Genomic DNA, 117,293 nt, shown 5'->3' with positions numbered 1-117,293 from the left:
CTGTGCCTCAGTTTCCCCATCTGTAAAAGGGGGCGAAGTTACCTCTTGATACTGCTAGGAGGAGTGAAAGTGCTAGTACCTAGACGGCTCAGTGCCTGGCTCGCCGTACGTCTGTGTAAGTGCTCCCTGCTATTATTGTTACTGTTACTGCCTCTAAGGAGGACCCGACAGCCCCTGCTTGGGAAGACAGGGCCTCACCTGGGCTTGAGGGGCGGCAGGAACCAGGGATAGAGTCCGCCAGTTCTGTCTGTCTTCTCTGGGTGGATTGACCGTCTTCCCCATGATGTGAGACGAGGCCCCGGCAGCTCCAGACTCCATCCTGCACACCAGTCCCCTGCCTGCCGCCCCTCTGGCACCCTGGGGAAGGCACCCATTTCTGGGGTCATCAACTGAGGCCAAGGGAAGGCTGAAGAAGGAACTGTCAGCTCTGCCATGAGCGGGGGCAATGAGGGGAGCGGGGGGGGGCTGGTGCGCCAGAAGGGGCCCCAGGAAAACGCACACATTGGGGGCGGGCAGACAGTCTCCTAGATGTCCACACCAGAGACCTCATCCTACAAAGGAGGACAGCAAACCTCAGAAGGTCTTGTGACTTGTCCAAGGTCATACACAGCCAGGCAGTGAAAGGTGGGCAATGAATCCTTAGGAGGAACTCCTTCTGCTCCTAGCCCTTGCTCTACGTTGTAACATTAGTCCTCACGGCAACCTTAGCCCAGGATCCGGCTCCTTCTGGGTACTTACTGTGTTGCAGGCAACTCTGTAAGCCTCCTACAGACACAAGCAACTCATCTGAACTATCCCAAGCCCACGAGGAAGACACTATCAACCCATTTTACAGATTAGGGAAACTGAGGTGCCGAGAAATAAAGTCACTTAGCAAGTGTCACACGGCTAGTAAATGGGAGGGTGAAGACGTAGACCTAAATAATCAGATTCTCGTCTTTGGGAAGTAGGGATTTTTTTTTTTTTCTTTTTCCTTATCAACGAGAACAAGCCTGTAATTTGTGTAGTTGTATGAACACGTACAGGTACTGAGATTTGAATAAAACATTTGACTCGATTAGGACATTCTCCCACCTATAGTCATTCAGCACAGAGAGAGATTACACATTTACTGTCATTCTCCTCGGAAGTACAAATGATAGGACGCATTTCTGGAAAAGACTATACCAAAGAAAGAACGCATTTGTTCTCCCCTCATTAATTGTCAAAGTCAGATGATACTTTATACTGAGGTTGTCTACCTGTTTTTCTTACTTAAAAATCATTTTAAACACTTTTTATTTGCGATAATGATACATTTAAGGGACACGCGGAGAGACGAGCTGTCCCGGGAGGCCCGCCTTGCCCGCAGTGACAGCTTGCACAATGCACACAGCAGCGCCACCAGGAAGCTGGCACGGGAGGTCGGCATCGCTGCGGAGTTTTGCCCAAGGCCTCACGGCTTGGAACAGGCCTGTCAGGAGCCCAGCCTCCCATTTTCCTTCTTCCAGAACTTAGAGGAGACCGGCCCCTCTTCTCCGAATCCACCGTCTGGAGTTTTCTCTCTTCCCATATGGAGGAGTCATCAGGGGCCACAGCCACCTCAGTGGCTGCCTGGGGACCGGTCCACCGCCACGGGGTCAGGGGTAGCCCCGGGCTCTGAGAGGGCTGAGTCCCTCCTGACAGTGAACGGTCCCTTGGAGCAGGAGCTCAAGGCGGGGCTGGGGGTGTGTGGCTGGGAAAGAGTGGGCAAGCCCAGGGGCTGCCTGAGCCCTGCCTGCCAGTAAGGTCCCTGAAACGTGGCTGGACCCTGGGGGCACTTGGCTGAATGCTGGGGCTGCCTAGAGGCCTCACCCACTGACAAGGTTCTTCCGCAAGAGCAAACTTCGTGAAACACTCCCCTTGTTCCTTGGGATGACCGACTTAGCTAGTTTTTCCTGGGGCCATTTTCCACCTAAGCTGCCAAGGATTAACTAACTCTCCCACCCCCAGTCTTTTCTAGAACATTCACACAGAGCTCAGTGAGGTGGTCTAAAAAAGAAGGCAGGTGGGGCCTTCGGGTGAAGACAGTGTAGGACAAATCCTCTTAGAATCCCTGGAAAGGCGTCCTCCTGCTTCTCACCTGGGAAGAGGTGATCGGCCCCTAGATGAGAAGGCGAGAGTTACTGTGGCCAAAACAGATTTCCTGCAATCACCTGTGGGCTGCTGCCTCAAATTCCAGCATTATCATGTGATCTCTGCTCTGTCTTCACATGGCCTGCCCTCAGTGTCTTTGTCCCTCTGTGTCAAGTTCCTCTCTCCTTTCTTCTACAAGGACACCTTTCATTGGATTTGGGGCCCACTCTAAATCCAGGATGATCTCATCTCAGCACCCTTAATTTAAGTATATCTGTCCTATTTCCAAATAAGGCTGCATACACGTTCCAGGGTTCTGGGGGCTAGGAGGGGAATACCTCTTTTTTGGGGGGAGGCACAATGTAACCAACTGTAGGGAGTAAGTTAGCTAACTTAAATCGGGGAAGTAGAGGAAAGGCACCCCAGGCAGATGGAACAGTATGTGCAAAGGCACAGACCAGAGAAGTTCCAGGAACTGCAAGCAGTTGGGCATGGTTCGGAAAGGGGGGCCTCAGGGAGTGGGAGCACAGGGGCCAGCCTGTCCACAGCTAGTTTAACTTCACCATGAAACAATGGGAGCCACAGATGGGTTTGCCCGGGTTATTATCTACCTCGTTCGAGTCTCCCCCGTATCTCTGAGGGGCCAGGATGCTATCTGCACTTACATCTGAAAACACTGAGGCTCAAAGAGAAGTCATTTGTCCAACAACAGACCATCAGGAAAATGTCAGAAATCAGATTCGAAATCGAGCCTCATCTAACGCCTTAAGCGGGAAGACAAACGCAGCAGAGCTCTGCGTGTCCACGTAAGGCTGTTTCGGGAAGGAGGAAGGGGACAGAGGTGGGAGCTCGCGTGGACGAAGCACCAAGCCCACGACCCTCTCTGAGAACGGTTTTCTGACGCTGGGCCTGGGGGACGCCATGTTGGTACGCTGAGACCCCGCCCTGCCCACAGCTGATTGGCCCAGCCTTATGTCACCTGACCTAAGGTAGACCAATCAGACTCCCCCATCCCATCGTGCTCCTGAGTCTTTTCGACGCCGGAAGGTGCCCATGCGCCTGGCTCAGGAGTGGGAAGATGCGCCTCCCGGCTCCGCCTCTGTTCTGGGCTTTGTGTCCTCACGGAACTTCCCGACGCTCTCCTCACTTTGGTGTCCTTGTCTGAAAGTCAGAGAACCGAGAGCAGCGCGTTCTCCCAGGCTGCTGCGGGACGCCGTGGGATCCTGGCGGTGGAGCTTGTGCCCGAGGCCGGGCCCGCAGGAAACCCGGGCAGGCGGCGGCCGCCCAGCTGGTTGTGTGAACCGCGGGAGGGCACTGGGGCTGGGCAGAGGCCGCCTGCCCTGCCGCCCTGGGAGGAGGAGGAGGAAGACGGAGAAAGCGCAGAGAGCGGCCGCAGTTCTTGACCGCGTTCCAGAACTGGAGTCCAACTGATAAGAGCCTTGGCCGCCCTCCCTGTCCTGAGGTCCCAGGAAAGACTCGCGGTGCCCCTGCCCCCACCGGGGCCCGCCGCCCCTGACTCTGGCCGAGGCTGGCATAAGCGGGTTTCTCTTATGTATGATCAAAGCCAGACCCAAACAGAGCAACACGAAACAGCAACCAGAACAAGAAACGCCTCGGCTGCGACATTTTGGCAAGCTGGAGCCCCCCCGGAATGCACCGGAACGCCTCAGAACTGGCTGCCAGGGAATTCCTGCCCCAGCCTTGGTTACCACCCACAGAAACCAGGCCAGGTGTCCCGTGGGGCAGCCACCGAGGCTCCCGAGAGGCCTCGCCTCCCAAGGAACATGCATGTGATCCGCCGCCCCACATTCCACACCCACACCTCCTGCTCCAGAGGGGCAGGCTTCTGGCAAGTTCCATATTCAACCCAGGAACTTGTTGAACAGTTGCCTTGGGATGGGAGAGTGCCAGGCCCATTAAGCACTACCCAAGCCAGGCCCAGGCTGGAGAACGTGCGAGAGGGGAGTAAGTTGGGGGCAGTCGTCATTTCCCGAGTACCTGCCGGGATGAGTGCCTAACGTGCATCCCCTCCTCAGCCACCAAGTTGGAAGGATGCGGTCGTCTGCGTTGACAGCTGAAAGAATTGAAGCTTGGATACTGCTGGCTTCTCGCTCATGTTATCCGGTTACTACACGTGGGAGCCAGAGCTGTTTTTTTTTCTTTTCTTTTCTTTTTTTACATGAAATCAGCAAGATTTATCGTTAACACCTTCACATAGAAACAAGGTGCAGAAAACTGGTGTAAAGAACCTCTTGGGACTTAACAGCTAGCTACCATTGTTTCATCTAACCCTCAATATTTTTGAAAGGGCAGAGACTAGAGTATTTTAAAGTAAATCCTGGATATCCTACATATCACCTATGAAGGCTCCAGAATGCATCTGTAACAGGTGAGGACTTTTTTTTTAAACGTACCCATATGCTCATTGTCACAAGACCACTGGTTGGGAAAGTTCGTGTTGGAACCACCCCCCTCCATGTGTCCTGGGAGGAGAACCCAGCCCAGTCCTGTTCTCCCAAGGTGGGCAAGTTCACTAGAGCCGCAGTTCCCAAAGCAGGGTTCCCCAGGCCAGCAGCATCACCAGGGAACGCATTAGAAATGCAGATTCTCAGGCCCAGCCCCTGCACTACTGACTCTGAGGTTGGGTAAGCAATCCCAACCTGTGTGTTTGAACACCCCCTCCCTGGGACTCTGAGGCCAGCTCCAGCTCTGGAACTTCTGCTCTGGAGAAGGACGGACAGCCCATGGAAGTGATTCCATACTTGGATTTTGTCCGTTTATTATTTTTGCAGGTTCTAACTCCTGCTCCCAGAGGATGCGGAGGGGCTGGCCCTAAGTGGTTTTGTTTTCCGGTTAGAGTCGGCCACGCTGGAGCCGGATGGTTAGTGGGTGGGATCTGGCTCCTCCCCTCACTTCCTGGGGAACCCTGAGCCAAAGTGTCCTCATCCTCACAATGTGCAGCTGGAGGCACGTGCCTCTCGGGCTGGCTGTGAGAAGGGCAAAAGGTAAAGTGTAGAAAGCACCTAGAATTTTCCCTGGTGCACAGCAAGTGTTCTTACCAGACACGGACGGCAAGGCCAAGGTAAGAGGAAGAGGAGCCTGATTCTCAAGGGCAGGGCTGGGGATGGCCTCTGGGGAGGTGTGGAGATTGGGGGGCTGCTGGGAAAAGCAGGGAACCCCCCTGAGGCGAGGAGGCTGCAAGGCAGTGACGTGGGAAGAGATGGAGGGGAAGGAGCTCACGGTTGCCCTGGGTGATAGGCTCCCTAAAGTCCCAGAGAGAGGACAGGAGGGGCCTGCCCTGCTCTATGAGTTGTGATGCCTCTGGGAGCCCCGGGAAGGTTCCCTGGGCCTCTGGGGCCGAGCAGGGAAACAGGGACAAACAACCAAGGAGCGAGGGGGGCGCTCTGGACTCCAGGAAGATTGAGGGCCAGGCAGCAGGGGCTGGGCTCAGAGCCAAAAAAGAGGACAGTCGCCCCGGGTGTGGTTTTCCCTCAGGCTTGGAAACATGAGTTACATACCGTTAATTTCAAGGGGACAGACTCCTGGACCCTTCGTTTAACTGAGGACTTGAGCAGAGTGATGGAAACCTAGTCTCCTTGTCCACTCACGTGAGAGAAGAGTCACAGGACTTAGCCTATGAGAAGCAGGAGGTGCCGATCCAAGTGGCACAATCAGGCCGAGCTCTGGAGCAAGACAACCGACCCACGTGTGGGTGTGGTGGAAGTTCACGGTGTGAGCTCCCGGGATCTCAGTACCTCCCCGACACCCGTCCTGCTGACCCTCCACTCCCCTGCCCTCTGGAGGCCACCAGTTTGTTCTTTATACTTAGGGCTCCGTTTCTATTTTTGTTGTTGTTGTTGTTTTTAATTCTACATATGTACGGAATCATATGGGATTTGTCCTTCTGTGACTGCCTTCACTCAGCACAGTGTCCTCCAGGTCCATCCACGTTGTCGCCAATGGCGGAACGACGTCCTTCTTCCATTCGCGTAAGATCCCACGGTCCATGTGTCTACCGAGGCACAGAAGTCGCTGCCACACCCAGACTATGGCAAATAGTGTTCTAATAAACAGGGGTGCGCAGATCTCTTCAAATTCCTGTTTCTGTTTTCTCTGGGTAAATACCTAGAAGTGGAATGACTAGACCCTCTCATCCTTCTCTTTTTAATTTTTTGGGGAACCCTGTACTGTTTCCACAGCGGCTGCTCCATTTTGCGCTCCCTCCAGCAGGCTTCCCTGCCTCCACATCCTCGCCAACCCTTGTTTCATGTCTTTTTGATTCCAGCCTTTCAGACAGGCGTGAGGTGGGATCTCGTCAGACTTTTGTATTTTCCTGATGATGGGCGATGTTAAGCATCTTCTCGTTGGCCATCTGTGTGTCTTCTTTGGAGAAATGTCTGTTCAAGTTCTCTGCCCATTTAAAAAATCAGATTATTTGGTTCTTGCAGTGTTACAGGAGTCCTTTATGTATTTGGGTGTTAACCCCTTATGCGATACCCAAATATTTTCTGCCATTCACTAGGCTGCCTTTTGTTTGGTTGATGGTTTCCTTCACGGTGTAAAAACTGTTTAGTTTGATGTAGTCCCACTTGTTTATTTTTGCTCAGGAATTTCATTTAAAAAGTACATTTAGGGGCGCCTGGGTGGCTCAGTGAGTTAAATCCTCTGCCTTCAGCTCAGGTCATGATCTCAGGGTCCTGGGATCGAGCCCCGCATCAGGCTCTCTGCTCAGCAAGCAGCCTGCTTCCTCCTCTCTCTCTCTGCCTCCCTCCCTGCCTACTTGTGATCTCTCTCTGTCGAATAAATAAATAAAACCTTTTAAAAAAATAAAAAGTACATTTAGGGGTGGCTGATGGCTTAGTGAAGGATCTGCCTTCGGCTCAGGTCATGATCCCGGGGTCCTCGGGTCGAGTCCCACGTTGGGCTCCCTGCTCAGCTGGGAGCCTGCTTCTCCCTCTCCCTCTGTCCTGCCTGCTGCTCGATCTCACTCTCTCTCAAATAAATAAATAAAATCATTAAAAAAATTTATGTTTGCTATGAAAATCTATGAATCTACCCATTAAAGTCTATGTTTAAATTCCTGAGCTCACCAAATGATTTTAAAAATTTAGTGGCTCTTCTTTAGAGGATACTGAAGCATCAACGTGTTGTCTTGAAAACTGGTCAAGGGCAGGCATCAAGCAGCAGATCTGCCTTTCCCATTCCAGTGGGCAGCTCGCCTGGAGACGAGGGAAAGCATCTCTTTTGGAAAGTACTCCATGTGATACTTCGAAGCAAATGTTGGGGTTAGAATATCACAGTTTTCCTCAGTGAATTCGTGAATCTAGACATTCAGAGCCAGTGAGTCCCAGCATCACAAAAAGAGAGACAACCTGGCATCTGGAGAGGGGGATGGCGCCTGAGCCCGATCCAGAATTGGATCATGATCACCTTGCCAGTTTGCAGCAAGGTCGAGGACAGAACGTCCAGAGCTGCACTTGGAGTGTGCGATCTGCCAAATCCAGATGGTGGGGGATGCTAGCGGCCACACGGCCTGGGTTCCCTGATAGGTAACTTGTAAAGGGGGGGGGGAGTTAGATGGAGTGGCAGGTTGCAAAATGGCCCCGAAAGCTGTCCATGTGACCCAAGACCTCACGTAGCAGACAGGACTCTGCAGGTGTGCGCAAGTTAAGGATCTTGAGAGATAGTCCAGATGGGCCAAGGGCAATCAGGAGGCCTCGTAAAATGGAAGCAGGAGGGTCAAAGGGAAGGTGAAGCAGCTTGAGCAGCAAGGCTTGACCAGCCATTTCTGGATTTGAAGATGGTTAGAGGCCTTGGGAGTGGAGGAATGCAACGGCTTCCAGAAGCTGGAAGAGATAAGAGCCTGTATTGTCCCCTGAGCCTCTGGGAAGAATGCAGCCCTACCAACCCCCAGATTTCAGTCCAGCGGGACTGTTTCAGACATTTGACCTCTGGGAAGTGGAGTCAATTTGTATCATTTTAGGCCACCAAGCTCGTGATGGTCTTTTACTGTGGTGACTAGAAATGAATGCAGATAGGAAACCTGAGGGTTCGAGGAATTCAAAGGACACACCAAGACCAAAGCAGAGTGGCGGGTAAGGAAGCCACGAACATGTGAACGTGAAAAGTCAGGAGAATGGGCACCTCTGAGGGGTGGGGGCTATTGTTCTCGGCAGAGGGTCCTGGGCAGCGTGACCATGTCCCACTCTTCTGTCCCCGCTGGCTGGTGGCTTCCAGGGCTTCCCCTGATTAGCATTCTTCAAGCCACACCTTGGTTTTGTGTGGTTCTTTAAGACTGTGGTATTTTACACTTAACAAGGTAACCGTGATAGCATTTGCGAGATGGCTTCGCAGATGGCTTCGCAGTGTGGAGTCGGCCCTCAGCGGCAGCCGTGGCTGATGGGCGTTTTCTCCTGACCTTGCCGAGCTTTCTTCTGCCAGCAGCCCAGGAAGTGGAACCGAGCGAAAGGAGAAACAGGTCAGCGGAGCTCGTGGCTCCCATTGTGCCCAGGAACGGGGTAGAGTGGACTTGTCAGCGAATGGAACACGGTGGGGAGGGGAGGATGGTCTGCGCGTGTCCCTGTGACCTTCAGTGCCTCTGCCCCAGCTGCCACTCTCCATGGTGGGGACAACAGTCTTGTGCTGTCGCCGCAGGTTTCCTGGCAAGACGGTGCCCCAGGTGCCCAGCAGGCGACGGGCTCCATGAGGCCCCATTCTTGGTTCCTTCCCCTCCTCCCTGCTTCATTTCTCTGCTCCCTCCGCCAAGGTTTCATCTCCCGGATGAAGCACTTGCTCTCAAACAGAGGTTTGCTTCTGGGGAAGCCCAAGGCAAGACACGCAGAGAAGGTTTTACCAGATGGGAGGAGGTTAGTGGACAACACCCGGATGTAGACAAGGCCTGTGGCTGTTTACCCGGCTTCTGCCCGGGGCTGGCACCATCCCGTGCCCGGCTCCGCCACCAGGTCCTGCTGTGTGGAGCTATTTGGCGGGCAGACAGGTGGGGTCTGCAGGGGCGCCCGTCCGCGCCCCAAGCATCTGCATCTGTAATGGTGTGGCTGGCGCCCCCAGCCTCTAGCCGGCCCGCCCAAGCCCACCGAGCAGCCCTGCTGGGGTCTGTCCCGAGTATACCCAGGGCCGGGCAATTCTCCCCTAACCCGGTCGTTCTTCGTGACCACCTGCAAGGTGTGTGTAATTTTCTTCCTTTTAGAGATAAGAGAGGCCAAGGCTCAGAGGGTGAGATATGAGGCCCAAGGTCCCGAAGAAGTGGAGAAGCCATCGGACTGGGGCCTGGGTGCTTGGGTCCCACGATGGGCTTCCCCTGGGGTGGTGCGACGCACGGCCCGACCTGTGAAGGGCGGAGGGCCACCTCTGCGGGTTTCCCCCCGGGCTGGGCCAAGAGCATGACTGCTGTGATTACGTGTCAGCCCGGAGCCCCGGACACTGTGCAAGTGCCCCTCTCCTGGACTGTGCGTCCCCCCACTTCTCCCCGCCCGGACTCCTCTGCACCACCTCCACGGGAGTGTTCCCTGAGCTTCTGGCTAGACTGTCACGTGCCCCTTTGGGCCCCCGCGGGGTCCTGCACGCTGTGACATTGTGGCGTGTGCCATGTGGTTTGCTCCTTCTCCCCCAGACCCAGAGCTCTTGGAGGACAAGGACTCTGTGTCACCCCCCTCCCTGGTGCAGACACGTAGTAGGTCCTCAGTGTCAGATTTTTGAATGGGTAAGTGATCAAGCGAATGAATCAGTCTCTGCATGGAGGCTTGTAGTGTGACTGTTCTGTGGGCGGGTGCTCGCATCCAACTCCCAGGACACCCATTCCGTCTTTCCCTCTTCTCCTGGCTGTGTGGCTGTGGTCAGATGATCAGCCGCGCTGGGCCCTGCAACTGGCAAAGATCCGCAGGTTCCGAATGTTAGAGGGGAAGCCCCTGACGCTGAGGGAGGGGAGCCCCGGAATGGGGAACATGGATTCCACAGGGTCTGGGTGGGGAACAAAGCAGGGAAGTCAGTGAACAGAAACAACAGGAGAGAAAAAACCAGGACAGGGGATGCCGGGTGATGAAGGTGGGGCCCCGTTTCTTTTAGTTTTTGAACTTTTTATTCTGAAATGATCTCAGATTTGCAGGACGCTGCAGGAACTGTGCAGAGAGACCCCGTGTCCCTCTGACTCGGGATCCCCAGCGGCTGCGTCTCACATGGCTCCATGCTAGGTAGCTAGTGGCTTCCGCCCCACATCTGTCAGGGCCGGGAAATGCAGCTGCAGCTCGGCTGGGAGGTTTCCAGCATCTGATCCCACGCCTGGATGCCCGCAGACATCACCGCAGTCAACACACGGGCCCGCTTCTCCCTGCAGAGACCCCTTCTCCTACCCGCAAACACACCCACCCTCCTCCCCACCAGCCCCGGAAACCACTCGGCTGCTCTCCATCTCCATGGCCCTGTGCCAGCAAGAATGTTCTAGAAGCTGAATCATATCACTTGTGACTTTTTCAGATTTGCATACATTCGTCCCTAGATTCTCCAGGTCTGCCTGTGCGCTCCTCCCCACCCCCCCCACCGCCACCTCTCTCTGCCTCCCTCCCTCCTTCACCCCTGAAAGCCTCAGGGCTCCCTTCCAAAAAGGAATGTTCTCTGACATAGCGAGAGTACAAAACCAGGAAATTCACACCATAAAACACCATTATCTGCACACCTGTTTCAAGTCCACGGATCGTTCCCCTAATGTCCTTTAGAGCAAAAGATAAAGACTTTTTTTTCCCCCTGAGGCCCAGGATTCGATCCAGAATCCCAGTGACGTTTGATTGTTAATACTCCTCAGTGTCCTTGGATCTGGAGCCTTCCATGGCCTTTCCTGGTCTCCCCCGAAGCTGACATTCTTGAGGAGTCCAAGTCAGTGGTTTCTTCGGGTCCCCGTCACTCTGGGGGTGATGTTTCCTCACGCTAGGATTCACAGTAAGTGTTTCGGTGGGGATACCCAGCAGCAAAGTGCCCTTTCATGGGCGGGTGTCACATCCAGGGTCACGCTGTGTCATCTGTCCCATCGCTGGTCCCTCAGTTCCGGTGAGGTCCGCCAGCTTCCTTCCCTCTGTAACGAATAAGGAATTTGCAGGGACATGCTGTCAGACTGTGCCACTATCTTGTTTCTCGTTAAGCTTTCGTCTGCTTTTGTTTAAATTTTAACAGAATTTTTTTCTGGAAGCAAAATGTACACCAAAGTACACAAAGTGCTCAGTGAAGAACATTTTAATGAGGTGCGGGGGTGGGGGTGCTTCCTGGGGAGGGGCTCAAGCCTGGGCCTGAATGGAGGAAATAGGAGTCCTTGTCTGGGTCTGGGGCGGGACCCCGAGACCCAGGAGGCAGACGGGGTGCGGCTGGCAGCTGCTGGCAGGAGCCAGCGTGAGAAGTCTCGTGTTCTTGTGAGGGCTCCCAAGGTTTCTGGAGGGGACCCCGTGGGAAACACAAGTAGGGGAGTGGGAAGAAGAGGCAGGGAAAGCTGACAAAGGGTGTGTGCTCGGTACAGGCACCCCTGTGAGCAGCGGGAACCCGATCCTTTGGGAGGGTCCTGGGAAGCTGCCAGAATGGTCCTCACGGCTCTCTTAGGTGGGGGGCCTTAAGCCCGAGTTCTGGCTCAGCCAGAATAAAACCCTTCATGCCTAGAGCCACAGTGAGCAAGCTTCCCTTAGAGGTGGATGCCTGCAGCGTCCCCTCTGCTAAGCCCAGGCTGGGGGGCCTTGAGGATGGGAGGGGCACACTCGGATGTTTGTTTATTTTTGCAAAGTCACCGAGAATGTGGCACAAAGAACTGAGTTCGGGGCAGCCAGATGGGAATCAGAAGACCATCACCTCTCTGTTCCTTGGCTACGAGCAAGTCCGAGACCCTGCTGGAGTTCTCACCCTCAGGAAATGAGCCCAGGTGAGGCCGCACCACTCCAGGAAAGGAAGGTTCTCCCCCATTCTAACAGCTACTTCACTGAGAACTCCCCTGCGTCCCGGACACCACCTACCTTCAGGCACAACCTCGCTTGGGAACCCCAGGGCCCTAGGAGTTTTCAAAGGGAGTCACCGGGAACTTTGATCTCTTTTTATTATATGAAAAAGCCCGTAGAAATCGTTCATTTAGCTTTTGGTCAGGTTTCCCAGTTTAACCTACATATAAACTCATTCATTTTCCATTCAGTAAACATGTACACAGTGTCTTTTCATATACCTCGTTATTGAGATAAAATGCATGTAACATCAAATTCACCATTTCTGCCGTTAACGTGCACACCTCAGCAGGTTTTAATCTATTCACAAAGTCCGGTGACCATCCCCTCTACTTTATTCCAGAAAATTATCATCACCCCAAAAAGAAACGCCATCATCTCCAAATTTCCCTTTCTTCCCAGACCTTGGCAACCATTAGTGTGCTGTCTGTCTGTCTGGATTTGCCCGTTCTGGCTGTTTCATAGGCATGGAGTCTACGGTTGGAGTCTACGGTGTGTGGCCTTTTGGGTCCTCCTCCTTTCACTTGGCACGTTCTCCTGGTTCGTCCAGGTGGAAGCATGAGCCGCACTTCTTGCCTTTTTTATGGCCGAATACTATTCCGTTGGATGGGTCTGCCACATCCTGTCCATCCCCTCACCGCAGGTGGGGGTCTGGGCTGTTGTAGTAACGGGCCGTGAGTGTGTGGGATCCGCAGGGAGGGTGGGGATGCCCCAGACTCCGCATCTCACCTGGTCCAGGGATCCGGAGGGGCCTCTCGGGAGAAGCCACAGTCGGATAAAACGTGAACCTGTGTTAGCGGGATGAGGGTTTGGAGTGAGGGGGCTGCTCTGGGGGGTTCTTGGTGGAGGCTGGTGGGGGGATGCTTGTACCTGGAGCCCGGGAGAGGGGCCTTCTTGAGGAGGTGGGGAGAGAGCCAGGGGCCAGGGCTTGGTGGCCTTACCATAGTAAGAGCCGGGACTTTGAGGAAAGGTGGGGGAGCAAGGGGGTGACTGAAGCAGGTGTGAGCCTCAGAACAATATGGGGGCCGGGGGAGGGGAGCTAACCGTGCTGGGATTGAGGGCTTTTCTGGGATGCCTGGGCTGTCAGTGTTAGAGCTGGGAGCACCCCAGCCAAACGTGCGTGCTCACCTCTGAGTGGCCACAGAGAGTGGAACCTGATGAGTGGACATATGGAAGCCCTTGGGCTTTTTTTGCCTTGGACTGAAATTCTCTGACTCTGGGTGATGGGTCTGGGTGCTTTTGAATTTTTTTAAATATTTATTTATTTTAGAGAGAGCGGGGGGAAGGGTGGAGGGAGAGGGAGAGAGAATCTCAAGCAGACTCACGCTGAGCGTGGAGCCCGATGCCTAGCTCAGTGCCATGACCGTGAGATTGTGCCCTGACCCACTTAACCAGCTGAGCCGCCCAGCCGTCCTGCTCTTCAATTTTTTAAAGGAGAGTAGATTTTGAAGAAAAGTCAAATTTCCAACTATAAGTCAGTCTGAAAAAGCAAAACTATAGGGATGATGAAAGGATCAGTGGTTGACAGCAGTTTGGGGTGAGGGGAGGTGGAACACAGGGGAGTTTTTAGGGCAATGAAACCATTCGTATGATACCATGATGGTGCGTTTGTGACGTTCCACATTTGTCAAAATCCACAGAATATACAACACCAAGAGCGAACCCTAGTGCACATGATGGACTTGAGGCACAGGAATCTTCTCTTTCAGCCGTAACATGTGTATGGAACCTTCTAGAAGATTCCATGACTCCCACTGCCCAAGATCATTTCTTCCTCTTCTAAAACTCTTTTGGCAAATAGCTTTGTTCCTGTGCCAGGTCTGAACAATTGTAGGTAAGAAAAGCGATAAGGGCAAGAGTTCCCAGGCCCGTCCCAGCCAGCAGAGAGGTGTCACCCCGTGCATGAGCGGCAGTGTCCGCCACGGGCGTGTGGGAGGAGGAGCGAGAGCAGCTGTGCCGTGTATTTACCTGTTGGGATTAAGCAAGTCCCAAGGCACACTCATTTAGCACCTGGTGTCCTGTTCCACGGGGCTGTCCCCGCTCCCTCCTGCTGAAATGAAGTCCCTCGGAAGCCCAGAAATGCTCACAGCTGTGGGAAGTGCTCAGCCAACGTCCCCCTCCTTTCGGCAAATGACTATGGAAGAAGTAACAAGGAGAGTGTGATATGAGTGGTGCCCAGAAGTTGGCCGTGTGTGTGTGTGTGTAGACTATAGTTGTGGTCCAAAGGTGTGACTTGTCTCACACAAGCGGGTCTCACTGCGGTAACACAAGCCCAGCACATTTTCACCCCGGGCCTTGGCTCTGTGCCTTCTGTCTCTTCGCAGAGACGGTCCCAGTATCGCGTCTGTCCTTATCCTGCCCAAGTGTCTCTCTCCTACTACGCCGACAACCAGCCGGCTCACTCTCCAGTCCCTGCCCCACCCACCACAAAGGACCACACACCGGAGGTGGGAGGGGGGAAGGCACTTCAAGCAACAGAAACTGTGTCTTTCCTCCTCTGTCTCTCTCTCTTTTTAAAGATTTTTAAGAAGTTATTTTTAAGTAATCTCTATACCCAAAGTGGGGCTCAAACTCATGACCCCGAGACCAAGAGTTGTACTCTCCACCGACAGAGCCAGCCAGGATCCGCCTCTTCTCTTGAATCTTATAAGAAAGGACACCAATCGTTGGGCTTAGAGGACACCCAGTTCATCTGGAGATCCTTGACTTAATGACGTCTTCAATGATTGTCTTTCCAAATAAGGCTACACACACAGTTTCTGTGGGTTAGAATGTGACAATGCCTTCGGGGTGGGTATTACTCAACCACAACGTTCATTGTCTGACTCTGTGTTACACATTGATGTATGTGCAGCCTATCACGCCTACTAGGAGAGAGAATGTGGGAAGAGTCTTTTGTGTTCAGGGGTCCACGGCCACGTAACAGGTGCTTAAAACTATTTGCTGAATGTAAATGAAAGTAGCTTTCCCTTCCTAAATTCCAATGTCTTCATCTAAAAGATGATCATGTCGTTGCCCATGTGCATGGCCATTAAAGAAACAAACAGAATTGAGGGTTTGCGTACGGGGCCATAACTTCCAACTCATTCTTAAAATTAAATGCTCACGCACACGCCACCTGATACCCTTTGTATGGTGTATCCTCTCGGAAAAGGGTGTCTTCAAAATGCCAACCTCATAATTTCTGAGTGAGGTTTATTACCAAGTAAGTTTCAGGTGCCTTGGGATTGCATCACGTCTTTCCAGTGGAATGTATTGTTGGGAGATAATTTATGGACATGAAATGACACCACTTTCATATAGTGAACGAGAGTTGAAGGGCGGGACCACATTGTTGAAGGTGCCCAGAGCAGATATTTCAGGAAAGGCAGGATGCTTTGGGCTGAGTCCCGCCCTCAACTGTCAGTACCAGCCAAAGCCTGGGCATCGCTGCCAGAGCTACAGACTCAGAAAGTTTCCCAGCAAACCATCTTGCGGGACTTGATTCCTTCAGAGTGCCCTCTAGAATTTGGCCAGCTGAAGGCAGACAGACTATTCTTGAAGGAAGCCTTCAAATTCTTGAAGTCAGTGGTGATCATCGTGGAATCCAAACAGAAGGACAGAGCTAAGTAAGCACAGACATTCGAAAACAAATAGAGGATATAGAGAGCAGGGATGATTCTGGGGCAAAGTGGGGAACACACGACAACAAGAAGACAAAAAAATTGAGGTTTTTGTAATCAGTTAAATTACTACAGTTATGAAAAAAAGCAAAGGTTAGAAAAAGAAAAATGAAAAATAAAAAAACTCCTTTACATTGTAAAAAGAAATCAAAACAGATGATATAAATATTTGTCTCTATTTCTTTTTTAAAAATTTTATTTATTTATTTGACAGAGAGATCACAAGCAGGCAGAGAGGCAGGCAGAGAGAGAGGAGGAAGCAGACTCCCTGCTGAGCAGAGAGCCCAATGCAGGGCTCGATCCCAGGACCCTGGGATCATGACCTGAGCCGTAGGCAGAGGCTTAACCCACTGAGCCACCCAGGCGCCCAGTCTCTGTTTCTGAACTGCTTTCAGATTCCTGATAGGATTTTTGGTGGGATTTTATTCTGAAATCCAAGTAAAAGATGACAGCAAATAGCAGAGTGCTTGCCTCAAAATGGTATGGAAATAAAATGTGAATGAGGATGATGGAAGTCAGTCTAATGGTAATAACTATAACAATATAGACACAATGCATTTCCCCATAAATGCAAATAATCTCAGGTTAAGAATAAATTGCAAGGGGCGCCTGGGTGGCTCTGTCAGTTGGGCGGCTGCCTTTGGCTTGGGTTATGACCCAGGGTCCTGGGATGGAGTCCCACATCAGGCTCCCTGCTCAGTGAAGAGCCTGCTTCTCGCTCTCCCTCTGCCTGCCATTCTGCCTGCTGTGCTCTCTCTCTATCAAATAAATAGATAAAATCTTAAAAAAAAAAAAAGAATAAATTTCAAGAACTACAGTTTATGAGAGAGACACACACACCAAATAAATATCTGGGGGGCATTTAACATGTTGCAGGAACATTATCTACCATGGTAGACGCCGATAGTCCCCTGCTCCCACAGAGCTTACAATTTAGGGGGAAATGAAACAAAATAGCTAAAAATAAGATGCCACGTTTAGATCATGCAGACTTAAACAGTGGAGAAGAAACAGTGGCAATGGTAATTATACAAAGTGGAATTTAAGGGGTATGTTTTAATGAGATACAGGAAGTATTAAACAATTACAAGAGTCATCATGAACAGGTAAATGATATGCACTAACCAACTGGGAAGCATAATACAAAAAGCAGGAATTCAGACATACGAGGAAACGAATAGACGGGAACGCAATTAGGGAAATTTACACTCTTCATTTTCTTCCCATGTCAGATCAAGTAGTTGAAAGTAAGGACGTGAACAATGTCCCTAGAAAGTTAGAATGAATAGATACAAAACTGATTTGCAAAGAAGAGTGCAGCTTACCAATACCCTTACAAAGAACATACCAGCTTTTCTAGTGCTGTTGACATATTGACAAAAACTGCGTAAAAAACAGGCACAAAGTCTCAACACATTAAGAGAATTAGCTGGCAGGTATGCGGACTGATCACAGTGTAACGAAAACAAAAATTGAACTTAAGCCTCAAGGTATCCATTCAGCGGCTTCCATCATGTAACTCTAACTGCTTTCTCTGTGGTCCGCTCCATTTTTGTTTTTCATGCCAATATGTCCAGGTCTTCCACAATATCCTCTACCCAGAATTTCCTTCCTGAATGCTCTGGGTGTTTTTAAACCTGATCCACGAGTTCTAGCCTTGACATCTCCGAGCTGGAGCAGAGGCCCCTGTGATGGGAGGCAAGAGGGCTTAGAGGGAAAGGCACCTGGCCAACACATCACTCCCTGCTCTTGGAAGCTGCACCGCCTGGAGAAACCACGCCTGATTGACACCCTTGGGAGAACATGAAGTTCTATGCCAACAAGACATTCTTCCTCCCTGGATCCAATTCTGTCTCAAAATCTCGGCATGCCAGTTGGAAAGGACCCAAGAAAGAAGTGAGCTGAGTTCCCATGTATCTTTTATATTAGTAATAAAATTTCCTGAGGATCTACTGTATCAGGGACTAGATAGTACTATTAGGATCTCTACCTATGGAAACATTACAGGACCGTACAGCTGGCTCCCTGTATCTCCCCTGTGCTCCCCAGACCTCCTCTCCATCCTCCTGCCTTCTCTTTCGGATTCTCAGCCCAAGAGTCTGCATCTGTGGCTTCCATTCTGTTTCCCTTTACCGAAGTTCTCAGCTCCATACAGCTACCTTGTCTGGGTAACTGCTCCCTCCTCTTGCCTTCCAAGCCTTGGATGGCAGCAGTTTCTCACCGCTGCTAATCTTGGGCAGCTGAGCAAGCCCTTCGTGTTTCTCTGCACCCTGCCCACACCTTTGTAAGCCGCATGGTTATCAAACCCTCCCCCAACCACTCAGTGTGAAGGTGCCACCTGTTTCCTGCTGGGACCCTGTTTCCTGCTGGGACACTGTTTCCTGCTGGGACCCTGTTCAGGGGTTGGTAGTGCCATCCCCATTTTGTGGTTGAGTAAACTGAGGTGGAGAGAGGTGAGAAAAGTTGCCCAAGGCCATGCATTTGGAAGGAACAAGCCTGAGATTCAAATCTGGACTGACCCATGCCAGCATATTGCTTTTTCTATTATTTCTAGCTTTTGTTGCAGTTGGTGGAGTCAGGCAGTGAGATGCTGGGAGCCTGTTTTGTTTTGGTCAAGGGACAAGAGGCAGGAGAAACAAGAAGGGCCACCAGGACAGCCTGTCGGATGAAATGGAGCCGAGGCAGACACGTGGTGGGGAGCAGTTGAGGTAGGTGGCCTATATTCGCTTAAAAAAAGACACCCATGTCATGCTCTATAGTTCCTATCGTCAAGAAGCTCACTCTATAACTAAGGAAACTGAGGCACAGAGGAGAGGCACGACCTTCCCTGAAGCCACCCCCCACTGAGCGGTGGGGCTGGTTAGGGATTCCAGTACCACGTGGAGCCAAAGCCCCTTAGAGTTTCAAGACATCCATCTAGGGGCACCTTCCCCGTCTGCTCTGGGAGCCAGCTGAGTCCAGAAACTTCCCTGTCATGTTGGTGATAGCACCAACAAACCTCAGTTTCACTATGGCGGAGTGCTGTCACGGCGGGCATTTAAAGCTCGGAACTGTAGACGCCTGCCCCAGGCCCCATGATCAGCAAGTTCAGGAGCCCATTCTGCAAACGAGAACGAAGGGCTCAGAGATTGTCCAAGACCCACGGATCCCAAAGGCAGCGGGGTGCTCCGGCCCTCCTCCCCACCCTGGCGTGCACTCCCAGGGCCCTCCCTGGGGGTGCGATCTTAGCCTTCTCCTTGAATTACAGACAAGCAACCACGGCTCACAGGGGCCACGTGGCTCGCTCGCAGCCGCGCAGCTTTGGTAGGCGTGTGACTCAGCTCGGGTCCGCGGTGCTCCCAGCGCCTTAGGATGGACCGCACTCGGCTGCCCCCCAAGAACAACGGGCGCTCATTACAGTCCTGCTCCCTGGCCAGCTCCAGACCCGGGGACGCGGGGTAAGGTGAGGTCCGGGAATCCGCATTCTCCACCAGCGTTCGCACGCCCACCTCCACCCCGTCCCTCGCTCCAGGTGATCCTTAGGATCTGGCCAGATCGGGAAGCAGCCACAGCTGGTCGACCCCGCGGCTAAGTCCACTGCCGGCTCCCGGGGCGGGGCCAGGTGCGCCAGGTGCGGCCGGGCGCGCAGCTCCGCCCCAGGGGCGGGGCCCCACCTGCGGCGGGCTGGTAGGCGGCTACCTGGTAACCTGGGCCCGGCCCTGGAGGTTTGGGCGCGCGCAGCCAGTCCCGGCCACGCCGGGGACCGAGGGACGCGGGCAGGGGCGGCCGCCGGCGGACTGGAGGCTGAGCGAGGGGCCTCCGCCTGGTCACCATGGTCGAAAGACGCTTCTCTCAGTTCCTGCAGAAACTCCCCTTCTCGGGCGCGGGCCACCTGTACGAGCCCCTGGAGAGGAGCGAGTTAGAAATCTTGGTGAGTCCGGGCGACCCGGCGCGGGCCGTGCGACTTGACCCTCCGCCCCACCGCACCCCGCCGCACCCCACCCTCCGCCGGGACCCCTCCCGCAGCTCGCCCTCCTGCCCCAGGCTCTAGAAAGATCTCTGCAGGAACGCCAGCTCCTGTTTCTGCTCTGAGCCGGGCTCGCGCCATTTAAGCCTCTTAGGACAGACAGCCCATTTTGTGGATTTGATACTGAGGCAGAGAGAGGTTACATGTGCCCCTTAAGACGCACCCAGTTAGCGAACGACCCAGCCGGGAACTTCACCTCGGTTTCTCTGGCTCCGGAGAATGTAAATTCCTAGGTCTCTGCACTCAGGCTGCTGCATGGATTTTTTGTTGCGGGGGGGGGGGGGGGGGGGAAGTGATGTAAAAAAAACAAAAACACCTGGGGAAAATGTTTTAGCCACGGTAGTAATAATAATGGTGGAATTAGGGTAAAGAGCAGCCAGACCTCCCAGCTTTGCTTCCCATGTCTGCAGCGCAGTTTTGAAAAGCACTCAGGTTTGTATGTTGACTTAGCAACCTCCAGGGGACCCTCTAGGATAAATCAACAGAGGGGAGGGGAGGGGAGGGGAGGGGTTTCCCAGTGGCTGAACTGACACAGCTGTCCAAAAAAGCCCTTCCACTTGGGGAAGCCCGGGTCAGTGGATGACCCGGTGACTTTCTCCATAAATTTGTAGGAGTCTAAGCTTCGCACCTCGCAGGCTACAAGAGAGGAGAGCGCTGAGTTCCTGCAAAAGCCTCTCGGGGGCATTGCACTTTTTTTTCTTTTCAGCCTAATCAGTCATTCAAAAATAAAATTCCTGAAATAGTGCCTTGGGCATGCTCAGGGGAACACGGCCATCTGACCTCCCAGTTAAATTTACTTTTTAATGGAAAAGAGCAGATGGAAAAACTCAATTTAAATTATTGAATTTTCCTCCCAAAGAATGACAACAGTCAAAATGGTTTTGTGGTATGATTCCTAAATATTTGTGCATTAAATAAATAGTATTTTCTATGTGAAGGTTAGCACGAGAAGTCCGGTGCCGGGGCTGTAGGGCCGCAGGGCTGTGTAACTAGCACTTCTCCCGTCGTCTCTGTGTTTCTGAAGGGACATGTGGGTTCAACATGGCTTGTAGAGTTTGATTCTTTTGCTGAGATTGATTTCTCTACCCACATGTCGTGCCCTGGGTTCTGCTGAAGGAGTGTGAAGTCCGTTTGCCAATATTGTTGCCTTTTCCGCGTGACTCTCTCTTCTGGTTTTTGCATCATGCTGGGTATTTTTCAAACACTCCTGATGTGTGGTTATGATTAGATTTAATAGGATGTCCAGGTGTGCTGGGTATGGGGGTCATGTAACATGACTAGAGATGCTGGGGTGAGTTTGACATTGGCACCAAAGTGCACTTCTTTCCTCCAGATCTCTTCCGAGGGGTACTCAAGGGTATGACGGGTCCTCAACCTATCCGTAGGTGTGTGTGTGGGGGGGTTCACCTACCTGGTCGAGGACCTGGATGTTCTCGGTGGCACCCTGAAGGGTGGGTGATGGGTGACGTCACGGTGGGGAGTGGAGGGGAGACTGGCGACTCAGGTCCCCAGCAGCAAAGGCTCGATGAGAAACAAAATGTCCTATCTCTTAAAAAAAAAAATGTCCTATCTCTGAAGGGTCCTGGTACAAACCAAAGAGATTGCACTGAAAGGAGCTGGGGGGGGGGGGCGATGGGGTGGGGATAAGGGGAACCTGTTTCCCACCAGCTCAGCTTAGAGCCTGAACCTCCTTCGCTCTCACACTTCCTTCCCCCATTTGAACCCTCTTTTGCCGAGATAAATGGAAAACAGTCAAGTGTGCTCACAGCGATCATTTCTACGAGAGTTGTAACTCTCTCTTATGAGCACATGTTGTACGCGGTGTTCTGGGCAGCCTCTGGGCAGCCTCTGAAACCCCTGCCGCTTTGCCCAGCCACCTCACTTATAACACTGTTTATTACTGAGAACTTGCTGTGTCTTCTTTCTGCTCTGTCTTCTGTCTCTCTGTGCCGAGGTCAATTTTATTATTATCATATCATCGATAAGGACAGGGAGGCTCACAGGTGGGGCCAGGCGCTGAGGATAGAGCTGGGTACAAAGTGAAGTTTGCGGGGGAGGCCCACAGATGACAGAGAAACCAAGAGATGTTTAATCGGAGATCTGGGCGGGGGAGGGGTCTGGGGTATGATGGGGACCAAGAAAGCAGAGTGGCCAGGCAGGGGACACGGGGGCCAGGGAGGACTGGGGCAGGGGACACGTGGGCCAGCATCGGAGGCTGGATCTGAGCACAGAGCTTATGGCTCTGAAAATGGCTCGTTCTCGCCGTGTTTCCAGTATCACCACAAGGAAGGGGTTTGAGAGATCCTCTTAATTCAACTACTGGGAAAAAAACCCCTTCTCTGTTTTAACCCGAATGGTGGGTGAGGAGAACGTTGGACCAGAAATTCCTGCTTCCCGAGGACTTGATGCCAACTCCAGGGAAGTTATCTTTGACCGGGGCTCCCCGTCTCTTAACCGCCTGGCGCTCCACCCTGTGCTGCCTTCCTGGTCGGTGAACTGATTCATCCTCCTCGGGCTTTCTGGGGTGAAGACGGGGTTCCAGCAGACTCACATAGTGGTCACCCATGCGTTCAGCCCAGGTTCACGGTAGAAGATGGACACACTCCCTGCTCTCCTGCTGGGCAGAGATGGGGACCAAATTCAGAGCATAGCCCTCACGAAGCCTCTGAGCTTTATCCCTGGAGCAACAGGGAGCTATTGGAAGGTGTAAATCAGGTCATGACGGTCATACACTCATTCACAGATGAGCCAAACATTAGGAATGAAACAAAACAGACACAATCAGATTTGCATTTTGAAGAGATCACACCTGGCACAGGAGGGACTTCTGAGACACACCCACACACAAATCCTTAGTGTTTCTCCAAATGTAGCGAGATAGGACTTCTTGAAGCTGTGTATTGCAACCTTCCAGTGTTGCCAAATTATTTGTATCAAAAGGTAACTTAAAGAAGTGTAGACATAAAACTTGCAATAAATGTGGCTGTGCGTGTATAATGCAACTCAAAAGAGCCACTAACTTTCTATTAAAATCATAAAGGACAAATGTAGCAACTAAATTTTGACATGACCAGTGACATTTTTTTTTAAACGTTTCCTTTTTTTTTTTTTTAAGATTTTATTTATTTAATTGACAGAGAGCGTAAGTAAGCAGAGTGGCAGGCAGAGGGAGAGAGAGAAGTAGGCTCTCTGCTGAGCAGAGAGCCCAGTGTGGGGCTCGATCCCAGGAGCCTGAGATCATGACCTGAGCCACTGGCAGAGGCTTTAACCCACGGAGCCACCCAGGCGCCCGGCTTCTAGGCTTTTACGCATGCTTTCTCAATCTCTCTCGGATCATTCACTCTTGGGGAAACCACCTGCTGAGCCATGAGGCAGCTCTGTAAACAGGCCCACAAAGTAAGGGGCCTGCATACAACCACTAAGAAGGAGTTTGGAAGTGAATCCTTCCCCCTTCCACACTGTAAGCCTTCAGATGAGACCACAGCCCCAGGCAACAGCTGAACAACAACCTTATGAGAGATCAGATCCCGGAGCCCCCAGCTGAGATGCACAGATTTCTGACCAGCAGAAACTGTGTGATGATCGTTTGTTGTTTTAAGCCACTGCATTTTGCAGTAATTTGTTACACGGCAATAGATAATACAACCATTCAACATCAGTGGTTGAGGTCCTGGGATGGAGGCCCGCATCGGGCTCTTTGCTCGGCAGGGAGCCTGCTTCCCCCTCTCTCTCTGCCTGATCTCTCTCTGCCAAATAAAAAAATAAAATCTTAAAAAAAAAAAAAAAGCCTAGAAGCCACAGGCTTTTTATAACCCAATGCTGGAAGTGCGGTCTTATCTCTTCTGCCATGTTCTGTTCGTCATAAGTGAGTCTAGGGGCTCGTGATTGGCTCAGTCGGTAGAACATGCAACTCTTGATCTTGGGGTCATGAGTTTGAGCGCCACGTTGGGTGTAGACATTACTGAAATAAATAAAACTTAAAAGAAAAAAAAGAAGTGAGTCTAGATCTAGCCCATGCTTGGGGCTGGGGTGGAGGTTTGGATCACACAAGTGCATGAAAATCAAGAGGCAGGGATGCTTGGGGGTAGAGGCTGCCAGTGGTGGAAAGGAATAGTTTCTCCCATGAGCTCAGTCACATAAAAAGCAGAACCACACCTGGTGCGTCGTCTGCCCAATAGTTATCTTTTTCCTACTGTTTTCATTACTCTTGAACTCTAGTCTTTATTTAGGCTCCTCTTGAATTTTGATTTTGATAATGCTTATGCTGAGAATGTCTCTTTACAGGTATGTGTACAAAAGGGCATTTAAATATGTCAAGAGTTGGTTTGCTAGTGTAGGATAATCAGCCTCTTAAGCAAAAGGGACAGGAAGCGACCTGTGAATGTCAGTGTTCAAGGCTGTCATTGGGTAATGGTAGAATTGGCTTGTGAACTTGAAGGCAAAGTGAGCATTGGGCATTGTGGGGAAAATATTCTTTCCTTGGTATTGGCTACTACGCCTGGCGCTTATCAGCCACGGCAAGTACTTCTGTTTGCAGACTGGAATCATGTCGGGCCCCCCCTTGCGACGTGACTACACTGAGTGGACTTGGGATACTGTGTGCCGTGTGATGCTTCCATTCTCCTGCCCAGTTTTCCTCCCTGAGCCGCTGAGAACCTTTCATCCCTGCAGGGGGTCACGTGACGGTTGTCACAAATACACAGGTTGGCCCTAGTATCACGTAACAGTGCTTTGTTAAAAATTGGCCCCCAGAAGATCTATGTTAACTAAGGAAATTGTTGAGGCGCATAGTTCCAGTTCAGAAGTTCTTAGAAAACTGGGGGCTCTGGAGAACGTGTCCAAAGATGCCATCTTAGAAATCCTGTCCTAAATCCCAGTGTCATGAGCCTTGTTTTTAACAGCAGCAGATCCCAACACCCCAGAGCTCCTCAGGGGAAGGAACTAGAAGGCTCGTAGATAGCTGTCCTCTCATTCTGTCTTCACATGGTCTTTTCTCCATGTGGATGTGTCCAAATGTCCTCTTCTTAGTAGGATACCAGTCATCCTGGCTTGAGGCCCGTCCTAATGATTTCATCTTTACTTAGTCACCTCTTTGAAGGGCTAACCTCCAAACGCAGTCACAGTCTGAGGTGCTGAGGGTTAGCACTTCAACATAGGAATTTTGGAGAGTTACGGGTCAGCCCATAGCACTATTTTCCTTAGAGAATCTTGAAGGGTATTGGTGGGGAGGGGCTGTGGGCCATGATGGGAGAAAATATAATCTTCTGTAGGGGTTACAGACACTCTTGGAGTTGTGTTATTAGCCTCGCCGTCTGCCCTAAGTCCCTAGGTAGGGTATGGATGGACTGTGTTCTCACAACTCCGCCATCTTCCCACCCATCTTCCCATTGGTTGGGAACAGAGCCCAGCAAAACACGCGTTGGCCCAACTTGAAACTCAAGTACACAAAGGGGAAGAAGTGCTTCAAGATTCCGGAGTCCCTGAGCAAAGGAAGACTTGAGTGATCTGGAGCAAAGGCAGGCACTACCTGTAATCATTCTTTATATTTCAAACCACTGAAACCAAACCACCACGCTAATCAGATCTGGTTATTTCACAGCTGACCCCAGGATTATGCCATGTACTCCTCAAGTACCTCTTGTCTTTGCCTCTCCAGCAAGACTGAACTTGGGGGTCCTTGTGGGTAGGGGAAAGAATACAGACCTGGGAGACCCTTCCCAACCAGGAGGCATTGGTTAGGGCTCAGAATGGGACCAGAAACCCAGAGTTCCAGCCTGGGGCCAATTATTCATGGCAACGCAAATTAAGCATATTTCAAATGTCCTTGCCAGAAAGTGGAGACCTTTATGGTAAGAGTCAGTGAAAGTGTTGGATTCCCTTTCTGACTTCCAGAAAGTGACAGCATTTTTTATTAAGAATCGGTCACTGTCTTAGGTCACGTGGGTGGCTCAGTTGGTTGAGCGACTGCCTTGGGCTTTGATTCCAGGGTCTTGGGATCGAGCCCCCCATGGGGCTCCTTGCTCATTGGGAGGTCTGCTTCTCCCCCTCCCCCTGCTCATGCTCTCTTTCTCTTAAAAAAAAAAAAAAAGAATCTGACTTGGGTCGAGGCTGCGGCCCTGTGCCCAGAGAAGAGCTCAGTGGTGGGGGCAGGACCTGCTCCATCATGTGTGGGGTCCAGTGCAAAAGGAAAATGTGGGGGAAATGACCAAGAATTTCCAGAAAGACAGCAGACATCACGTGCAGCCTGCCCCCTTCTGAGCACGGCCATAGGGCTGCCCCCCTGGGGGTCCCTGGACATAAGTCAGACATGCCAACAAGTGCTTAGTTTGGTCTCCCCTTTTCATCCCCCACACAGACCCCTCATCTGGCTGTCCCCTACTTTTGTCCATTCATTCTGTAGATCAGCTGTTCTCCAGATGCAGTCTGGTACCAGCAATCTGAGTCTTAAGCCCTTGGTGGGGTCTCATGCTCACTTGAGTTTGAGAACCACCCTCTGCACAGTTAGCTTCTCCATTCCTTGGACAGGCATCCTCCTGTTCGCCAGACCCTTTTGGAGGCACTGAAGACAAAATAGCAAAACACTGACCTCCCAAATGGAGCTTACAGTCTGGTGGAACAGACACACGGTTCTCAAATAATTTTAGTAGTATGTGTAGAATGACAAATTGAGATAAGCCCCGTGAAGGAAAGCACGTGTAGGATGGGGGCTGGACCTAGCCTGTGTATGGGGGAACGTGGGGACTTTACTGCTGCAGTCTGGGTGTAATTCAGGGAGACTTCCTGGAGGAGGTGGCAGGGCTTTGGAGCGCTGAGGCTTGCACTCACGCTGTCACAGATTTTCCCAAGGGAAGGTGGCCTCCCTCCTCTCATCTGGGAGGTACCTGATGCCCAGGGGGTTTCTGCAGAGTTCTCATTCTCCAGTTTCAGGAATCCCCTCCCTTGCAGTCATCCCCCTCTCTGTTTCTTCCTCCCCCACATTCCAGCACTGAAATGTGAGTGATAGTTTTGCCCTCTTTGGTCATTGAAACACGCCAGTATTCGTTGTTGTTCTTTGACTATCGTTTATGACCCAGGAGCTGTACACATTTTCCTTTCCTTCCCTCCCTCCTTTTCCTTTTTAAGCTGCCCCCCCTCCCCCGGAAGCCACAGTAAAAATACATACAATAGGAGATGCGTCCTCCACTGGCCACTTGTTTGCTCCCAGTTTCCTCCTCAGTGGGGGGGTGGGGGTGAGGGGTGGAGGAAGGTTTGTATCTAATCAGTTTGCAGTAAACTGACGACTGTCTGAGGTTTGCTCGGAGTCCTGGCCCCTCTGCTATGCAGTTCCTGAGAGGCTGGGTGAGGAGCCCTGACACCTGACCGCTGACACCGCAGCCCAGGCTCCCTGCAAGCAGATTCTGTTCCACCACTTGCCAGCGGTGAGCCCCCAAGCAAATTCCTTAGTTTTCTGCGCAACAGGGCATTCACTCACTGCAGCGATCTGCTGTGGAATGGAACGATTGAGTTTGTGTAAAGCATTTAGGGCAGCCCCCATCTCTGTAATTATTCCTTATATACCATTATGTAGTGTCTCTTTAAAAAAAAAACAGACATAAAATTGTACTGTGCACGCCAGCTGCAACCCCTCCAGCCTCTCCGTGCCCCTGCCGCCTACGCAGATGGAGAACATTCTTAAGTGGGTACCAACCAGTTTCTACGGAACCCACCCACTCCTGCTGGGCATTTAGATGGCTTCCTTCTCTTTTCCTTTTTTTTTTTTCTCCAGTTTTTAGCAGAATGTTCCAGGGAATATCTATGGGTGCACCATATTATTTTGAATCCTTACAAAACCCCCTGCAGAAATCTGAGGTTTGCCCGGGGCCAGGCCGATGTCCCAGGAGCTGGGACCGCAGTCAGCCCGCGTGTGCTGGATGCTGGCGTTCTGCCGGCTCCTGCCTGTCTGCTTTCTCCTCCGTAAAGTGACTGACCTCCCGTCGTAGCTATAGTAAGTATTTCATGGACAGTCATGTGCAGGCTGCGTTAACACCCCATTTCTCGTATCTTTTCACTAGGCTTCCAGCATCTGGGCGTGGTCCGTGCCCCAGTTGATTACTTCCTCATCTTCTCTTTGTGTCACTCTCTCCTTTCTTCCTTGCTGTTCTGGGGGGAGGGAGGGCTGCCCTCTGCGAGCTTGCTTATTCATTCATTTGTTCATTCATTCATTCATCTTATTATGAACTTGCGTGTTCCTGCCATATATATATATATATATATATATATATATATATATATGCACCGATTCCGTCCCATCCCGTGAGTACCACCATCTTGGTGCCGCCTCCTTCTAGACCCTTCTCTCCCTCCGCCAGTGAGAGTGGTGGTGTGTTTACTTATTGCACAATCGAGTTGCCCATACCCAGCCTCTCCTCTTCCTCCTGGTGGCTCCCGGTCACGTTGGCCACCACCTCACTCAGGCAGCTCCTCCTTGGGGTCCCCGACCACACTGGCCATCCCTGCAAAAGGAGTGTGCCCCGCGTGTCTCGTTCTGTCCTGTGGGTAGTGTCTGGTGGGGTGGGGTCACACCACCGTCCCGCACACGCGGATCGCCAGCGCTGCTGAGATAGAACTGCAGGCGCCGGGGAAGACCCCTGGAACCCGGGTCGCCCTGAGGCTGGAACTTCAGAGCCCTGTCCCCGCAGTCCAGGGTGTGGGGATATGATGATTCCCGTCTTCCGGAGAAGGCAGCCTCAGAGAAGTCAAGGGCCTGGCGGACCGTAGCACAGCCAGCAGCTGGGGGAAGCAGACAAGAGCCCGATCAGTGGGTCGGCGGCCAGGCAGCACGCCCTCTGCCCAGCTGACTCAGGGTTGTTCCCCCTTAACGTGAAAGGGTCCTGGGCGGTCCGTGGGGTTACCTGCCTCCCTCCTTCCCCATGTCCGCCTGCCTCTGCTCCGAGCATCCCAGGGGGCTTGTCCTCCTCACTTGCCTGAGCATCTGCGTCGTCTTGGACTCTCCAGCACTTCTTCCGCCTCGAAGCCCCCTCCCCTCCTTCACAGGCTCTGCTCCCCGACCCCCAGTCTTGGTCCGCACCACCTTCCCCTTTGAATCAGCAGTTCAAACTGGCAACTCAAGATGTGAGAAGATGGAAAAGGGAGTATGTTAGGAGTCCCTGGCCACCTCTGTCTTCTTGCCACCCTCTTCCCAGCCCAAAAGGCAATGAACCCTGGTTTCCTTTCCCTTTTTGCTCTCCGTAGGCTAACTTAGTACTCTTTGACCCTTTCTCTTGTTAACGGGACCGCCACTTGGGAAAACGGCCTGGCAGTGTCCAGCATCACTCCAGGCACGTGTGCGGATGGTCCAGCATCCCACCCGGGGGGAAGGAGGCTGTGCGCCTGCTTACAGACAGGCTTTGGGTGGAAGTGTTACGTGTAACAGGCCAAACCAGACACAACCGAAATGCCCACCCACATGCGGTAGTTAAGTGAGGTGTGGCATGTCAGATCCGGGGCATGCCTGCCATGCGGCAGAGCACCAAGAGAGGATGCGTTACGATTTCCCGTCCCTGTCGTTCGTGGAGCAACACAGGTGTGTCCCGCTGCGGTAACTGTGGGCAGCAGGAGACAGACCCAGAGGACATTTGTATGATTTGTGTTTGTTTCTGTGGTGGCCCAAAATAAATCCCCGTGGATAGAAACCCAAATGTGGCTCATCGTCCGAGGGGCCGAGGACAGAGAGTGGGCACGGGGCAGCCTTCCGAGTACCACAGAGGCTCTCCCCTGCATTGGCGTGGGAGGGACGTGTCACTCGGATGTCCACACGTAAGAGAAGGCATCCAGGTGTGTATTTGATATTTGTGCACACGACTGCATGGAGGTCACACTTTTTCCCGTACAGATAAATAAAAAGCTTTCGGCAGCTGGTTTTACCTGCAGGACAGTGTTTTGGGGACACGGGTTTCTGGTAGTTGGCTGTTGTCGCAGGACTGCCGTGGACGACTTTGAGCAGGCACTGCCCCGCAGTTGACAAGTCGGAAGAAGAGTAAAAGGAACTTGCTAGCACGGGGCGGTTTTAGACTCTGAGATGGCCAGCTCGCCTTCCGAAAGCTCTGTCCCCCTTCCCGGCCCCGCAGGCGCCACTTGCCCCTACCCCGAGAGACAGGGGGAGGCTGGCGCCCTCGGGCGTGGGTTTGATTCTCTTTTGACATGTCACGGTTACTGCCTCCTTTCTGGGAACTCTTGGTTCATATCCTTTGTCCATTCTGTGGAAAGAGGACCTGGTGGTCTTTTACTCCTTGGTGAATCAGAGCTGTTGGTTTGTGTGCAGAATTATTCCTCGTCAGGGTTAGGAACTGCAGGCACCTTCCCCAGCCCAGTGTTCGTCCTCGGAAGGCAACCCCATTGTTAGGCTGTGAATTTATCCATTTCTTTTTCTTTTCTTTTCTTTTTTTTTTTTTTTTTGCCTTCGTGGCATCTGCCTTTGTCTTGTGCTCAGAAAGTCCTTTTCATGCTGAGATTAAAACAGAACAAAACAAAACAAAAGGGAAAACAGGCCGTGATTTCTTCTCGTACTTTTATGGTTTCTCTTGTTCCTAATTGTCCTGATTATTTCGGGCAAGGACTGTGTCTGCTTTCCCGAGGTACCGGGCCTGGGTTCTTGCACACCATGAGCAGTTGGGGAGCAGATGAGGGGACCAATAAGGGCTCGTTCGAAGAGGGGAGACTCAGCAGAGGACTCAGGCCTCTGCCCGGGCCACAGGCCGGGGCCGTGCACTCACCACCAGCAAGGGGAAGCCCGGCGAGTTGGGAGCGCGCCATTCTGTAATGTGTGACTGCACCGTCCAGCTGCCGGCCCCTCGCCGTCCACACAGGCTCTTGTCCTTGGCAACCCCCCCTCCCGTCCTGGTCCTGGCAAGGCTCCCAGCACCTGGGGGTATGGAGACCTTCCAGGCAGCTCTCTTGTGCTGCTTCTTCCGTCCCCCGCCTCCCTCCCACAAACATTTTTGAGCTCGTTTTGTTTGCACCGCTGTGTGCCGGGCACTTGGGTGTACTCCGGATCTGAGCAGCCGCTCCCCCGTGAGGTGCTAGAGCTGGACAGGCGGATCCGCAGCGTCCTGAGCACAGGGAGGACAGGCAGTCTGGGAGCTCAGGTGCGGGTTCCCTGTGGGGCCCATGGTGGCTGGTGTGCCAGTGGCTTTGGGCTGCTGTGACAAATGACCACAAACAACACAAGTGGCTTAAAACAACACAAATTCAGGATCCCGCAGTCCTGGAGGTCAGAAGTCTGATGGGTCTCACCGGGTTGAAATCAAGGTGTTGGCCAGGCGATGTTCCTTCTGAGGGGTTCCAGGAGGAATCTGATTCCTGGCCTTTTTCCAGCTCCTGCAGGTGGCCCACGTCCCTTGCCTCGTGGCCCTTCCTCCACCTTCAGTGCTGGGAATCCTGTCGCCCCCCGCCCCGGCTTCTGTCCTCACATCTCTTCTCCAGCCCCTGCCTCCGTCTTACAAAGACACTGTGAGCCCACGGGGCCCACCCGGATCACCCAGGATGCCCTCCCCAGCTCAAGATCTCCGTAAGGACACCAGCACAGTCCCCTTTGCCATGCGAGGTCATGTGGTAACAGGTTCAGAGGATCAGATCAGGACAGAGACCTCTGCTGGGGGGCATCATTCGGGCTCAGCTTCCCTCCCTGCCCCCACCAACCTCTGCCCCTCCTCCCCTCGGGGGTTCCAGAAAGTTGAGTTTCTCTATGCGCTTTCTCCCTTCTGCCCTCGGCTCAGCACAATTCTTGCCGAGTTGTTTTCTTGTGTTTTGCGGAGCGGGGACACAGAGCTGGTCCAGGAGGCTGCCGGCCCAGCCTTCTCCTCATCAGAGGGATGGGGATGAAAAGTGCATCGGCCTCAAAGGGCTGGAGGGATGATTTAATGAGATTGTAGGTGTCAAATGCTGGATGAGATGTCTGATAAGAACTTGTTAGCTGTCCTCTCTGCTGCGGTACTGCTTTACGTGTTACTGCTGGGGCTGTGGTATTCTGTCCTCATTACGACCTGTTAGCTGTTCTCATCCACCTTTGCCTTGGGCAACTCCTCTTGTCTGCTCAGGTGCTAAAAGGACGTGGGTGCACCTGCTGCCTCAGGTCTCCTCCTCAGCCCTCCTCCAGGAAGCGGAAGGAGCCCTCTTGGACTGACTGAACAGCTCTTCCAACCCAGCACTCCCAGCCTGGTGCTTGGTCCATTGGCCATGGCCTTCTCTCTCCAAGATGGTGGCCGCTTAAGACCGGGACCCCGTCGGGTTGCTCTTTGAACGCATCTCCCTACTAGGCATCCTCAGCTCGGCTCTGGCTGCGTATTAGAATCACCTGGGCCCTTTCAGCCTCCTGTTGGCTGAGCCCACTGCTTACCTGGCCTGGGGATAAGCCCCAGCAATGGATTTTGACAAGATCCTAGTGGTTCTCCAACTTCGGAGTGCCTCGCAGTCCCCTGGAGGGCTTGTGGAAGCACAGACGATGGGATCCATGCCCAGAGCTTCTGATCCCTGAGACCCAGGGTAGGGCTGAGAATCTGCCTTTCTAACACGTTCCAGGTGATGCTGGCCCGAGGACCACTAGCTGAGAAGCAGCAGGATAAAGCGTAAGCGGGTAGTTCACAGATACACGCCTCAGGAGAGCCGGTCGCAGAAGTCTGGGAGAGAAGGAAGCATTTGCATGGAGTTGGGTCATTTGCCCTCATCCCAAATGTCACCTCCTTAATGACCCTGGCTGCCTGATTGTTCTTGGGTTACTGTGACCCTTACGTTGCTTCTATCCACATGCCTTGATCGCCATGACTGCACCCGCCCGTACTACGGAATTCTCGGAGTCGGGACTGCGTGGCTCCCTGGGCCCTTGGCTTCCTCTATGCCTCCATCCCTCCCTCTGAAACCCTTCAGAGCCTCGCCCTGGCACTATTTCAGGGCACTTGGGGTGCCCCAAATAGAACATTTGCTCTGCTTGGCATCTTCCCGCCTTTTCTCCCCAAGCCCAGCATGTCTGATAAAGCATGAGTAGGGTTTCCGTGTACGTGTGTCCTGGCACGGCTTGGCAAGCTCCCGTTCTTTCTGTTTACTTAAGCTTCCCCGGGGGGCCAGACACCATCCTCGGGGCTCCGTGTCTAGTTTTTTATTAGCCCCCGGAGCCTTCTGAGTCTCTGCTCTTAAACCCTCCCTTTCCAGAGTGGGAAACGGAGGCACGGGGAAGGTTTGGTTAAATATCTTAGAGACATAAATGTCTCAGCCCTTGAAACTGGGAAGCGGTCTTTGGGGTCTAACTCTGCAAGTGTTTGCGATGAACGGAATCCCCCAGCGGGGCGGGAAGGCGGAGGAAGCCTGGCTCCCGGCTCAGCGGGAGACCTGCTGGTCTTCAAGGTGCCACGCGAGCACCTGCCAGCAGTGAGCTCCCTGTTCCCTCGGCCAAGTCCTCTTTCAGCGACTGGCGTATTTGCCGTTGGTGGCTCCTCTGGAAGCCTCTGCTGGGATAAATGTCAGCTCCAAGCCACCTTTGCTTAGTCGAAACACCCTAAGAACACTCTAAGTCCTTAGGTTCCAGACCATTTCCTTAGGGCTTGGGGAGGACCTGGCAGGCCCACGTGGGTCTGTTTGTCGTGGGCAAATAATACTTTGGAGATCACTTGGGGCGGGGGATGGGCACGGAAGATCGCATTTTGTAGTTCTATTTGTATGAAATCCTCAGGATGGGTGATCCCTAGAGACAGAGAGCACATCGGAGGCAGCAGTGAGGGGCTGGGGGAGGCGGAGGGGTATGACCGATCATGCCCCCGGCTCTCCTTTTGGGGGAATAAAAATGTCTTGGAACTAGATGGACGTGGTGGCTTCATAACATTGGAAATATGCTAAATGCCATAGAATTGTTCTTTTAAGATGGCTTGTTTTATGTTACGTGAATTTCATTATAATTAAAAAAGAGAGAATAAAGGAGATGGGGGTCCCCCTCCCCATCAGGTTCGACGGTAAGGGACGGGGCTGCCCCAGAGCGAGCACCCGACATCGATCAGAATAAGCCACTCCAGCGGCAGCGGACATACGCTGGGATCCTTACCGGGCCCACCCTGTGTGAGCGTCCCGGGCAGAGGTCCCTCGCACACAGTTGGGGCTCGGGGGATGTGCTTAGCCCCGGATCCAAGGGCTCTGCTTTCTGAAACCCCGCAGTGAGATGGAGCGAGCTCTGCCTGATGATGTTCCGGTCCACACCACGCCCCAGCAGCCATGCAGCCAGGGAGAGGTCTGGCAGAAGTGGGTTGGGAAAGAGATGAGAGGCCAGAAAGTAGGGACTGCGAGTGTAGACAATACCTTCCTAAGCCCCACTGCAGTGAATGAGAGAAGTGAGCACACATGTCTGTGATGTGTAGCCTGGAAAGGAGGGGGTCTGGCTCCCTCAAGCCCCCCCCTTGTGCCCGTGCTTGCTTGATTCTACAAAAGCATGACGAGGAAGGCATCATCGTCCCCATTTTACAAATGAAGGAATTGTGACCAGAGAGGTTGTCTCTTGCCCAAGGAGATGGGCTGGCACATGATGCTGGGCTGTGACCTGGGCAAAGCTAGGTGAGGGTAAACGGAGGCTGTGGCTGAGGGCGTGCATGCACTCGTACATTCAGTGGCGCTGAGGGCATGCACCTTTTGACTGGCGTCCTCTGCTCTGGCTGAGAAGTGCTCGTGGAGCACGCCCCGAGTCCCAAGCCCTGCTCCCTACCCTGCAGAGTGGCCTCACTGTCTGTGCATAGAGGCACTTCGGTGATAATCTCTTGCTGGCAGTTGCAGAGGGACCATCAGGAAGGGGACACAGGACTCCTCCAACAGGCAGCACTGTGTCTCATGGGCCTAAGAATTAGCATTTTACCTGGGGGGGGTGGACATGACATGGGGTCTGCAGCAGCCATATGGGAAACTATGGGTTTTATTCTGACAGCGGCTAGAATCTATCCAGTGTTTCAAGCGGGGGACAGGATTTATGATTTTCAGGGCCATTCATGCTACATAAAAAATGAATTGGGTGTGGTCCTGGCCAGAAAGAAGCAGCAAGATCAGGAATGGCCAGGCCGGCAGGACTGAGTCCAGGTGTGATGTGGGCAAGAACGGAGTGCTTGCGTTGGGTTGATGGAACCAGAGCTTGTGAACAGAAAAAAAAAAGTTAGGTCTCATTTTGTGATGCACATTTCTCTTAAACGCTGACCTAAGAAGAGCTCATGAAGATTGGGGGTGCCTGTTGAATGTAATCATGGCCATGCTTCCTGGTCGTGGAACAAGCGAGAACAATCCCAGGAAGCGGATGTGGCTGGCAGAGCATTGCTGTGCAGCGAGGGGTTGGGGAGAGCCTGTTGGGAATGGGGGGCTGGCAAGAAGGAAAAGGGGGGTTTGCCATCTCCATTCTAGCTGAAGGAAGAGGTTGGCCACTGCCTCGCCCCCCTTCCTCCTTCCCAATGCCCAACACCCTGCTGGAAAAGGAAAAGATGATTATCCCGTCCCGGGGGATTGGAATACTAGGAATCGCTTTGCAAAAACACCTAGCATTTTCCCGATTGAGATCTCCCGGGTTATCACGTCTTCCCATGCCCTTCAGGTGTTTCTTGTGGCTGCTTCCCAGGCCCGCCAGATAGACAGAACTCGGCTGGGCTCCCCGCTTCCCTTGGGTTATTGCGGATGACACACCGAACGGGCTCCGTCATCATCCGGGGGCTTCCTCTACAGTGTAGCTCGTACCTGACCGGATCCTATACGCTCAGGAGTCAGGATTCTAAACGAGTTCATTATTGCTCTGCTCTGTCAGTTTGGTACGTTCCTATTCTGTTCAATAAGTTTGCTTCAAAATAGATGCGTCAGTAATAATCAACAACTGGAAACGACCCAGAGGTTCATCGAGAGAACAGATAGATTGTGATAGTCTCAGTCAGTGGAATACTTAACAGCCATGAAAATTAGCAACCATCCCTGCATGCAAGTCACACTTGAATCTCACTAATACCGCTGAGAGGAAAGAAGCAGACATGGGAAAGTAACTATTGAAGGTTACTTTTTATATATAAAGTTTGTATAAAATTCAAACCTGGCCAAACTCACCTGTGGTGACAGAGACCATGACAGCTGTCAGCCTGCCTCTTGGGGGAGGGGAACACAGGTTGCTTCTAGGGGCTGGTAATGTCTGTTTCTTGATTTGGAGGCTGGCTGTATGGGTCAGTTTGTGAGAACTTGAGCTGTATGAACTTGAGCTTAAGATAGGGGCATTTTCTCTGTGTATGTTAATACTTTGAGAACAGCATGTCAGTGCAAAATTACAATTCCCTTTTTTTTTTTTTTTTTTTTTAATTACAATTCCCTTAACAGGAGTCTTGGTTTCTTCACAGATTGGAGGACAGTGCGAATCGAAAGCCATCGAAAAAGAGAAAACGGTCGTAGCTCTATCACCCAAGGAAGCAAGCAAATGCCACAAAGAGGATTTGGCCAAAGCGTTTTATGTAAGAATTGGATTTGTCTTTGATGTCAGTATGGTACGGGTTTGAGCTTCAGGAGAAAGCAACACAAATGATCCATTTTTATCACCATCGCTAGAAAATGCTGCTCACGTCGAACTGTTCTGAGATCCCCCATGGACTGTCCTCATCATTGTTGTCAACGGAACCAACCCTCATGGGGCCCTTGCCAGAGGACAGGCACCTTCCCGAATCTCTGTAACCTTGTTTCTCTTACTTGGAGACCCAGAGAACATGGGAACTCACGTGGTTCCCAAGGAGCCAGTGAGACTTGAGTCCAGGTGGTCTGACGTGAAAGTTCAAACTTTTAATCGCCCCTGTTCACACACTTCCTCTTTCATAATGCAGGATTTTGGCAATTACTGAAACCAGATACTTACATGTTTCGCAAGTGAATTTGACTTCCTGGCCAGTGCAAGAAAACACAAACACACACACACCCCTTCTCTCCACGAAGCTCTTCTCGAAGGCTAAGGAATGTTGCTTGCCATCTGTTTTTAATTTACTTAGAAAACTGAGCAAACATGGCGATGTGTGTGTGTGTGTGTGTGTGTGTGTGTGTGTGTGTGTGTGTGTGATAACCCACCACATTTGGGAAAGCTGTCCCAAGACTGTTGGAAATCAGTGTTTCAGGCCAGCCTTTTTCCTTCCTTTCTTTCTTTCTTTTTTTCTTTCTAGAGAGAGAGAGTGTGTGAGTTAGAGGGGCACAGAGGGAGAGAGAGAGTCCCAAACAGGTTCCATGCCTAGCAGAGAGCCCAACGTGGGGCCTGATTCCACGACCCTGAGATCATGACCTGTGCTGAAACCAAGAGTCGGACTCTTAACCCACTGAGCCACCCAGGCGCCCCATCATGCCAGACTTTTCTTGAGAATAATTCAAGCATCTGTTTATAGTCAGGTCCCGCTTGTTAGTATTAAGAGAAGGAAATAGCTTTGCCTCACCTAGATGTCTTCCCTGTCCAGCCAACGAGCTTGGGTTTTTTCCTCTTTTGAAATGAATCTAAAAATCGGTTCAGTTTCTCCTGACGCCTCTCTGACCCGGTCCAGCCTTCTTGTCGCCGACTTTTTAAAAACAAGGACACTTGCTGCAACCAGAATAACAAAGTTGCCTTACGTAATCATCAATTTAATATTAGTGTAAAGAGCTTGAAATTGTATCTGGCACAGTGCATGAAAGATATCATCATTTTAGCTATTTTTTTGTTGTTTTCTTTTTATTTTTAATTGCGATAAAATGCACAACATAGCATTTGCCATCCTAGCCATCATTGAGTGTACAGTTTGGGAGTATTGAGCCCACGTTGTGCAACCAAACTCCAGAACTCTCTGCATCTTATAAAACTGAGGCTCTGTCCCCATGAAACCGTAACTCCCCGCTGCCCACCAGGCAGCCACTGGCCCTCACCTCCTCCTCTTCCCCTCTGGCAATCTGACTGTTCGAGCCACCTCGTATGGGTGGGATCGTACGGTCTGCCTTCTCCTCACTGGCCTACCCAGCCACCCAAGGGCACCTGGGCCGCTCCCTCCACTTGGCTTTTGAGAAAAGCACCGCTAGGGAAGCCTGGGCGGCTCAGTCGGTTAAGCCTCCAGCTTGACTCTTGGTTTCAGCTCAGGTCGGGGTCTCAGGGTCATGGGAGGCAGCCCCGCGTGGTCGGGGACCATGCTCAACGAGAATCTGCTTAGGATTCTTTTCCCCTCCTCTTCCTTCCTCCTTTGCCTCTTCCCTCCCCACTCACACACACTCTCTCTAAAATAAATAAATAGATAAAAATCTTTGGGGGGAAAAAAAGAGAGAGAATAGCGCTGCACACACCTCCCTTCGAGACCTACTTCTTTCGGTATCTATTCGCCCAGAAGGGTAATTGCTGCATCATGTGAAGATTCTATTTTTAATATTTTGCGGAATCCCCATCCTGTTGTGCACAGTTGCTGTACCATTTCAGGTTCCCAAGGCCCATTTTTATAAAAAGAAGAAAATATAAGCATTTCTACAGTTCTGGGATTTCCTGCTACAACCACACTCATTGAAATTTAGGCTTGAGGTTGTCTTTTCTGTGGTAATTATACGGCAAGAAAGAACTGGAATGTGGGTGTTCCTTCTCTCTCTATTGCTGTTTGCTCAGGGTGAACAAGTTCCTTCTCCTTGGTGGACAGTCCAATTTCCTGGTCGATTTTGGAAGTGGCCGGCTTCAGAGGTGGGAGTTCTGTGAGGTGGGCTCCCTGGTCCTTCAGGGCCCACTGGTGAGCCTGTGCTTACCCGTGTCTTTCCAGGTGGACTTACAAAATGGGCTGTCCGAGTTCTCGGTGTCACAGCGGAGAAAGGTCCATGGCTGGAATGAATTTGTCGCTGATAACACCGAACCCATGTGGAAGAAATATCTCGGTCAGGTAGGTGTCATTCCTTGCATTAAGTAGTGCAAGCCAGAGGGGTGGGATAGTCATTCCTTCTTTAAATATTGACTGGGGTGTCCTTGGACAAGATAAAGAGGCTCCCTGCTCATGCGGGCTGGTTTTAGCCGGCAGGAGGGATGGCCGTGAGTAGATCTCGAATCACCCAGGCAGCCGTGACCATGAGTGAGAGCTGTTGCATTCACAGAGGGCTTTTCACATGCTGGGTTCCGGGCCGAGTGAGTAAGTAAGTAAGTAAGCATTAACTCACTTCATTTTCATTTTGAGGTGAGGAGGGTGAGCAGAGGAGTTGAAATATTTCCCCCAGGCTGTGTAGGGTTGCTAGGGTTAGCGAGTAGAATGCCTTGTTCAACTTGAATTCCAAAGAAATACATTTTTTTGGTATAAATATGTCCCAAATGTTGCATGGGACATAATGATAACCCCCCACCAAATGTCCCTTGTTTATCAGCAATTCAAATTTAACTGGCTGTCCTGTAGTCTGCCTGGCCGCTGGAGCCTACGGGCCTGGTGCCCACGGCAGTAAGCGGCATGCTAGGGAGTAGAGCCAGGCCGCTGGCTCCAGAGCCCTTATCCTTCTTCGCCTCAGCCCTTGGAGCTGCCACGATGCCAGATGGATGGCACAGAACTCAGATGCCTACACGCCACTGGGGAAGGAAAGAAAAATTTGAAATACACATGGCTGCAAGTTCTAGAAGTGCTAGAAGTCAGCACCGCCACCACCTACCCGGTATCCGTTCAGAAACCGCAGTTCACAGGCTGATTACCCCAGATACCTGAGGCCATTCAGACTGCCTCGCTTTCCCCCGCGAGCCCCCCTGAACTCCCTCCCATCCCTGACACCTGCCGCTCCGCTCCGTGCTCCCGGGACTGCCGCAGGCTTCAGCAGCCTCCCTATTGGCTCAGCGTGTAAAGCTTCGTGATTGGTTGGCTGGGGACCAATCACAGCCCTCCTCGCAGCATCCTCGCGCTCTCCCCTCCTCGTGCCACTCATCGGCCAGGTCTCTGCGCACGGGGGATGTGACTCCTTGACGCACGGGGCACCAAATTCAGCTTCTGGGTGCGCGGGTGGCTCTGGCCAGCCCGAAAGCTTCCGGAATCCCCCGGCTGGAAGGAAGCCGCCGCGGCGCCTGGAAGCTGGAGTTCAAGGAAGCAAGCTGACGCCGGCGGTGGGGATGGACCGTGTCCCTTCTGGCCACTGGGCCTCGGTCAGTCCTGCTCTGGCTGCCCCTTCCTCCAGGACGCTGTCCTGTTTCCACAGCCAACCTCCTTCCTCCTTCCGCCCTGTTAACTCTCCCACAGACGCCAGCCAGGGCCTTTCCAGAGACGGCCCCGGCTTTCCCTTTCTAGAAAATGGTTCTAATACATACGCACCGTTCTGAGTTTGGCTCGAGAAGCGGACAGCTTAGCGCGTGTGAAGGACTTGATAACGGTTGTGCCCCGCTGCGATGTCTCCTGGTTGGCCCTGACGGAAGCGTAGCGGTGGAGAGCGCAGGTGTTGGAGCCGGCTAGCCTACATGAACCCGTGGGCAGTTGAGCTTCTTTGAGAGCCTCGGGTGCTCATTTTTCAAGCAGGGATACTGAACCGTACCTGTGTCAGTGGGTTCGGAAGAGCCTAAGAAATGGTACAGCTGTAGCATTGAGCAGGGCACACGGGATACGCTTAGTAAAATGTCGCTTGGCTTTCTTGTTCCTGTAGCAGACCCCTTTCTGCCTGTCTCCCTTGAATGTGTGGGCTCAGAAGGGCCCCGAGCCAGGAAGGGTCTGGCCATCCGTGGCCAGAGCAGCCCATGTGGCTTGTGGCAGGGCCTTCCCATTGGGTCTGGCACCTGTTTGCTGGATTTCACGGTGACTCGCTTGTGTTGGATGACACCGACTGGACAGGTGTTTGGGATGGTCCGAACATGGGGACGGAGCGGGTACTGGTGACGTGAGCATTGAAGAAATGTCCAGGTCCAGCTCAGGAGAGGGCTGAGCCTATGGGATTGGAATTGGGGTTCAAGGTGGCTCTTGGTCCAGGCCTGGCCAGAGACCAGCACTGGGTCCCAGCACTCAGAGGGGTCCCGGCCAGGACTGCGCACCCGTGAGCTAGCCTTGAACCCATGGCTGGAGGGGCCTGTTGTCCAGAAATAGACCTGGTGTTCCTGGAGTCCTGGGTGGGTGTAGCCTGAAGGGAGGGGAGGACAGGGAGCCAGGTGGCACTGTGGAAGTGACCTGGGCAGGAGGACTTGCACCTGAGGGAGGACCGACCTAGTGCTGATCCCTGCTCTGTGACCTGAGTAGGAGCTCTCACCCCACCAAGCCTTGAGTTTCCCCACCTAAAACTGGGTGCTCGCTGCTTTGTTCACTCATTCATTCTAAATAAATGCTTTTTATGTTCCTGGACTTGATCTAGGCACTGTGCAGAGATCAGCAGCCAGACCAACTTTTTGCTTATGGGAAGATAGACAGACAACTGCCTATATAATACATCACCCAGTCAGTGTGATGGGGAGAAACGAGTCAGGACAGGTGCTAGGAACAGGACAGCTGTTTTGGACTGTGTGCTTAGGGGAGCCATTTGGTGCTTAAAGGGCTGATCTTCGAGCAGAGACCTGAAAAAAGTGAAGAAGGGAGCCGTGGGAGGGTCTGGAGGAAGGATGTGCAGAAGCAGGGGTGTGCAAAGGCCCTGAGGCAGCAGAGGCCAGGGTGGCGTGAGGATAACTGAGCTTCAGAAGATGAACTGGAGAAGTCAGGTGCCTGGTGCATGCTGGGGGTTCAGCCCCTGTGTGTGCATCTCTAACCTGACTTTCGTCCAGCAGGATGGCGAGTCTGTGGTGGGCTCAGGGCCGAAATGAATTCTTCCTCTTAGCTCTGCTGGACAGAGGTGTTTTTCCTCCTGTGCTAGGTTGAATAGCGCCCCGCTCAAACTCATGTCTACCTGGAACTCCAAATAGCGCCTTATTTGGAAATAAGGTCTTGGGGTGCTTAGGAGGCTGAGTTGGTTAAGTGTCTACCTTCAGCTCTGGTCATGAACCCTGGGTCCTCGGATCGAGCACCACGTTGGGTTTCCTGCTCGGTGGGGAGCCTCCTTCTCCCTCTCCCTCTGCCCGCCACTCCTCCTACTTTTGCTCTCTCCATTTCTCTGTCAAATAAATGAAATCTTTAAAAAAAGAAAAAAGGAAATAAGGTCTTTGCAGGTGTGACTTAGTTCAGATGAGGTCCTATTGGATTAGGGTGGCCCTAAATCCTGTCCCTGATGTCCTTGATAAGAAGAGGGAGACACATGGAGACACCCACAAGCAGGAAAGGGCCATGTGAGCACAGTGACAGAGACCGAAGGGGTGTGTCTCCAAGCCAAGAACAGCATAGATGGCGGGCCAGCACCAGAGGCTGGGAGAGGCAGGAAGGGTCTCTCCCAGAACCCCCAGGGAGAGGTTGGCCCTACCGACACCTTCATTTGGAGTTCTGGCCTCTGGAACCGAGAGAATCTGCCTACATTGTTTTAAGTCCCCACGCTGTGGTCATTTATCACAGCTGCCCCGGATGGGATGCCCCCTCCGCTGGGCTTTCCTGAGCTTGCATAGCCCTCTGCTCTTGGACTTCATCCTTCCTGGACTTCCGATGATAGGGTGTGTCCGCCTCCACCCGTGAGTGCTTGTGGCTTTGGCCATGAGCTCTGCCAGGCAGCGCCAAGTGCAGCCCCTCCCCCTGCAGCTGCCCCAGACCCACCCATGACCTGCGCTGTCAGGTGCCGTCAGAACCAAAACTGGGGCTTCACTGGCCAAACCTTTTTTAAAAATCTTAGAATAATATAATGACCCCCACACGCCCATTATCTGTCTTCAATAATTACCTGCCCATTTCCCACTTTTGTCCCTCCCCTTTTTTTCTGCAGCATTTAAAACAAATTCTAGAGGCGTCTGGGTGGCTCAGTGGGTTAAAGCCTCTGCCTTCGGCTCGGGTCATGATCCCAGGGTCCTGGGATCGAGTCCTGCCTCGGGCTCCCTGCTTAGGAGGGAGCCTGCTTCCCCTTCTCTCTCTCCCTGCCTCTCTGCCTACTTGGGATCTCTTCTGTCAAATACATAAATAAAATCTTAAAAAAAAACAACAAATTCTAGATGCTGAATCTTTTTGCCATCTGTACTTCGCTGTGTATCTCTATCTTTAGAGAACTTTTTCCTTTTGCTTGTCCCCCCCCCCTTTTTTTTTAAACCTCAACAACAACACTCTTGTCCCGCTGGTACCATTATCCCTTCACTGGCCTGGGCCACTTCCAGTGCTGGGTCCACCGTCCGTTTTCCCCCACGTGCCTCAAAGACTCCTGTTTATAGTTGACTTGTTTGAAACAGAGTCAGAACAAACCCTGCCCTTTGCTTTTGGGTGATATGTCCCTGACACCGTTTGAGTCTAAGACTTTTTTCTCATCTGGGACTTCATGCCCATGGGACGCTTTACAGAGTCCACAAAATTATACATGGAGACCTTCACCCTTAGGGCGAAGCCTGTAGCCAGTGGAGTAAGGTCCATCTCTGAAACTTTGATGCACGTTTCAAGTTCTTGATGCGGTCAGAAAAACTGTAGCTCAGACGGTGGAATGTCTTCAAGTCGCTCAATCTCGAGGATTCAGAAAAGGTGGTGCGGTTAAGTCAGGGCTGCTGGTGAGCTGCCCGCAAAATGTCCTGTCCCTCGTTCAGAGGAGATAAAGCACAGCAAGGCTGGGGTGGGGAGTAAGGGGCCTTCAGTCCCTCCTTGCTCCACACTGACATGACCAGCGTCATGTCATGCTTTCTCTCGTGAGTGGCATGAATCACACATCTGATCACTTTCCTCTTTTCACTTTGGCTGCTGGGAAGCTCAAGGCCAAATGCACAGCCCATTTGAAACCATGAAAATAGGGCGCCTGGGTGGCTCAGTGGGTTAAGCCTCTGCCTTCAGCTCAGGTCATGATCTCAGGGTCCTGGGATCGAGCCCCGTATCGGGCTCTCTGCTTGGCAGGGAGCCTGCTTCCTCCCCTCTCTGGCTGCTGCTCTGCCTACTTGTAATCTCTCTCTCTCTCTCTCTCTCAATCTGTAAAAAAAAGAAAAAAAAATTAAAAAAAAAATGAAACCATGAAAATAGGGCTTGCGCACTGATATTTTAACTTTAATTTGATCCTGATCTTTGGTCCACTGTCTTCCTCTTTTTATGTGTTTATCGTTATGTTTCCTTTCAGTTGTCTGTAACATGAGCTACTGTGTAATAGATCTGTGACCTGAGGGAGTAGATACATAAAGAAATAAAGTAAAAAATCCTTTCGGGAGTTTCTGTGACACCAGTTCTCAGGAGGGACCTCACTAGAGCCCCCAGGGGCATGTGGATGTCATTGGGACACATGGCATTGGGGAGCTGGCATAGCAAAGGGGACCCCTTGGCCGTGCTGGACCAGAGCTGGCAGGCCACCAGAGGGGCTGGGTCCTGAACTGGTATGTCTCGGAGACCTGGTAGGGTGAGACCAAGAACTCCAAGGCAGGGCCAAGGCTGCTGTCTGGACAGGCACAGTGTAGGATGTCCCCCAGGAAGCCAGTGTCCGTGAAACTGCACGGGTGGGATTTCGGGTTGGGGAGAACCTCACTGTCGTGCTGGCTTGAAAGCCCAGCCCTGAGCCAAAAGCAGAGAACACCTCCCCCCACCGCTGCCCTGTGTTCTCTCTGCAGTTTAAGAACCCCTTGATCCTGCTGCTCCTGGCCTCCGCCCTGGTGAGCGTCCTCACGAAGGAGTACGAGGACGCCGTCAGTATCGCCGTGGTGAGTGCGGGGCGGGGTGGGCAGCGCTGGCTCCCGGACCCCACTGTCCAGGGGCTTACAGAGTCTTTGCGCATTTTATTAGGCAAGAAAAAAAGAGTGTGGCTCTAGAGAAAAAACAGGAAATACAGCAGAAAGAAAGGAAAGGAAATCCTCATCCTTCTCTGTCCCTCCGTGGAGATGTCCTGGGTCATTTTGCCATCACTGTGTCAGTGGATGCACGGGGGCTCCTAGTTCCTTGCTGTTGGGAACCGTGTTGCAGTGAACCCCTCTTCTGTGACCCCGCTGTGCGCGCACTACCCAGAGCCGTCCTTTGTAAGCTGTTCCCCAGACCCAACGGCTGAGCACCTTTTTAAAAATAAGGTTTTCTTAATTGAAGTGAAAGTCACATGATTAAAAAAATAACCATTTTGAAGTATACAATCCAGTGGCGTTTAGCACATTCCCTTCTAGCTAGAGCTAAAATACTCCACGGTCGGCAAAGGAAGCTGCCCCCCCCACCTGCCCTCCCCCTCTCCCCATCCCTCCCCACCCCTCCCAGTCCCGGGCCTCCGGGTCTGCTCTCTGTCTCTCTGTCCTCTGTGGCTATTTGATATAATGGAATCTTACATTATATGACCTTTTCTGTCTGGCTCTTCCTGAAGACCTTTTGATGACTGTCATTCTTGTTTCCGTCTGTCTGTCATGGGCTCTTTTAAAATACACAGCCAGGCTCCGTCCAAGCAATGGTGTTTGCTCCTCGGTTTAAAAGGCTGCAGCTACGCCCGTACCTTCCGAGGTGGAATGATGTTTACAATACGGCGTGTGAAAAGGCAGTTTGTAAAAGAATACGTCTATACCATAGGATCCTGTGTTATATGTCTACGCGGAAAAATCTAGAATTACCCTAAAATGTGAACCTTTGAATTCCAGAATTTGGGATGATTTTTCTGTTTTTTTTTTTTTTTCTGGGGGGGGGGTTCATCTGTTTTGTAGGTTTCTGTGGGCTTGATTTGCAAAGGAAATTCATTTGGAAAAGGTGGGGTGCTGCGCCCTACAGTCCTTGGGCTCATTCCCTCACCCAACAGCTGGGGGCTGACGCCACCCTCCCCGTTTGCTCCCTAGGCCGTGCTGATCGTGGTCACTGTCGCCTTCATCCAGGTGTGTAATTAGTTCCCGAGGTCTGGGTCGGGGTCACCCGGGTGTGGCGGTGTGGACGTCCCGCCCCTGACTGTGGTGTTCGCTGTGCCGCTGCCAGGAGCACAGGTCGGAGAAGTCCCTGGAGGAACTGACCAAGCTTGTCCCTCCCGAGTGTAACTGGTAAGTCGGAGACTCCCTGGAACTTTCTGGCTCATCGGAGCCGGTGCGCTGGTGAATTTGGCAAAAGTCTGGCCAAGTGTGTGTCCCTGGTAACATGACGGAGGAGGACCGTGTCTTTCCAGGGGTTGGGAGACCTGGCGTCTGCCCTGCCAGGCAATTGCTGTGTGTCCCTGGGCCTGTCATTCCACCTCTCTGGGCCTCGAGTCTCTCAGGGTCTAATCAGGGTGCCTGGGCCGGGGCCAGAGACAGCGGAAACGGCTTTGGGAAGAGGGCGGCCCACGAAACCCGTGGTATGGTATGCAGAGCCGTGCCCAGTTTTCCTGCGTTCGGAAGTTGCATAAGATTCTCCGAGAAGGGATGGGAGGGGCTGCCGATGCAGGGCGGCTGGGCTGCGGGGCCAGGTGGCGCAAGGGTGACCTCTGGGCACGTGCCCCACAGCCCTGCCAACCTCTTTCCTGCCTGGACGTTTCCACAGTGTCTCCTGTTATCCCACAGCCCTTACCACAGCTGTTTAAAAAGGAGAAAGGAAGGACCAAACCACAGTGCTGTGCACTCGACCTTTCTGGGACGTTCTGTAATCCCCACTGTCCAGTACGGCACCAGTACTCACCCAGGACCCCTGAGGACTTGGGTGTGGCTGGGGCGATGAGGCGGGGGGAGTGAGTTCTTCTCACTCAGCATCAGTAGCCCACGGGGGGGCTCGTGGCTGCCCTCGTGCACAGCCAGGGCGGAAGGGAAGCCGCCCACACCGAGAAGAAGGGGTCTGGGGCCCGACCTCTCACTCCGTGCAATTCCCAGTGTAATTCCCAGGGCATCCACATGCCGGCTCTCCTTAGAGGAATGGATGGATTTCAGAAAATGTCCCCTTCTGCCTTCCCGCCCCTGCCTGGCTCTGCTGAGGGGGGGGGCCACGGGTCTTTCTCACTTAGCCACGTGTTGCTCCAAAGGCAGTAACAACGTATCTCATGACCCCAGGGGCTTCTGAAGCGTTTAAGCTGATGGTAACTGTTTCCTGAAAGGCAATGTTTGGGGAAGAACATGTATTTGGATGAAAATGGCACTGCTGTGCCCCATGGCAGGGGATAGAAAGATCTAATGGGATGAGCCCCACCTCTTAAGGAGCCCACAAGCAAGGGGCACGTGTGTGTGTGTGTGTGTGTGTGTGTGTGTGTGTAATACGAGTTGAGTCAATTCTGGAAGGTTCGGCGGGGACGCTAAGCATGTCTGGGCTCAGTAAGTAGACGATCAGGACTGTCAGCAATCCAGACATGGGATGTGTGATGTCAGCGTACGGACAAACGGAAACGTAAATGATTTATGTGATTTGATGATCTGATCTGAAGTCTAGGTATCAAGTCTTGGCCTTTCAAGTGAGTAGTATGCATTATTGATGGCCCCGGGAGTCACTTCTCAAAGACGGCTTCAGGTTTAGGGGCAGTGGTGGCCGGCAGGCAGCGAGGGCACTGAAGGGAGCCGCGGCTGCCTTGGTGTCTGAGACCTCTCGGACGAGCCAGAAGGAACGCCTGCAGCGCGGGCCCCTCCTGGGTTCCCTCCATCGTCTGTGATCTCAGCGCGTCTTAGTGAGCACCTACTTATGCCAGAAAAAACAGTGTCAGGGTGAGGGCTTGGGCTTCGGGACGCTCACACTCCTCCCAGGGAGGCCAAGGATGAAGTGAAAGGAGCAGGATGACCTTGGACTGCGGCAGGAGCAAAATGGCCCCCCAAACCCGGAGCCACAGGAAAACCTCCAGAGAGGAAACAGCACGTGGTGGAAGGGGGGAGCGGCCCCCGAGAGCGGCTGGTCAGGCTGCGCTGATCGGAGATGTGGGAAGGAGCTGACATGTCAGTCAAGACCTGAGGAAGAGGAGGGACCAGCGGGTGAATCTCTGGTGGGTGCTCCCGCCACGGGGACAGCTCAGCCGCTCAGCCCGGAGAAACTGAGTTGTCTCCCAGCAAGGGATCTCAGGTCAGGGGGCCACATGTCTGGTTAGTTTGTGAAGGCTCTGAGGGCCGGGTCTCTGATTTTATCACTCTGCTACCCGCGGCTCGTTAGCTCTGGACCCTGGCTGCCTCCCTTCGTGCTCCCTGGACCCAGGCCGCAGCTCCGGGCATCAGAGGCAGACGTGTAAAGATCCAACAGAAGAGGTCTTGTGTGTGTGTGTGTGTGTGTGTGTGTGTGTGTGTGTGTACACGCTTGAGCCCCCAACAAATGTCCACTCATGTCCCAAAAACCAGTGCTACGGAACGTGCCTGGGCCCACGCCTGTCATAGGAGGGGATGGGATCGGCCCGATGGTCTCAGTCACTCGGGACCCCCTCCCTAGAACAGACGGCTCTGCATGGGTGAATTCTGTTAACAAAGGAGAGGGGAATGTCCTCTTCGCTGTCCGAGGTTGGCAGAGACCTTGAGACTGGAAAGCTGGTTGTGTTTGAAGGCTGGTGACCTGAGACAGGGAGCAGTCAGAACAGAGTGGGGAGGTCCCGGTCAAAGTGGCCTTAGCAGGGCTTTCGAGTTTGAGTCCAAGGTCATGGAAAGCAGGAGCAGGAGGGAGTTGTGACCTGGTTTTTTACATTTTAAGAGCTCTCCGGCCACTGGGTAGGGGACGGATTGAAGAGGGCCGGGGTGGGCAGGAGTCCAACTGGGGCAGCAGTGTCCCAGGAGGGGGGACTGCCATTGGGACCTGTGCACAGAAGCACATGCCAGGAGTAGGGGTCAGAGCCCAATGGGAAAGGAGGTCCCAGGCCTCTCGGGTACTTGGTGCTCCCCACTCCAACCCTCGCTCTGCTCTTCTGTGCCCCTCAGCATGGAAGATGGCTCTCCGTGGCCAGAGTGCTGTCTTCGCCAAGGACAGGGGCATTGCTAGCTACCAGCTCCATTAAGGAAGCTTTAGAGCCACTGACCTACACGTCCAGAACTTCTAGAGGCCATGTGGTTCTGCCTTGTTTCCAGGCAGAGTAAACAGGAATAGGAGCCTCACTTTTCAGATGAGGCCCAGGATCTCCCAGAAACAATACACTTTTTCCAAAGGTCTTTTAGGGTATGTGAATTTAAAATGTGATAAAACCACAAAGGCACAAGTGTTTGTCCATCACTGAAAGAGAAAGTGTGATTCTCTATCCTTTGCTCAAGTTTCTTAAAGGTGTGCACAAACGGGATGTCATCAGCGGGCTTTTTTGCTTCTTCCCATTTCAAATACAGCATAAGAGAAGGAAAGCTCCAGCATCTGCTTGCACGAGACCTGGTTCCCGGAGACATTGTGTCTCTCTCGATCGGAGACCGGATCCCTGCAGACATCCGTCTCACTGAGGTGAGGGGTCCCGAACCCTGGTCTGTGCTCTCACACACACACACACACACACACACACACGTGTGCTCACACACATACATGCACATATGAAGGCATGAAGTCGGCAAGCCAGCTCATTGCAAACACAAAGCCCCTCAAATTGCGTCCATCAATTATTTATTCCCATTTCCAGTAAAAACCTAACAGAGTTTGGTGACGTGAGTCTGTGGCTTATGGCAGCCTGCGGTAACAAGTTAAACCAGGCTGGGGTTGAGGAATGGGGCAAGAGCTGTTTCTAGAAACAGCCGCTCTGATGTCAGATTGCTGAATGATGAGCAGGGAAGCGTATGGGCGAAGACATAACTCGTAGCCCAAGCTTTTACAGTCGTGTGGTTTGGGGACATCGGGCGGGTGGGGGGCAGTGGCAAGCTGTTTCCCCGACCTTTGTGGGTGTCCTGGTGTCACCAGCTCACAGTCTGGAGATAATCCTGGATTCTCGAGAAGAGGTTAAGTCCAGGTCAGAGGGATCTGTGGCTGGGGTAATCTATTTTAGGAATCCTTCCAGGAATACTGAAGAGTTGCCTAAAGCTCTCAGTGATAAAGGCTTAGGCACAGGCTATCTCCCCAACGCCGTTCTTTCCGGAGGATGTGTTTTCAGGAACTGTAGGATCACTGGCAAGCTATGAAAGTGGCGTGGAGGGGCGGGTGGGGAAGAGCAAAGAGAGACTCCCTTTGAAAGCCCTTGACCGACTCTCAGATTCCCCCAGCAGGCTGGGCCGCTCGCTTAGGCTCATGCCGCTGCCCCTGCCCACAGCAGAACGGATTCCTCACGGTCTGGATTCCTCACCGTCCACCCCCCCACACACACACCCCTGCAGGAGCATCTGACTCCAAGTCCAGGGCATGTGGGTCCCCTTAGAGGAGCCAGGCCCCGCCCACGAGGAAGTCTGACGTTATCTGTTCACAGAGCGGTGGGCTCTGCCTCCTGATGCAAGGATTCCCCAGCTACGGGGCACGTTCTGGGGGTTGGGGAGCCGGTACGGAGGACACGTGTCTGAAACAGGTGCTACCCAGAGTCCGCGCCTTGAGGTCATTGGTGCCCTGGGGCGGGGCATGGGCCTGAGTTTGAACCCAGGGCCTGCCCTTCACAAGCTGGGTGATCTGGAGCCCGTTACTTAACCCATCTGTGCCCCAGTGTCCCTGCCTGTAAGATGGGGGTGACGAGGCCCGTAGGATGACTGTTACAGGACGTCATAGATGGAGAGGGCCCGGAGCAGTGCCTGACGCAGGGAGTGACGGGCGCGTGCTGGAAATCAGGGCGCCCTGGGTTTCACATCTCTGCGCTGCCTGACCAGCATACGACTTTGTGGAAGCTTTGGGCGCTCTGGGCCTTAGTTTCCTCATCTAGGAAAGGGGCAGGCATTCATTCCACCTTGAGTAGGTAAGAACCCGTAACACGCTCGGCCCCGTGCCGGTGTGACGTAAGCGGTCACTGCGTCTCAGCAGTGGCCCCACAGTACCCCTCCCCCGGCTCTCCAACAGTCCCCGAGACAGCTTTAACCCCCAAGCAACTTTCTCTTTCAGTGAGTTTTCTTCCTGCCCTGCTTATGTTAAATTCGTTTGTGCCCGCCGTCCACAGCACAGAACGCTTTCCGTCCTCACGCCAGGCACAAACATTACAGAGTTCCCTTTTGGTATTTTGCAACTGCCCCGAACAATCAATAGCTTTGTTTATTCACAGTGGGATATTTGTGTCGGCTGTTTCTTCTGAGATCTAGGAGAGCTTTATGTAAAGCTATTCAAGTCCAGGAAACAGCAGGTTCCAGAACGTCCGTAAAATAAGTCACCCAAAAACTAACGCTTCTTACATTGTGCGTGGGGGGGGTCAGGAAACATTTTCTCTCCCCATAGTTCACGAAGGTCAAGGCCTAGGGGGTAGGCTGACCTGGTCCAGCCAGTAGAGCAGGGACACTGCTCCTCCTCCTTCCTCTCCCACTTCTGGCATGAAAAGGGTATTGAATGGGACCTGTCAGGGCTCCAAGTAATGCTTTGTCTCCAAGGTGGGAGGTTGGCGGGGGTGTGGGGGATGGGAGGAGTCTTGCCTGTGTATGAGCAGGAAGTGACCGGAGCCCTCAGCTGGGTTCAGGCCCAGCCTCCTCTGGGTGCCCACTGGTATCGTGTGGATTTTGTGCTTTGACTGGTCGCCCCCTCATTTGACCTGGTGCTTGGGAGGTCACCAGAAGCTACACACACACCCAGCTTTGTTCCTTCATGGTCCAGACACTCCCCCTTACTCCCTGCCCCCCCCCCCCTCCTGGAGAGAACTAAGGCGTATATAGAAATACATAGTCAGGTCTGTGCTCACCGCTGGGTAGAAAGTGCCTCCTAACATCCCGCACAACCTGAAGGGAACACCACTCATTTTTCTGACTTGAGCACAAGGACACAGAACCCTGGAGAGACTGAGCAGCCCACCTGAGGTCATGCGGCCGCAAGTCGGGGAGGAGGATTTGAACTCAGGTCCTTGGGCTGCAGAGCCCACATCCGTCACTGCCCACAGTGGGTGCCCTCTTGCTACGATCAGCTGTTCTGACTTCCTTTAGCTCTCGGGCTCTCCCTCTGGGTTTCCTCCCTGTATCCGTTCCCTAAGGCCACTGGAACAAGTGACCACATACGGAGTGGCGCAGGATAACGCCAATGGATCCTCTTACAGTTCTGGGGGTCAGAATGAAGATCAGTGTCACTGGGCGGGAAAACAAAATCAAGGTGTTGGAATTTAAAAACAACAATTCAACCCGAGGGAGAGTCAAAGCTCATGTCTTGGTTCAGAAGGTCGGGGTGTTGACTAAGCATTGAGCTATAAGATTCCCGCCAATCCCAAATTGACTTAAATGAAATATATTCAGGATTAAATACGCTTAGTTGACAGATGTTCCGTAGACCAGAATAGGCTCCGAGTCTTCGTGACCTCTGCCTGTTTCCATGTGCCTACTTAGTTCTGCTGACTGCCCTTCTCCTGTCCCTCCCGGCTGGCTCTTCTGCCCACGCCCACCGTCAGCCCTCATCCAGAGCCTTCCTCTGTCTCACTTGGGCTGTGTTTCTTGGACTGCAGGCTTCTCATCCCAGCGCAGCTGGCTACCTCTTCCAACCTCTAACTCGATTTTATGATCTTCCTCACCTCTCTTCTCTGATCAAGACTTTTTCTGGATCCTCATCACTTATAAGGTACTATCCAGATTCTTAACCAGTTTCCGATGTAGCTGAGTTCAGCCACACCTTCCACAGTTGTTCTGCTCCACGTGGACAAAACCTCCCGTCTTCTGGCCTATTACCCCTCCATTCAGTGCTGCTCAGGGGCAGGAACAGCTCTCCATCCCGCCATGGCTTCAGCACCAGGGACAGCACCCACCACAGGCCCCCTCCCCACCCCCAAGAATCCGTACCCCAAAGAGGGTGCCTTGGTGCCTGTGTCAGCACACTGGGCTGCTGTCCCGTTAATGCTGGAGGGGTACTGGGAGGAGAGATGTCTTTTCTTCGCCTCCCCCTCCTCTCAGTTGCTTTGACCGAGCAGGCTATTACCAAGTTCAGGCATCACCAGTCCCCCCACTGTGCCTTCTTTTCCTTCCCTGCCCAATTCACTCAGCAAATGTCTGCTCATCCTTCAAGACCCGTTTCACGTCCCCGATTCCCCAGGAACTCTCCTCCTCCAGTTCATCTCCCCAACCCAAGTGCTCCACCTTCCCGTTCCGCACTCCCCAGCCTTCTGCGGGAGACCAGGTCTAGTGGGAACATCCGACTGTAATAGTTACAATTCCAGGACTTGGTCAGTGCAGGGCTTCCCTTCCCAGTGTTTTCATATTACTGTTTTGACTACAGGATTACTTCACGGTGAACAAACGAAGTTAGGTACAAATTCTATGGGCTTCAAACTTGATGCAACTGTAAGCCTAAGCCAGGTTTTCCAAGTACATGCAATGTATTCAAATTATCCTCATGTCCCATTAGACAGTGTTTTCTGGAAACTCAATCCCTGCTCACCAGGATTGTGGTGCCGATTTCTGCCGCCTGCTATCTGTGGCGTCGGCAGCCGGTGGTGCTGAGTGACTGTGTCTTCCCATTTAGTCCTTCATTGTGTCCTCTGACTTGCCCTTGATGTCCTGGAGATAAAAAACCACAAACTCTAGATCAGTTGGTAGTTGTGTTTGCGGTGAACAGAGTAAGAGAAATAGGTTTCAACGGGCCAGGGATTTACGCCTCTCTCTCATAATGAGAGACCGGAAGCGGAGTGTCCAAAGCCAATATGGCGGCTCTGCCGTGGCACAAAGGGCGGGGCTTCTCCAGCCCCCTCACTCTGCGCCCGCATACCTGTAACAGGCTTCTGGAGCCACAACAATGAAAGCCCATGGAGGGAGGAGGAGGGAGCTAGAAGGGGGAAGAGGGCCTGTCAGCTCAGCCACCTTCCCAGATCCTACCCAGGACTGTCGGAGACTCCTTTTGTCCTGTTGTGCAGAAGGCAGGGACACTGTGAGTTGCAAGGAAGACTGGGAAGTGACATTGGTGGGCGGGGGGGGGGGGGCACATGGCCATCCCCAATCCCCGATACCATCCCCACGGGGGGCTCTGTTAGGAGAGGGCGCACATGCAGTATACAGGCACTGGATAGCCTTGTCACCCTCGGGGCTGGGATCCCATGGCGGTGTGCGTATTTGTAAAAGGTGGTTCTGAAATTTTTAAATTTGCAAGCGTAGAGAACTCAGCAGCCCCCGTTTGGATAGTGCCGATCTCACCGCTCTCTTGTGAGTTTGTAGGAAGACGGCTTCTCTGAGTTGGTCTTCTGTGCCAAAATAACAAGGTCCTTAGGGGAAGAGCTAACCCCGGGCCCCTTCTATGTCCTCCTTCATACCTGGTACGGTTCTGGCTACCGGGACTCGCCTCTTGAGTGATACCTACTGGGTCTGTGTCAGTTCTGCCAGATGGTTAAGAGCAAAGTTTCTGGGACCAGAGCCTTGGTTCATGCTTCCGCTCTGAGGTAGCTGTAGAATCTCGAACAAGGTACTCGAACAAGTTACTTAATTCCTCCATGCCTCAGTTTCCCCACATGTAGAATGGAGAAACCAACAGCATCTTTCGTGGAGGCTGTGGAGACTAAGAGATAGGTCTTGTGAAGTGCTTGGCACAGGGCCTAGCACGTCAGAGGAGTGTGGAACTGTGACTACCTCCCTCCTCCTCTGCTGGTGTGTGTGTGTGTGTGTGTGTGTGTGTGTGTGTGTGTGTGTGTGTGTGCGCGCGCGCATGCACGTGCGCTGTGCCCATGGTGGTGTCTGGTGTTAACGTAACCTTAGGCTGTCATCGAATAACCTGGCTCAGAGCACGCTTATGTGGGGGTCTCCGGGGAGGGCAGGACGTGGAGTGTCCACAGAAAGGCACAGGTGTTTTGGAAGGTATATTCCAAGTTAACCGTTGCCTAAGATTTTTTCTAACACTGCACATTACATGAAAACCTTAACTAATGTTACAGAAGGTATGAGACCTGTTTTTCAAGAGGGGCCACACAATTCAAAGCTTGTTCAGTCCCTCGAGGCCTCTGAGGCCACGTTCTGACCCTGGGTCCCTGGTTTCGACGTGTGCTCTCTTAGCTGTCTGTTGTAGAATGGCGTGACGGGGCCAGGTACCGTCCGTGCTTTTCCGGTCAAGGTTTTGTTTTTGTTTTTGTTGTGGCAACATTTAAAAAGACAAAAACAAAACTTCGTTACATTCCAAAATGAGATTTGTGTTTCTTAGTGGCAGAAAATCCTCATGAAAACAGCCATGACTTCATGGCCAAGGTGGACGAGAGGTGTCTGGTTCACTTTCCAACCCAGACGTCAGAGCCAGCGTCTCTGGAAGACCCTGGTTCGGGAAAGGCAAGAGCATCTGTGCCTGGAGTAGCCGGGGACCTGCAGCTCCAACCGTCTCCAGAGGCATCTCCGGGACCACCCGTTAGACACGGTCAATGCCAGATCAGTCATCCTGATCAGTGGGCAGGATGACAGTGATTTCTCGGAACCTGAAGATCACGTTCAGATTTAAACATAGACGCAAGCTTTCTTCAATGCGCCTAAGACAAACGCCTGAAGTTCCTGAATTCTGTATCAAACTCAGGGGCTTCTCGTTCGCGATTTTAGAAAATGACCCTCAGTATCAGGGATGGTCCCTGGGAATCTACTTTGTTCAGGAAAGACTTCATTTGAATATCCTGCCAGGTCAGTGCAGGGAACCCAGGCAAAAAATCCTTCACAACCCAGGTCCTAACGGAGGGACGTTTTCTGCCTCGAGATTCCTGCCCGCTATGTAGGGACCAGTGGTCGGACCTCATTCCGGGCAGTCAGGGGCACGATCTTTTACACACAGGAGATTTTTCCCAATTGAGAAGTTTTACAAGGTAAAACCCGTTCTGTGCTTTTAAAACCCGTTCTTGGGGTGAAGGGACAGAGTCCTTCGTCTTTCCCCTTCTAGGTAACAGATCTCCTGGTAGACGAGTCCAGCTTCACGGGAGAAGCCGAGCCGTGCAGTAAGACGGACAGCCCGCTGGCCGGCGCGGGGGACCTCACCACTCTGAGCAACATCGTCTTCATGGGGACACTGGTGCAGTACGGGAAGGGGCAGGTAAGCCCCAGGGAGCTTGGCCGCCCTCACCAGTGGGCTTCCGGCTTCAGACCTCACGCACGTCTCTCCTGAATGCAGGGAGTCGTGATTGGGACAGGGGAAAGGTCCCAGTTTGGAGAAGTGTTCAAGATGATGCAGGCTGAAGAGGTAAGTGGCGGTGGGGGCTCTGGTCTTCTGGTGGTGGCGTTTGCCATTCCTCTCAGCTACTGCCACCGGCCCTGCCCCCTCCTTAGCAGCGAGAGTGATGTGGTTAACGCGAGTTCACACTTTCCGCGCCTTTAAAAATTTATTTTTATTGCACAACATTTATTAGGATTTTGCTGTCCAGATTAAACTTACAGACAGGAACATGCACAGTCCTCAAGTGTAGAGATCAGGGAGTTTTTAATATGTGTGACCCCTGGGGACTCATCACTCCACTCAAGATATAAGAACGCCAGGCAGAAGGCGAGGGGCACTCCTGGGATCTTGTCTCACAAACCCGTGGTTCTCATCCTTTCAGACGCCTAAAACCCCACTACAGAAAAGCATGGACAAGCTGGGGAAGCAGCTGACGCTTTTCTCGTTTGCCATCATCGGTGAGTGAGGCATCCGCAGTGGGTCTGGGGGATGGAGGGGAGCCGTCCTGAGCGGGCATGGCCGTTTCTCCGACACCGGCTGCTGACATGGGTGGGGACTGAGGGATGGGACCAGAGACTCTGATAGTGCAGAGAGGTTTCTGTCTCAGCCCCGGCCAACCGTGCCGCGCAGCCCGACACTGTAATGGCCTCCCTGGTCAAGGCGTATTTCTTGCTCACACCACAGTCCGTGGGCACGTTCCTGATGGAGTGGCTTTTTGGGTAGGTCCCCTCCAAACACCAACTCGGGGTCCCAGGCGCCTCCCATAGGATGATGCTCGTCCCTCCCTCCTGGTCCTCAGAGGCCGGCTGCTCTCCCTACTTGTTCGTCCAGCAGGTGGGCAAAGCCTGAGCAGAGGCTGGTGTGAGAAACATGTAAGGCATGAGGTCATCCCCTTGGCCCATTGCCCATTCTTGATTGGCTGGAATGGAGTCACGGGGCCTACATAACCGCAGAGGAGGCTGGGAGGTGTGGTTCAGCAGAGCACCGGCCGTATTCCTAGGCTACGGAGCAGTCTGTGCCTGGGCTTGTGCCCCTTGGCCTTTGGCAAGACAGCAGGCAGCGCCAGCATGATGCTGCTGACCTAACTGTGGGTCTCAAGCCTGAATATCCCCATGGGGCCGCCCCGGCCCCTTCACAGGCTGCTTCCTCCTATCTCCCGCTCTGGCTTTGATTCTGTGGTCTTCATTCCCAGCTTTAAGGATCCACCGGGTCCTGGCCCAGGGCTCATCCTCAGTGAACATTTGTTGAGTAGATGGGTTCATAAAGGAACCCACAAACCGTGGCCCGTGGCACAGGTGTGACGAGAGGCGGGACCAGTGAGTCTCCCTAAAACTGTGGAGCCCGAGAAAGCTCGTGGGAGAAACAGCCGTCCCTCCAAGAAGCACTTCTGTTGTGCCTTGGGCCACCCAGATGCATGAATTCATTGACTGAGTGTCGTGTGACACGCTGGTCCCTGGGACACGGTCAGGGGCTACCAAAATGGATCAGACACAGCTTCTGCCCTCTGAAGGACCCCAGGCCAGGAAGACACAGACACGTGAACAAACATGACACACGAGGGTAGCAGTCGATCTTGAGTAGGGGAGTTGGGAAGGTTCCAAGGGGAATGTGACATTAAACGGGGTCTTGCAGGCTATGGAGGAGTTTGCCAAGTGGAAAAAGAGGGAACCAAGCATTCCAGGCAGAGCACAGGGTGTGATCAAAGGCATGGAGGGGAACCGCACTCCTTTGCACCTTCTCAGAGGTCGGAAATGTAGCAGAGAGGTTGAGAGGAGGTGGTCTGGGGTCAGGGCCTTCAATTCTGTCTTGCTGGGGACAGACGTGCTCGCCCTTTCTTCCTCGGGCACCCCTTCACAAAATTCCAGCATCTAGCCGCCTCTCCAGATTTCAGATTTGGATTTAAGTGCTCCGAATTGGCTGAGTCACTAGCTTCACTGCTTTGAGGTAGCTCTCTGCCTTCTTCCCTCCTTCCCACCCTGTTTTGTCCTGGAGCCATAAAGGAAGACGGGTTTTATATTCACCTGCCAAGTCCGATCTCTACTAGCGAGGGTCTGAGCTGTGACTGCCTTTGAGGCCATGCTCCTCCTTGGTGGCAAGGAGGACTGACAGATTCGTGATGGCTGTCGTGGACACAAGTGGGGAAGGAGGCCTGTGCATCGCCTTTCACTGGCCGTCCTTGGGGCTGCATATTGGCCAGGCGTCTTGGGAGAGTAGAAGGTCCACGCGGTCCTGGCTGCCTGGAGGACCCCCGCCCGGAGGCCTCTTTTACTCTCGAGCATGAGGACTGGAAACCATGAGTCCTGGACCAAACTGAGTTTGCCACCTGATTTTGTATAGCCCACAAGCCACGAGTTTTCTTTTTCTTTCCTTTTTTTTTTTTTTTTTAAGATTTTATTTGTTTCTTTGAGAGAGCGTGCACATGAGCAGACGGAGGGGCAGAGGGGGAAGCAGGCTCCGCACTGAGCAGGGAGCCAGATGCGGGGCTCGATCCCAGGACCCCGGGATCATGACCTGAGCCGAAGGCAGATGCTTCACTGAGCCCCCCAGGCGCCCTTAGTAGATACTTTTTTTTATTATTTTTTAAAGATTTTATTTATTTATTTGACAGAGATCACAAGTAGGCAGAGAGGCAGGCAGAGAGAGAGAGAGGAGGAAGCAGGCTCCCCGCTAAGCAGTGAGCCCGATGCGGGGCTTGATCCCAGGACCCTGAGATCATGACCTGAGCCGAAGGCAGAGGCTTTAACCCACTGAGCCACCCAGATGACCCCCTTAGTAGATACTTTAAGAGCTGTTCCAGGCGGGTGGCGTTTTGGAACGTGGTTCCATTGATCCCTGCAGGGCCCATGGGAGGATGCAGGGAAGATGTGGCAGGCTGGTTCATGCTTGAGAACCAGCTTTCCCGGGAGAGGAACATTTGCCAGGCTCCATGCCATAAATACCCTCCACGGGGCCACTTTCCAGCTGCCCGTGGATTAAAGTCACAGAGTGTGAGTTTGGGAAGCGATGCGCTGCCCCAGCCCTTAGGGGCCCTGTGGGCAGGGGCGGGGCCCAGCGTCCGGGGCTGCAGGGCCGGCCCCCACCCCTGCTTCTGATAGAGTTGTCCCTCTAGTCTCTACGTCTGGATCACTGGGGCTCCAGCCGACATTTCATCTGCCTACGGCCGCTAACTGCTGCACATAAGAAAGGTAGCCAACCAATCAGCTCTTGTCGCGGCCCCGCCAACACGCACACCCCTACACACGTGCACACAGCCCTGCCACCCAGCGCACCGGCTGCCTGGCTCCCCGTTCCCTCCGAGATGAAGCTGCCCTTAGTCGGCAAGCCCTCCGAGGCTCAACAGGTGACCCCACCCACCTTCCCACCTCCTCCGACCACGACCACACAGGCCACAGCAGCTAGCCACCCCTCCCGCCCAGTTAGCTGTGGGCTGGGAGCCGCGCTGAGCCTTCCAGGGGATGGTTGCCTCTTTAATCCTGAAACCGCTCCTCCAGGAACCCATGGGCCCTATCCCCACCTGACAGATACCGAAACTTTCCCCCATTGCCGGAACGGCCTGCATGTTTTCCTGGGTCCCGGCATGACTCCCGGCCTTTCTCCGACCCGAGGGTCCCTCTCTGGCAGGGTCCGCGTGTCCTGGGCCTGGCACTGGGCCTGCTGTTTAGGAACCACTGGGTAAATGATGAGGGAGGAAAGGGAAAGGCAATTTGTTTAATGGTGAACACGCAGGACACAGCCCTGTAAGCCCCGGGCCCATCTGCCCATCCCGGGAGCAGCTGTCATCTGCAACATCGCACAGCGTGGGGGGCGTCCCCGCTCATGGGGCACCCGGGGAGAGTGGGGGAGTCGCCTGTAAACATTTGCAAGCAGCCGGAGAGGAACTAACTGGTGGATGGCTGATCGTTTCCTTCTTGAACTTGAACTGGCTTGGTCCTTGCCTAAAAAAGCGGAAGCATTCTTTTTGGCCGAGGGCCGGTCTTGAGAAGCAGGAGAGTGGGTCTGATACTTGAGGTTCTTACTTGTTGTCTGTGCTTACGTTCCCGGAACTCTTCTCACGGCAGGTGTTTGAAACACAGCTGCGTGTCTGAGGATAGACACACAGGAGCGTGCATGTGTGTGCGCGCGTGCGTGACACACTTCTTGTCTCTTTCCCAGGCTTGATCATGTTCACCGGCTGGCTTCAGGGCAAGCAACTCCTCAGCATGTTCACGATTGGGGTCAGGTAAGGGCGCTGCGCCGACCTGCTCTCGCCAGGGCGGCGGGGAAGGTGGGCAGGTGGGGGAGCGGGACCCCGGCCCAGGGTTTGTCGGGAGCCAAATCAGAGTTTGCGGGCTGGCAGGGAAAGTACGTGTGAACGGGTCAAGTGAACGTTGATCAAATCACAACTCACAGTCAAGGCCACGAAGGAGGCAACTGCAGAGAGTAAAGGGAGGCGGGGAGAGCCCTGTCCCGGGAAGGTGGCCACGGAGGGCGCTCCGAGCAGCCGGAGTGGAGACGAGCTGGGGCCTGCTGGAGAAGGCGGGAAGGGGGTTCAGCGGGGAGCGTGCCACCGTGGCAGACTGTGGAACTGAGCTGTGGGCGTCTGGGGACACCAGGAGGGACTGGCTGGGCTCCACGAGCACAACCACACGGTGGAGTCTGTTAGGGGACACATAGCAAGCCGGTGATGGCCCCTTGCCTCCTGGTTCTAAATAACGCCACCAGAGCCCTCCGACGGCATGCTGGACCATCACGACCTTTCTTCTGGAGATGCGTTGCCCATTTTGACGTAGACACGAGAGGTGACAGGGCTGTGAGCCCTCGCTGGCTGCAGCCCACAGGGGGCTCAGGGGGTGTGGGCAGCTGGCCGCGGGGTGGAGTGTGGGGTCGAGGCCAGGACAGGCATCCCGGAAGAGTGAGTCGTTGCAGATGAGCCGTGCCCGACGTTAGCCGGAGGACGGAAGGGTCCTGGGGAAAGCTTGTTCGGCCGCGGTCGCCGGGGCCCTGACGGTGGGTCTGGGGTGGGCCCTGGCACTCGGCATTCCGGACGAGCTCCCTGGGGTGCTGGTGCTGCTCTAAGTGGTGACCCGGTTGGGGCTCCCGCAAGAGGCAGGGCCAGGGAAGAAGGCTGAGCCCCTGACAGGAGTGCTCAGGTGACTTAGCCTTCAGAGGCAGGTGTGGTGGCGGAGGGACAGAGGAGCCTGAGCCCTTGGGAGTGGGGGGGGGGATGACTCCCAGAACAAGAACACTGGGAAGCCGTGACACCTAAGAACCTCCCCCAAATTACGGCTCATTGTATCCCCATCTTGGAAACCGTGGAAAGTTCTATGAGTCAAGGCAACTATTCAGTATTTCCAAGTAAATAACAGAAAAGGCCCCCATGTCCATCCTTGCCCGCCCTCCCCAGGGCCATGTGCTGGTCCCTCCTGGTTCCCGGTCTCCGAGCCCCTCCCCCTCACTTCTCCCACTAGACCCGTGGTGCACTGGCCATTCAGAGGAAATTTCCTCTGTCCGTTTCCCTTGTGACTTTGAAAAGATGAAGATTCTTAGTGGCATCAGCTGCTCAAAACCCCTGGGTCAGAAGGTAGAAACAGCCGGAGAGCTAGTGAGGAAGAGATTCTCGAAAAGAAGTAACACGAGAATTGTTCTTTTAAACACTTTATCCTCATTCCCTCTGCCTCAGGTGACATCCAAGATGATCCAAAGTATATTCGCCTTTCCGGGTCCGTGCTAATCTTTATTAGTTTGTGGATTAATTTTTTATTATTATGCAAGCATCCAAGCACATGGAGAAAGGCCCTGCCCACGCCATATGGGGGGAAGGTCCTCATCCCCGCCTTCTGCAAATGTTTGCCCAGCGAGTCTTGTCAGCCTGTGCCATAAAACCTAGGAAGCCTTCTTGCTGTCCCCATAGAAACTGGGCACAGTCCCTTGACCAAATTCAGTCATGTTGGTTCATATAACTTGCCCTTGAATGCTCCATTGGTTCCGGAGAAGAGGGCCACCGTTCACATACCCTGTTTCTTTGATTCTAAGATGCGCTTTTTTTTTTCCACGCTTTAACGCCTCTGAGGTCAGACCGCTTCTTACAAACGAGGAGATAAGAGAGCTCATGTGCTTCATTAATTGGCAGCATTTTTTACTTTCTGAGCGGTACACAGCTAATGATGCCCTTGACCGTCCGCCATGTCTTAGCTTTGATGAAGTAGGACCGCCACGTGGGACGCGGCCAGGCTTTCTGACGCTGAAGCAAGCCCGGGGAACGCTCGCCGTGCACGGACGGGGCCGTCGCGGCTCCAGCCCCTCGCTGTACGTGCGCAGGCCTCTCCCGTGTTTTTGTGCTTTGCAGATCTTGCATTTTTCACAACATCAAGGTCTGTAGCACACCTCTGTTGAGCACATCCACTGGGCCATTTTCCCCAAGAGAATTAGGTCATTTCACATCTCTATGTCATATTTTGGGAACTCTCGTAATATCTGGAAGTTTCTCATTGTTTTTATTATTTTATGGTGGTCTGTGATCAGTGACAGGGTGTCCGACAGCCCGGGTGATAATCAGCACTTTTTAGCAATGAAGTATTTCTCAATTAAATGACACACGTTGGGTTTTTAGACACGGCGGTCTTGCACACTTGATAGAGGGCTGTACCGTGTAAATAGAACGTTTATGTGCACTGGGGACCAAAAGGTTCATTTACTTGCTGTATTGGGACGGTCGCTTTATGGCAGGGGGCTGGAACTGAACCCGTGGAAGCGGGGGTGTGCCTGAATTCCTCCCTGTTTGTCCTGCAAATATTTGCTGAGTGCCTACCGGGCTTTGCTGGATGTCCTGGTGCAGAGGGTGAGCTGTGGTGGGGTGTGGCTGGCGACGCTCCCCCACAGCTCTGCACCGAGGCACCAAACCTCTTCTGCCTGCCCCGCTGGCCCGAAGTCAGCCGGGAGCCCCACACCAGCCCTTTGCCTCATCCACACCTACGGGTGTGGAATGGGGAACCAGTCTACCATAAAGTTCTAGAGCCAGATTTGAGGCAAAAAGAACCCCCCTTAATGTCCCATCATCTGTTGACACACTGCCCACGAGAAGGGATCCACCCTCTATCCCAATTCAGAGTCCCGAGAGAGCTCCTCACTGGTCCAGCTGGAGTCACGTGTTCTCTTGTGAGGCAGTCAGCCCTGGCAATGGGTGTGGTCCCACCGTACAGAAAGAGTTGGCGGATAATAGTGAAACGAAGGGGCACCCAAACAGCTTTGCTACAATAGTCAGAGGCACAGCTTTGTCATCCCTCCTTCAGCCTTGATTTCCTTGTCTGGCTCCCTTACCAGGAAGTGTCTAAACAACTAGACCAGTAAAAAGTGAAATTCAGCGGACTCAGAGGACCCTCTGTACCAAAAAATTCCACCTCCCACTTACTGCCCAATTCTGGAAATTCCTTTCAAAGGATCCAAAACCTTTCTCTTTAATAAATGACAGTGATTTAAGTGCACAAGTGCTTAAAGGGGCAAAACAACTGAGAGGCTGATTTATGCTAAAGTGTGGATGTCTGATAGGGGAGGCCCGTTCCCGGGAGCAGGGTTTTGCCACCGGAAAACTCAGAGCCATGGATGCCGGGGGAGACAGGTGCATCATGGGATTGGGAACAGAGACTGGATGGGGACCCTGGGGACACAAGAGACATGCCTCACTGGGTCAAACTCTCGGCGACCCCAGCTGGGATTCATGTCATCCTTCAGTGCTTATGTTAAAGGTGACCCGTCTGGCCTTTTGATCCAGCCTGGCTGTGGCCGCCATTCCCGAGGGTCTGCCCATCGTCGTCACGGTTACGCTGGTCCTGGGAGTGCTGCGGATGGCCAAGAAGCGCGTCATCGTGAAGAAGTTACCCATCGTGGAGACCCTGGGTGAGGGACTCCGCTGGCTGGGATCTTGTATATGGGCTGGAAGGGGCGGCGGTCCGGCCGGGTGTTTGACCGGGGGTTGTCTCGTGCTATAGGTTGCTGCAGTGTCATCTGCTCAGATAAGACGGGGACTCTGACCGCCAATGAGATGACCGTCACCCACCTGGTGACATCTGATGGGCTCCATGCTGAGGTGAGCCCGGGGCCGCCGTGCACGGTGCCAGACAGACCTTTTCCTTCCTAAAAGTACACGGAACCTTCTAGGAAGCAATAAGGAAGAAACAAAAACGAGTTACTGTACAGTTTCCTTGCTACCAAGAGCAGCAAGGACTATGACCGAGTTAAGGGAGCCCACTTCATTTCGGCCATTGTCTTGTAATAATAAGCTCATTACGTACTGCAGAGGCAAAGGAACAGTTGCCCGTAACCGCCTGTGATAAATGAACCATGACGGTCCCTTTTGGGTTTTCCAGTCTCTCGGCTGTGGCTCCGGCGCAGTTGTAGGCTCCCCGAACGGGCCGTTTTGTGTCCTGCAGGACTTGCAGGCAAAGGTGTCAGCAGTGACAGCTCGCAGGCCAGCGCCTGTTTTGTGAAGAGTCTGGCGGCCGCGCGCTTCGGCTTACCTGTCGTCTGTCCTGGCTCCCTCCGTGCCCCCGTCACAGGGCCGCGGGGTCGTGTCCGATGGCGGGGGCTGCAAAGGCTTATGTATCCGCCCTCTGGCTGCCTCAGGGCAGGTGTGCCTCCCTCTGTTGGTGCACGTGCCGGGGACATCTTCATGCTTGATGTCTTGTTCGTCGTAGGATTCTGTCCCTGGGGTGGGTCCCCCAGGAGAGAGATGATGGGACAACTGGGGGGGGTGTCTTACCACACACAGTGATATCGTCCCCGTGGCCTCCCCTTGCAGGTCAGCGGAGTTGGGTATAACGGCGACGGCGCCGTCTGTCTCTTACCCTCCAAGGAGGTCCTGAAGCGGTTCAGCAACGTCTCGGTGGGGAGGTTAGTGGAGGTGAGTGTCGGGACGCCGCGGCGGTAACATGCCTTGAGGAGCGGACGGGATTCGCTCCAAGGAGAGGCCAGCTGGGTCTGGGTGACACCCAGGCCACACTCCGGGGACAGGTGTCCCAGTAACAGGTGAAGACATGAGGGGAGCGGCGAGCTAGAGCCTCTGTCCTCCCCCGGCCGGCTGGAGGGGCTTCCCGGACGCCTGCCTGGAGAAGGTGCTCAGCCAACGTGCGACAGCGAGCCTGGTCTCGCCGCTGATCAGAACAGTATCAGCCGCCCTCGTGCCGCCCGCACGCCGGGTGCCCTCCGAGGCCTGAATCCAGACGTGGTCTCGGGCTCATAGAAGTGATGAGCGCGCCCTGGGGTCACCCGCAGTGAGGGAGGGAGCCGGGATCCACCCTCCATGCTCTGTTTATTTCCGTTTTTTTTTTTTAATTATCATTTTTAGTTGAAACATCAAGTTCTGCAGCACAGAATTCACCCCCTTGAAGTGTAGGAGTCGGTGGTTTTAGTCCCTTCTCAAAGTGTGCAGCCAGTGCTGCGTCTAATTTCAGGACACTTTGTCACCCCCGCGGACACCAGTACCCATCCGCCTCCCCACCCCTGTGATACTGCCTTGCAAGGGCCTCGCGAGGACCAGCCCCCAGCGTTCAGTGAAGATTGACAGTGGAAGGGCGGGGACCCTGATGTATTCTGAAGAGTAAACCCTGCCCCTTGCCCCCATGTCAGCCCTGTCCCCCAAATGGGCCAGCCTTCAGCGTGTGACTGTGAGCCCAGGACCCCAAGGGGTGCCAGTTCCCAATCTGAACTACAGACATTTAGAAACCCCGTCCTCTCAGGCAGGCTGCGTGGCCAACAACGCCGTCATCAGAAAGAACGCCGTGATGGGACAGCCCACGGAAGGCGCGCTGGTCGCGCTGGCCATGAAGGTAGGGACCACTGACAGTCTGTGCCGGGAGTTCATGCACTTGGGGCTGACTCGGAGACAGAATTCAAGCTCATGTCTGAGCAGATGAGGAATGGGGAAGCTTAGTAGTAACGGGAAAGAGTGACCCCAAATGTCCTTAGGCAGTCACTGACATGCCCCGTGGCTCTGGAACATTCTCTGGGCCACCCTTCCTGGCAATCCCTATGCCTCATGGCTCAGACCCCAGGGAGGTGTCCCCAGGGACAGAGGAGTGCAAGCCACCTTGTGGGCCCCAAGCCCCCCTCCAGGAAGACCCCTTGCTATGAGTGCATTCGACTGGTTGCAGGGCTCTGAGGTCAGACCCCGGGTCTGCGACTCAGCAGAAATGCCCCCATGGAGCACCCAGTGCCACGGGCAGAACGGCTGTCCCCGGCTGCCAAAGGGGTGGGCAGTGGGGCGGGACACCAGAAACTGTTCCCAAAGACCAAGCTCGTTCTGTCCCTGAACAAAAGAAACAAGACCTTTCTTCTCCCGATGGGACATTTCATTTGAAAGCAAATGGTCCTTCTCTGCGATCTCAGTGCTTGGATTCTCACCTGCCGGTCATGGTCCGAATCACGAATAATTTAAGGGGACGGAGCTTTGCATAGAGACGCATTTAGCATGACTCACCGGAAGCCCGTGTGTTACCACCCTAGATGGACTTAAGTGATGTTAAAGATTCATACGTGAGAAAAAAAGAGATTCCATTCAGTTCGGAGCAGAAATGGATGGCAGCACAATGCAGCCCCAAGAACGAGGTGAGTTTGCTTCTCTGCCCCTCCCCGCCCTCCCTCCCGCACCCCAAAGAAAGGAGAATGGAGGCAGCAGGGAGGAGAGTTGAAACTCCAGCTTCTACGAAGGTTGAAACCCGTGAATGGGACTGCAAGTAGGGCTTTATCTTGGGTTCTCCGAGATCTTTTCTGAAAACAGTAGTTCTCCAAGTGGGGTTCCTGGGCCACCAGGATCCCCTGGGAATTCGTGTAAAATGCAGATTCTCAGGCTCCACCCAGAACCTTGGAGTCAGAAATATCAGGAGTGAGGGGCGCCCTGGGTAGTTCCCAGGTTGAGCGTCTGACTCTGGATTTGAGGTCAGATCGTGATCTCAGGGTCGTGAGATCGGCCCCGTGTCGGGCTCCGAGCCCCGCGTGGAGTCTGCTTGAGATTCCTTCCCTCCCTCTCCATCCCCCTCTGCACCTCCCCCAGCTCCCAATCTCTGTCTCTCAGATACACACACACACACACACACACACACAGTCTTTAAAAAGATCAGGAGCGGAGCCAGGAACCCGCGTTTGCAAGGCATTTTGACGAACGCTCCCACCGCTAACAGTGACCCCCTTGCTAACTTGGGGGTCCTTTTTCCACACCCTGGTGCTGAGTTCTTTACAGGTACGAGCACCTTTGATCGTCACCAGGTAGGGACAGTCTTTCCTTCCGGAAGGGGCATCAGGAGGTGTGTCCCAGCACCCAGCACGGTTGGCTCACAAGAGTGCACGTGGACACGCCTGTGTCCCTGCTCTGTGTGCCCCTGCTCTGAGGGACCAGAACATACACCAAACCCCTCACGGCTCTCCCTGCATGGGGATGACAGCTGACTTCTTTTTCCCTCTTTTTCTTTTTTAACCTTCTGTAGCTTTCCAGATGTTCAGATAAAAGGCTTTGGGGTTTGTTTTTTCCTCTAAGTTTTTGGCATCATCTTCCACCTTTTCCTCCAGCCCTTTGCGCCTCTCCTGCGCTTTCCGGAACCTCACATCTTGCTCTTGGGAGACTCCTCTGTTGTTCAGGGTGGGGGCGGTTTGGCCAGCGCATTCCAGGCCTGTGCTGTGAGCAGATGGGCACATGATGCCTTCCTGCTTAAAAGGGGTTACAGATTTTTTAAATGCTTTAATGCTTCAAATCCTTTTTTTTTTTCTCCCCAAAGACAATGGTACTATAATCTGATTGCAATAAATGAAGGAAATGTGATTTTAAAAATGAGAGGTCCTTACAATTCTGCTCTTCTCTCCCGACTCATCACCGTCCCCCCCAGCAGTCTGGGATGGAAAATTCCAGGTCCTAAATAGGCACATAGCAGCAGTTTTAAATAGTTTAATAGTTTAAACAGTTTAATAGTTTTAAAACTAGGTCATGCTGGAGATAGTGTTTGTAATTTGCTGTTTTCCCCTTACGGTGAGGTCTCAGACACCTCCCCGTATCCGTTCACGCGAGCTCATTCCGGCCCGGCATCGGTACTCAGGCTCTGTGCTGATGCAGGGGACAGAGTGTGACCCCCACTGGCACCGTGCCTTCTGCGCCGAGCTACCGTCCACGGGAGCCAGAGCTGAAGTCCACAGGAAGACGGTTGGGGGCTTGTTCGGGTCCCTTTAGTGAGCCCCGTGCGGCAGCGAACAGAACAGGAACCGCACCTGCCGTTAAGCAGAGACACCAGCGCGCGGTCCCCGACGCACAGGCGTGATGGTGCCTGGGCTACGAGCTGTTCACGAAATGCCCGGGATGCCGTCTGTGACAGGGGACGTCAGAGAGGCGGGTGCGGGTCAAAGATCCACCTCGATCCTTCTGTGGGCTGGTGGAGTCCCGTCGCCGGGCTTTCCCCTCACTTACCCAGCCTGTCCTGTGCTGGTGAGCGGGTCGCTCCGCGAGAAACAGCCCCGCCGGCAGCCTCTCCGTGGGCACGAAGGGTCGGTCCCTGAGAGCCGAGGCATCTGATGACAGGGGCTTTTCTTTCTTTTCCAAGGACCAGGAGGACATTTACTTCATGAAGGGGGCCTTTGAAGAGGTGATCAACCACTGCACCACGTACAACAACGGGGGCATCCCTCTGCCGCTGACACCCCAACAGCGAGCCTTCTACCAGCAGGAGGAGCAGAAGATGGGGACACTCGGCCTGCGTGGTCAGTACCTTCAGTCCCCAGCCCCGAGACTGAAGTTCAAGGGCGCCCCTGACTTTTCAAGGGCACTCATGCAGGGTTCTTGGTGAGGGCACGGAGCAGGACGGCCGCTGGGCGGTGCTGACTGGAGTAAAGCAAGCGTGGAGCCGGCGGGCGGATGAGAAACAGGCGGCTCTCAGGACCTGCTCCGGGGGCACCGGTGCTCAGGAGTCAAGGCCAGGACGAGCCAGAGCAGCCGGAGCCCGTGACCCGCAGTGCCCTCCTGCACGTGTCCTTCCCTGGCAGCCGCTCCCCGCAAAGGGCAGACGGCAAGAGCAGAGACCAGAAGGGCTGCTGGGAACGGGCCATGGCACCCCCGCTCGCAGCTGTCCTGCCGGCCTCTCTCGCTGGGGCGAGGCTGGGCTTGACACCCCCCGTGGACAGAAGTCTCACTTTCTGCGGGTCAGGCTGTCTCTGTTTCTGTCCCGGGGCCAGCCGTGCACAGTTGCTGCCCCGCGCGGGCCAGCCGAGCCCCGGGGAGCCCCGCGCAGGCGAGGAGGATCAGGGACGCAGAGGGGCCGGGCTGACGGGGACTTTGTGGCCCCCTTGGCCCCTGGTGGACCTTCTGTGCTTCTTGGTCTCTCCTCAGTGCTGGCCCTGGCGTCTGGGCCCGAGCTGGGGAGCCTGACCTTTCTGGGGCTCGTCGGCATCATCGACCCTCCAAGGGCTGGCGTGAAGGAGGCCGTGCGTTTGCTCTGTCAGTCGGGCGTGTCGGTGAAGATGATCACGGGTGACGGGCTGGAGACCGCCTCCGCCATAGGTCAGTGGGGCGGGGGGGCGGCGTGTCAGGTCGGCACACGGTGACCGTGAGCTTCGAGGACCAGGGCTCCACCTCCCGAGGGTTGGCCCTAAAACGTGGGCAGGTCCTCCTAGGGGGAGACCCTTTGTGTCCGTCAACATCCTGCAGTCCGGGGACTTTCGTCCTCGAGCGCACGTCCTGGTCCCAGGCAGCGTCCTTCACGCGTTCACTCCTGCGATGGCTTCTGCCACCAGCCATGAGTCCTTGGCAAGTCCCTGAGCCACTCTGACCTCCAGGCTCTTCGCCCGCAGTGGGCCGACCGCACCCTTCCTGTCCCTACACTTGCTGCTAGGATGAGGGTCACCGGGTGCTCCCCGGCCTGTGAAAAGATCAGAGAGTCCGGAATGAGAGTCCGGAACGAGAGTCCGGAACGAGAGTCCGGAATGAGAGTCCGGAACGAGAGTCCGGAACGAGAGTCCGGAATGAGACAAAACCACAGCTGGTTCTGGCATCACCTGTCGCCCGCTCCGCGACCCTGGGGAGGCCCCTTCCCTCCCTTTCTTTGGCTTTAAAGCAGGGACCACAAGCCCTCTGTTGCCGGTTAATTCCGTGTGAGGCGGCAGGTGTGCGGTGGGGGCAGCCGTCACCGTGTGTGGCCCAGACAGGGACAGGTCAGGCAGGTGCGGATGGGGGTGGCGCGGGAGCCAGCGCTCAGAACGGCTTCTCCGCCCCCGCAGGAAGGAACATCGGCCTGTGCAACGGGCAGCTGAAGGCCATGTCCGGGGACGAGGTGGAAAACAAGGAGCAGGAAGAGCTGGCGGACTGCGTCGGGAGGGTGGGGTCCTCGCGGGGGGCGGGGGTCTTGCTGAGGGGAGGAGGGAGAGTTTTAGCGCCAAGTTCACGGACTCTGCCCTCCTGTGCCCCCGAACCCAGGTGTCTGTCTTCTTCAGGACCAGCCCGAAGCACAAGCTCAAAATCATAAAGGTGAGCTGGGAGCCTCGTGGGTCATCAGGGCCGGTCCGGGACGGTGGTGGGGGCTCTGCTCTGGGCAGTCCAGGGTCCAAGCTGGCAGGAGCCTTGGCTGTCCCGAAACCGGGGTAGGAGCACAGGGGGACCTTGGCCACATACACCAAAAACAGGAGCCAGAACAGGGTGGTACAGAGGGAGAAAGGAAAAGCAGCTAGCCTCTGTCAGCCCGGTGTTCTTTGGTGTTAGTTCTTGTTAGTTACCTCCAGGCCTCAGTTTCCCCATCTGTAAACGGGGGAGGAGGGAGTATGAATGACATCAGCTGGTAACAAGGCCGGTGAGAGGGACAGAGGCGGCCAGGCCGTGGAGCACCCGGCGCAGTGCCCGGCCCGCAGCGGGTGCCCAGCAGAGCGGACACGGTCTGCTGCCCAGGCGGGGACGGGGGCCCCGCGGCAGTGCTGGCCTCCCACGGTGCGCATCGAACATGTGCTCTGTAGCCTGGGCTGTTTGATCTGCACATGCGGTGTTCCTAAGAGCAAACATGAAGACTTACCAGCCGCCACGTGGTTTCAGGGATAAGTGGTAAATCCGTCTGTTAGTGGAGAGGGAGCCCGACACCCGCGGTCGTAGCGTGGCTGTCGCAGAGGAGGGACGGTTGTCCCCACTCTGCAGATGGAGAAGCTGAGTCTGAGAGATTCAGGGCCTGCCGAGCTCCCACAGGGGTGCCGGCGCAGCTGCGACTCAGAGTCTGGCCAGCTGACTCCAGAGGGGGCCTCTGCTGTTGGCCATGCGGAGGGAGAGGCAGAGCATCCCGAGGGAAGGAAGGTTCTGGAAGGGCTGCAGCCTCCACTTGCCTCTGTTTTCCAAAGGCTTTGCAGGAATGCGGGGCGATCGTGGCCATGACAGGGGACGGGGTGAATGACGCTGTTGCCCTCAAGTCTGCGGACATCGGGATCGCCATGGGGCAGACGGGGACAGACGTTAGCAAAGAGGCCGCCAACATGGTCCTGGTGAACGACGACTTCTCAGCCATCATGTGAGTTGCTCCGCAGGTGGGGTTTTTAGGGGCAGAAATGCATGGTGTAACCAGGTGCCCACCCTGGGGCTCCGTCATGCCAGGGAGACGGGCGTCCCCGGCTCATACAGCACCCAGGGCGGGGGTGTTGCAGACACATGCGAGCAAACCCTTCTCTAGCCCGAGGGTGCAGCGGAGGGAAAGCCAGGACCGGGCGCTCGCAGACAGAGGCGCGTGCCCGTGCGGTCGCTGCCGCACCGTTTGGGGGAAATCCTAGACCACCCTGGCTGCCAACAGCGAGAGCAGGAGCACGAGGAGGCCAGACCGGAGATGCTCACCCCATAGTACTAAACGTGCGGCTTGAGTCTGGGGTTGTGCTCGTGTGGACACAGACGCTTCAGGCGCGTGTGAGCTCCAGCTGCCAGGATGACAAAGCACCTGTTTTCTTCACTTTTTTGTTTCCTTAAAAAAAACTGCCTGCCCTCTAGGCCTAATTTTGATTCGTTCGAATGAAGTCTTTCCTCCTAAGTGAACTGAAGTCACTGGGGCTGGGAGAAAATATCAAGGGTCTGAACAAAGACTGGTGTTGGCTGTGATTTCAGACTCTGCAGAAGGAATCTTTTTACAAATGGATTCACCGTAGCAATCCTTAGTGTCCTTCCCCGTGGTGCGGGGCCGGGGCGGCGGGGGAGGTCACAAGGTGCAGTTAAAAGTAAATCTGTCATTTTTACTTTCGCAAAAAACTTTAGTAGAGGGGCACCTGGGTGGCTCAGTGGGTTAAAGCCTCTGCCTTCAGCTCAGGTCATGATCCCAGGGTCCTGGGATTGAGCCCCACGTCGGGCGTTCTGCTCATTGGAGAGCCTGCTTCCCCCCTCTCTCTCTGCCTGGTTTTGATTTCTCTCTGTCAAATAAATATTAAAAAAAAATTAAAAAAAAAAACTTTAGTAGAAGAAAAGGTTGGGCAGTTTTCTGCATTCATGCCTCTAGATCGTTTTTTAAAAGGACTTCTGCAGAGTTTTCTAGAAATACAATAGATGATGTTTTCAGCTTCCCAGTTCTCCCCCCTGCCACGCCCCAGCAGCTCAGGAGCAGGTCTGGGTTTCGTTGGTTTTGCTGTGCCTCTTGTGAACTCCCCGAGGGGGGGTTGTTGCTTCAGGAGTCCCAGGCTCGGGCGGGAGAGTCATCCAGTTTGCGGGCAGAAAGGCGATCGTGGCTCACGGCTGGTGCCGATCAGGACACTGTCGTCCTCCACCGGCATGTCCTTGAGCAGCGCAACAGCAAGGGGCACTGAGCATGAGGCCGTCCCTGCTGACACCATCGTGAATAAACGCTCTCTCCCTCGCAGGAATGCGGTGGAGGAAGGCAAGGGGATTTTTCACAACATCAAAAACTTTGTCCGGTTCCAGCTGAGCACGTAAGTCAAGGCCCACAGCTCCCAGTGGCGGCAGGTGCTGCGCACGCGTCTGGCGAGCCGCTGTCGACCGTCCCGTGTGTGTCCCCGCAGGAGCATCTCGGCCTTGAGCCTCATCACTCTGTCCACCGTGTGCAACCTGCCCAGCCCGCTCAACGCCATGCAGATCCTGTGGATCAACATCATCATGGACGGACCACCCGCACAGAGGTGAGGCGCCGGGTGGGCGGCCAGAACTGCGCCCCGGAGTGTGGGTGCGGTCACTGTCCCCAGGAGTCCCGGAGAAGCGGACTGCGGTGCAGGGGAGGAAGCACCTGCCTGGGCAGCCAGGGTCCGTGGGGGATGCTCCTGCGCGGCGTCAAGGCTCTGTGCCTCTCGTGAGGTCACCAGCTCCAGGAAGTCCTCCCTGATGACCCTAACAGCAGCCTCTGGGCTCTCAATCACCGTACCCTGCTTCGGTTTTCCCTGGAGAAAATACACACGTATGTCCTTGTCCTTGCTTATCTGACTCCGATCCAGCTCCCCTTGGACAAGGTTTGCGATGATGCTCCCGGCAGTCTCTCCGGCTCCTACAACGGCACTTGGCACACAGCAGCTGGTCAGCGAGTCGCTGGCTGGCTAAGGGAGCGTTAGGCGGGCTGAAAGGTGCAGAAGGACCACCTCTGCACACAGTGTGTGGTTCCATCGGAATGCATTCCGTTCCCAACGTTCACTCGCTGTCACCGGTTACAGCTGCCAAGGACAAGAGCCCTACTCAGTCCCCCCCGTGCCCAGCGGGAGGGCACCTCCTCAACATGCGGGGAACGGGGCCAGCAGGGAAGGGGCCCCCAGCCCACTTACTCCTCGGTGCCCCCCGCACTGCCTCCTGCTGGTCTAGCCCCAACACCGCTGTTTCACAGTCCCCAGGAGGCAGGTGTCCCTCGTCACTGGGGGCTCTGCGGTGGGCAGGGCCTGGATCCCGTTTCTCTGGCCCACTGGGGCATCCCCTTGTGATGGACGTTACCTGAGCACGAGAGGGGACCTGGGGTGGTTCCAGGACCGTGGTGTGGCCGGGTCTGGGGGAGGGGGTCTTCCTTCACGGTGCTCAGGGATGGTGGAAGGCAGAGGCCCAGGCTGGGGGTGGGAGTCACCGTGAAAGGGGCTGGCAGGGAGGGAGGGGACAGAGGATGTGAAGGAAGGTTAACAGATCAGACAGAGTCCCTGTGAGCGCGGGACTGGCTCGGGCTTGGGGGGACGGCCTGGAGGGGTGGGGGACCCAGCACCCCCCGCCCTCCCAGCCGCTGGTGCCCGGGGAGCTGACCGGAGGGCCTGGAAGGTTCGAGCTCCGCCTCAGTTGTGCTTGTTCGGCCTCTGCCTGGCTGGCTGAAGTGTCCCTTCTCAGTGGCTTACGTCCGGGCGCCCCTGTCGTGTTCCGAGCAGCTTGGGGGTGGAGCCCGTGGACAGAGACGCCCTCCAGCAGCCACCGCGGAACGTCAAGGACACCATCCTCAGTAGGGCCCTCATCCTCAAGACGCTCCTGTCGGCAGCCGTCATCATCAGCGGGACGCTCTTTATCTTCTGGAAAGAGGTGAGGCCGGTCCTCACGGACTCACTAGGCCACTATTCGCTAAGCCCCTGACCGGACCGTGGGTGTGGACGGTCCCTGCCGGGCCGTGGGGCCCAGCCTCCGATGGGGGAGACACGTGTATGCATGCAGGGGATCAGGACCTCACTTTGGGGGGCGGGGTAGCGCAGGTGGAAGGACAGGAGGCCGCCCAGGCATGGACCAGAAATGAGAGTTTATGCTAAATGGGACCTGAGGGAACGCCTGGGTGGCTCAGTTGGTTAAGCAGCTGCCTTTGGCTCAGGTCATGATCCCAGCGTCCTAGGATCGAGTCCCACATCGGGCTCCTTGCTTGGCAGGGAGCCTGCTTCTCCCTCTGCCTGCCACTCTGTCTACCTGTGCTCGATCTCGATCTCTCTCTCTCTGACAAATAAATAAAAATAAATGGGACCTGAGGTAGTTTCCTGTCCCGGAAACAATGTGAAATTTCCTAGGAAGGAAGGATGGGACATTTGTTCCCTGGAGACGGTCACTTGCGGGAACTTACCGGTCCCCTTTTGGTGCAGTGCTCTGACCGGAGAACCAGGCAGGTGCCACATGCACCAAGGGGGACGGGACACGGTCCCCAAAGATTCTCAGTTTTTCTGAGCCTGCCCCCACAGAGGAACGGCCTTGTTTTTCCCCAAATTCTCACCTGCCAGGGGAAGGTGGGGATTCTCTACGTCATGCAGCCTGTGTGCACCCCCTGGCGGGGAAGGGGACCCAGGCCCTCCAGGACTCGCACAGTGGTCCTGAGCACAGAGTCTCCAACAGCCTCCACCGCTTCGGGACCTGGAGGGAAACGCAGACTCCTGGGTGTCCACCAGGACTCCGAGTCAGGCTCTAACTCACCGTACCCGCCCCCTGCCCCCAGGAAGGTCATTTGCTGGACCAGGGTTCTGTGCAAAGCCCAGGCAGGACGGGTTCATCCCCACCTCCCCCGGGCAGGGGGAAGTTCAGGTGCGAACATGAGTCCCTCTCCCCTGCGGCTCCAGCCCCGCCCGGAGATGTCGAGGGGACTGAGCTCTGCCTCACATCCCAGCAGCCACACCAGAGCCAGGGACAGTCTCCATCCCCTCCCTTCTTCTGGGAAGGGACCTTCTGCTCCGTGGGTGCGGCTGTAGCAAGGTCACCTCCCACGACGCAGGGTCACCTGCTGGAGGAAGGAACATTCCCTTTATCGGTGCAAGGTTTCAGCTCGGGTGTCGGGGGCAGCCCCAGTTCCCGAGGACAGGGCTGCTGGCCGCTCCAGCTGCCGGGGCTGGCTTGGGTGGGGGTCTGAGCCACGTGTCCCCTGAAACAGCAGCTGCCTCCAGCCCGAGGGGCAGGTCCTGCTCAGTTCCCAAGAAAGCTGCTCACGGCTGCTGGCGGGAGGTGTGTGTGGGGGTCAGGCCCACGCTGGAGCTGCCCAGCCGCAGCCTCTGGCTCTCCGGGAAGGTCAAGTTCATTGTGGGAAGCGCACGGCCTTCCCGGACCCCCTCCTCCCGTGCTGTGTTCCAGATCCCCGCAGACAAGGCCAGCACCCCACGCACCACAACCATGACCTTCACCTGCTTTGTGTTCTTCGACCTCTTCAACGCCTTGACCTGCCGCTCTCAGGTGCGCCCCAGGCTGCGCCCCCAGGCTACGCTCCCTCCCTGCCCTCCAGGACCCGGGGCTGTTCTCAGTGGGAAGCGCTGAGCCCACAAAGTGTCCTCCCCCTCCCGCAGACCAAGCTGATACTTGAGATCGGTTTTCTCCGGAACCGCATGTTCCTGTACTCGGTGCTGGGGTCCGTTCTGGGGCAGCTGGCCGTCATCTACATCCCGCCCCTGCAGAAGGTCTTCCAGACGGAGAACCTGGGCGCTCTCGGTGCGTGGCCGTGGGGACGGGCCTGCAGGGGCCAGCACCTGTCCCCGCCCCCATCTGCCTGCACACTCCGGGGGGGGGGGGGGGGGCGAGGGGGAGGGCGACAGAATACCAAGGGAACCAGAGAAGAGGTACCTCCCCCACGAGAACTACCGAAGGCAGGAGGGGACGTGGGCTTCAGGCCCCTTGTCCCCAGGCGGGTGGCTCTGAGCACACACGGCATAGACAGCAAGGGCGGGGGCGCTGCGCCACGGTGGGCGAGTCTGGGCTCTGTCTGTCCCCGTTGGCAGCGGGCTGGTGTGTCTGGGACGCCCACTCACCTCACGACAGGGAGCAAGCCGCCCAGTGGCTCTTGCTGGAAAAGACAGGAACTGAGGCCCACGGCTGTCCCCCACCTGAGCACACCTGTCCTGGCCTCTGGCCAGGCTGACCGCAGGTCCAAGCTCTCTGTAAGACGTGCAGAGTAACCTGTGTGTCTCTGCCGGCAGCTGAGATGACTGTGAACACAAACGGGAAAGAGGACAGTCAGGAGGAGGTTTGAGCTGCCGCTTTGACACGTCCGTGAGTCAGGACACGGTCAGGTCGGAGGTGGGGGACACGAGAGCCCTGGACCCCTTGGGCCAGACTGGGGACCGTCTGCTCGCTTTTCGCCAAAATCTAACAGCGGGGTCCATGTAGGTCCCTGCCGAGCGCCCACAGCTACAGACAAGGAGTAAGAACTTTAATGGCTGGTCCTCTCTGCAGGGAACTAAGTCAGCTCTACCAAAGCTAAAGGCCGGGGCCTGTGGTTGGTGGGGCCCCGTGTCTGCGCTGAGTTACTGGCAACAGGGACCCAGGGAAGGTTCGGGCAGTAAGACACCGTGGGGTCAGCCCACTGGAAGGAGTCAGGGCGGGCCACCCTGGGAGCCGGGGTCGGGGTGTCGGGTGTCCGCCCTCGGGCCGGCTGGGAGGAGGGTGCGGGTCCTCTGCCAGCTCAAGTGGGTGCCGCACCCCGCCCCGGCCCGGGAGCACCCGGAAGGCCCGGGTGGTCTGCGTGGGGCTGCCTCTGCCACATGCAGGACCCTGGGTTGAAGCGACCTGCTCCCAGGAAGGGAAGGGTCTGGTCCTCAACTCCCCGGGTCCTCCCCGCTCACCTCGGGGGTCCCTGCGACTGAAGACAAAAAGGGCAGGTGGGGGGGGCCCGGGGCTGAGGCTCCTGTGAGCCGGCTGGCAGCGCCCTCGGGGCAGAGGCCTGCGGCAGGGGTTCAACCGCGCTGACCCTCCCTCCACCCCCCTTCCGGCAGATCTGCTGCTTCTAACCGGACTGGCCTCGTCTGTGTTCATCGCGTCCGAGCTCCTCAAACTCTGTGAAAAATTCTCCTCCAGAGCCAGGAAAGCCCAGACTCACCCGGATCACATCTAGGGGACCCAGCTGTGTGAAATCCTGAATCATCTCTATTTGACGGACTGTGGCCCTTCCCCCGGCCCCTCGCCAGAGGGACGCTGCCAGGACGCGGAGCGCTGGGCCTCCCCTTCGGCTCTGCGGCTCGGCCAGCCCGGGCCTGCGTCCATCCCCGCCTCTGCCCCCGGGACGGGCCCCGAGCAGAGCGCCCGGAAACACCTCGCTATTTATTAAATCGCAGTGATTTGTATGAACCACGGCTGCCTCCTGAGTGTGTATGAACCACCCGCAGCTCCCGGGTAAGGAAGATCGGGGTCCAGCCCCGGGGCCGGAGCATCTCGTCGCCCGAGGGCCACCCCCCACTCATCACCTCAACCCTCAGGAGGGAGATCTGAGGCATTTTGTAGAAGCTGCGCCCACGCCTGGTCCCCCTTCTCCCTCCAAGCAGCCAGACGGGAAACGGGATGCCACCTCTGGAAACCCACAAAGCCCATTTCTCACGACCACGTGCGGGGTGACCCACGGTCCCACTCTGAGCGGCATGAACCAGACCATTGTTCGAAGGGGAACAGGAAAGGGCCTTTACCTCCAGCCCCGGGACCCGGAGCGTCTCCCAGCTGCCGGAGGACGAGCCCCAGGACTTTTGGTACAGCTGGTGGAGCGGGGAGGGCGGGAGCCAGGCAGGAAGCGGCCACGGAGGAGCAGCGCCTGTGAAAGGAGCCACGGCTGTCCCCAGCACCCCCTGCCGCCAGGTATTAGGGAGAGGGAGGGACACAGACCTGTCCTAAGAGGCCGGCTCACCTGATTGTGAGGGCCGGCAGCTCCGGAGTGTGCCAACAGGGCCTCCTTCCTTCTCTGGCATTCCAGGCCTTTCTCTTAAGTCTTCAGCTGATTAGATGAGGGTCACCACGTTCTGGAGGCCACCGCCGTGATCCAAAGCCAACGGACTGGGATCCTAAAAAATCTCTCACGGGAACAGCTAGACTGGTCCTTGGTCAAACAGTTGGGCAGAGCCTGCCCAAATAGAGAAAAGTAACCGGCTGCCCGGGGTGGTGATGCCTGGGCCAGACCAGGGGGAGGGAGGTCAGAGTGGACCCCTGCAGCTCCCAGGCAAAGTTCAGATTCCTCAGAAGGAAGACGCATGGGCTGGGGTCACTATCCTCCCCCCGCCCTGCCGTAACCCCCACGAGTGACCCCAGAGCTAAATGGGGAGACGCACGGGTGCCATCCCACCGCAAAGATGATCGAGGGCGCGGCCTGGAGAGGAAGCCATTCAAGCAGGGGTCATGGCCTCCCAGCAGCTGCCCAGCCCTGCTAACTCCTGAGCGGGCAGGCCGACTCTGGCCACCCCCACAGCCTGGGGCACAGTGGGGTCGGATTCAGGGGCCCCTCCCAGCACCATGCTGCCCTTTAAATCATCAAAAAGAACCAGGGTCGACGGATACTTGCAGTAACAGCATCAAAAGCTACTCTTAGTCCTTACAACCATCCAGAAATCCCTAAATAAAATGCCATACGGAACAGCCCCCGGCAGACTGTCCACGTAAAAGATAAAATAATAACCACTACTACCAGGGACAGGTGAGATCTTGCTGCCCAAGACCCCAACTGCTGACCGTAAAGTAAAATGCATAGGCCAGATTACACGCAAACGTAAGCCGCGTTTTCACCACAATGCAGCAGATCTGGACACTCCGAAGCAACGGAGCGCGACTCCCGTTTCTAGAACACGAACCCATCAGCAGCAGAGGGACAGGGACCCAAATAAAAACAGGAAACGGGGGCGCCTGGGTGGCTCAGTGGATTAAGCTGCTGCCTTCGGCTCAGGTCATGATCTCAGGGTCCTGGGATCGAGCCCCGCATCGGGCTCTCTGCTCTGCAGGGAGCCTGCTTCCTCCTCTCTCTCTGCCTCTTTCTCTGCCTGCCTCTCTGCCTGTTTGTGATCTCTGTCTGTCAAATAAATAAATAAAATCTTAAAAAAAAAGAAACAGGAAACAGGAGAAAGCAGGGGAGTCCAAGATTTTTGATTTTGGACCAAAATCATATCAAAAGCTAGTTCCTCGAAGATACCGACGCAACGGCCAGTCCTGCTAGAGGGTTAGCCAAAGGAAGAAGAGACAGATGGCTCATGTTGGGAAGGACGGTGGCTGATCACGACAGCTCCCTGAAGATACTCCAGCAGGAATCCTGAGAACCTCGGGCACAGAAATTCAACAAGTCAAAGAAACCAGTTCCTTGAAAACCAGACTACCGCAACACGTTACTCTGCAGTGATCTGATTAGTCCCCAGACTTCTAATGGCAGTGACGTAGTTTAAACCGTTCCCCCAAAACGGAAATCTTGTACCACTGGACACCACTCCGAAAGCAAGTCAATGAAGAAAACATCATCATTTCAATCAACAGCGTTGGAACAACCGAGAAAGCCACCCTCGACTCAAGCCCCGTGCCTTCCACAAAAACGAACTCCAAGTGAGCCACAGACAAAAACCCAGAAGAAAGAGAGGGGAAAAGTCTTTGTGATCTAGGATTCGGCAGATTCTTAGACACGAGCCCACGAGACCATCCCTAAAAGAGGAGAGAAACAGTAAGTTGGTCGGAGTTACTGGGTCCTGCGGTAATTCTAGTTCTAGCTTTCGGAGGCACCAATGACGGTGAAAACACTAATGCAAAAAGGGATTCGCCCGTGTTTATTGCAGCATTAGTTATAATGGCCAACACGCGAACGCAGCCCCTGGTCCACCCACAGATGAGTGGACACAGAAAATGTGGTATACATCCAAAGGACTATCACTCGGCCATAGAGAGAACGAGACCTTCCCCCCCGCTTTTAGGGAGACAGCGAGCACGTGTGCGTACTTACGTCCATGGGAGGGGGTTGGGGGGACACAGAAGGAAAGAGCGCGGGCATTGTAAGCAGGCTCCTCACCCAGCACGGGGCCCGATGGGGGGCTCGATCTCCCCACCCTGAGAACACGACCTAAGCTGAAACCAAGAGTCGGGACACTTAACCGACTGAGCCACCCAGGCACCCCGAGAACATTACCCAGCTATAAAAAGAATGAGGTCTTAGGGTGCCTGGATGGCTCAGCTGGTGAAGTGTCTGCCTTCAGCTCAGGTCATGATCCTGGGGTCCTGGGATTGAGCCCGTGTCGGGCTCCCTGCTCAGCAGGGGGAGGGGGGTCTCCCTGTCCCTCCACCATACTCCTCCTCTAATAAACAAATAAAATCTTAAAAAAAGAGCTCTCGCCATCTGCAGAAACACGGACCCAGCAAGTATAACACGAAGTGAAATAAGAGGCAGATGCCGAACGATTCTGCTCCTACGTGCCACCTCAGAAACAAAGCAAATGAACAAGAAAAAAACCAGACAAACCAAAACCAGACTCTTACCTATAGAGAACACACTGACAGTGACCAGAGGGGAGGTGGTGGGTGATGCGGGGAAGAGGTGATGGGCACGAAGGCACGTACAGCAGCGCGTCGTACGCCGGAAACCGACACCACGCCGTACCTTCACTGCACTTAATGAACGCTGAGAAATACGTAGGATTGTTGAATCATCATCTTGTACGCCTGCAACGAATAACGCTAAATGATACTTGAATAAAAAATATTTGTTTCAGGGGCGCCTGGGTGGCTCAGTGGGTTAAGCCTCTGCCTTGGGCTCAGGTCATGATCTCAGGGTCCTGGGATCGAGCCCCGCATCAGGCTCTCTGTTCAGTGGGGAGCCTACTTCCCCCTCTCTCTCTGCCTGCCTCTCTGCCTAGTTGTGATCTCTGTCTGCTGTTCTACTTGTGATCTCTGTCAAATAAATAAAACCTTAAAAAAATTGTTTCAAAATGCAGGAAAAAAGAAAAGTTGATTAATTCCACCCCAAATAAAACATTTTGCACAGGAAAGTCATTATTTAAGAGAACAAAAAAAAAAACCAGACTGAACAAGTATTTTCAAATCTCGCACTCAAAAGACTTTGATCCGGAGTATTTTTTTTTTAATAGTTTACAGTTTTTTGTTTTGTTTTTTTTTTAAGATTTTATTTATCCATTTGACAGAGAGATGACAAGTAGGCAGAGAGGCAGGCAGAGTGAGAGGGGTGAAGCAGGCTCGCTGCCGAGCAGAGAGCCCGATGTGGGGCTCGATCCCGGAACCCCGGGATCATGACCTGAGCCAAAGGCAGAGGCTTTAACCCACTGAGCCACCCAGGCGCCCCTGGAGTATTTTTTTAAAAACTTAAAATCTGGGGCACCTGGGTGGCTCAGTGGGTTAAAGCCTCTGCCTTTGGCTCGGGTCATGATCCCAGGGTCCTGGGATCGAGCCCGGAGTTGGACTCCCTGCTCAGCGGGGAGCCTGCTTCTCCCTCTCCCACTCCCCCTCCCACCACCACCACTCCTGCATTCTAATAAATAAATAAAATCTTTTTTAAAAATTTAAAAATCGTCGGAATGAACCCCAGCAGAGGTTTAAACCCACCCAGATGATAAGAGACCTGGATGAGGTTCTCAAGACCCCACCCCTCCTGCCCACCAAACCAAGAAGTTCCCGATGAATGTGACCCAGACCTCAAAGGACTTCCTTTTGCTTTTGTTCTAGAACCTGCAGAAAAGCCAAGTTCTAAATTCTTTTTGTAAGGCCGGCACAATTTAAATTTAATTTTAAAATCAGAACCAAACAAAACTACAGACCAACCCCTCTGCACACACGGCTACAAAAGTACGCACAGTCCCACGGAATTCGCACGTTCGAAGCAGGTCAGTTAACAGACAGACGCGGCTCAGTGTCTGGCGCGCTACTCCTTGGTATTCCTCATGATCTCGGGGTCCTGGGATCGAGCCCCGCATCGGGCTCTCTGCTCTGCGGGGAGCCTGCTTCCTCCTCTCTCTCTGCCTGCCTCTCTGCCTACTTGTGATCTCTATCAAATAAATAAATAAAATCTTTAAAAAAAAAAAACAAACTCTGAATCAGATAATCGTGGGTGGTAAAAAAGAAAAACTTTTTATAAAATTCAACATTTAGATAAGGGCGCCTGGGTGGCTCAGTGAGTTAAAGCCTCTGCCTCCGGCTCAGGTCATGACCTCAGGGTCCTGGGATAGAGCCCCACCATGGCACCCCCCCTCCCGGCTCAGCAGGGAACCTGCTTCCTGCCCCACCCCCACTGCCACCTGCCTCTGCCTCCTTGTGATCTCTGTCAAATAAGTAAATAAAATCTTTGAAGAAAAAAAAAATTCAACATCTGGATAGAAACTCTTAAATACAAATAAAGGAATCCTTCCCTTACACAAAAATCTATAGCAAAGCCAGCGTCTGCTTCATGATAAGAGACCAGACACATTTGCATTAAAGTCAGGAGTGGGAAGGGGCATCATCGCTACTGAAATTCTGAAGGTATTTGCTGATTCAGTCAACCCAGAGAAAGAAAAGGTCTAGAAATTCCAAGAGTAGGGAAACTACCCTCATTTCCAGGTCCACACAATCACAGTAAGTGGGCTCACTAATGGTATACGTCAGTTACAAGCCAGGAAGGCTGGAGGGAAAAAGAAGGGATCACGGGAGCCAAACACCAGCTGCACTGAGCCGGGGGAGTCATTAGAAATGTCCACTCTCCGCTCCCTCCCCAGCCCTACCGAGTCAGAACCTCAGCTGGGGTCGGAGGGAGCCCTATCACCTTGCCCTCTAGCACGCCTTCTAGAACATTCTGACGCAGACCCCAGGTTGAAAACCCCCAGGCCAAAAAACTCAGCAAGGTAGCTGGGTACAAAACTAGGCCGAGAAATTTAAAAACCTTCCCATGTTCAATCAATCATCCGGGAAAAAAGTCCACGGACAAAGCCAACCCCAACAACGAAATCTAGGCGGCAAACTTAGATGTTCCGTCCTTGGGGCAGGAGGAAGCCACTTGTGCCCGGTGTCAGCTCTGCCTACACTGATCCACACGCAGCGCCATCTCCAAAACGCAGCCCGACTTTTTAGAACGGTTATCCAAGGTCAGAGAAAGCAAACAGGCAGGCATAGGAAGGAAATTTCCAAAACAGAGAAGTCAGCGGGGAACAGCTCTTTTTACCTTCAAACTCCAGTTCTTAAAGCATGAAGCAGAGACCAGAGTTCGTAGAGAAATGCAGGGGAGGAGAAAGTGGTCCTCCTCTCCCTCCTCTTCCTCCCTTCTCCTACTTTGGGGAGGGGGTGGGGAAGGGGCAGAGGGGGAAGGAGAGCGAGAAGCCCAAGCAGAGTCTGTGCCCAGTGCAGAGCCTGACACGGGGCTTGATCTCACAACCCTGAGATCATGACCTGAGCCAGAATCAAGAGGCAGAGGCTTAACCCACTGAGCCACCCAGGTGCCCCGAGAAAGTAGTACTTTAAGTCAGTGGGAAAGAAACATACCATTAAATATAAAAGATACTAGAATTCATTTGGGGGCAAGACAGAGGAACATTTAAATTATATCTTGAATGGATCAAAAATTTAGAAGGAGAGAAGAGCAGAGAAGCAGAAGAAAACATGATTTTTTTTTTTTTTTAAATCCCAGAGTGGGGGAAAAAAGCTTTCTAAGCAAACTACAAATCTCAAGCCTTACGAGGAAATGCTGGTGAACAGGGGGACAAATGTGTCATTCGCACATACAAAAATGAAGCCAAACAAACTGGAAAAAATACTCAGCGAACAAATGCTTCCTTCGAAAAGAAATCAGAAGAAAACCCGCATCCCAGAGAACCGGGTGGAGGGCAGGACCCAGACGGCGTCTGAAAGCTGAAGCCACACGGTCACTCAGAGGAAACGCCGGGCCCACGAAAACCGTCCTAACACGGTGTCGGTACACACGGCCTACAGGCACGGAGGGGCGTCGGGAGCATAAACTGAACTCGAGAGGTTTGCTCGTCGGTCGGCATCTAAATTAAGAAGCATCTTTTGATCCAACAGTTCAACTCCTAAGAGTTCATTCGTCCCGACAAAAATCACACGAAGACAAGCTCCAGGAGAGGCGCGACAGCCACGGCCGGCCACAGAGCCACGGTCCCGGCCACGGAGGCTCCCCGGCCACGGAAGCCATGTTGACACCATGGACCCCCCATCCTTTTACCTCTTCCTTCCAGCAGCTTCTGGGGCCCTGACTGGTCTTCACTTACAGAGAAACTGGTCCCGATCCTTATTTCTGTTGCGTGGAAGAACCTGTAAGCTGGTAAAACCAGCTCCGTGTCTGTCCCAGACCTGGGGTTTCCCGGGTCCAGTGGCTGCGGCAACACCCTTGACAGGTTTGTGTGCGGAGATCCTCCCAGTGAGACAAGCCCACTGGCAGAACCGCGGCCCCAGGGGGCCGAGCGCCTAGGCTGGGACCCCGCCTTGCCCTGTGTCAGCGTGCCGTCCTGGTGAATGGGTCCCCGCTTGTCACCTGCCCTCGGACGACAAGAGACCCAAGGCACAGGGCATCCACCAACAAAATCCAAGCCTGACTGCCAGACGACGGGGCTCGAGGTACAAACACCAACAGACCCGTTATTAGTGAGGTATTCAGTTGCTTTTTTATCAAAATTCCAGAACAGATGGAAGGAGCAGGACCGACCTAACTCTTTGGCTCTATGGTCAGGATACCTGGGAGCCTCCCCTCGCCGATCTTTGACCCCACCGGTTGGGGAGACCCCACAGTGCCCCTGAGCAGCTTACGAAACACTGGCCTTTCAGGAGGAAAATCGATCACGACTATGTCCAGGTCAGGCGGCCGCCCCTCTGCGTGGTCTGGACACGCATTTTTCTTTTAGAAGCTCATTCGCAAGGCCGTCTGTTCAGTCAGCAGCACTGGTAAGGGCGAAGTCTGGGGAGCCGCTGGGAGAAAAGGCCACACCTGCCAGATGCGAACAGCTTGGTTTCCTACAGCTTCTAAGCAGGCAGGTTCTAGAGTGAAAGGCCCCACATCCATCACATCTCCAGAAAGTTCAAGTTGATGGCAAAAGACCCAAGAACCAGGTGTAGGTCTCAGAGCCGAGCCCACGGCTCCGTCCGGGAAGGAGGAACTTCTCGCGGCGGGCTTCGATTCCCCTTAGACCCTCCCCCAGGGTCTCGGTCAGCTCACCGGGATCACTCGAGTCTGTTTCAAGTGAGTCCCTGCTGTCAGATGACCCGTCACCCCTTTGGGGGCCATGGGGCTGGACAGTCAGGAACCCAGGCCAGTGGGGTCAAGTCACTCACCACTAATTCACGCCACAGGACCTCTCAGAGCTTCCGAATTCCCCCCATTTAAGTTAGCAGTGGAACCACCTGGAACCCGTGTAGACCGTGGCACAGACTCATTTAAAAGCAGCTAAGAAGGGTGGGGGGAGAGGGGACCTTATTACAAACACCTGTGGGGACACCTGCTCTCTCGCTGTTCATGCTTTTTAATAAATACACAAATTTCAGATCACAGGACGCTGCTCCCAAAAGGCACTGAGACTCACATCCCAACGTCCCCGCCCTCTACCAGCTGGAAGGGAACATCGAGGCAAGTTTTCAAGTGCAGTGGCTTGAGCGGGGGGCCAGGTGACCCCCCGCAGGCGGAGCCCTGCCCTGCACCGCCAGAAAGCGCGTGCCCAGCAGACGCGATCTCGGGCGGAGGTCTCAAGCATCCGTGTCTCCGGATTTCAGGGACAAGAAACAGACTGCGAGGCTTAAGCTGCTAACGGACACCCAGGACACAGAGGGTTCCGGCGAAGCGCACCCACCAATCCACATGCGGCACCAAAGGAATTTTACTGAGTTCCGATTCCGCGCATCCCAGACCAGCTGGACGTGGCCAGCGCGGCCCTGTGTTGAACACGTGTGATGGGGAGGGCCCCGCAGGCTGCCCTCTGTCCAGGGGCCAGCACCCAGGAAGGCCCGAGCTCAGGGAAACCTCCTCATTCAGCCTCCGGGATGTCCCGGAGGCCTTCGCTGTGGCGACTCCGCCCGCTGATTTCCAGCAAGGCCTGGGCCTCGGGGTCCACGTCCAGGATGCTCTTGTTGCTCTTGGCCTTGGGAGGAAAGGAAGGGTTGTGAGTGTCTCCCTGAGAGCCAGCATCGAGCCCGGACGTCCTGCTGGCTGTGAGCTCACGACAGCACCATTAACATCCTGAAAACACCGAGGGGGCTCCGGCGCCCTGACCCGGGATGCCATCGCTGGGAGCTCACGGGGCCCGAGGACGGCTCACTGCAGAACCCCAGGACAGGAAGGAAGCCCGGACCTCCCTCATCTTGTAGGTGCGCCACACGCCCCCCAGCTTCCGGCCTGGGGCAGGGCCCCGTCTCCAGGAGGGTTCACTCTACGAAACCCCAGGGGCCGCGACGGGACTCCCGGCCCTGCTGTGCCCACGAGCATCTCTCTGTCCAGCAGCAGCTGCTGGCACCAAGTTTAGGACAAACGACCTCCAGACGGAGCAGGAAAAGGGGCAGCTTGGAGAGAGCTGGACAGCGGCCCCCGCTCACCTGCTGCGACCCGGAGGCGTCCCCCACGGCCCACACCTCCATCTTCTCAAAGCCGAAGTTGTCCCGGGCCGACAGCTGAGGGCTGTGGTAGGTGGTGCACTTGGGCTTGGCCTTGCTGTGTCCTTTCCCGAAATCTACATCGACCCACAGCCCGAAGTAATTGTGCTGTCCTCCCATGCCCTGTGGGGGGCGGGGGGGAGCACAGCTGCCTCAGTGGAAGCCGCCAGACTTTCGGGGCTGCTTCTGCCTCGGGCTGACTACTGGCGATTCCTGAGGACCTACTGGGTGCTGTTCCAGAGGCCACCCAACTGTCCTTTCTGGGAGGTGTCTGGGGTCCTCAAGGGGCCCCCACAGGAGCCTCATGGTGAGCCCGGGAAAGAGCAGAGCACTGGGGCCCCTTCCACGCAGACAGGCTGGACAGCCTTCTCCCGCCTCCACTCTGCAAGCACAGAGCTGGGCTTTCCCAAAAGGTGCTTTGGGTGACGCAGCACAGGAAAGGAATCGGCTGCAGTGCTCCAGGAGACCCACTTCTCAGCCAAACCAAGCAGGCACTCAGGGACTGCTTTGGTGTACAGAGAGTGTGGGGACACCCATCCCAGCTCTGCCCTTGGCCCGCACCCTCTTCCTCTTTCTCCCGGGGCTGAGTCTCCGGGCTGTGGAACGAACAGACGGGAGGTATGCTCACCCCGACGGGAGCCCGGTTTTATGAGTCACCCCGGGACAGCTCTTGACGGCTCCCGGGAGCCCAGATCTGGGCGTGACTCTCTCCCAGCTCACCTCCAGCCACAAAGGCCATGGCCCAACCAGGTGACCCCAGGAAAACTGGCCCAATCCACCCTTTGCACACAAGTCATGGACACGCCCAGCAGGGCCCAACCTCGCAGGCGAGAATTCTGTCCACTGGGCCCAGGCAGAACGGAGTGACCACGGGCCACGCCCATAAGCACAGGCACGCGGCTCCCTGGGCTCGCGGGGAAAGCGTCAGCCTGGGCATGTTGGGACTGGCCCCCCAAAGGAAGGACATCATGGAGGTGGGAGAGCCCCGGCTCCCTGCGTCCTTACCAGTCCGTTCGGGATGGTCTGCTGCCCATGATTCAGGTACATGTAGTGGTCGTTGTAACCCGTGGTCGTGTACACGGCCATGTGGGGCGAGATAGAGAACAGGAAGCACGTGTCGTCCCCTGGAAGGGACCAGAGTGGGGACAAGCTCGCATCGACGATCCCACACAGCACCGTTTCGCACTATTCTGGGGAACCAGGGCCCGGGGAAAGCAAGCCCCTTGCTGCCAAGCCCAAAGCCGTGGGTCTTCCAACGGCAGAAACGGTGACCAGCACGGAAGGGACGTCGGGGCTGCTGCACCACCTCAAGGTCAGGGCAGCTCCCAGGACAGACAGGGTGGGAAGGCGCCGGTGGACTGCATCTGTGACGCGAGGCCGCCCTCTGCTGGACGTCCGCCCTCGAGTCCCAGGACAGCGCGGACTCCAGTTGGAACATCTGCCAACTGTGTGTTTCCACCGTTCTTCCGAGAGCCTGCTCCTGCTGCTGGAGAACACGAACACCAGCAGAGCCAACCCGGAGTTAATCCCAGAGGAGCTGGGAGACGCGGACGAGAGCCTCCCACCGCGCGGACAGCAGCCCGTCGTTCCCCCAAAGCCTTGAACGGGGCTCAGGGGAGGATGCCCCGTTCACCACCCCCGACACTGTGACAAGGAAGGCGAGGTGCAGAAGTGCGTGGGCGAGACAGGGCTGAGACAGTGGCCCCAGAAAGGCCCATGGGCTGGTGTCTGGGAGCATGGCTTTGGGGAGGGTCCCCCACTCCCAGAAATGTTAAAGGGGGCGCCCCGTGCAAACAGTGTGCTTGGTGCAGGACACCTGCTTTCCTCCCGGGACTCTGGGGTTTGGGGACTCTCGTGACTGGCCCCCCAGGAAAACCCCGGGTGCTGAGCCCCTAACGGGCCTTGCTGGTGGACGATACTGTTGGGGAATCCCGTGGGACCCCCAGGAGAGGGCTCCGGAAGCCAGCGCCTATCCCTCTGCCGACCTCATTCCACGTCCTCTCGCTCTCCACGTCCTCTCACTCTAATTAATCACAGCCACGAGGGTGACCATACCCTGAGGCCCACAGGTCCTCCCAGGGAGTCCCTGACATGTGGGTGGTCTTGGGATCCCTGACACAGTGGGGAAGAGCCAACAGCAACCAGTGGATTAAAGATCTAGAGTAGTCCGCGACCTCAGAGAAAACTAAATCCTGGAAACAACAGGATCTCAGGGATTCGGCTCACGACTCTCAACCCCAACCCCACTGTGACGACGACCTCCCTCACGGTGTCAACTCTGCACCGGGACACGGCTTCCCGGCCTGCAGAGCCTTGCCTCATGAGGGAAGGCTTGCCGAGTGCACAGTACGACAGAGGACACACAGGGCGCCCATGACCCTCCCATTCTGGGAAGGCTTCCTGGAAGAGGGGACCTCGAGCTGAGTCCCAACAAGGAGCTGGTCATGAAAACAGGTCAGGGGGAGAGAAAGGGCAGCCCGTGCTCAGTCTGAGAATGAGACGGAGCCCAGCCTGCAGGAAGTCTGGGGAGACGGAGCACCGGGACACACGCGCCGGTCATGAGGCTGGAGATACAACGCGTGCCCCCTACAGGCGGCATTCAAGGCTCCCAAGAGAAGACACCACGTCAGACGTGCTGGGACGTGGCAAATGGACTGGAGCCAAGACGGAAACCAGGGGCCGATCAGGAGACAAGACGAGCAACACTGGCAGGAACGGCCTAAGAGAAGGTGGGGGGGGTGGACACAGGACCCTCCCATTCAGACTCACGGTCCCTGTCCCTGAGGAGCGAGTGGCCTCGGTCTCTCCCATCTAGGGACCTGGACAGGGAGGGTATTAACCACCGGGCTCCTGGGTGTGAGGGCGGGACTGCATCGGGTCTCAGAGCCTCTGGGCAAGTCCCCCAACGTGCCACTGGAGAGACCCACCGGGGACACAGGCAGCCAGGGCCACAAGCCAAGGCACACGCAGGGACGTCAGACCTGGGAAGGCAGGTGCACCTCGGAGTCTGAGAATAGCCCATGACCAGGGAGATAAATGATCCTTGAAAAATGTTGATCGGGGCACCTTTTTTTAAGGAAGGGGAAGAATTTACTCCAGAGACTTTCACCCAGCGCACTGAAAGGCACGGAAGGGGAGCTCGAATTGCCAACAAAAATCCCAAGGCTGGAAAACCGGGGCGGAGGGAAAAGGCAGACCCCGCGGAGCAGACGCACTGGCGGGGAACGGGCCGTCCAGGGATAGGGGAGGGCCCGGGACAAGAGCCATCCACCGGACAGGACGAGCAGAAGCGACCCCAGCCCTGCCTCCCCCGGGACCTGGACCCACGTGGTTCAATAATGCCGCCGCCTCCTCACCTGAGACCCAGGGTGGGGATACCCGTCCTGTGTCCCCTTCTCTGCCGCCGCAATCCCTAGACCACGTAAAGCAGCATCTCCTGCCCCTGTCCTCCCCACCGTGTCCAGAGAAGCACGCGGAGGAGCAGAAGAAAGGCTCCGGACACTCACGCCCTCGGGTGGCTCAGGCGTCCCCAGGCAGCAGCCACGAGACCGAACGCTCAAGGAGCCCCGTGCTGCCGCAGGCACCTTGAGGGACCCTGTCTCACCTTGAAACTGAGGCTTGACCTCCCAGGAGCAGGAGGCGGAGCCGCCGAACACCTGGCCGTCGTGGTCCTCCAGCAGCAGCACGCAGGGGCCCCGCTGGGTGATGCGGCCGCACAGCTGGGCGAAGCTGTGTCCGTGCAGCTCGGACGAGAAGAGCAGCCGCCAGCGTTGCCGCTGCTCGCGGCGCAGGTGGGAGTTGATGTAGATGACAGACGGGACGTCCAGGACGCTCTCGAACACCCTCTCCTGGTCAACGTGACGCTCGGGGACCAGGGCGGCCAGGTCGAGGGAGGAGCTCAGGAGGAGGAAGCCTCTGTGGACGACCACGCTCAGAAACATGGCCACGAGGGGGGCCCTGAACACCCAGGCCTCGATCGTGGCTCGGTCACATTCACGGTCCAGCTGCTGAGGCCCCGGAAGCTTCTCGCCACCTAGGGGAGGGACAGACCCAAGCTGTGTGGCCACCGTGTCCCCGGACATCCACTCCCCACACCCGGGCAGCCCAATGTGGGAGCCACGTATGGCTTCTGCGTGCCTGACATGTGGCTGGTCTGAACAGAGTCACGCACTAAGTATAAAACGCACACCCGGTTCCGAAGATCCCGTGAGAAAAAACAACTCAAGATCCGTCACTTTTTATATCGATCACCGATGTTTAAGCATCCTTTGGACGTCTTAGAACTAATTCCCCTTGTTCTTTTTTACTCTTTCCGTGTGGCTACTCGAATATTTAACCTTGCACACATGGCTTGCCTTGGCGCCTGCACTGCTCTCAGTCCATCTTTCCTTCCCATTGCGAGCCGCACAGGAGAGGCCCAGGAGAGAGCCAGGCCTCACCCTGCACCGAGTCCTGAAGCCCCCAGCAGGTGTACCCAAGAGAGCCAGGCCAAAAACCACTCTTCGAGGGGCTTCCACCCAACACAGCTGTTTTGAAAGGACCTAGAACTGTGACCCTCTCCAGGCAAGTCAGGGCAGGGGCTGGTAACTTACGAGACACCCCCACTGCCAACTTATCTGGGAAGGATGGGTGTCATTAACTAGGAATTATGCTTGACCCCATAGTCTTGTTTTCTATCGCTCACCCTCCGAGAATGGAGGGGATACGGTGGGCATACCAGAAGGCCGACCACTGATATTTTACATATATTACGTTATTCTCCTGTCCAAGTTCCAAATTCATCACTTGATTTTGAAACAGGGCCATTTTCAAACCGCCTTTTAAAGTCCAGCTTTATAATAAAATAATGTTTTTATAAAAATAAACCTGCTTTGCAAAGAGATTCACCACAGCTATTTTTAAATCCCAAGGAAATTCCAGTGTATACAATTTCTCACTCAATGATGGTAGAATACATATTATCCTCAAGTGCACATGGAACATTCTCTGGAACAGATCACACAGGAGTGCGTGAAGCATGCCTCAGTAAATTTTAAAGGACTAAAATGATACAAGGCATGTTCTTCAACCACAATGGGAAGAAATTATAAATCAACAAAAGAAGCCGATTTGGGAAATTCACGAACATGCAGAAGTCAAATAACACACATCTAAGTCACCAACAGACCAAAGGAGGAATCACAAGTTAGAAAATGCTAAGAGGATTGAACACATACACACAACACACCAAAACTTACAGGACGCAGCTAAAGCAGTACTTAGAGGGAAATGTATAGCCATAAATGCCTATATTGAAAAAGAGATCTCCAATAAATAACCTAACCTTCAACCTCAGAAAACTAGAGAAAGGAGACCAGACTAAACATGAAGCAACCAGGAAAAAAGATAAGACTAGGGTAGAGAAGAATGAAGTAAGAGATAGCAAAAACCAACTATATCAAAAGTTGGAGGGGTGCCTGGGTGGCTCATGGGTTAAGCCTCTGCCTTCTGCTCAGGTCATGGTCTCAGGGTCCTGGGATCGAGCCCCACATTGGGCTCTCTGCTCAGCAGGGAGCCTGCTTCTCCCTCTCTCTCTGCCTGCCTCTCTGCCTACTTGTGATCTCTGTCAAATAAATAAATAAAATCTTAAAAAAAAAAGTTGGCTCTGTGAAAATATCCACCAAAAACTGATAGACCTTTCACTAGACTGATCAAGAAAATAAAAAACTTGGACTCCTACATGGTTCAGTCAGTTGAGTGTCTGCCTTCAGCTTGGGTGATGATCCCAGAGTCCTGGGATCAGGCCCCAAATCAGGCTCCCTGCTCAGCAAGGAGCCTGCTTCTCCCTCTGCCTGCTGCTCCCCTTGCTTTCTTTCTCTGATAAATAAATAGTTAAAAATTTTAAAAAGAAGGAAAGAAAGAAGCATAAGCCTAAGCCTTTTGACTAGTATCACAAATCAAAGTGGGACATCACTTCTGATCCTACAGAATAACCATTATGAAGAATACTAGGAACCGTTACATTAGTTTCTGCATGTTTGTGATCTTCCCAAATGCCTCTTGTTACTGATTTGTAATTCCTTTCCACTGTTGAAGAATCACACTTTGTATGATTTCAGTCCTTTTAAATTTATCACAAGGCATGTTTCATGGCCAACCAGTAAGATAATCTGGAACAAACTTGGACGACTCATATTTATGCATTTCAAAACTTCCCTACAAGGCCACAACGACCGAGACCGTGTGGTACCAGTCTCCGCGTCAAGGTCTCTGTGGGTGGGCACGCAGGGCACTTGCCTTGAATGTCCATCTCGGAGAAGAGCTGGGCAGCCAACGCCTGCACCCTGGTGGGGGGGCCCGGGCCTCTCTTCTGGGTCCAGCCTCTCAGCTCCTGTCTGTAGCTGAGCACGTGCACCACAGAGCCAACCAGATCCTCTGTAAACTGCAAGCAAAACCACAGTTTTACCATTTGTCACGTTTCCAAAGTGACCCACCGCCTACATCCTAGCAACACAGGGAAGGGCGCCTTATCTCTTCAATGCCGATTACAACGGGCCACAACGTGGGAAGAGATTATGTTATCTGGTAGGTGTTCCAGTTCTATTTCGTCAAGGCCTCTGTCCAGAAGTCCTGACCTCACCAGGGATGTGGCCTAGAGTCCCCAGGGGACATCTCCATGTGCCTCTACCGCCATGCCACCGTCCCAAGTCCCCACCTGAGGACACCCAAGGCTGCTTGGCATGGCTGCTGATGGCCTCGTGACCTACCTTCTGGACTTCTCTTGCTTTCACAGGACCTTCTGTGGCAGAAATCATTTTCAGGATTACAAGACTCTTCTCCTCGGAGTTTCCCTTCAAGAGGCGGGACATGGACACCGTGAACTGCTCCTGGGAGACGTTGTCGCTGGGCCCCTTGGCCTTCCCCGTCAGGTCGACCCTCCGCATGCCATCATGGAGTCTGGTGACCATCTCTGGGGGAAGAGCTTCCCCAATATGGTTCTGTTGGGAACAAGTGGGAGAAAAGGCTGGACGGGGTCGGACTATGCGTGATAGGATCACAGGAAAAGGACTAGGCTCCAAGAGAGACCACTGCCGCTTCCAGATGCTTCCACCAGCACTCCACTTCCTAAACCCCACGTGTATCCTCTCTCCCCCACGCAACAGAATCACATCACCCCAAAATGCAAGTGCCTGATGTGTCCTGGCTTGTGGTTCACCTTGGCCATCAGACTCTCCCAGTCTGTTCCCATCCTGTCCTCCAAACTTTCCAGTCCCCCCAGACTGGTCACATCGTTCCTGCCCCTGACCACCGCCTGCTCTTTACTCTGCTTACACCTTCATTCTAGACTACAGCAGCCACGTGCACGTCTGAATTTATTAACCCACGGAACGTACGTGTGTGCGTAACTGATCTGTTCTCCTCTGTATAAGGGAGCCAGCTCCTCTTACCCAGAGTCTTTGTGTTTAATATGTATTTTTACTTAAGTTTTATTTAAATCTTAAGTCTAATTCTTTTTTTTTTTTTAAGCAAGCATGGGGGAGGGGCAGAGGGAGAATCTCAAGCAAACTCCGTGCTGATCGTGGAGCCCGACACAGGGCTCGATCTCACGACCCTGAGATCATGTCCTGAGCAGAGATCAAGAGTCAGATGCTCAACTGACTGAGCCACCCAGGTGCCCCAATTTTAAAACTAAATCTTAAATAACATCTTGCCAGTAACATTCTGTAAACACCGTTTTCCTGTTCCACTCCAACACGCAATGCGATTTGCTCCAGGGATTACAAAAAGACGGAGAGAGCGCAAATCCCAAGCGGAATCCTGAGCTTCCTTTGAGCAGGGTCTGAACACTGGGTTCCCTCTAATGGCTCCCTGTGTCGGCAGTCTGGGACAACACGGGTATCCAGAAGCTCGTAAGGCAGGTTCCAGAGCTCACATCTCAAGAGGAGTCCTACTTCTGTCCGTGGTTTCCAGGTTCTCTTGAAAAAGCAACTTCTGCTGCTTCCCCAGAAGAAATGTTCCCCGGTCACCAGGGTCTTCCGATCACCTTTTCCCCGTGTGCTACGATACACACACGGGAACACTGCTATCCAACCCTGCACTCACGCCCTTAACTGGTCTGGGGTTCTGCCTGCTTCGGCTTCGTGGGTGACCCAGCAGACTAGGGCGCCTGGGTCTAGCGGAGGTCCACGTACACCTCCGAGCGCGCACACACACCCCCCACAGAACTGTGACCCGGATAACCTTCCCGGGCAGTTTCCTCATCTGGAACGTGAGCGTGTTGGGGGATGTCCAAGGCCCCCAACCAGCTCCCACCCTGCACTTTCCGGAGGAGGCAGCTACTAGACTGCCTGCCCCGATGCAGCCCTCCTCGTCGCCCATGAAGGTGGGTTGGCGCGCGCTCTCTGCCACTGTCTTGCTCAGTCTGGGCACTCAAACATGCTGTTAACAAAGCCCCATGGAGGGACACCTGGGTGGCTCAGTCGGTCAAGCGTCTGCCTTCGGCTCAGGTCCTGGGATCGAGGCGCACATTGGGCTCCATGCTCAGGAGAAAGTCTGCTTCTCCCTCTCCCTCTGACCCTCCTCCCTGTTTGTGCTCTCCATCTCAAATAAATAAATAAAATCTTAAAAAAAAAAAAAGCCCCATGGACAGGGTGAAAAGATGGGGAAACAGGCAATTTTAACCCCTTGGCAGGTAAACCTTCAATGTGGAATATTATTTTGTTAGAAGTACCATAAAAATCCTAGGACGGGGCGCCTGGGTAGCTCAGTGGGCTAAGCCTCTGCCTTCAGCTCAGGTCGTGGTCTCAGGGTCCTGGGATCAAGCCCCGCATTGGGCTCTCTGCTCAGCAGGGAGCCAACTTCCCCCCACCCCCACCTGCCTCTCTGCCTACTTGTGATCTCCATCTGTCAAATAAATAAATAAAATCTTTAAAAAAAAATCCCAGGACATCTAACGTTCACAAACACATCTGAAAGCAAAGCACACTTAAAAGTGTGGTCACCAAAAAAAAAAGACAGTGTGGTTACCAGACCCATGAGACCCGAGAAAGCAGCCGGTTACCCGGTCTTGGAGGGAAATCAGGGGACAAAACTTCAAGAGCCAGAACGCAGGGCTGGCCCCTGTGGTTGATCTCAAGTTAGAAGTGTCCCCCAGGGGGCGCCCAGGTGGCTCAGTCGGGTAACTGTCTGCCTTTGCTTATCTCGGGGTCCTGGGATGGAGCCTGCTTCTCCCTCTGCTCTTTCCCCTGCCATGCTCTCTTTCTAATAAATAAATGAAATCTTAGAAAAAACCCCGCACTGCTGAGGCAGAGCAGAGCGACGACAGCTCCCGGAGCCTGCAAGGCGGAAAAGGCAGACCACGTGCACGTGCCTTCTACAGAGAACGAACGCACTTGGCGTTGTTGCCAAACACCGGTCAGACCGCAGGGGATAGCCGCAGCGGGTGGGGACCACAGCAGGGGTGGGGGGGGGGGGGTTGGGGCACCTGCTAAGACCCTGCCCTCGCTGCCCCCGCAGCTCTTGCCTTCAGCGCCTTCAGGGAGAAGGATCGGGGCGAGGTGTCTGAGCCGTGTGTCTCCGACGACGACAGAGTGTCAAACAGCCTGTCAATCTCTGCCTGCTCCTCAGGAAGAAACTGGGAGCAAAAATTCTGGCCCGCCTGGCTTCTGCTGTTCCCCATCCCTCCTTGTGTCTGGCACAATTCTCTGCAGAAGACAGCAAGTTAGAGGTCAAGTTAGGTCATAGAGAATACATGTTAGTAGGTACACACGGTCAATCAATCAATAAGATGCAGGTGCAAAAAAGCGGCTGAAACTCATCAGAGCTAGGGATGCCTGGGGGGCTCAGTCGGTTAAGTGTCTGCCTTCATCTCAGTCCTGATCCCAGGGTCCTGGGATCGAGTCCTGACTCGGGCTCTCTGCTCCATGGGGAGCCTGTTTCTCCTTCTCTCTCTGCCCCTCCCCTGCTTGTGTGCGCTGACAAATAAACACAATCTTTTAAAAGATAAAAAATAAAATAAAATAAAACTCATCAGAACTAAGTCATGGAGTGGATGTAAATCAGGCAGGAAAACCGGCCCCGACCCCCGTGGTCTCCTCGAGAACATTAAGGCCTGCCGAGCAGTCCGGATTTACTTGGAAACACGGTTCCTACACTCATGTACCGACAAGGTAGAAGTGTCTCTTTGTTCATCGAACTCCTCTCATTTTCAAAACCAACTTGTGGGGCACCTGGGTGTCTCCGTCAGTTTCAGGTCATGATCCTGGGGTCCTGGGGTCAAGTCCCGAATCAGGCTCCCTGCTCAGCGGGGAGTCTGCTTCTGCCTCTCCCTCAGCTCATGCTCTCGCTCTCAAATAAATAAAATCTTAAACAAAACCTAACTTGAAAAAAGTCTGTAAAGCTGGGTAATCACATGTACTTGAATAAAATCAACACCTTGAAAATACCACCCACGAAGCAAGCATGGGACTGGACAAGCTCTTCCCTGGCATCCTGCCTCTGGCCCCAGCAGCTGCAAGGGCTGGGCAGGCTCTCGAAGCGTCCACGTCCTCCTGTGTGCAATGGGCATCAGCACGCCCTCTGACAGGCGTGGTGACCACCGGGCTAGTCAGTCCAAGCAAAGGGCTGAGAAGGTGCCCCTGATCTTCAAGGAACAGTCACAGAGACGGGCACCCGAAGTCCCGGGGGTCTTGTTCATTGTCACAGACCCCACTACAGAAAGGGGTCGAGTGCCATCCGATCTGGGGGTCAAACAGAAAAGCACGGCCAGAGAGGAAAAGATCTCTTAAGAGGCCAAGTGCTGCAGCTTGTCCCTCCCGCCCTTAGACTTCACCTGGAAGCCGGCATCGGTCAAAGTGCTAGAGAGAAAAGCACCTTGTTCCCCAGCCCAGGAGGGAACAGCCTCCACCAGGTCAAGGCAGGCCAGCCCAGGCCCCCCAAGATCCGGCTGATCGGTACCCCAAGGGCAAACGGGGGGCAGCCCTCATTCTTCTTCCTCCTTCTTCTGGACAGAGCCACTTAATGTGAAACTAACCACTTTAAAATGAGCGATTCACTGGCACTCGGCGCACAGTGTGGGGCAACCACGGCCTCCACCAGGTTCCAGATATTTTTGTCGCCCCCCTGCAAAGGACACCTCGTGCCCACGAGAGGTCCCTCCCCACCCCCCCCCTTAGCCCCTGGGGCGCCAATGTGCCGTGTCTGCAGGCGCCCCTGTTCCCGACGTTCCGCATACACAGAATGACACGATCTGCGGTCTTGCGGGTCTGGCCTCTCTGTGGCAGCATCCGGGGTTTGAGGCTCAGCCGGGCCGCCGCAAGCGTCCGCACTCGGTCCCGTAGGGCTGAGCACTGGTAGATGCCAGACCACGCTGGGTGTACCGGCTCATGGGCCGTTGCACACTGGGCCAGCTCGACCTACTGGGTATTGTCAGTGGCGCTGCTGTGAAGTCCCGGCTTCCAGGCTGTGGGGGCACCTACCTAGGAACCGAGTCGCTGGGTCATACGGTGACCCAACGTTTAATTCACGAGGAACCACCAAACGGTGTTCCATTTTCCATTCCATTTTTTGATTCCAGCCATCCTGGCAGGGGACCCATCTGTCCTGCGGAGGAAGATGCAGCTGGGGACTGGGAGGGGGACCTCAGAGCACTTGCAAAGGTGGCTGGAGAGCAGGGGCTCACACAGCCCAGCTCGGGCTGTCACTCACGGGCCACCTGATCTAATGCTTCCACTCCTCAAGTTTCCCAGCAGCACGAGAGCCAAGAAGGAAAACCTCCAGCCCTGGGCTCGAGGGCCAGTCTGCGGGAGGTTCTCCTCTTCTCTAAAAGGAGGGGACTGCGCCAGCTGGTGCCTGGTCCCCTCCAGGGGCACGGCCCAACCAACCGCCAAGAGAACACCTGACTGTAGGACTCAAAGGGGAGATGGGTGTGTAAGCGCCCACTGATTTGGGAGGAGGGAAGCGGGGAGCGCAGAGCAACGGCAGAAGCTAGTGGTATCACTGACGCAGCCGCGAACGGGATACGTTCTAGCAACCGCGAGCCCGTGCTGTCAGCAGGGAGTGTCCCAAGGCCATGCCCCGGAAAGTCACACGAAAGAGGATGCGGATGCCCGGCCGCTGAAGGCCAGCAGGGGCACGTGTGCTCGGGCCGCCTCCCGAGCCGCTGTGCGAGGCAGCGCGGGCACCTGGGCAAGAGCTTGGGGGGCTGTATGGGGCTGGGGCACACGAGAGTTGTTCAGTCTGTAACTCAGGGCCTGGGTTACGATCATCACTTTCCCCGCAGAGGCAGGAGGAGGAGAGGGGAGCTACGCCGTCACTGGGAAGAGCCCCCCCCCCCCACCCCGTGTTCGTGTTTATCAGCAGGGGGTCGGGGGTCAGCCATCCCCTCCCCGACCCGGGGAGCCTGCGGCGTGATCTGATCTTGGTCTGTACAGCGTGATCTTGCTTTTGCCTTGTTCTAGCACAGCTCTGCGTGAATCACGACCCCTTTAGGCAGAAGTAGCCAGAGGGGCACTTCCCAACCAGGACCAGGGAAATTCAAGACTCTCTCAGAATCTGTATTCATTTATCAAGTCGCCAAAAGTCTTGTCACACGGCTCTCCCTGCGCCCCTCATCCTGCTATTCTGAAGTCCTGAAAATGGTAAATGTATAAAAACACACCCTGGTGATTCTATTTCGTTCTCCGATAGGGGCTTCCTACCAAAAATCATCAACGTTTTCACTTCAGGAAAACCTTTGGGACCTGAGAAGGCCCGGGACTTACCTAAACGGCTGGAAGGGATGAAGATCTTGCCACCACCTGGGATGGGAAGGATTGAGACGTCAGCACAGCTTCACGTCAGAGCTGGAGTCCAACAGAGGCATGTGGTCCACTTGGAGCATCAGACTCTAGTCTCCTATCTGCCTCAGACGGCCCTCACTGTTCACGTCTGCGCACCACCACCCTATACAGCCTTTGGGTTCCAAGACTACCTGGTGTTCCTGACTTTCCTAGAACGGACGGTCGCCTTTAAGAGGAGCACAGGCTCTTCCTCACCGACCCTGCTCGCTCTCTTCACCCCTCCAGGTTCATGCCGGACTCACCAGCTCAAATCTGAAAGTCCCAAGAGACTGTGTCCCCCAACCACCTGCGTAGCACCTGAGCCACCTGGGGCATGCAGGCGCCGTGGTGACCGGGGCCGGCCTGTCAGGCCCACCGGCCCTTTCTCCCACTGCCTGGTGCCCTCCGTGTGCAAATTCCAGGAGGCCAGCCTGGCTCGGGGCCTGAGAGAGCCCAGGTGCTTCCCCACCAGGACTCACTCCCAACCGCTACCGCACTCAGGGGCCCCTTGGCTTAGTACCACTCGCTCGACCACCACGCCCATCCCCTACCCAGGGATGGGTTCCTGGATGCCCTCATCCCCGCATCCCCCGGACCCACCAGGACCAAACCACGGAGAGCCTCCACACGTGCAATTCCGTTGGCTAACCCAGAAGCCACCAGGGAGAGCAAGTGTCAAGGGCAGGAGGCCCGGCCAATGCCACCTCCGGCCTCTCTTTACCAGCGATGCCATCTGCCGGCCTTGCCCCCCAATTCCCCCAATACGGAGAAAGCTTCCGCCTGGCTCCAAACCCAGGAATCGCCCTAGTAGGGGGATGCCAGCGTCTTTAAGGAGGACACCTGGAGCTAAAAGGCCACCAACATTTCAATGCCACTCCGTGTCCCAGAGGAGGGAACAGTGCACCCAGGGGCTGAGCCACTACGGGGCCAGAGGTCGTGCCTCCCCCAGCACGCAGATCCTTCTGCATCATACTCCCTCCATCAGTGACTCAGTTTCCCCGGGCCAGGCCCCGTCACAGAGAGCGGGCAGACGCAGAGGGGCCTCCGGCGGGCGCCAGCCTACAGGAATGACATTCAATGGGGAGAGACAGACAAGCACAGCCGGAGTCAGGGAAGAGAGAACCCAGGAGTCAAGAGTCACAGATGTCCCAAGGGACACACTGCGGCCGGGTCTTCAGGCTCCTGCAGGGAGCTCACCTGGGCAGCGGGGACCGCATGCACAAAGGGGCTGGGGTGCAAACCCTGATCACTGAGGCGAGATCTGGTGCGGGGAGGGGAACCAGAGGCTCCAGAGCAAGATCCCCTGGTCTGCCCCTCCCCAGCCCACCGCAGCCTCCCCCTCTGACCCGCTAAACAGGTTCCTCCTGTGTTGTTCAGACCAGCAGCACCAGCCCTACCGCCGAGGAAGGAGCCGGACAGGGAGGTGCAGACCAGCAGCAGGGGGCGGGTACAGGGCAGCACCAGGAAGAGACACCAGGAAATGCCTGGGAACGGGACACGCTGGCAACCCAGGACGGGGCAGGGCGAGCAGCTGCCTCAGGCAGGAGATACAGACCCAGAGTCGGGAAGGCAGGGAGGACAGCAGCCTCTGGGAAGGGCGCTGCCCCCTGAACCACTGGTCCAGGTGTCTGTGGGGTGGGATGAAGGAACAGCAACGGCAGCAGGTGTCCCCCACAGCCCCCGACCGCCCCTTAATGCATCCCAGCCTCGGTCACTGTGACCTTGCCCGAAGTCTCTCCAATGAACTCTAGGGAAGAAGTGAAGGCCTTCGATGCACCCCGAGTCTCCCCAAATACAACTTCCTGAACTTCCTTTCAGTACTTGACAACAGATTTCTCCTGGGACCAGCCCAGGTGCACCTCCTCAGGTAAGACAGTCCGTTCTCCCGGCAAGTTGTGCACCCAACAACCCCAGGCTGGCCGGAGCCTTCCTCCGGCTTATGTCTATCAAGTTCTTTCAGGAGGAAGGACCCCCATGTTCCTGAAGACTCCTCACATCACGGCTCTCCACCGGGGGGTCGTTCTACCCCCCAGGGCCCACCTGGCAACAAGGCTTGTTTGTGATGCTGGCGTCAGGTGGGTAGAAAGCAGGGGGCTAAGTATCCTGCCCTGCACACGCCAGCCCCACAACAAACCGCCTGGCCGCGAACGTTAGTAGAGCTGAAGGAGTTAATTAAACTGGTTTTCCAAGACGCCGGCCAGTGGGGCAGAGCTCAAGGGTGGGCACGGAAGTGCCTGCCTCTCGCAGAGAGGCCCTGGGCGCTGCCGCGACGGTGGAGGCAAAGATGGGCAGCCCTGAGGTCAGGTGCTGACAGCGGTTGGTTACTAAGCCTTTTCAGGACATTGAGCAAAACACCAACCCCGGAGTGAGGTGGAAGAGATTCAATCAGGTTAACACAGGGCATTTCATTCTGCTTTCTGGGGTCCAGAGATGGAGACAGACGGGCCCAAATAAGGCAAGTCTGAATCCCTGCCCAGCAACAAGGGACCCCCTCAGTGCCGGGGGAGAGCCAGGAGTTTTCCTGCAGAACGGAGCTGCTGTTCCGGCTGGGCTCCCCAAGTGGCTCCTGTCCTCGGGATGCTCTCCCCTCTGGCCCGCCAAGATCCCACTGCTGTCTCCAAGGAGCCACTGTCCTGACAGCAGTCACCCGGCCCTCAGTGCCCCCTTTCTACAGAGAGTCCAACCACCTCATCTGGACATCGGGGCTTCAAGCCCTGTTTACATCCCAGCCGGCAGTCCTCCTGCAGAAGGTCAGCTTGGGTGCAGAGTCCCAGCTGGCCGGAAGATGCCAGACCGGTCCTGCTCCTGCCCCAGGCTCTCTTCCCTTCCTCCAGGGAGCCCCGCTGACTCATCTGCCTGGGAGTGGTTTTCGTTTATCTTCCCTCTGCGCCAGGACAGCCACCAGCTCCACTCTCCTGGGACAAAGCTAGTAAAGGGTGATCAGCACAAACCGCCCCCAACGCCCCCCACAGTCCAGTATAAGCCCCCACGTCCCCTCCCACAGATGCTCCGTTATCCCCGAGACTACGCCGCCTCTCTCGAGGCCCCTCCCCAAACGGGCCACAATCCTGGGGACCCTCTGATCTTGACCACGCGGAAGGCAGAAGACGCGGGGTGATTCTGGGCCCCGACTGACCACACGAGGAGACCCTCCCTCCGTCGCAGCTGTCCCCCGAGGCCACCCCCCTCCCACGCTGGGGCCGGAGGAGTGGACAGCCAGAGAGGGGCAGGGTCCCGGCCCAGTCCAGGCACCGTTCTCTCCCGTGTCTGGTGCCATCTCCCCCGACCCCTCCCCGGGATCGGCCGCTAGCCCCGCGCCGCCGGGGCAGCGCCCCCCACCCAGGTCACCACAGCCCACCGCCCCAGCACCCACCGGAACCTGCCAGTCAGGCCGCCCGCGTGGATTTTCCCCCGGAGCAGCCCAGCCTCGTTGCCAGGCGACGGCGCAGACGGGCAGCTGCTTGCCCCAATAGCGGAAGTTGAAGCTGAGGGGGCGAGGCCTAGAAAGGAGTCGGCCAATGGTCATGCACCTCGTGGGGCGGGGCCGGCGTGGACGGGGGCGGGGCCACCGGGCCGGAAGGAGCGTCTGGGCGGGGCGGGGTGCCTGCGGGAGCGGCTGGAGAGGAGCTGGAAGCGGACCTGGAAGGAGGGGGGAAGCGAGTTCAGCGCCGGGGCCTGCGAGGAGCACCTGGGGAGGGCGGGCGAGCCCGGGCTGGGGTCGGGAGGAGCAGCTGGGCCGTGGGAACAGCTGACTGGGAAGAGGCGGTTAACCCGCTGCAGGACGCCCCTGCGGATCCGGACAGCTCTCCTGTGACCCCCCACCCCGCCCTGTCCCCTCTGGGTTTGGCCTGGAGCCCCTCCCACCTGGGGAAAGTGCCGCCCCCTAACCTGGCGCTCGGGCTCCCGCCCACCCCCCTTACCTCCTCCAGGTAACCAGGTCCCCGGCCTGCTCTCTCCGACTCCTCCTTCCCAGCAGCATTTACACGTGCCCTCGGGGCACGGGTTGCTCCTCAGTTAAGCGTCCCACCCCGGGTTTTAGCTCAGGTTGTGATCTCGGTGTCCTGAGCCCCGCGTCTGGGTCCGCGCTCGACAGGCCGTCTGCTTCTCTCTCTCCCCCTGCTTGTCCCCCAGCTCGCTTGCTCTCTTAAAAAATATATATATATATTAAGAAAGAATTAAAAAACGTGCCCACACCTGTTCCAACCTCGATAAACTGACTCTCTCTGCCCTCCACCGCCTTCATTCCTCAAACCCCTGAAACCTGGCCCCAGGGGCCCTGTCCCTAAATCCAACAGGCACTTTCAGCCCTTAGGTGCGGGCTCACAGTGGACATCCTCCTTATTAAAAGCCCACCTTTCTGGGCATCCAGGTCGCCCGTTCCTGTCTTCTCTCTTCCTCTCTCCCAGGCTCTGCGGGCTTCTGCTCTGCCAGAGTTCCTCCCGCAGCCCTCCCGGGGCCACCCATCTCTGCCAGAGATAACAGCTTTCCTCGTGACTTCTGTTCCACCTGCCACTAATGCTGACCCCCGAGCCTGCCTCTGACCCCGTCTGTTTGCTCTTCAGGCACCGCCACAAGACTGCACCTGAAATTCAGCCCAGCTGAAACCAAACTCGGCCTCGGCCTCCAAAACTGCTCCTCTTTACTTCCTTCCTTAGTGCATGTCAGCCCCTCCCACGCCTCCCCTCTCTCTCCCCAGGTTCCTTTTTACTTCCAAGATAGCTCCTGCATCCACCTCTTTCCGTCCAGGTCCCCAAGAGGGCGGTCTCCAGGCCAGGCCACAGTAAGAGCCTCCTTCCTGGCCTCTTGGCCTCCGCCGCCCCCCACCCGCAGCCGGCACCCCAGATCAGCTGGGCTCTGATCACGTCCCAGTGTCAGGCACAGAGAAGGTCAGCGGATGGTTTTACTGTTTCTCAAGCACACAGTAAAAGAAAGACTTTTGTTGGTCTAAGCGCTAAAGGATACCTGTGAAGTATCATAATGATCCCTTTGGGTAATGAATTTTTTTTTTTTAAGATTTTATTTATTTACTTGACAGAAAGCACAAGCAGGGGGAGCCCCAGGCAGAGAGAGAGGGAGAAGCAGGCTTCACGAAGAGTGGGGAGACCGACTCAGGTTGGATCCCAGGGTCATGACCTGAGCCTAAGGCAGGCGCCTAACACACTGAGCCACCCAGGCACCCGAGTAATCAACGTTTTACTCAAAAACAACTCTGAACTCCAAAATCTTAGATTAGCAACACCTTTGCTGTTTGAAATTCCATCACTAAGACTAAAATTTTCTGCTCCCACCTGGAGAATTTAAGCCAACTTTGCCAGAGAACAGCCTGGATTTCCAACCCAGGGGCAGATCTCCAGAGTAGCTTTGCGGTTCCCAAGGGAACAGGGGCAGGCCACTGTGCAGGCCTGACCTGAGGCTGGGCCCTTCCCACACGGCCGGCTTTGCCCCAAGCCTGCAGAAACACTGCTTCTTTTCAGCCTTCACCCAGACTCCACTTTCCACAAAGCCTGATGAAAGCCCGGTCTCCGTTAGGTGAGCTGCCCCGGCGTTCCCGGTGCAGTGGGTACTAACTAGTGCTCCGGCATTGATCCTGGGGGTCTTAGGCTGGTGGAACCAAAGGTCCAAAAGGACAGTGCTTGTCTCTCCAGTTCACAGATGCACAGAGAACAGTGACATAAAAGAGAGGTTTGGGATCGATCAAGGGGAAGAAACAAGCCCATTGAGAGGCTATCATGGGGAAACAGGTGGGAAAGAAAGACCCAGGGATGTCTAGGATTAAAAAAAACTCAAAGGCCATCTGAAAATTTTCCTTTCTTGTGTCAAAGATCTACTGCCTTTCCAAGCTCTTTTTTTTTTTTTTTTTTTTTTTTAAGATTTTATGTATTCATTCAACAGACAGAGAGCACAAGCAGGGGGACCAGCAGGCAGAGGGAGCCCAATGTGGGGCTTGATCCCAGGGCCCTGGGATCATGACCTGAGCTGAAAGCAGACACTTAACCAGCGGAACCACCCAGGTGCCCCTTTCCAAGCTCTCTCTTCCCAGCCTTGTCTCCACCCTTCATACCAATCAGATGCTTTGTGATCATTTCCCAACTCTGAACCTGGACATGGGAGTTTGTTCCTTCCATGGGCCCTGCCTCAGGGCTGCCCCTGGCTGGTGACAGGCATGGTTCCTTGTGACAAAACTGGTCTAAGAACCAAGGCCTGTGGGTCAGGGGCAGCAGATCCACGACAGTCAAGTGTCCCAAAGCCCAGCCAACCCCATGTCCTGCAGACGAACCACCAATGAATGACCCCAGCTCTCCAGCTCTTTCAAGTTAGCTTTCTGCCACCTGCTGCCAAAGTGGCAGAAGGATTGGGTCCCCCTGCACTTAGGCACACACGTTGGCTCAGGGGAATAAGCAGCAGACAGACGTGGTTTCAGAGTGCTCCGGTCTCTAGAGCCTGGGACTCCCCTGTGCCCACTGCCCGCACCTGGGACGGCGCCACCACCCTCCCTGCCCCTGGCTGGGCCCCAGCTGGCAGGAAATCGCTCAGTGGCATCCATGGGGGCTTCCTGCTCTTCCTCATCTGGAGCTGGCAAGGCTAAGCCACATCCATGATATAACTGTCCTCCACGAGAAAGGCTTTTACTGGTCTAAGCACTAAAGGAGAGGCAGACTTGTTAATCTGCGAAAGGCCAGATAGTAAATACTTTACATTTCTCAAAGCATTCAGCCTCTGTCACGACGACGGGATACCACGGTCCTTGCACAGAGAGAGCCGTGGACAATATGCCGTTGTACGTGGCTGTGTGCCCTAGGACCTCCAGGAAGGATGCTGAAATGTCAATTTCATGTAATTTTTACACGAGAAATATTCTTGTTGATTTTTCCCCCAGCCGTTTAAAATGTGAAGATCATGTTGCTCACCAGCTAACCCCAAACAGGCGGCCAGCCAGATGTGGCTTACAAGTCAGTATGGTTGCTGTTGTGTTTTCATACTATTTATATAAGCTTCAAATTTGCACGTTTGTATTACATACCCTTTAAAAACTGGGGTTTTGGGAGGAGAACTCTCAGTCACAGTTCTGGCCCCTGGCACGCAGAGACTCCACCACAAGACTTGGTCTCCAGAGGAAGTTTGAAATATCCAGAACTTTCCAAACTCGCTTAGGGCGTGGCTCGGTTCTCCAGTCCCTCCTGGGCCACATTTGTGAGTTAAATACCGGACTTGAAGTAACGGCTGGAAACACAGTGATCTCAAAGACCAAGAAACGGACCTTGGGCTACTAGGATGAGCTCATTCTGCATGACCACTTGGGAGTTTTGGGGATGAACAATTCTCAATGACAGAGTGGCCTAAAAACCCTTGGAATGAATCCCAAACACACAGAGGCATGAACAGTTTTTCAGTTTCTGGCACGTACTATGTAATGAAATTTGGATCTTTCATTATCTGTGGAGCTATGTGTAATAAAGAAATTTGGAAAGTTAATAACCTATACACACACACACTTATATATATATACACATATATATATGAGATTTACTAGAGGCAAATCTTCCCTTCCAAAAAAAAAAAATAATAATAATTTATATAGATGGACCAAAGTCAAGGAGGTAGATCCTAACTCCCCAGTCCTTAGGTGAACTGGGGATAATGACTTCCTCCCAAAGGGGACAGGATGGAAACAGGAGCTGGATTAACCCTACAATGGACAAACCTGACGGGGATGACTCTGCTCCAGGGAGGGAGGGTTAATCCCTCCCAGAAGGACGGTCCCTAAGGCCATGGAGGTGAGGGGAGATCCGGGGGAGGGGCACACTTTTGGGGGCGCTGAGGCCATTTCCCCAGCACGAAGTGGCGAGCCAGCCTCCCACCTCAGGGCCAGTGGAGGTTTCATTAGAGGGGTGGGATCTAGGACAGGATTCAGAAGGCAAGGTGGGCACAGCCACCTGGAGTCACTGTGAAAAAGACTGTCCCCAGGGTGTAGCAGTGACTGCCTGTAAGGGCACCGGCCAGCCCAGGATGGACACTGCCCAGTCCGGGAACTTGCAGTGGGCACGGAAGCCTCCCAAGGAGGGACAGAAGTGACCACGCGATCAGCTGTGAACACGGGCCAGGTGCAGGTGGCCGGGAACCAGCCTGCCACAGTGGGAGGCGCCCACATTCTGATCTTCAGAACCTGTGACCTTACGTGGCAAAAGGGACTTGGCAGTTGTGATTAAGTTAAGGATCTTGAAACGGGGAGATAATCCTGGATGATCCAGTGGGCCTGATGTCATCACGGGTCCTTCTGAAAGGCAGGCAGGAGGGTCAGAGGCAGACAAGGAGACAGGAAGATAGAAGGGAAGGAGCGGGAGGAAGGAAGATGTTGTCACTGGCTTGAAGACAGAGAAAGGATTTCTAAAAGCTGGAAATGGCAGGGCAGAAATTCTCCTCTAGAAGCTCCAGCAAGAACACAGCCGTGCTGACACCCTGATTCCAGAGGTGTGACTCCCTTGAACTGGAAGAGAATTAGTTAACACCATCTTAAGCCACTAAGCCTTCGGTAGTTAGAGCAGCAATGGGAAACTAACACAGGTCTCTTCATCATGGAAAGACTTTCTGCCTCCACCTCTCCTCCCTCCCTCCGCTGTGAGCCTGCAGGTGTCAGAGGCAGGCTTGCCAGATGTAGGGGAAAAAAAAAAAAAAAAAAGATACAAGACACCCAGTTCAATTTTGGGGCTGGGAGCCTGACAACGTGGGGCTTGATCCCAAGACCTGGAGATCCCGACCTAAGCCCAAGGCAGATGCTTAACCGTCTGAGCCACCCAGGTGCGTCTACACCCAGTTAAGTTTGAATTTCAGGTAGTTTTTAGGATAGCCGCAAATGTTGCATGGGGCATCCTTACAATGAAAAGTAATTACTCATTGTTCATCTGAAATGCAAATGCTGCTGGGCAGCCTGGTCCTATCCAGAAACCCTGGCCAAAAGTAGCTCCTGTGGGGCACCTGGGTGGTTCAGTCCTTTGGGCGTCTGCCTTCCGCTCAGGTCATGATCCCAGGGTCTCTGGATCGATCCCCCCACCCCCGGCCCCAATCTGTCAGCTCCCTGCTCAGCGGGGAGTCTGCTTCTTCCTCTCACCTCTCTCTGCCCTTGTGCTCTCTCTTGTAAATAAATTTAAAAAAAAAAATTTTTTTTTTTAAATAGCAGCTGTAAGGGACGAAGGGAGCAAGAAGGAGAAACACCAGGGACACCTGGGTGGCTCAGCTGGTTAAGCGACTGCTTTCGGCTCAGGTCATGATCCCTGGCGACTCCACATCAGGCTCCCGGCTCCTTGGGGAGTCTGTTTCTCCCTCTGACCTTCTCCTCTCTCATGCTCTCTCACTCACTCTCAAATAAATAAATAAAATCTTTTAAAAAAAAAAATCACACTCCCCTGATAGCCACAGCAGACTCCAAAAAGGATGGGAGAAGTTTTAATATTAAATCAGGTTCCAAGCTTTATTAGTCAAGACTGGGCATTGTTGACTTAATAAATTAAGACCACTTGCAATCTCGAGTGACCCAGGACCTAATTTCCCAAGAATGGACCGGGGGGAAAAAAAAAATCAGGGGAAAGTTCTGGACTTTTCATCCAGGATCAACAGGGTGGCCCTCCCCTGGACACGGAGCAGGTCCAAAGGGCAGGAGAAGTAACGGTATGATCGCACCTGCGGGGGTCTTGGACCAGCGACGGTGGGATAGATGAGCTCAGTCTCTTGCCCGAAGTCAAGGTGCAAAGAGAGTCAGCACCGAGTTAGGGTCCTGCATCCGCTCGGCGGCCACACCCCACCCCAGTCTGGATTAGGAGGCCTCTGCTGGGCGGGAAACAGGCTCTTCCCGGTTCCCAATGTGGCCACGTTCCCACAAGGTGGCGCTCACGATCATGACGAGACGCATGGGGGCAGTCCTCGTTTTTTAAAATAAATTTGGGGGGCGCCTGGCTGGCTCAGTTGGTAGCGCATGTGACTCTTGATCTCTGGGTTGTAAGTCTGAGCCCCACACTGGGTGTAGAGATTACTTACAAATAAAATATTTTTTTAAAAAATTAAAATTTCAGACGAAGGTTCGATTTACAAGGTTGTTGAGACTGTGATACAGAGAATTCCTGTGCGCCCTAAGCCCAGTGGCCCTATAAGGAACATCCTACGTTAGTACGGTTCATGTGTCCCCATTCATGAACCAGCACTGATTCCTCGTTACACGAGCTCTCTGGACAGGGATTGTTTCTCAGACTCTCCTCGGTTTTTCTGACCTGAGCAGTTTGAGGCATGCTGGCCCCTCCGCTGGGATTTGTCTGAGGTTTTTCTCATGACTAGACTAGGGCTGTGGGTTTGGGGGGAATGATGACTCCAGATGTAAAGCACCTTCCCGCCCATATCAAGGTCACAGGCTATCACTGACTTACCACAGCTGGTGTTGACCTTAGTCACCTGGCCAAGGTCGTGTCCATCTGGTTTCTCCAACATACAGTCTCTCCTTCTCCTTCCTCTTTGTGTAGTGTGCTCTTGGAATCATGTGTTTTTCAAAGGGTTGGAGCATCTGACAATTGGGGTTCTAGCCTCATCTAGAACCATCTAGAACCTCTCTAGTTAGCCGAGTAAACTTTCATCAGTGTCCTCAAAGGGGTCATAGGAAGGAGAAGGCAGGAGAAGGCAGCCAGAGGACAGCAGTGTGAGAAGGGCAAAGGGGTGCCATGTGAGCAGCACCCCCACACCTGTGCCCCCACCCCTGTCTAGTCCGAGGTGCTCAGGAGATGGCGACTCCCCCCTCGGTCCTTGCCAGCCTCCTTGTATTGGTCAGAGAGACCCCCCCGAGTAAGTCGGGTCACACTCCTCACCTGCTTAAAAACCCTACAGTGAATTCCACGCTCCTAAGCAGACCCCACGACTCCCCACACCCTGGGCTTGGCCCTGTCTCCGTCCCGCTCCGGGAGCACGCCGACCCCCCAGCTCCGAACCTTCCCCAAGGGCCCTTCCACTCCACCAAATATAAGCGCCCCCACTTTCTCCACTCCCTCACCCTTCAGGCCCCAGCTCAAGCTCCCAGACACCTACCTGCCCCTCTGTACCCCCACCCCCCCCAAAACGCGGGCATGCAGAATTGGTGGCAGGGAGCTGAAGTCCTCTGAAGACAGAAGCGGGTTCTAGGACGTGGGAGAAGACACCACGGATGAGCCCGGGGCTCAGGGGGAGGGGGAGGGTGGGGAGGGAGGGTTTATGCCCCATCCTGTTGATCCTGTTGACCTTGCCACGCGGTGGTGACCTGGGGACACACGGCCCCTTCACAGTGTTAGTCACACCCTGGTTTGACAACCCACCGGCTCTCACCACAACGAAACCGTGTTTCTGCTTTTGCGGTACGCAGGTCGTTCTTCCTCTAAAACCATAAAAGGTGTCAAAAACCTCCTGACTGCTAAGATCCTCTGTGCACATGCTCAGTCTGAAGCGCCCTTGCATCTGAGCTGAGCAAGGCCAGGGTCAAAGCCGCTCTCACCTGCGCACCCGGGCGCTCAGGGGATGGCCTTATATGGTGAAAAGCTGCCGCTCTGCGGGGAGCACCACGGGGCTCATAAAGGAAGTCCAAAGTTTCAAAAGAGGCTTTGCACGGATTTTTTTTTTTGCAGAAGGTCTGGCCTCCAAGTCCACAGCAGGCTCACTAGCTTTCCGGAAGGGACCGTGTGTCTATGGCAACCAGGAATTCCATGTCCATACACAGAGGGGTCATCCTACTTCCTGCCCAGCAGTTAAAACAAGAAGAGATGGGCGGGGAACTTGCGGCTTAGGGAAACGCAGCAGAGAGGCAGTAGGGTATTATACATGGGGGGGGGGGACCCAGAGGAAGCTGCCATTTTGGATCTCAAATATGGCAATGGGGTGAATGTCACCAGCAATGAACCTTGGGACAGGCCTGTGGGAGGTCCCAGCACGTGGCATCTTAACAACCCAGAAGGAAAAGCACCACTATCGGTCCCGCTCCGCAGACGCGGCAGACGGCAGCTCAGAGAGTGGCAGTAACTTATCTGAGATAAGGGACTCGTCTACCAGATACCTGGTGAGTGGGAGGGACGGACCAAGCCTCGGAGAACCCACATGCCCCATGACCCTGTGCCAGAGGGAAGGAGCCAAGTTTGGAGCGGCTGCGTCCAAGCCCTGGGACACAGAACACTGGTGGTCCCAAGGTGGTGTGCTCGCAGTGTGAAACACACCAGAGTTCAGAGACCAGCTTTCGTTGTGTGTGTGTGTGTGTGTGTGTGTGTTTAATTTTTAAAATTGTTTAAGACAAAAATTTTAATTGTAAAATATCTCATTAAGTTTCATTTTGAAATAATTATAGGTTCACAGGAAGTTCCAAGGACAGGACAGAGAGGGTCACTCAGCTTTGCCCTTGGTGACACCTTCCAAAATTACTGCTGGTGTCACGGTGAGGAAATGGACGTGATGTGTGGGTAGGATCCGTGTCCCTTCATCCCACGCGTCGAGGCGCACAGCAGCCATGCCAACAAGATCCAGGGCAAGTCCTTGACCACAATCTCCCTCGCGCTGCCTCTCCCAAATTTAAAGCAGAGATGACACGTGGAAATAATATCTTAGCCGTATCAGGTTAAATAGAAACTAGAATTAACGTTGCCCATTTCTTTTCACACTTTAGAGTATGGCTACTGGATCACTGGGGCTCCGGTGTGGGGCTTCCTGTATGGGAAACAGCATCCTGTTTTCCCTGGACTGCGCCGATGGAGTTCAGACCCCCGGTCCCCGGTTGGGAAGGGTCACCTGACCTCCCCGAGCCTGGCTTCTCTGCAGGAGCCCAGGTCCCTGGAGTAAGTGTGTCATCATTCACCCACTCAACCCATCAGCTGAGTGCCCACCGCTGTGTGCCGGGCACTGTGCAAGGGTGTGGACACAGAAATACCAAGTGTCCCTTCCCCTCACCCAGCAAGTGAAGCCTGCGGCGGGGGATGGGGAGGGGTTCCAGAAGGCCTTCCCAGTCCCGATATCCCCCGAGCTGATGCTCAGGGAAACCAGACGCAGGGGTGGTGGGGAAGAATGAGGTGCCCCTAGAGAAGGTGCTGGTGTGCCGAGCCCTCATTCCCACCCCCCATCCATCCATCTATCCGTCTGTCTTTCGATCCATCCATCCATCCATTTCTAGAAGTACTTAGCCCCCACTGCCCCCTTAGACTCACCTGCAAAAAATTTTTTTTCATTTAAGAAAAAACTTTAACATAAGAAAAAGCAGAATAAAACAAATCCTCGCGCACCCACTCCCTAGATAGAACAATTGTTAACGTTTTGCCGTATGTCCTGCTGTTCACGGTATTTAGAAGGAAACCAGAGTCATCCTTAAGTAGGGCCGTCTGCATCTCTCTGTGAAACAGGACCCCCTCATACCCAACCACAATTGCACTAACGAAAGCCCTTACTGTCATCTGATCCTCAGTCTTGGGACACTGGTTAGGAAAGCTGGGTCCCCAGTCTCGCCCCAGACCTACTGAATCACCATCTGTGTCCTAAGAAGGTCCCCCAGTAAATTACTGCACATTAGTTCGAAAACCAGACTTCATACCCAGTCTGTTATGAGCTAAATCCTTTTTTTTTTTTTTAAGAATCGTTTGAGAGAGAGCCAGAGACTGAGAGAGCAGGCGGAGGCCGAGGGAGAGCGAGAATCTCCAGCAGCTCCACGCCCAGTGTGGAGCCGGACATGGGGCTCGATCACACGACGCTGAGATCACAACCTGAGCCGAAATCAAGAGTCAGAGGCTTAACTGAAGGAGCTACCCAGGTGCCCCGATGGGCTAAATTCTATTTCCCCAATTCACACACCGAAGTCCTAGCCCCCGGACTCAGAATGTGACCTTATTTGGAAATAGAGTCATTGCAGATGTCCTTAGTTCGGATGAGGTCACACTGGGGCAGGATGGGCCCCTAATCCAATGGGACCAGTGTTGTTACAAAAAGGGGGGATTCGGACACAGAGAAACACACAGGGAGAATGATGTGAGGAGATGGGGAAAAGGTGGCCGTCTACAGGCTGGGGGAGGGGGCCCTGGGACAGATCAGAAGGACCAGCCCTGCTCACAGCTACCTTGATTTCGGACTCCGGGACCCCAGAGCCGGGTGAGGATACGCCCGGCCTGTCTCAGCCATGCAGCTGAGGGTCCTGGGCCCCGGCGGCCCGGGGACATGACGCACAAGCCACACGCAAAAGCGCGCCTGCCGTGTTTCTCAACTACCCGAGGCTGAGGCCACGCTGAAGGGCTCCCACCTTGCTGGTCTGGGTGCGGCGCAGGCATGGGTGCTGGGGTCAGCGGCTCCAGGCAGCCCTGGAGGCAGAAGGAAACAGGCAAAGTCAGCGGCTGTGACTTCTGAGGCCGTGTTATCGGCCGCTCCGAGAGCTTTCTAACGGAGGCACACGCCAGGCTCCGAGATACACAATCTGATGCTGCCTCGGCCGCATGGACCTCAGAGTCACTGCTTGAAAAAAAGAAAAAAGGAGGCTCCGATTCAGCCATCGCTTTCAAGCCTATATTTCTTGGGATGCTCCTAGCAATCGGGTGTTGAAGTGTGATGCCTGATTTCAGAGACATCAGTATCAGGGCTCGGAAGGAGCTAGAGACTCGTGCCAAGTCACACAGCGACGACAGGCAGGGCCAAGGCTGGAGCCTGGGTCTCCTGGTTCCAAGCAGAGCACAGCACGTGTCTGGTCGCCCAGGAACCAGTTACAAGAATTTCCCAACCAAAATCTGTTCTTGGAGCAAATATGGATGTTGCTATTTTAAAAGGTACTCCGACCGAGCGCACACGTGGCGTTCCCTACGCGCCAAGTCCCGTTCTGAGCCGGTCGCCAGTGCTGATCATTGAATCAGGCCCCAGCTCCGTGAGGCCGGCTCGGGCATTAGCTCAGTCTTTAATACCTCCGAGGACACCGAGGCAGAGCAAATCCGACCTGCTCCAAATCCCACAAGAATGTCTGAGCTGGGATTTGCTTCTGGAAGCTGTGAACTGAACCACGGCCCTCCGCGGTGAAGGAAAGAAAGATTCCATAAGGAAAGGAGAAGCACGAACAGGATGGAAAGTCACTGAAATGGAAGGGCAAAGAGGCCGTCGGCCCGCAGCGTCCGACGGCTGCTTGCGACGCACGCGCCATCGACTGGAGACGGTAGAGCCTCCGGGTAAGGGGCGAGGGCACGCTGCAGACCCCTAGCTGTGTGCCCAGGCCACTTCTCGAACTGGCTCAGTTTCCCCAACTGTAAAAAGCGGGTGGGAGTGTGTACCCCATGTTCTAGGCATTGAGGACCGCTCCTAAAGCCGCACTGGCTCTCATCTCCCCAGAGCACAGCCTTTGGTATTCCCGTGTCTCTGCTCATTTCGACACACCCTGCAAACTGCCACCGCTCGCCCCTCGCTGCCATCTGAGAGCTGGCGTGAATCGGCAGCCCCCGCCCCGGCTGACTCCGTGATGACCACGCGTGGACCACAGTGGCTGGTGATTTATGACCTTTTCAAAGGTCAGAAAAGAGTTGCAGCTGGGGCTGTGGGTAGTTGCTCTCATTTCAACACCAAAGCCCTGGATGCAATTTCAGTCAAATGGAAAACTTGGTTTCCTCACTCTACCTGTTTCCTCATCTGTGAAATGGACAACTCCGTCAGTCACCTGTGTTCTTGGCATTCAGAGCGCAGTCATGGGCCAGCAGCAGCCTGGGCTGGGAAAAGCTACCATCCCATTCCAGATGAAGAAACAGATGCTCAGAGTGGTCCTGTGATTTGCCCAACTTCCGAGGCTGAGGCAGGCTGGGGGACACAGTCTGTCTGATGCCGGAACCCTCATTCGGACCACTGCGTCCTCTGCCCCCTGCATCTCCCAGCCTGCGCCCTGTGGAACCCCAGGACTACCCTTCGGGAAGAGAAAGGCCAATTGCCTCCGCATTCCTGAGAGGAAGTCCTCAGGCACGCCCGGGGACCTTGGTGGCCAGTGTCCCTGGAGGCATCTTCCTCAACGGCTCGAAATCTCGTCTCTGGATTTGGAAGTCCTGGTTTCTTATTGGGCACAAGTTTGGTCCCCTCCCAGGGACACCCTGGCCATCTCCGGGCTGCCAGAGAGAGGCGGGCAGGGTCCCGCCACCCTCACCACCAGGAGGGACATATGGACCGAGGGCCAGGGGAGGCAAGAAGCCCCCCGGGGGAGCGGATGCTGGACCGAGACCCTAATCTCATCGCTGACACAGCGTCTTGGCTGCACGTTCACTCAACCATGTTCGTGCGTATTTATTTGTTTCTTATAAAAGTAACAGGACTCCCTTCCAGAAACAGAACGCAAGAAATCACCCACACACCTTATGTCGAGGGTCCCCAGGACCTCCTCACCGCAGAGGTTTGCTAGAAGGATGCCCGTTTCCAGCATGGGGTCGTGTTCCCAGGTAAGGTGTATTTGCAGCAACGGGGTCAGGACACGTAGCCAGATCCCAAGGAAAAACCCACAGCTACGAGTGTTTGCAATGGAAAGTTGGTGTCCCTCCAGGTGCGTCTGCTAAAGCCCTACCCCGCCCCCCGTTTGATGGCATTCGGAGATGGGGGCCTTTGGGGGTTCCGGTGGGTTGGGAATATACAAACCCATGACAGAGAAAGAACAGGGTTCTGTTCACTCCACGGTTTTTCAAACCAACAGCTGGCACCAAAAGGCAGCCATGCGGAGACCTTCCAGAAAGGCACAAGGGCACTTTGGGGCTCTCCCATGTGTGCTGCCGACGGGGGCCCCTGGGCTGCCCTGGGTGACGAGAACCTTCTCTTTGCTCTCACCTGGTCCAGACCCAACTCTCCCCTGCTAGGCACCTATCGTCACCCCCTCTGGGGCTCTTGGAATGCAGTGCTCTGTGCTCAAGCCCTCCTCCTGGACCCTGGGCTCTGTCTGCATGTACCCTAGTAATATGGAATGTACTGGAGTTTGCTCCCAGTTTCCACCAACCACCCACCCACAGCCTGGGCAGGGGCTGCTCTCCGCCCTGCCAGACATCTGCCCCCGGGGATGTCTTTTCCTCCTTGTCATCATCCTGGACGTTTTCTGTCCTCTGCAGGTCCCCGGCCCCCTGAAGTTCTAGGACGATTCCGAAACCCCTTTCTTTTGAGTGGAAAGACACCTTTCCAACCAGGTCTGTCTTGCTTAGGTTCCTTTAGTTGCTGGTAAAAGGGAGTCCATAGCCTGGACAGTCACATGGGGCCCCAGCTCTGCGGTCGCCACCTTGGAGTCCTCATAAATGTTCGAACAAGAAGATCCACGGTCTCCCTCCGCCCTGGACCCTGCGCACTATGCAGCCCGTCCTGCGAAAAACCATTCAGGAAATTCAAATCACCGAAGGAGAGTTGTTGGAAGGAGCAGGGGGTGTCTCAGAGAACCCAAGGCGAGACTGTGGTTGGGTCTCACAGGGCCGGAAGCAGGGCTTGGAAAACCAACAGGAGCCCAGAAGGCCCCTACGCCCCTCCTCAAGGGAGACACAAGGACGATGGCCTCACCCAAGATTGAATCTCATCTGTTCCAGGTTCCATCCTGCCAGCCATTTCCAGGGAC

At 54.7% G+C, this 117,293-nt stretch overlaps 2 protein-coding genes across 4 annotated transcripts; one reads left to right on the top strand and one right to left on the bottom strand.

Moving 5' to 3' along the window:
- The first annotated feature begins 19,406 nt into the window (after positions 1–19,406).
- ATP2C2 (ATPase secretory pathway Ca2+ transporting 2) lies at positions 19,407–78,039 on the top strand. Of its 2 annotated transcripts, XM_045989482.1 has the most exons (28): positions 19,407–19,649; positions 36,110–36,220; positions 38,507–38,623; positions 44,320–44,409; positions 45,511–45,546; positions 45,644–45,705; positions 48,904–49,012; positions 55,487–55,636; positions 55,715–55,783; positions 56,139–56,214; positions 59,909–59,975; positions 63,504–63,628; positions 63,721–63,818; positions 64,530–64,631; positions 65,467–65,556; positions 66,233–66,334; positions 68,311–68,467; positions 69,093–69,263; positions 69,980–70,077; positions 70,176–70,226; positions 71,078–71,244; positions 72,569–72,637; positions 72,728–72,844; positions 74,054–74,201; positions 75,717–75,815; positions 75,926–76,067; positions 76,553–76,625; positions 77,348–77,485. In XM_045989482.1, the coding sequence occupies exons 1-27, from the start codon at positions 19,551–19,553 to the stop codon at positions 76,603–76,605; spliced, it is 2,775 nt and encodes a 924-aa protein (XP_045845438.1). In that variant the 5' UTR covers positions 19,407–19,550; the 3' UTR covers positions 76,606–76,625; positions 77,348–77,485. The 2 variants fall into 2 exon arrangements, with proteins under 2 accessions (XP_045845438.1, XP_045845437.1); XM_045989481.1 differs by lacking the exon at positions 76,553–76,625 and having other exon boundaries at positions 19,413–19,649; positions 77,348–78,039.
- A 7,753-nt stretch (positions 78,040–85,792) lies between these two features.
- Positions 85,793–104,203, bottom strand: MEAK7 (MTOR associated protein, eak-7 homolog). Of its 2 annotated transcripts, XM_045989483.1 has the most exons (11): positions 104,081–104,203; positions 103,648–103,870; positions 103,101–103,366; positions 99,671–99,706; positions 96,433–96,613; positions 93,677–93,907; positions 93,207–93,351; positions 90,535–90,963; positions 87,936–88,054; positions 86,874–87,053; positions 85,793–86,422 (listed from the first exon to the last, which is right to left on the bottom strand). In XM_045989483.1, exons 5-11 carry the CDS (start codon positions 96,586–96,588, stop codon positions 86,309–86,311), a joined length of 1,374 nt encoding a protein of 457 aa, XP_045845439.1. In that variant the 5' UTR covers positions 96,589–96,613; positions 99,671–99,706; positions 103,101–103,366; positions 103,648–103,870; positions 104,081–104,203; the 3' UTR covers positions 85,793–86,308. The 2 variants fall into 2 exon arrangements, with proteins under 2 accessions (XP_045845439.1, XP_045845440.1); XM_045989484.1 differs by lacking the exons at positions 103,101–103,366; positions 103,648–103,870; positions 104,081–104,203 and adding an exon at positions 99,880–99,901.
- Positions 104,204–117,293: the final 13,090 nt, after the last annotated feature.

The sequence above is a fragment of the Meles meles genome, chromosome 19 (genome assembly GCF_922984935.1).
Source record: "Meles meles chromosome 19, mMelMel3.1 paternal haplotype, whole genome shotgun sequence".
Lineage (NCBI taxonomy): Eukaryota > Metazoa > Chordata > Mammalia > Carnivora > Mustelidae > Meles > Meles meles.
The sequence above is the reverse complement of the archived record's forward strand: the minus strand, read 5'-3'. Positions and strand labels throughout refer to the sequence as shown.

Bases quoted from the DNA above. Each gene is read 5' to 3' on its own strand.
- ATP2C2 (XM_045989481.1), top strand. From the start codon at position 19,551: ATGGTCGAAAGACGCTTCTCTCAGTTCCTGCAGAAACTCCCCTTCTCG. The intron at 45,706-48,903 runs GTAAGTCGGAGA...TTTCAAATACAG, and splicing joins GTCCCTCCCGAGTGTAACTG to CATAAGAGAAGGAAAGCTCC. The intron at 72,845-74,053 runs GTGAGGCGCCGG...TGTTCCGAGCAG, and splicing joins GACGGACCACCCGCACAGAG to CTTGGGGGTGGAGCCCGTGG.
- MEAK7 (XM_045989483.1), bottom strand. From the start codon at position 96,588: ATGGGGAACAGCAGAAGCCAGGCGGGCCAGAATTTTTGCTCCCAGTTT. The intron at 93,352-93,676 runs GTAGGTCACGAG...TTTTGCTTGCAG, and splicing joins AAGCAAGAGAAGTCCAGAAG to TTTACAGAGGATCTGGTTGG. The intron at 88,055-90,534 runs GTGAGACAGGGT...GGTCCCTTCCAG, and splicing joins GGTCAAGCCTCAGTTTCAAG to GGGACGACACGTGCTTCCTG.